At 44.5% G+C, this 112,249-nt stretch overlaps 3 protein-coding genes across 5 annotated transcripts in view; 1 reads left to right on the forward strand and 2 right to left on the reverse strand.

The window, feature by feature from the left end:
- Window positions 1–1,992, reverse strand: part of LOC308619275 (alpha-globin transcription factor CP2-like) — a gene marked incomplete at both ends in the record, with an annotated part of 2,934 nt that extends 942 nt beyond the window's left edge. The window contains 3 exon segments of the mRNA XM_081237900.1: window positions 1–209; window positions 1,602–1,720; window positions 1,960–1,992. The exon segment at window positions 1–209 is cut by the window's left edge and continues 614 nt beyond it. Of these exon segments, the coding sequence (XP_081094026.1) occupies window positions 1–209; window positions 1,602–1,720; window positions 1,960–1,992 (361 nt within the window).
- A 5,346-nt stretch (window positions 1,993–7,338) lies between these two features.
- Window positions 7,339–16,158, forward strand: AQP7 (aquaporin 7; the record flags this gene model as incomplete). The annotated part of the gene is made up of 6 exons (XM_081237752.1): window positions 7,339–7,479; window positions 14,104–14,227; window positions 14,636–14,773; window positions 14,983–15,101; window positions 15,319–15,536; window positions 15,889–16,158. The coding sequence occupies 6 exons, from the start codon at window positions 7,339–7,341 to the stop codon at window positions 16,139–16,141; spliced, it is 993 nt and encodes a 330-aa protein (XP_081093878.1). The 3' UTR covers window positions 16,142–16,158.
- A 10,005-nt stretch (window positions 16,159–26,163) lies between these two features.
- Window positions 26,164–105,658, reverse strand: NFX1 (nuclear transcription factor, X-box binding 1). Of its 3 annotated transcripts, XM_081236206.1 has the most exons (25): window positions 105,537–105,658; window positions 101,008–101,973; window positions 85,104–85,262; window positions 83,893–83,970; window positions 76,889–76,994; window positions 73,555–73,626; window positions 71,896–72,035; window positions 66,583–66,682; window positions 66,282–66,499; window positions 60,788–60,885; window positions 56,900–56,930; window positions 51,524–51,606; window positions 49,968–50,076; window positions 45,708–45,827; window positions 43,695–43,774; window positions 40,032–40,262; window positions 39,062–39,135; window positions 38,172–38,273; window positions 37,567–37,608; window positions 31,946–32,044; window positions 31,277–31,343; window positions 30,031–30,176; window positions 29,249–29,353; window positions 27,908–28,016; window positions 26,164–27,077 (listed from the first exon to the last, which is right to left on the reverse strand). In XM_081236206.1, the coding sequence occupies exons 1-24, from the start codon at window positions 105,559–105,561 to the stop codon at window positions 27,944–27,946; spliced, it is 3,324 nt and encodes a 1,107-aa protein (XP_081092332.1). In that variant the 5' UTR covers window positions 105,562–105,658; the 3' UTR covers window positions 26,164–27,077; window positions 27,908–27,943. The 3 variants fall into 3 exon arrangements, with proteins under 3 accessions (XP_081092332.1, XP_081092333.1, XP_081092331.1); XM_081236207.1 differs by having other exon boundaries at window positions 26,164–28,016; window positions 51,524–51,603; XM_081236205.1 differs by having other exon boundaries at window positions 26,164–28,016.
- Window positions 105,659–112,249: the final 6,591 nt, after the last annotated feature.

Raw genomic sequence — 112,249 nt, forward strand, 5'->3', positions numbered from 1 at the left:
CTAGGACGTCACCTGTGCTCCCACGCTGCTTTCGCACCTTTTCCCCCGCCCCTTTCTGTGGGAACCACCTGCTGATTATCTGTCTTGTCCCAAGACACAGGCAGGAGGGTGTCTGCTCTACCTCTGGGTCCTCAGCGTACAGCCCAGTAAATGAGCCCAGGGCTGGATCCTTGACTCCAACATGGATCCCATTTCCCTCCCTCACCAGCCTGATCCCAGCCCAATCCAGCTCTGCTCAAGTTCTGACCTCATCCAAGACCCCAGCTTCACTTTTGACTCTTACCTCGCCCTGGCCTCAACAGCACACAAAGGAAAGGAATAAAGGCAGGAGCCCCTCACCACCAGGGGTACATCTCTACCTCCCTGAAGAAGGACTCAGCGTCCTGAGCCCTCTTCGAGTCTGCAGAGGGGAGTGAGGGGCACAGCCTCAGCCAAGGTGCTGCAGCGGAAGAGTTCGTTCCCTCAGGATGGTCTCTGACTGGGCAGCCTACCTCTGTCTCTCCTTACAGAGGGACCTGCTTCGTAAGTAGGCTTGGGGACCCGGGCAAGTAGGGGTGGGAACCTGGGCAATGCAAGTTCCAGACCTGACCCGGTCTACTGGCACCCTCTAGAGGACAGTTCTATTACCAGAGCTGGCTTTGCAACTAGATCCTATACCACCTCTCCACAATGAGGGGCTGCAGGCCTCAGAAGCTTCTGGACCCACTGCCCACCATCCACGACTCCACCTGGCGGGTCTCCTTACATTCCGCAGACCAGCAACTCCTCCCTTGTTTCTCAGCACCAGGTCACCTGCTCAGATCCCAAACTGGCCCATCTTTGGAGGCTCAGCCATTCCCTGGCTCAGAAGTCCTCTCAGATGGCAGCTGGTGCCCTGGTTTGCTCCTGACCCCTCCTTGGTCACCCCACCTGCAGCCTCACATTCTGGTCCAGCTTGGCTCCTTGCCAGAGGCCTTGCTTGCTCTTCCCAAGGGAGGCGTCTTCCTGAGGGTGGGGCCTAGGGTTCCCCTTCCCCCACTCAGACGGGGGCTCCCAGAGCACGAGGCCCAGGCTCTTTCGCCTCCCCACCAGACTAAGAACCTCCAGAGAACCAGGCCTGGCTTTCTACCTCCCCTCTTAGACTGAGGTTTTCCTGCAAATATGGCTTATGTCTCTTCCTTCCCCTTAGACTGGGAGGCCCCTGAGTCCAGGGCATGAGTCTCCCCTTCTTCCTTCGGGACGGGCTCTTCCTTAGGTCTGACCCAGGGTCTTCTCCCCAACCCTTCCACCTGGCTGTGGATCTCCAGACTTTTCCACCTCCAATCCCCATTCTGTGCAGTTCTGCCCACAGCGGGGGCACTCAGGAGCCTCTGGAGCCTCTCCCAGGTCTGGGGCCCTGGGAGGGCTTCCTTTGGCTCTGGGCTGGACCCTTGGCTTGGAGCACAGGCCCTTCCTGTGGGACCTGAGGCCCAGAGCGCTCACCCGAGCTCCACCTCTGACCTCACAAAGGCTGCCTCAGAACCTGGTCTCCATGGCGCTGTTGGCAGGAGAAGGGATGCTATTTTGGGCAGTGCGTCCGGACTTGGCTCAAGTGACAGGGGCCAAACCCCTGCCCCACTGACCTCTTCCCTGGAACAGCAGAGCAGAGCAGTGCTCGGGCCACCCCAAGGAGGGCCGAGAGGCGGGCTCTAGCTTGGGGACGCAGGGACAGCGGAGCCCTCGCAGGGGCTGCAGCCAGAGCCTGAGACAGTCACGGAGGAACAAGTTCAAGACCTGCTGTGACTGAGAGGCCCCCAAGGCAGACGCTGGGAAGCATAAGGCACTTGGGCAGAGTGAGTCGGGTTCCAGGCAGGGCTGGGACAGGGGGCCTCCCCTGGGACCCAGGCCTGGGAGTGCCACTCCTGGGGACCACATGGGGAGGAGGTGACCATGGGACTGTCTGGGGAAGGAACCCCAGCTGGGAGTTGAAGGCCTGGATACCCATTCTGGTTTAGTCCTGAGTTGCTGCGTCATATGGGCGCATCACACTTCCTCTCTGGGCTTCAGTTTCCTTACCTGTAAATTGAATGCTGGGAGGCCCAGTGGTGCAGCAGAGACTGGGAGGATGTGTGGGACTGGGCTGCCAGCAGAGCCTGAGGGGGTGGGAGTGGGGGGGCGAGTAGAGACTGGCGACACGGGACCAAAGCAGAAGGGATGCAGATCAGAGTAATGGGTGGATTTCTGGCTTTGCTAGAGTGTTTCCTCCCTCTGGCGTCCCCTCCTGAGAGGTTGGGGCTAGAGGGTTTCTGCCATCGGGGCTAGGGATGTGAACTTAGGCTGCAGTTAGAGGGAAGCAGGCTAGAGAACAAGGGAGCATGCAGGATGGGGAAACTCCAGGGTTACCTTTGTGCTGTCATTTGTCAGGAAAATGGGGATTAAAAGGGGGGAATTTTCAGGAAAGGTGAGAGGGTAGATTTTGTTCTGAGGTGGGGGTTAGGACTAAATGAACTTTCAGGACCTCATCCTGTGTGTGTGTGAGGCAGACAAGGCCCTGGAAAGTCACAGTTTAAGTCAGCAGCAAGAGAGCTTGAGGTTAGACTGAAGACAATAATACCCGCATATGTGAGGGGTGGAGCTGCTGCGGGGAGGCTGTGGGCATCTCCACTGTCCAAAGCTGGGCTGCAGACTTGGGAAGGTCAGGAGGACCTCTGCAGGGCCTGGTCCGGGGGCCACGAGTCCGGGGGCCAGCAGGGGTGAGGGGGTGGGGCTTCAGTGCCACTCCCCATTGGCTGAAGACACCGACCCCTCCTTCTCCCTCCCTGCCAGCTCGGCTGGGTTGAGGGGTTGGCACTGGCAGCAGCTGCCCCTGTGGCTTCTCCTCTGAGGGAGCTGAGGTCTGATGAGAATGAGGGGCGAAGTTCTGAGCCCCCCAGCCCTAGTGACCTCTCTCTGGCTCCACAGCATCTAAAAATCTCAAAGACAGAATATGACTCAGGCCGACAGGAAGAAGCGGTAAGCATCCCACCCATTCCCCTACCCCAGCCCTCCCGTCCTGCACCCAGCACACCCCCAGGGCCCTCCCTGCCCCTCTCTCAGCCTCTCCCTCACAGTAGCTGCCTCTCTCAGCCTCTCCCTCACAGTAGCTGATCCTCCCAGACTCCTTCCTTCCCACCCCGTACCAGCCCATGGGGCCCAGAAGAAGGATCTCTCCCACCTGTGCCCATAGCCAAGCATGGGCTGGGCCCTGGGCTGAGGGGAGGCTCAGAAAGACCCAGATGAGGGTCAAGGTGTTGGGCAGTGGGTTCCAGCTGCCCCTGTGTAGGTTGTGCTCAATTGAACTGAACTCACCACCTCTTACCCGCTCAGGCTCAGGTCTCTTTGGGGTGAAATAAAAGCCAAAGTCCTTGCAATGGCCAAGGCCCTGCCTATCTAGTGCCCGTTTCCTCTCTGACCTTCCCCCACCCCACTCTCCCCTCCTTTCCTTTCCTTCAAACATGCTGAGTCCTTCAGTGGCCATCCCCCCTGCCTGAAACATTCTTTCCGCAGTTCCCCACAGGGCTCGCTCCCTCCCCTCCTCCCTGTCTTTTTTGTTTTTAAAATAAATAAATTTATTTATTTATTTATTGGCTGCGTTGGGTCTTCGTTGCTGTGCGCAGGCTTTCTCTAGTTGCCGCCAGCGGGGCTACTCTTCCTTGCGGTGCCTGGGCTTCTCATTGCGGTGGCTTCTCTTATTGCGGAGCATGGGCTCTAGGTGCGCGGGCTTGAGTAGTTGCAGCGCACAGGCTCAGTAGTTGCGGCTCGTGGGCTCTAGAGCGCAGGCTCAGTAGTTGTGGCACACGGGCTTAGTTGCCCCGCGGCATGTGGGATCTTCCCGGACCAGGGCTCAAACCCGTGTCCCCTGCACTGGCAGGCGGATTCTTAACCACTGCGCCACCAGGGAAGTCCCCTCCTCCCTGTCTTTGCTCAAATGGCACCTTCTCAGTGAAGCTCACACTGACTGCCCTACTCAGTCACTGCCCACCCCCTTTTCCTTGCTCCACCTTTTCCCGTAGGATGTACTACCTTCCACCACACAGATGACCTACTTAGGACGTTTCATCTCTGCCTGTCAGCTCCACATGAGCATGCATGTTGGTCTGCTTGTGTGCTCTTGGATAGAGAGCATGAATGGGTCCCTTCTGTGCCGATGACATCGCTGTCTCTGCCCAGGACTCTCACAGGGCTTTAGACCCTTTTTCCAGAGACTCACTCGTTCTGCAGGCAGCTCAGTCCCAGCTGAAAACAGCCTTCTCCACTCCTCTCCCGCCACTTCCTGTGGTCTCAGCTCAGTCAAGGATCCCCTCCTCCTCCGATGCTCAAGCCAGAAGTCAAGGCCTTGTCCTTGATATTCTGTCCCCCACGCCTCACATCTAACCACCAATCTGCTAAAATATGTAAGATATCCTCACTCCCACATCCCGACTCCCTCACAGCCACTTTAGGCCACCACTTGCCCATTCTTCAAGTCTCTTCAGGCCTTGCCTCCCACCAGGGGGGCTTCTTGCTCTGACGGTGTTATCCGTCTCCTCCACTGGATGAAGCCATCCAAGGGCAGAGACTGGATTTTTACTTTTACCCCTTGTGCCTGACTTATAAGTAGCTGCTCAACAAACATTTGTTAAATGGATAAATATTGGTTAGCCGGTTAAATGGTTGGCTTGAGGTTAGTTGGATAGTTTGCAGCTGGTTGGTTGATCAGATAATTAAATGAGCTGGTCAATAGGAGAATCAGTTAGTTGGTTAAGTTGCTAGGTTGATGAGTCGAAGGGTTGGTTGGTGGGTTGTTAGATATTTAGTTCCTTGGTTAGCACATATTACTTAGGTAATTACCTCATTGGCTGTTAGTTTCTTGGTTTGTAGGCTAGTTTTCTTAGATGCCCTTCATCATTCTATACCCTTCCTTGAGCTCTCTCATCTATGCCCATGGGTCAGATGACCATCTATGACATGGTGACCTCCAAATGGGTATCTCTAAACAAGACCACATGACCAGCAGCCTCCTACTGGTCACCACCACTTAGCTGTCTAGTGAGCTCCTCAAACTCGCCACACCCAGAAGGGGACCCCTCATTCTCCAGCCTAAGCCTGCAGCTTCTCTCATGTGCCTCACGCAGGCCATCGTGCTGCTCTAGCCAGAGCCTGGGGTCATCCCTGACACTTCCTTCTTCATTCTCCTCTCTAATAAGACACCAAGTCTGTCGGTTTGACTGTCTTCCTCTCACCACCGCCACTGCACCTTCTTGGCTCAGGCTGCCATCACCTCTCAGCCTGTCTGATTGCTCACCATGCCTCCACTCACACTCCCTTATTCCTGCCTCCAAAGAGGAGACGGCGCTTCCGCTTAAATCCTCCACCCCACGGCCTTCTGGGGCGAGGTCAGACTCCCTAACGTGGGCCATGAGGCCATCTGCCCCTCTCTGCCCATCTCGTGCCACTCTCCCTTCTCTCTCTGCAGCCCATCCTTATAGAATTCCTCTATACATCACACACTGTCGTAGCTGCAAGCCTTTGTCCAAGCATTAGCCCAGAACCTTCCCCAGCCTCCTTTGATGCTCCTTCATCTGGCCGGTCTTGTATTCTCGACCTAAATATCCCTTCCTCTGGGAGAGCCTCCTACTCCCTCCTCTGGGTCATCTGCTTCCTCCCTGCAACCCCACAGTGCCCACTCTTCACTTGTGGCAACACTCCTTACACTTCTAAGTAACTGCTTAGTTAATTGTTCATCTTCCTAAGAGCAGAGACCATGCCAATGTTCTTTACTGCAGTCACTGAACACAGTAGGCATGCTAGGCATTCAATAAATCTCTGGTTCATTGGCTCCTTGGTGGTTGTCACTCACTGCGTCCTGCCTGCTTTGTGGTGAGGAGGAAGGGGCCAGGGTTCCAGAGCTCTCTTGGTGTCTGTGACTTCCTGCTTTGTCTACCGCTCCTCTGCCTCTGTGGTACCTTCCCAGGACTGTTCTTGAATTCCTGCTGTCTCAGGCTCTTCTTCAGGGCTGAGGAGGCACAGGGGCAAGGCGACCCTTATGTGATGCTGCATGGGAGCTGCAGCTGGATGGGAGCCAGTGGACCGACCATCCAGGCAACTCTACCTCCCCCTCCATGTGCTCAGTCCTGGGTTTGTTTCCCTGAAGTAAGGAGACAGCAAGGACTAGGGTGGGTGAGAAATGAACATGGGGTCTCAGCCAGAAAAGTGGAAGGCGTTCTATCCATGCCTGGTTTACATTTCTCACTCCCTTACTCTCTGTTGCTGTGAGGCTGGGGAAAGTCAGCAAGCTGAGGCAGCGTGTGGGTGATGTTGCTGACCCCAGTGGGGTGAGGAAGGTGAGGGTCACTCAGCGTGGGAGGCGGGGGAGGGTCACCAGTCTGAACAAGCACTAAGGTTGCACTTACAGGCATCTGCACCCCACCTCCTCCTTAGCCTCCGGACACCGTCTCCTTCCTCACACTCAAGTCCTATTCCCCCACCACCAACAGAAGATAGAGCCTCTAACTCACTTTTTCATCTGTCTATCCATCCAATCATGCACTTACTAAACAAACGTTTATCAAGCCTCTACCATGTGTCAGGCACTGTGGGAAGTTCTGGGGATCTAGTGGAGAGTAACAGATGAATTCTCAGTTTTCGTTCATTCGACAGTGTATATTGCACACCTACTATGTGCCCGGCACTGTGCTAGACAATGAGGATACACCAGGGAGTAAGACAAAGTCCCTCCTTTCCTCTGTCCCTCCCGTTCATTCGTTCATTCATTCACTCACTCACAAGCATTCATTTGAGTTGACCTTGCTTCAGAGCCTGGTATATTCTGCCATCCCCGTCATCTCTGGCAGAACCTAGGGCATGCTTCAGTCCTCGGTGCTGTTTCTAGAGCCCGGGAGCAGACTTTGCCACAACCTGTGCCGTTTGCAGAGCCTCACTGCTGCCAGCTCCTGCCTGATGCCTTACCTGTGTCCCCAGAGCTCTGGCCCCAGCAGACAGGCAGACAGACAGACAACTGAGCTCCACTCTCCTGCCTGCTCTCTCGCATCTGCTTCTCCCCTGAGGCTCTTTGGCAGCACAGATGGCGCTTACTGGCTTCCCAGCTGCCCCCTCTGCAACCTGGCCTCATTAGCGCGCCCTTCCCAATGGTCCAGTCCCCATCAGGAGGAAGAAGGGGCATGATCTGGATACCCCCAGTCCTTCTCCACATCCCTGGGACTCTCACATGCCTCTGACCCCAGCAGTACCAGCTGCCCTGGGCAAGAGGAGGTGTGTGGAGAAGCCACTGGGTTACCCATTAACTCAGCCATGAGTTGAAAACCCGATGGACTGTAAGCGCGCCTGATCTCATTTCTGCCCATGGGCTCGGGCTGCTGCTTCAGGTCCACCTGCATGTCCAAGATGGTCACATCGCCTGCAATAGCAAGGATGCAAACACTACTGCAGAAGGAGATGGTGCGCGAGTTCCTGGCTGAGTTCCTGAGCACGTTTGTCATGATGGTGAGTGGGTGGGTGGCACAGGGTGAGCAGGCTCTGAGGAAGGGGCCTCAGGAAGGTAGGGCTCAGTAAGGGCAATCCATGACGCCCTTCCCACCGCTGGGCCCTGAGCCACACTGTCCATTCCCTGGCCTCTGAGCTAGGAGCCTGAGGGAGAAGCATAGGAAAATAAGGAGAGAGCTGTGTCTTTCTCACCAAGCCTTTTTGGGAGAGAAAGGGCTCATGGTACGTGGGAGCAGAATGAAATCCTGGGCTGCTTGGGGATGGGTGGGTCAGGGGCATGCCTGGAAGTGAGGAGAAGGGAAACGAAGAGCAAAGAGATTGGAGAGGACATTGAAGCTTTGAGAATTAATCCTGAGGGCAATGGGGAGACATCGAAGGTTTTCAAGCAAGGGAATGATAATGGCCAGATTTGGATCTTAGGAGGAAATTCCGGGCACAGTGTGGAGCCTAAACCAAATGGGCAAAGCTGGAGGGAGGGGAACCGAAGAGTCTGTGGCAATGACCTAGGATAGAGATAGAGACGGTGTGGAGAAGAAAGCACACATCTGAGAGAGTTATGGAAGAGGGAACCTGCGAGCAACAGATGTGGGGTAAGTGCTTAGGGGGCCGTTCTGCGGAGCCTGCGGCCCAGCGCAGGGCGAGGCGTGAGGTCAGTTTTAATGTGACCAGGTGAGGTGCCGGGGAGAAATCTCGGGGGTGGTTGGATATAGAGGTCTGGAACTTTAGAGAGTGGCTTGGGCTGGGAGTAAAGAGTTAGACTACATCAGAATATGAACTGTGGTTATAAAAATTGTCCAGTGAGAATGTACAGAAAGAGAAAAAAACTGAGTTGAGGACAGAGCCTGAAGAATGAAGAGGAGCACACAAAGGGGCCTGAGAAGGAGTGACCAGAGGGGTGAGAGGAGAAGGGGGGGACCAGGTTACAGAAGCAGCGGGGTCCACAAGGAGGGAGTGGTCAGCAGTGTGGGAGGCTGCAGACAGGCCAGAGAAGTGAGCGCTGACGCCTTCTTGTAGAGTATGGCAACCTGGAGGTCCCGGGGCACCTTGGTGAGGGCTCTTTTAGTGGATGATGGGACAGAAACCATATGCAAGTGGGATGTGGGTTTTCTTGGAAACTCCCTGTCCATCCACCTGCGTCGGCCCTGCCACTTATCCCATCCAGCCTCTGTTCTTAAGCTGTGGCCATGCTTGTTTGCACCTTACGAAGGCCCAGGTCCATGAAAAGAAGGGCTAGCCTCTGGGAAGGGAAGTGAAGGCGTCGGGAGCATGCCAGAGGCGGCAGGGGGCTGGGAGTTGGGAGGAGAGGATGAGTGTGGTTGTGTGTTCGTGTGTGTGTCTGTGCGTTGAGTCACGGTGTAGGACACAGTGGGATCCACAGAGCCCAGGAGACTCTGGACACCTAGGTTCTTATCCTGATCATCATGCTGGCATCATCATGCCAGCTGGCCTTGGGCAGGTCTCTCTTTGGCTCAGAGCCTGTCTTCTCAGACATTATCAAGTGTGTTGAATCGGGCCTCCATGGGCTTTGGAGCTGGGTTTGAATTCCAGCTCTGCTATCTTCTAGCTCTGTGATCTTACATAAGCATCTTAACTGTTCAGAACTTTACTAATAGCGAGCTGGCCAACTGTGTGAAGAAGGTCAAGAGCCCGACACCCAGCGCACACATAGGACATACGTGTTGGTTGCTTGTCAAACTAACAAGCGCTCTCAGCTGCTCTCCCTTCCCTGCCACTCGCTGTCTTCCCCTTCTCCATTACCTGCCCTCCTGAGCTGTGACGACAGCATCTGGATCCGCTCTTGCCTTAATCCAGGGCAAAGTAATTCATTTATGATAAGACATTCCAGCCCTGTGAGGGCTGTTAAACCTTGGAACTGTGGAGGCGGGAGGGTGCCTCCTCAGAGAGCTCTTAGGGAAAGCAAGCACTGACCACATGCATTCATGCCTGCCTACTGCCCACGTTTGCGTTTTTCTTCCTTTTATTGAGATTATTATTGAGCACCTACTGCATACCAGGCACTATAATGCTAAGCCCTTATGCGCAGCATCTTCCCAAATCCTCACAACAGCCCTGTAAGGGAGGTACTATTATTATCCCCATTTCACAGGTGGGGAGACTGAGGCTCCGTGAGACAAAGTCACTTGCCCAAGGTCACATTTTAAGTTAAGAAGAAATCCAGTCCAGTCTAATATCCCTGTCTTGACCCTTCATCGCTATGCTCTGTCCCTTAGCTTAGCTGTGGATTTCTGACTGTCCCCCAGCTGAGGTAAGGCCCTCACTTTGGGTAGTTCAAGACCACTCTCCAGGCCTCGGTTTCCCTTGGGAGCAGAAACATTCGCCATTCAGTTGCTGTGAGGATCGAAGGGAAGTTACCCTTGTAAAAGAACTTTGTGAGGTTCATGCTCACAGAGGACATCGTGTTGTTGTTATTTTTAGGTGTCGGGCCTTTGTGCCAAGAAGTGGTGGCTTTTTCAGTTGATAGGAAGCTCAGTGAGTCATCAGCGCAAAGCTTTCCCCAGAAAAGCTAGAATGACCTTGAAGCTCAGTGAGTCATCAGCGCAAAGCTTTCCCCAGAAAAGCTAGAATGACCTTGGGCCCCATTTACTGCCGACAAGATAAGGGAAGCAGACTGTTCCACTCGGTTCCACTCTGTAACCTCCGGGGCTGTTGTCCTCCGGGCTGGGCCCATGGCTATTGGAGGGACCTGGACAGGCTGGGCCACGTTCACTGATCAGAGGGGGTGGGTGCTGGGCTATCAGGGCCCTGGAAAACCAGCTGTAGTTGTGAGTAGTAGGGCAGGGGTTGCAAACTCGTGCTGTGGGGGGCCATAAAGAGTCACCTGAGGGTGGCGGAGATGGCGGCTAATGGCAGAGTGCTGACCTATGCGAAGATGTGGCTGCCACCACTCCAGCCGACCGTTGCCATGCCACGTAGAATGCGGGCCACTGTTGCAGAGCTTCCGATTTTGCAAGAGAAGCTGAAACTTCTGTGTTTGTGTCAAAACCAGGTTACCCAAACAAAACGTGTGCTGGACGGCTTAGGTCCAGGGGCTGCCAGTTGGCAACCTTGACACAGGAGATCACGTGGGGTTTATTCAATCATTCATTATTTTTAGTAAATGGTTTTGAGCTCCTACTTGGAAATGGGGACCCTTGGTCTTCAGACCCTCCATGCCTGCTCCAGCCCCTGCACCTCCTGACCCCCCAAGCCTGCCAGCCTGGCCTGGCCTGGCCTTGCTCCCCGCCCCCAGCGCTACTCAGACACTTTGCTCGTCCTTTCCTCTCTCCTTTATCTCCAGCCCCTCCCTCTCTCAACCTTAACACACTCAGGTCTCTCGACCTAAAACAGCAGAACACAGAACATCCCTTCATTTATCACACTCGCTCTCCCTCCCTCCTCAGGTAGGTTCTCAAAGGCATGTCTACCCTGGTCCTTTCAACTGTTTACCACCTACCCCCCTCACGCTTTCTGGGACCTGGTTTCATCAGACCCCATGGCCTGATGATACAGTGCTCACCACACTACTCATGACCACTGGCTGGTCACACCCAAAGGGGTGCTTTCCAGGCCTTCTCATGCTTGACCCAGAGTCTGCACATGACTGTGTGGGCCACACCCTTCTTGGGAAACTCTGCTTCTCCCTGGGGTCCAGGGCACATTCTCTTTGTTCTTCCATTTCAACAACTGCTCCAGCTGGGGTTTCTAACGCCCACCCCTGAGGGCTGACATTCTGCCCTAGGTTCAGCCCTCAGATGCCCACTTACCCTGCGCCCTCTCCCGGGGGCCTTCATCCTGCCTGACGGCTTCAACTGCAGCCCTTGTGTCCACAGTTCTTCAGGTTTTCTTTTTTCAAAAACTCTAGAACTGTTCAAAGGAAATACAATATGAGCTACATATGTAATCTAAAATTTTCTAGTAGCCACATTAAAAAGGTGAAAAGTGACAGGTGAAATTAATTTTAATAGTTATTGTATTTAACCCATATACCCAGAATGTTACCAGTTCAACATGTAATCGATATACAATTATGAATAAGGTCTTCTACATTTTCCTTTTCCTACTAAGTCTTTGAAATCTGGTGTGTGCCTTACACATACAGTAGATCTCAATTTGGACTAGCCACATTTCAAGTACATAATAGCCACATGTGGCTCATGGCCATCATATTGGATGACATGGGTCTAGACTCTGATTTCCAGCAGTTTGGACATCTAGAGGTCCCTCAAAGACAACATATCCAAAACGCATAAACTTTTCAGAGGAGGTGCCGTCTGAATGTGGTCTTCTTAAAAAAATAATTAATTAATATTTTGGGCCGCATCGGGTCTTAGTTGAGGTGCACGGGCTTCTCTCTAGTTGTGGTGCATGGGCTCCAGAGCGTGTGGGCTCTGTAGTTTCTGGTGTGCAGGCTCTCTAGTTGAGGCATGTGGGCTCAGTGGTCGTGGAGCGCGCGGGCTGAGTTGCCCCGTGGCATGTGGGATCTTAGTCCCCTGACCAGGGATTGAACCCGTGTTCCCTGCATTGGAAGGTGGATTCTTAACCACTGGACCACCAGGGAAGTCTCTGAACATGGTTTTAGAGTATCAATTTTTCAGGATCTAGGATCAGGTATTCCAGAGGGAGGGAGTGGCGTATGCAAAAACACAGAGGCATGAGAAAGCAAGGCATGCAGGGAGCAGTGTGCTTGTTTGCTCTGAGACTGGTATAGGTGACTGCTTACATTCAAAAACTGGCTTACCATGTGCAAGATGTGTACTTCGGACAAGCCACTCAACATCTCTTAGCCTCTGGTTGCCCATCTCTCAAATGGGGAGAATAATAGTACCTAATGCATAAGTTGGTTTAAGGGTTAAAGGAGGTGACAGATAGAACTTGCTGTCATATAGTAAGTGTTCAATACATGGTAATTTTTCTTAATAATAGTAGTAATGCTATTATTAGTAATACGAGTGCTCAGCATAGAGAACACTGGAGCAGATAAGAAACTGAGAGGTAGAAGGCATGAAATCAAGGGTCTTAAATGGTGGCTTACTGACTTTGGACTTCATCCTAGAAATGGAAGGGAACCAGTGTACGTTTGAACAAAAGGCAGACATGGTCAGATTTTTGTGTTAGGTCACTCTGGCTGCAAGGAGGAGACTGAGTAAGATCTGGGAGAATGTAAACTGAGCTGATTGTGTGTGGGGGAGGAGGGAGAGGACATCCAAGTTTCTGGCTTGGCCAACTGGGATGGGGGAACATGGGATGAAGATCACATTTTCTGAGAGATGGTGAGCTTTCAAAATAGAGCTGGAGACGCTTGTGAAGCACCCCGGAGACTTCCAGTGGGTATCTGGAAATAGGGATCTGGCTCCCAGTTGGAGGTTTTGGGAATTAGTGCATCAGGCATATATGAAGCTCTAGCCCTGGTAAGAAAACGCAGGAGTGACTGGGGTGAGATATGAAAAGGGCCAGGGATAGAACCCTGGGATCATCTGTATCTTATGAGGCAGATGAAGGAAGAAGAATGTGGGAAGGAGCTGTGGACCGGGGGAGGCTACAGAGGGAAAAGGAAAACCAGGAGAGGGAGATGTCATGGAAGCCAAAGAGGAGGTACTTTCCAGAAGCACAGTGTGGTTAAGGGGGTGAAAGTCAGCACAGTCAAGTGAGATGATGCCTGAAGGGACCTTTGGGCAATCTGGAGGTTGGAGCCCTTGGACAGAGCACCGGTGTCCGTGACAGTTGGAAGCAGAAGCCGGGCTGAGGAGGGAGGGCAAGGGAAGGGATAAAGGAGCCAGCCAGCGGGTCCTTCCTGGAGCCTGACTGACATGGGAGGGGGCGTCCAGGAGTCCACCGGTGGACAGGGAGGCCAGGCTGAGGTGGGAGGCTTCACTTTCAGGAAGGAAGAGACCCTAGCGTGTGGCAGCCAGTCAAGGGGAGTGCGGAGGATACAGGCCAGGGGAAGGTCTCTGCAGAAGGAGAGAGAAGTGGGAGCAGGGGCCAGAGCTGAAGGGGAGGTGAATATAGGGGCAGGTGGGTGTTGTTGAGTGAGGGCCTCCTTTTAGGTCTCTAACCTCCCTGTGAAGGGGGTCAGTGGGCTGTGTCACCTGCTGAAATCTGGTGCTGGGGGATGGGCAAGTTCAGGAGTGATGCCCGAGGGCAATGGGAATGAGGCTGGCTCCAGGGCTGAGTGTGTGGGGCTCTTGATGGTTGGAGGTTCCTGGCAGAGTCCAGATGTGAGGCTTGGAGATTCCTTGAAGAAACTCCCTTCAGGCTAGGCTGAAGTGTGAGAAGCTCTGAGGGGTCGAATCCACACCAGCCTTGCCCTCCCGGAAGCCCTGCCTCCTCCAGGCCCTTCAGGTGCGCCTGGAGTCTAGGGACCTGGACATGCCCGTGAGAGCCCCTCACTCCACTGCCCCACCCCGGCTCCTTGCACAGCCCTCACCCAGCTCTCACTGGTCATGTCTGAGCGGCCTTGGCAGGGGCAAGGGGGAGAAGTCACGAGGAGGGAAGTCTCTGGAGGAGGGGGGTGGGCAGAGGGTCCCCAAGGGCAATGCCGGGGAGGCCTAGCGCGGGAGGGGCGGAACGCCGCTGTGAGGTTGGGGTTGCTGGGTGGGCAGCTCCCTCAGAGGCCCTCTCCCACAGGTGTTTGGTCTCGGCTCCGTGGCCCACATGGTTCTAGGAGACAAGATGGGGAGCTATCTCGGTGTCAACTTGGGTTTTGGCTTTGGAGTCACCATGGGAGTGCACGTGGCAGGGAACATCTCCGGTGAGTGGGCTGGGCCCCACCTGACAGGCACGGCCAGGTGTCCCCTGTGGGCTCCTGCTGCCCCCTTCCGGCCGTCCCCTTCTCCAAGTCAGCCAGCGCCTTGCCCTCACGGGCCGCTTGGAGGGAGAACACCCTGAGCCCTTTTCCTCTGCCCAGACGCTTCACGAGCCCCCTTGATCCCTTGGTTTTACTAGCTGGGTCAACTTAGGGAAGCGATTGAACCTCTCCATCCCTCACTTTCCGTAATGGCTAAATGGAGATGGTGGTGCCTGCCTCGCCGGGTCCTTTTGAGGACTGAGTGAGTACGCTCCACGAACGCTAGCTGTTATTATTGTTGCTGTTGTTGCTCTCAGTATTACTGATTATTGTTGTTTGTTTCTACGCCGACACACTTGACCCTCCCTGCAGGGGCCCATATGAACGCGGCCTTGACCTTCACCAACTGTGCACTAGGCCGCATGTCCTGGAAGAAGTTTCCCGTGTATGTTCTGGGCCAGTTCCTGGGTTCCTTCCTGGCTGCTGCCACCATCTACTGCCTCTTCTACAGTGAGTGTCCCGCCCTGGGTTGTCCATCTCTGGCCTCAGCCTCCTCCCCTGAAATATGGGTTGATCCAACCGAGTGTCCTAGCCTGTGAAAATGTCTGGGAGAGAAAAATCTTGAAGGTGCTCCCTGCCCTCCATCCTACAACCTCATCTCTGAGACTGCAGTGGGGTTTGGCTGGGGGCAGGTTTATACTCAATCTGTGTTTCCACAGCCGCCATCATCGACTACTCGGGGGGAAGGCTGACAGTGACTGGTCCCACAGCCACTGCTAACATTTTTGCCACCTACCTTCCTGACCACATGACCTTGTGGAGGGGCTTCCTGGATGAGGTCAGTGGTCCAGAGTGGGTGCCCCTCCTCAAGCCCTCCCCAACTCAGGAGGGGGCCAGCAGGCAGTCCCTCATGGTGAAGAGGACAAGAACTCTGGATGGGGACTTGTCCTTGTGCCAGGACATGTTTCTGCCAGTGGGTTTGGGCTGGGGGCACTGCTGAGGCCCTATGGCCTGGTTAGGGGTCCCAGGTGGCTGCCACGGTGTCTGCTCCCCAGGTGGTAGTGACAGGGATGCTTCAGCTGTGTCTCTTAGCCATCACGGACAAGAGGAACAACCCAGCACTGGAAGGGACACAGGCCTTGGTGATCGGCATCCTTGTTGTCATCATTGGAGCGTCCATGGGCATGAACTCAGGATATGCCATCAACCCCTCCCGGGACCTGCCTCCACGCTTCTTCACCTTCATTGCTGGCTGGGGCACACAGGTCTTCAGGTACTGCCTTGTCCAACCCATTCCTGTGAGTCTTCCGTGGGTTCCCTACATGTGGAGGGGTGGAGTAGCCCGGGAGCATCCTGCAGAGCTCCCAGTGGCCTGGGGAGGCAAGAGTGGGTCCTGACTGTCCTCCAGACCCTGCTCCTGGACTGAATGTCAACCTGCCCCAGACCCGCCTCTGTCCCTGAATCAGGCTGAAGCTGAGAGGTGCCCCAGGCTCAGGGGCAACTCCCGCGCTAGGGTGGGGTTTCTCCTCTACTCTCAGGCCCTACTCTCTGTCTTGGCCTGAGGTAGACGCAGGTGCCATGCTGGGCATTGGCCCCCTAAGCAGGCCTCTGCCTCTTGCCTGCAGCACCAAGAACTGGTGGTGGGTGCCAGTGGTGGCCCCACCCCTGGGTGCCTACTTAGGTGCCATCATCTACTTGATCTTCATTGGCTCCAGCATCCAACGGGAGCCCCAGATACTGGAGACTCCCTCGACATGTGAAGACCACAGAACACCTGTGTTGCCCAGGACCATGTCTCACCCACCCCTGACCTCTTCCCTCACCCCTGTCTCTGTGTCCCCGACAACAGACCTTCAGTCCTCTCCCACCCTTAAGTGACTCCATCTGCCTAGAGCACCTCTAAGTAAGACTATTTGTGACCCCATCCCCATCCCAATAAAGAAAGCCTTGTCCCACAGTGGCACCCCCGGTTTCTGGGTGCCTCCTGTGGTTGGGCTTCCCTCCTGGATTCTTCCAGAAGCCCCAGGGTTATGCCGTAGCCCAAGGCTGAGCATAGAGCTGAGAGGCCTCCGACTCCTTCCGGCCCTGGGAGCTGGGTCGCCCCTGGGGAAGAAAGTGGAAGGGCCAACCTGTGGCCTCAGTAAGAACAGGATCAGATCTCAGGACACTGGACACAGAACAGTGGACTTTCAGGCACAGGGTAGGAGGAGATAGCTTGGGGGAAGGGACACCAGCTAGCAGGTGGGGGTCAGTTCTGGGTATACCTTGAGTGCCCTGGGATAGGACTCTACACTCTCCCTCAGTTCTGGCCAGTCCTTGGACCAGGCAAGCAAGTCCCAAGTGTGTAGGACAGAGTTTCTCAATCTTGTTTTCACTATCGCCCCCTCAGGAGCCTTTTAGACATTTTTTCCTTAATCAACAGTATTTTAATACCACAGATATACTGTATATCTGTTTATGTACTGTACATATATCTTTGCTTTATACAAAAAAAGTAAGATTAAAAAAATCTCTACCTTCCAAGGATCCATTTTTTCTCCCATGGGAGCAAAATCTCCCCCACCCTTGAAAACGCCTGATGAAGACTGAAAGGAGGTAAGAGACTGGGCTCCTCTTCCTTCTTCCTGAGGCCAGAGCTCTCCCACAGGAAGGAGCTCCAGAGTTGGAAAGGAAGATGCGGAGAGGAAAATCCTTCCAAAGGGCACAGGAAATGGTCTCGTGGGGTGCAGGGGGACAGGTGCAGAGGTTGGGTGGCGGTGGGGCAGTCAGAGTCCACTGACCCCGGGTCCCAGTGGAATCATCTGTGTTCTGGGACTCAGAAGGCAGCATCACCCATGGCTCCTGTCACTGCTCGTGCATTTAGCCTTCCAACAATCATGGAGCTCCTCCTGGGTGCAGGCCCTAGGGATGAGGCTGGGTCTCTGCCTTCGAGGGGGGCGGCCCCTACTGGGGACAGGCAATCACAAGGAAGGAGCTAAGTGGTGAAGAGGAGGCTCGTAGCCCAGCCTCAGGAGGAGACAGAGAAGAATGGGGGCTGGGGGGTGTCCTTCCTGGGGCTGGTTGCCACACTTTAAGGTAGGAGGAGACAGCGGGCAGAGGAGGCTGAGCTTTCTTCTGGAAGTGTGGGCATGGCGAGATGAGGTTTAGAAAGCCCACCTGAGCTGCAGTGTGCAGGATGCTGGAAAACAGGGAGACTGGGACCTGCAAGGGAGTGTGGTATGAGGCTGCTCCAGAGGAGTGGCAGGGCAGCTAACAGGTCAGTGCTGGTGGGTGGAGAGGAGAGAAAGGATTCACCTAATACCAAAGAGGTAAAACCTGCAGAACCTGGGCTTGGACTGGAGGAAGGAGTGGGTGAGGAAGAGGCGGGGGCCAGGGCTCACTTCCAGTTTCTGGCTTGGGCCCAGGGTGTTAGAGATGTCCCCACTAAGCGTGGGGCGTGGGAGAGGAACTGGTTTGAAGAGGAAGATGATAAGTTATATCGTGGACACATTGACTTTGAGGTGCCTATGGGACTTGGGCAAGAGGTGTGTAGTCTTGGGCAAGTTACTCAGCCTCTCTGGGCCTCGGTTTTCTCATTTGTAAAATGGGTCTAATAATATTACCTGCCATTTGTGTTGATGTGAATATTCAATGAAATAAAATATGTACAATGCTGAGGATAGTGCTTGGCACAGAGCAAGTGCTCAATAAACCATTATGCCTTTTGTGTGGTCTGGAGCTCAGAAGAGAGTTGAAGCAGAGATTGGGGAAACTGTGGTTGTGTGGATATAGCTGGGGCCGAGGAAGGGTGAAAGAAGGGTCAGTGAGCAGTGTCCTGGGAGCACAGCCAAGAGGCAGCTGTGAGGTGGAGTGGGCCTCTCAAGAGGTTTGGTTGATGAGGGGCACAAGCTGGGCAGTCAGGGGACACTGGAAACATCCCAGATGTCCATCAACAGAGGAACAGATACACTGCAGTCTAGTCACATATAGTGGAATACGATACATCAGTGAAAACTAAGGCACAACAGCTACCTGCAACAACACGGGGAAAGTTTGGAGGCATAAAAAGTGAGCGAGTACGACACCTTATACCATTAAAAAACAAGCAGGGGCTTCCCTGGTGGCACAGTGGTTGAGAGTCCGCCTGCTGATGCAGGGGACACGGGTTCGTGCCCCGGTCCGGGAAGATCCCACATGCCGTGGAGCGGCTGGGCCCATGAGCCATAGACGCTGAGCCTGCGCGTCCGGAGCCTGTGCTCTACAATGGGAGAGGCCACAACAGTGAGAGGCCCGCGTACCGCAAAAAACAAAACAAAACAAACAAAAACAAGCAAAAAGGAATATATTCTTTGGGTGTACGTATGTGATAAAACTACTTAAAAAAAAAAGAAGGGATGCTTCCTCCATGGAGACAGAGATGGCTGATAAGATGGGGAGGAACATGGGGGCAAAAGCTATTAATAATTTTCTAGTTCTGGAGTTCGGGTAAATTTTTGGGTTTATTATGTGATTGTGCTTATAACATACAACTGTGATATATATTCATTCGTAGGTATCATGTATTCTAAAAGATGAAGAAGAAATAGCAGTAGCATGAAAACAGGTGGTGGGAAGAGTGACAGGTATGGGTCCCACTGAGATTAGGGGGCTGAGGGTGCAGGGGGGAAGGAGAGACTTGAGTGTGTCTGACATCCCACAGTGGGAGGAGCTGAGCCAGGGAACCAGGGCTGGGAGTGGCTAGGGAGGGGCCCACAGCTGGAAACTCCAGCCAGCTGCCTCCCTCCGTGACCTTGGATGGGTCTCTTCCCCTCTCAGCCTCAGTGATCCCGTGAACACAGGGTGGGTAACCACACTCATTGCTGGTGTTCCAGAGCAGTGTGACCCTAAGGCCTTAGTCACAGATGGGAGGGGCATATACAGGCCCCAGGGTTCTGGTTCCTACCCTCCTCTGCCCCACTGACCATGTCAGCCTTCTGGCATCCTCATGTTCCCGGGAGGTGGCTTTGGAGGCAGGCCAGACAGGGGGGGTCTGTCCAGAACCCCTCCTACTGTCCACTGCTCTGCTACAGATCTATACTAGGCCCATTGCCCATAACCTCCTGCAGACGCTGGTCCCAGTGTCAGGCTCAGATGAACCCTGACCCTGGTCACAGAGCATTTCTGTGCACAGGGCACACACTTCTTTTGTTCTCTTGGCTGACTTTGGTTGACAGCCTACAAACGTGTCAGACACCGTTCCAGAGCCGAGGATGTAGGCACAATTAAGATAGAAAATGTCCTTGTTTTCACAGAGCTGACATTCTGTGCAAAACATGTGGTGTGTTTGTGATACACACTAAGCAGGAAAAGCAGGAAAGGAGGATAGGAATTGTGTGTGGGAGTGAAGACTGGAGGGCTGAGGAGGTAAATGGGTAAAGAACTAAGGGGGTGAGGCAGTGAGCCATGTGGACATGTGGGGGACGAGCATGCCAGGCTGAGGGAATAGCCAGTGCAAGGAACCTGAGGTTTGAGCATGGAAGGACCATTGCTGGAATGGAAAGAGTGGGGGAGTGGAAGAAGACAAGGTCAGAGGAGTGGGGGGGTAGGGTGAACCCAGCCCAAGCCTGTGGAGAGGTGAGGCCAAGGCTTGGGGCAGAGGTGAGGGAGGTATCTGGAGGAGAGAGGGAGGTGCCACTGCAGGAGGGAAGGAAGAAGGGAGGGAGGGAGGGAGGGAGGGAAGGAAGGAGGGAAGGAGGGGAGGAAGGGAGGGAGGGAGGGAGGGAGGGAGGAGGTGGGGCAGGTGTCCTGGCGACTTACGGGTCCCTGATCTGAGTTCTGCTCACACACACAGTCCCTCCTGTAACCACTCCCTGGCTGGACTCAGGAGGGACATTTGTGCAGCTCAGGGGGCCAGGCTGGGATGTGAGCTATAGGGGCTCTGGCTCCTCTCCCACTCTCCTAGTCCCAGACCAGCATGGACTGGCTGTGTGACCCAGACAGGACCCTTCCCTTCTCTGGGCCTCAGTTTCCCTGTCTGTACAATGAGGCTTGGATCTGTTGGTGTCTGGGGAGCCTCCCAGCTCTGACTTCTTCCAGCACTTCGAAGCCTCATGTCATGACCCCATTACTGTCCCCTGCCCCTATGCCAGCTGAGGCTGTGTTTGAGATGGGGACAGGGATGGGACAAGAATGACCCCCCCAGGCCCAGGCCAAGCCCCTCCAGGGCTTTGCCGATGAAGGTTGGGTCCTCAGCTCGGTGGTCCTGGCCTTGGGAAGAGCCCCTAACTCCCTGTGCAGCCTGCTGCTCTCCCACTCAGGGCCTCCAAGGGACAGACACACACAGGCAGCACCTCGGTCTGGCTGGTCTCATTGTCCCTCCCTCAGATGAGGTCTTGCAGCCCCGAAGAGGTGGGAGAAGCCATCTCGGGCTGGACCTTGGTGTTGGCACCCTCAGGGGGAGAAGGCTGTGGCCACTCAGAGCCACGCAGCCTGAGCTCGGCTCTGCACGCACCCCTGTGCTTAACCCAGAGCGGGAATCGGTGTCACCCCCCCCTCCCATGTGCTGCAGGGCTCATAACCATGGCACCCAAGAGCACAGACAATGAGGCCAGCTGGCCCGGATCCAAATATCCGCTCTACCCAACTCACTAGCTGTATGACCTTAGGCAGGACAGGAGAATAATAGCTCACAACCCCCAGGGCTGCTGGGATGGTGAAATGAGTTATGCCTGGCACATGGGGAGGGTGTGTGCTGTTATCACTCTACACCGTCTTGTGGTCCTCATGTCACCACGCCCACCTGACACCCAAGGAATCTGGGAGCTGGGGAGGCTGGCTCAGTAAGGGGTACAGAGTAGGGCGTCCAGTCCTTTGTTGATATGATCTCTGCCGAGTTTTGTTTGGTCTTTAAATTGTGAAATATATTCTGTAAACGTATGTATAAAACATACAGGTACAGTTAAAATAACAGTAAAACATTAAAAAACAAAACCAAAATCTCTAAATAAACAAAAAAGCCCAAACACTCAAGTGCCCCCTACCGAGCTCTGGCAGGTTATTGAACCTCTCTGGACCTGTTTCCTCATCTGCAAAATGGGGATCATGTGGCCCAGAGGAATGAGGTGCTTCAGGTTTCAGTTTTGCCATCAGCATTCCACTATGATGGAACAAGTTTACCAGAGTTCACGGTCTCCCCTTGGGTCTGTGTTCAGGAGCCAAGGTAGTGGGGGGAGGTGCTGGAGGGTGTGTGTAGGGGATGCTCTGGGCTCAGTTGGGAGCCTGAGTGAGTGATGGAGCTCAGAGGCTGAAAGATGAGACACACGGTTCAGAGCCAGGTATGCCCAGGCACAGAGATGAGGTTATAAATCTAGGGCTGAGACTTTGAGTCCTCCAGGGACCCAACAAAACCCTTGTTGGCTGATAAAGAGGATTCCTCAGATGAGGGTTCCAACAGGCCCCTAGAACAGCCCTGCCAGAGCCAGCAAGAATGTGTTCCTGCCCTCACTGCCCCACCACATCCCTCCACCTCTGTCCTGGCCTCTGGCCCCAGGTCAGGGGACATTAGACCGAAGATAAATTCCTAACGGAGGCCCAGTGCCAGGGCAGGGGAGACTGGATGGCGGAGACTGATTGGAGACACAGGAGACAGTCTAGAGGTTGGATGTGCTGAATTAGAGGGACTTGTGGGACATCATGGGAAAGGCACGGGCCTGAGCTAGAGAAAGAGCTTTGAAGCCCAGGGTGGTAGCTGAAGGCTTGCAGTTGGATGAGGTGCCCAGGGAGAAACGATGGAGCCCTGGGGAGCACCCATGTTTTAGAGACGGCTGAAGAGGAGGAAGCAGCCAAGGCCCATGATCTCCCCAGGCTCCGGGAGCCCGAACATTCAGGGGCCTTAACTGACCTGTGCCTTGGGGCTGGTTCCTTCCCTCAGATGGTTCAGACGGTCAGGGCAAGTGAGGGAAGATCATGCCCTCCTGGGCAACGTGGAAAAAAGTCCTAGAGACCCTCACTCCACAGCACTTCCCCGTATCACTGAGTCTTGCAGCTTCAGGCCCCAGCTCTGGCTCTGGCAATTTCTGATTCCTGCCCTGTCCTCAGCTCCCTGCCCTCTGGATGACAGAGTGCCCAGGGCAAAATCCTTGGACCTCTTCTCTTTCACCCTCCCTCCCAAAATGATTTCACCAGCCTTTAAATACCACTATATGCCAACAGCTCCCCAAATGAGATTTCCAGCTCAATCCTGTCACCAGGCTTCAGATTCCCACAGACAACCGCCTACTGGACAGATTCTCATCCTGCAAGCCTGCTCCTCCCACACTCTCTCCTATCCCAGTAAATGGCAAATCCAATCTTCCCATTGCTCAGGCCCAAAACTTTGCAGTCATTTCTGCTCCTCTCACACTCCACATCCCAGCTGCCAGCAAATCCTATAGGTGTTATCTGCAAATTGTATCTAGAATCCAACCACCTCTCAGCATTACAGCAGTGGTCTTCTGACTGCTCTCCCAGCCTCTCGGCTTGCTCTGACTCAGCCCTACAGTCTAGTCTCAATACAGCAGCTGGGATGATCCTTCCCAAAAATGAGCCAGATCTTATCATTCACTCCTCTACCCGAAGCCTTCCAATGACCTCAAGGCCCCTGCTCCTCTCTCCTTTATTCACCCCCTTTTGGCCTGGTGGCTTTGCTGTTCCTTGAAGGTACATGGCATGTTTCTACCACTGAGCCTTCGCCATGGCTGCTCCCTCTGCCTGGGATGTTTTTCCTCCTGTGCCTATACTGTGTCTATCAATAAGCAGAGAAAAAACAGTATGAAAAAAAGAGATGAAAAGGTGATAAACTTAAAAGATATTGGTTATAAACTCATCTAAAAAGTTTTAAAGAGTGTTTCCCTGAGGCAAAGTGTAAGTACTTCCCTCGCCCCATTCCCAGGCTCCTGGTTTGGGGATACACACTGCCCCCTCGTGGCCACCGTAGGAAAAGGTCTCATCTTCTGGGGGTATTCTCTACACTGGGACATGGTATAGGCTTCCGGACTCCCACGTGTCCTGACCTGCTGGCCCACGCAGTCTTAGGGACTCCAGGATGAGCTCTGTGAGCTGCCACTTGCTCTGCCCGTGGAGTGGGGAAGACACAGGTTTTGGGGTCAGACCTGGTAGGAATTTCAGATCCCCAATTCACTGAGTGGTCTTGGGCAAGTGATCTAACTTCTCCAACCTTCAGTTTCCTCATCGGGAAAATAAGGATACATACTTTATGGGGCTTTGAGGAGTAAAAGAGATGAGCACAGTGCTTGGTGTATCAAAAGTGCTCAAAAGCTATTAGAAGCTATTCTTCTATTAGAAATTCTTGGGAAAGTGTGGGTAGGTGAAGACCCCTGACTCCCTCACCCATGTGGCAGGCTTGGGGTAGGCGGGGGCAGGCAGGGGGTAAGGGGGGAGGTGACTGAATGCCCCAGCCCTTGCCAGAGCAGCTTCACGACTGTTCTGTTCCTTCCCTCCCTACACCCTGAGAGACAAGTCCTGGGACAGGCTCCAAAGGCTTGACCACGCTGAGATGCCACATGACACTGGGAGACCCTCCCTACCCACTACCCTCCCAAAGGCTCAGGGCAGGAGGCAGAAACTATCACCAAGCTGACAGGTGGGAAAATCAATGCCTGGACACTGGAAGCAAACTGCTCAGGCACAGAGCAAGCTGAGGCAGCCAATCGGGGGTCCTGGCAGTTCAGCCGGGTTCTCTGCAGCAGGGTCTCCCAAGAGGCTGTGTGCATGAAACCTGGGGCTGAGGGCAGCCTAATCCACTGGGAAGGACTCCAAGGGAACTGTGTGGGGAAGACAGCTCTCCCTTTCCTGAGGACGCAGCCCCTCCTGGCCTAGGTTGGGAAACCCAAGGCCTGGATTCCCGTTCCGGCCTGACACACAGCCCTTAGAGCCCTGTCCCTTCTGGCTGGGCCTTTCTAGTCTGGGGTTGGTCTGGCTTAGAGAATGCCCTGGGGACCTGTGAGCTCTCGAAGGCCATGGGAGACGGTATGGGACACCTGTGCTGAGGCCACATGGGGAGTTCGGGAGGTAGAACTTTCCCGATGGCTGTGGCAGGTGTGTGAGTGAGGGGACTGATGAAGAAGGCAGGTCTGTGAAGGGGAAGGAGCTCTGCCCTGGCTGGGCCATCTCTCCCCAGTTCTGGAAGAGGAGGCACACTGGTAGGTTTTCCTTAGAGAACAAGATCCCCAGGCTCTCAGGCATGAAGCAAGGCCGGCACCACATGGGAAGGGCTCCCCCAGACCTCAACCTCAGGACCCACTGTTTGAGACTCTGCACCTCCCCCACAAGACTGACATTCCTTCTCCCCCTCCCCTGGCCTCGTCCCCCGCCTGTCCAGGCCCTGTCCAGGACAGGATCCAGAGCGGCTTGACACCGACCCTGCAATTAGGAGGGCTGCTTTCATCTCCTTCCTGCACACAACCTTCCACCACACGCCAGACTGTACCACTGTTGAGAGGAGCCAGCCCTGCTAGACAAGCCAGAGGGAATGCCAGAGTTAAGAACTTGGCCTCTGGAAAGCTCTGGCCCCATGAAGAAACTCCTGGTGGAGGAGACTGTGGGGCTGGAGGGGTAGGAAGATACCACCAGATTCTTAGGGAGCAAAAGTAGGGTCCTGATGCCCACTGGCTCCCTCCATGTAAGGGGTGGAGGTGTCTTTCCCTTTAGGCCACACTAAATGTAATTTACTTTGACGGGTAAAATTTTGTCTAAGGCTGCTGCTTAGTGAAGAATCCACCAAACACATGAGAAACAGCTTCCCCTTGCTGAGGGGTCTGAGGTCCCTTTGGTGATCCAAGGGGGGCTAGCTCCCTGCTGAACCCGGCAGCCTAGCCTACCCCCTGGATCTCCTGAACCTCTTCCCTCTTTGCAGCACCAACTCCCACCACCCTCTTCCTCTCACTTGGATCACTCTGGCAGCTCTTGGCTGGGTCTCTTGCCTCAAAGTTAGCCCTCCAATCCCTTTTACACACTCTGCCTGAGTGACAACTCTAGGAACAGGGTGGGCAAACTAAGGTCATGGCCAAATCTAGCCTGTTTTTGAACAACCCACAAGCTAAGAATGTTTTGGGTTTTTTTAATTTCTAAAAGGTTGGAAAAAAATAAAATTATTATTTTGGGACGTAAAAATTCTATGAAATTCTGATTTGGTGTCTATAAAGTGTTATTACAACAGAGTCATGCTCATTCCCTCATGTACTGTCTGGGGCTGTGTTCACACGACAGTGGCAGAGTTGGGTAGCCACAAGAGAAAGTCTAAAGTATCTGGCCCTTTACAGAAAACCTTTGCCAACTCCTGTCCTAGGGCATCAATCCAGCCATGCTGCTCTCTGCTTAGGATCCTTCAGTGGCTCCCTGTGGCTCTCTACAAACTGACCCCCGTCTACCTCTCCAGCTTAACAACTGTCTAGTTGTCTGCCCACTCTGGACAACTAATCCTTCCTCAAACCTCCCACAAACCACAGCCCTGGGCGTGTCTCATGCCTTTTACCTTTACTCAGCATGCCTCTCTCCTCCAAATGGCAGTCTACCATCTCAAGACTCAGCTCAAATGCTTCCTTCTGTTTTTGTTCCCCATCCAGGGGTCCTTCCCCTAAGCATGAGGGCTAATCCGTTCGTAGCATGCCACAAAAAACTCCTGGTACAGCCCTTCAGCTTTTTTTTTTTTGCGGTATGTGGGCCTCTCACTGGTGCGGCCCCTCCCGTTGCGGAGCACAGGCTCCGGACGCGCAGGCCCAGCGGCCACGGCCCACGGGCCCAGCCGCTCCGCGGCATGTGGGATCCTCCCAGACCGGGGCATGAACGCGTGTCCCCTGCGTCAGCAGGCGGACTCCCAACCACTGCGCCACCAGGGAAGCCCCCTTCAGCTTTTAATAAACGACTAATGACCTATTTGTGCCAGTCCAAAAAATTTCATTTTATTTGTTCAGGTATGTGTCCCCCACTGGATTACTAACTGTAAAAGAACAGGCCATGTCTGTTTCCCACAGCCCTAGCACATGCTGGCATGGGTAGGGACACAAGCATTCACCAGAAGTGGCCTGCTTAGCATTCTGATTTTTCACTTGGCTGGTATTATGGAGAAAGAAGATGCCTATATATTTTCTAGCTACTATAAACTTTCAGCACCTGTAACAGACCAGGCACCTCCATGTACATTATCTCATTTAATCCTCACAACCCTGGTGAGTTAGGTGATATCTCCACTCCACCAAGCAGCAGCAAGCTGTTACGTGGCAGAGCTGGAATCTGAGATCAGGTCTCCTGCTTCCTGCTGATTTTGAGATGCTCTCAATGTACAGTTCACCCACTGAACTCACTGCTTGAAAGAAGTAACAGATGCTCATGAGCTTCCTGTTGGGTGTGGTGCCACTGACCCTCTGCTAAACGGGCTCAGATAGAGGTGGTGTGTAGCTCTCCGTCTCTTCCCTCCAGTCACCTGTTCCCACTGCTGTACATCATGTCCTTCAAGGCATATCATCTGGGTCAGGACCAAAGGGCAGCCCTGCTCTTCCTAGTAAAATTAAGTGCCAGGTTTGTGATGTCACTTCTCAATTCTCCTTCTGTTGCTCTGGGGCTTGTGGCTTGTTCTGGAGCAGAAGGAAGTTGTTGGAAGTCTGGCCTCCATGCTGGAGAAGTGCCAATGCAAAGAGAGCCAAACTAACGTAACTATGGATGTACCTGCCTTAAAAGGAGCCTGAAGAATGCTTCCAGTGGGCTGCTGACATAAGCCCTGGACTGTCCACATAGTTTTTTGAATATTCAAACAGAGGTCCAGAGCTCAGAGACAGGGAAAGCCAATACGGCTGCTGCAGGCCTGGGAAAAAGCAACAGAGGAAAGGTAAGTGTCCCAGAGACTCTTTCTCAACCAGAGAGGAGTTAGGGCTGCACTGGTCAGTACACAGAGGCTGCAGTGTGAACCTGGTAGAAGGAGGAGCTTGCTCTATGTCCTCCACCACCACAATGGATAGGCTAACCTGTCTGTCACCACACAGGCTCAGCGATGTGCTATGAGAGGCCCTCCCCCGGACTCCAGAAGATGGAATTCTGTAAAGTCACCCGACCCCTCTCCTAGGTCTGGAATTGATGGTATTGAGGACCACTAAAATAAATTCAGCTAGGTAGACCTACGAGAATTTTTGACAAAAGACTCAGTTAAGACAGCTGGGTTTAACCACATGTGTGATTCCAGCTGTGGTGTAGCAATTCAGTGTTTGGTATTTTGGATTGAGAAGTTAGCCTATGTCTTTCCAAAGATGGTGATCACTTCGGATTAAAAAAACGAGGTGCACCTGATGCTGCAGGCATTTTTAGGAGGAGGATGGATAACTGGGACAACTGAGACCATGACTAAGTGACATTTTCAGGCTAAAATTCTGGTTTGACTAAATCAAGCCCCATGTTCCCCCAACCATCAGAGCGATCACGGTGGTGGTGTGAGGAGCCTCTGCAAATACGACTGAATCACTAGTGACCGTCCAGTCAGAGACAAACTGAAACACTTTAGACAGACAGAAGAGAGGACAAGGGGATTTCTGACACTCATGCTTTGGATGTATCAGTTCAAGACAGTATGTGAGCTCTGAGTCCACCAGGCAGTTGGGAACAAGCATGAATTATCTGCTGGCAAACGAGTCTCCACCCCACCTAATCATTCTTTTTTCTAAGTGCATCTTGATCGCCTCAGTCCTGGACATCAAAGTAGTCAATTACTGGCTCCTTGGCTATTTTCTGTAAATTACTGCTCCCAGGATTCCTGAAAAGCAAACACAGAATGATCAATCTTTTCTTGCTTGGGGGAAACAGACTCAGGTCTTGGAAAGTTCAGGATCAGCTGATTTACCATGTGTGAAGCTTTGATAAGACAGTGGGGTCCACATGAGCTGGTAACTGTTGCAATTTGGTGATGGGCACACAGGGGTTTATATTAATATATTATATTAATACCATTCTCTCTACTCTAAACATTTTCCACAATTAAGTCTTACCAAAAAAAAAAAATACAGCAAGCAAATGAAAAAAAAAAGATAGCATGTCATAAACAGGCCAGTAACTTTACGTCCCCCAGGTGGTACTGGACACAGCTGTGGAGTAACATGAGGAAACGCAGCTTGTGCTACTGGGAGTCCAGGCCGCCTGCTTCCAGGGCTAGAGCAGGGCTGGTGCTGGGGAGCTACACGGCCCCAGGTGCTCCTGGCTGAGGCTGTGCCCAATGGGCAACACCTAGTTGTCCCATCCAGTTCCAGGGGAACACAGATGGCTAGGACGCTCATGGTGACCTTGCAAACTTCCCTACCCAGAGGTTCTGTGTAGGAGGTACTGCTAGGCTTCTGTGTGGAAGGCCAGAACAGGAGGAGGGACCCCACTGTGTTTCCCAGCAACTTCCAGCAGTGTGGCCTTCTCACAGCAGGGCAGCTGGCCCCCTCCTGGGAAGGGAGAGGAAAGGAAGGAGGGATGAAGACCCCTTTCTGCTCCTGTCTGAGAAAACACTTGCCAGATTTGCTGCTTGCCAATGTGGTTTTCTTTTCTCCTTAAATCACGAACATATGCTTTTGTTGTAAAAATGCTTCAAACCATATATAAGCAGACAGAGCAAAACATGAAAGTTCCCCCCCCTTCACTGTCAACTCCCCCCTAGAATCCCACTTCCATCTCCAGAGTAACTGTTGTGGACCACATGATGCTCCTAAATCATCTGGTGTGACAGACTGAATCCATTTCCCAGTGTCACCACCTACACTGTGGAAATTATGGCCAGTGACTGTGCTCCCTGGAGGGGAAGTGGGCATTATAAACATCAAACTTGGGACCCCTCTGGAACGAGCATATGTGTCTAATATCTCAGTCAAACCTTATGTATCTGAACAGAGCACCCCAAAGCCAGGCCCAAGGAGGCCACCAATGGCTGGTGCAGCCCAGGGAAGTTCAGCCCCTGCTGGCTTCTCTGAACAGACAGGGCTCTTTGGAAAGCAGCTGAAGAATCCTTACTTGTCTGTCTGATGTCTATGATGAGGAATCGGTGGTGGAGGCCGTGACTGTGTCTCCTTTTCAACTACACCTGTCAGCGTGGTAGGAGGACAAATAGACTTCCCTCTGATAAAAGTAAGAACACAAAGTATTGAAAAGTTAGAACTGTCTGTGGAGAGAGGCAGACAGCTGGAAATCCAGTCTGAGACTTTCACTGTGACACTGTGGAGCACTCTCTGGTATGACCCGTCTCCTCTCAGGCACGGTCAACTTTGTTTAACCCTTGTCCCTTTCACCCACCTCTGCTGGGCCTGCTACCTGCTTCCTCTCATCTCACACTTGAGTTTTCTTTGTTGGGAGGTTCTTCCGACTCCCCCTGGTTCTGACAGTGATCTTAGGTCCTACTGTCCCCTCCTGGCCCACACGACCGCCTTGGTTTCCTCTAATGGCAAACACTGTTTACAGAAGATGCCTTGAGTCACAGGTCAGCATTCTTTCTGTTTCCATCATGCCAGGAGGACACAAGGGAAAAAGGGACAGATGTGATGGGCAGGTACCCACTCCAGGCCCTCAGGGTCTGATGTGGATTGTATCCTTTAGGTGTGTCTGGCCTGAGGACTGAGGCATGGGCTTTACTTTCTGGTCTGGACCTTTAGATCAGTCATAATGGCTGGCCCAGAGGCAGACTTTTCACCTCATCTTCCAAGGAAGGAAGGAAGGAAAGCAAATATTGACTAGCCCCGTTTCCCAGGTCCAGCTTGCTCCACTGAGCAGTTCCTTCTGTAATGGCAAGATTCACCCACCTGAACGCAGTGACCACGACGTTGCGCTTTGGTTCGCTGTCATAGCTCATGCTCTCCAGGCCGTACACTTGGGCCAGGTCGTGGATGATCCGGCGGTGGTCTCTGTTCATGGGAGGGAAGCAGTGGCTCTTCTTACTATTCTTTCCCTGTATTGAGGGAAAAGATGACTGATTGATAAAAATCATCTTGAAAACATGATATGTCCACAGAGGTCCTTCCCACCATCCCAGAACAGCCTGGGTCAATAAAGAGACAGTTGAGTTTTGGAGGCCCACAGCACACAGCATTTCACTGACTGCTAAGCAAGCGAGGCTGTGGGAGGATGAGGGCTGATGCACTTCCTTCATCTCCTCTGTGAGCCACATGGTAGCAGTTGGCCGGGGTTAGAGGAACAGAGGGCAAGTAAACTGAGACTTACACGGACAGTGCAATGGTTCCTCCCGTGGGGCCCGTAACTGGGGAGTGAGTGATGTTCCCAAGAAATGACTAAATAAATTGAAGACTTATAAACAAGAAAATCTCACTTCCTATAAAAAGTACATTCTACGTTAAAAATCATGAGTGTACAGATACAGACATGCAAGCACAGAAATACATTTGCTCAGGCTTCCTAGTTAGGAGGGGAACAATGGTCCCATTTTCTCCTCTGTGTTAGTATCCTGCTGGGAAGTGGGAATAGAAGGGAAGGGGATGACGGGATGGCGGGAAGGAAACCCATCTTACAAGATGTGGAGCTAAAGTAGCCACCTTGCCCTCACCCACAGGCCCCTGAATGAAGAGGGAGCCACCGAGGGGCTGGCTGCCTCCAGGACAGCTTCACTCTCTTGAAGGAGTCTGTGCCGCTACCCATTCAACTTTTCATCCTCGCCCAACTGTTTCTCTCCTGCCTTTGGGGCACTAAGAACCAGTGTGTCCCATTATACAACAGCCCTTCAGAGATCTGAGGACCGAGCATGTCTTCCTAAGTATCCCTACTGAATCTCTTTCGTCCAGAGTTTCTTCACCCATTCTTAGGCATGGAGCTAGGATTTTTATTTACATTTAATATTATTGCAGGTATCTTTTCTGAACCAGGACAGGGTTTCCATGGATGTTATAAATGGATGGGCTTTTGGGAAAGATAAGGATCCTCAAGGCAGCTGTGACTTTTTCCTATAACTACTTTATACCGACAGTGTTTCTGGGACTTGACATTTTTATCAAGCTGGCCTTAGAGACATGTACAGCTGGATGTTTTGACTTCAACCTTATTCACGGCCTCCACAAGGGCTTCCATTTCCTTCTCAATGTCACTGACAAACTTTAAGTCTTTCCTGTAATGAGAAATAACCACAGTTAATTTCATTTGTTTCTGATCTTCTGAGAATCCCTTCTACCCACCCTCTGCCTATAAAGTGCAGGCAGTGGACAGTGTGGGCAGAAAACCTGCAGAGGTCAGGAACTGTCAGATAACAGAAGGTTGAATGTGATGGAACAAAGGAAGAGAAAGTAAGAAAACAAATATGAGAAAAGGGAAGATGGAAGGAGAACTAGCCACCAGAGGGCCAGGAGACTGGAGGAAAATAAGACTTTTTACCACCCAAGTGAGGACCACCCATGTGATTAAGACCTGGGCAGACAGAGGTGGAAGGTAACCAGAGATCCTTCAATTCAGGCTAGTCCAGCCCTTGGGGGGCCCTAATTCCTACTACAGGGCCTGTGCGCACGCGCGTGCGCGCGCGCACACACACACACACACACACACACTCTTTCTCCCAGTTTTGAGAGACCAAGAGAAGGATTTTTATTAAACATCATATAATCCCTTACAGATATATAAACTGGCTCAGTCACAGAGGACTGCATATTAGTTACTACATCTTAAAAGATCACTCTGGTAAGCCACAATTAAGAAAGTAGGTAACAACTTACATACCTAGCATCTTCTTTCAAACTGTCACTGAATTTTGACCCTGAAGAACGTACGTTGAAAGGATCAGAATCATCACTGATATGAAATGCCTCTGCTAACCGCCTGAAAGTGAGGGAGAAGTAAGTAAATGAAAGGAAAGGAGGGGGAAGAAAACTATCTCATAGCAACAGAGTGCCCCCCAGGTCCTAAGTTCTTTATACGTTAATGATCTCATTTCAATAAACCTAATTATTAAGGAGAATAAGAACAACTTGGGACAAGATATTGAATTGTCTTCAAAGAACAAAACAAATAAGACAGATCTAGATGGTTCTGAGCAAGCTGTAGGCTGACACTGGGGACTTAGATTGTAAGGTGAAGAGAAGGCTGAGGGAGGGAAAGCACTGGGGATGGTCAATGGGGGATGACTTCCTCTGAGGTTTCACCTAAACATCAGATACATAGACAGATAATATTAAAATTAATATCACTTTAGAAAATAAAGAATTGCATTTACAACATAAGCTCTGCATTATTTTTAATGTATTTCCTTTCAGATTTTTCCTCTGTAATTTTTTTTTTTTTTTTTTTTTTTTTTAAATTTATTTATTTTTATTTTTGGCTGTGTTGGGTCTTCGTTTCTGTGCAAGGACTTTCTCTAGTTGTGGCAAGTGGGGGCCACTCTTCATCATGGTGCGCGGGCCTCTCACTGTCGTGGCCTCTCTTGTTGCGGAGCACAGGCTCCAGACGCGCAGGCTCAGTAGTTGTGGCTCACGGGCCCAGTTGCTCCGTGGCATGTGGGATCTTCCCAGACCAGGGCTCGAACCCGTGCCCCCTGCATTGGCAGGCAGATTCTCAACCACTGCGCCACCAGGGAAGCCCCTCTGTAATTTTAAGTAGTTGCAATCAGTGTATATAAAACTTTGAATCTTTTTTCACCTTATTATTATGTGATTAGCATTTCTCATATTACTATTTGATTTTCACACTCCCTGTATTAATAGCTGCATAATCTTCTAATTATATATATCCCACAATTTACTTAAACAGTCCCCATTTAGGTTTCTTTTATTTGTTTTTTCTTGTCTTGCTCTTTTTCTTTTTTCATTTTTTTTAAAATTTATTAAAAAATTTTTTATATCCCATTTAGGTTTCTTCAACAGTTCTCCAGTTTCTCAATATTATAAGTAACACAATATCTCTGAAGAAAAAGCTTTTGAGATTCTTTTTCTGGAAAATGTTTCCAAGGTGTGGGATAACTGGGTTAAATGGTATGGACATCAGACCCTTGATCATCGTGGTCTAAGGGCTCCACAGCGCTGCTGCTGTTTTGACCAGCAGTATGTGAGTTTCGTGGCACCTCACCAACATCCAGGTATGTATGTCGGTTTTTGTTTGTTTGTTTGTTTTTTTTAAGATAGATACAATTGAGCTTAGCACTTAGTACAATTTTCTTTTACACAGAGATAGGGGTCTCTTATATGCTTCATGCCCATAAGAATTTGGTTTACTGTTGCTAGATTTTCTAATTTTTTAAGAGGTTTAATTTTCAAATTTTTAAGAGAATTGCTAGGGGGGAGATATTTCGATGTTTTGATTAGTTGGCCACTAATTCAAACACAAACACCAATAAAACATGTCTGTGGGATGAATATGGCCAGCCAGTTTTTCATTTTTGCAATGGAGCATATATTTGCAACTTTATTTTTTATTTATCTATTTTTTATTTTGGCTGTGCTGGGCCTTCGTTGCTGGCTTCTCTCTAGTTGCAGCGCACAGGCTCCAGAGCGCGCGGGCTCAGTAGCTGTGGTGCGTGGGCCCCAAAGCACACAGGCTCAGTAGTTGCAGTGCGTGGGCTTCTCTCTAGCTGCGGCATGCGGGTTTAGTTGCCCCACGGCGTGTGGGAATCTTAGTTCCCCGAACAGGGATTGAACCCATGTTCCCTGGACTGGAAGGCGGGTTCTTAACCACAGGACTACCAGGGAGGTCTCTATTTGCAAGTTTAGATGGCATTTTCCTTTTCAATTCACATTTTTTTTTTCCTTAGGTCTGTGAGTATTTAAGAAGAATCCTTACATAAAGGGTCATTATGTTATCATTCAAAGATCGAGGAGAAATTCAAAAGGCTTTCAGAAATAGCTAGTTCTAATTAATAACTGACATTTGCCAAGCATCTACTATGGTTTAGGCTTGTGCCAAGAGTTTTATGTATATCTTCCTTAATTTAATGTATAATCCTCATAACAACTCAGGGAGGTAGGTACTATTATTGTCACCATTTCCCCAAATATTTAAGAAAATTAAGGCTTGGAGAGATAATGTGATTTGCCCATGGTCACATTGCTAATTGATTTGTGAAGCTAGGATTCAAATCTGGGCAATCTAAGCTAGAGCTCTGGCTGGCTCAACTACCATGCGATACTGTCTCAACTACATAAAGGTGCATTTCCATGTTTTTGAGACCTTCTGTGTATTCACCACAGCATTTCTGAATATTCAGGACTCTTAGTTCACATTTTGAAGTGGAGAACGATGTTACAGTCCTTAAGGGACAAGAGTTTTGAATAGCAGTTATTACAAAATTACCACAAGGGTCAAACCAAGGGAATTTGGGCAGTGCTATTAATCATCATGTTACCTTCTATATATTTAGCCACCTAAAGAGGTATTGTTAACAACTGTTGAAGGTCAAACTTCTAGGGAAAACAAGACTGCACTTTGTCTGCATTTGTCTGTTTCTGCTTAACTTTTTATCTTGAAAAATTTTCAAAGAAAGGTAAGTTCCAAGAATATCACAATGAACTCCTACATACTCTTCAGCTAAATTCTCCAAATGTTAGTATTTTCAGAGATATACCTTTAATCTTTGTTGGAACCAGAAAATTTGCCAGTCATTGAATAAATGCCCCTTAATCTGATAAGGAGTATACTCAAATAACTTACAGCAAACATCATACATAGTGGTGAAATACTTAAAACTTTCCCTATGAGACTGGAGATAAGTTAGAAATACCTATTATCACCACCCTTCATTCAACACTGTACTGGAGGACAGCCCTGGTGGCACGGTGGTTAAGAATCTGCCTGCCAATGCAGGGAACATAGGTTCAAGCCCTGGTCTGGGAAGATCCCACATGCCACGGAGGAACTAAGCCCGTGCGCCGCAACTACTGAGCCTGCGCTCTAGAGCCCCTGAGCCACAAGTACTGAGCCCGCGTGCCACAAGTACTGAAGCCCACATGCCTAGAGCCCGTGCTCCACAAGAGAAGCCACCACAATGAGAAGCCCGCGCACCGCAACGAAGAGTAGCCCCCGCTCACCGCAACTAGAGAAAGCCTGTGCACAGCAATGAAGACCCAATGCGGCCAAAAAATAAATAAATAAAATTAATTAACAAACAAACAAACAAAAAACACTGTACTGGAGGCCTAGCCAGTGCAATAAGGCAAGAAAAAGATAAAAGTTAAGAATTAGAAAGAAATTAGAAGAGGACATGATTGTGTACATGCAAAATCTAAAAGAAGCTAAAGATAAACTACTAGAAATAAGTAATTTAGCAAGGTTGTGAATACAGGTCAACAAATATCAACTGTATTCCTATATGCCAGCAACAAGCAATTAGAGAATTAAATTTTAAAAGTGATACAAGAAAAAATACCAGTTATAATAGCATCAAAATACATCAAATAGCAAGGAACAAAATCTACTGAAAGATGTACAAAATCTATATAAAGAAAACTATAAAATATCATTGAGAGAAAACATGACTAAATAGAAGGATATACTTTGCTCATGGATTAGAGGCCTCAATATTATAAAGATCTCAAATCTCTCCAAACTGAACTATAAATTAAATACCAGCTCAATCAAAATCCCAGTAGTTTTTTTTTTTGCAAATATTGATAAGCTATTTCTAAAATTTAAATGGACATGCAAATGGCCAAGAACAGCCAAGACAATCTTGGAGAAAGACCATGTTTGAAGAGACATGCTACCAGTTATAAAGGTACAGTAATTAAGATAATGTGATACAAGCGCAATGGAATAGAATGAGCTCAGAAATAACCCATACACAATATGAATACTTGATTTAAGACAAAGGTGGCACTGCAGAGCACTGGGAAAAGGATTTCTTGATAAATGATGTTGGTCAAATGAATATTTGTATGGAAAAAATGGAATCATGAACGCTCCTTATACCATGTTTAGAAAAAAAAAATTGGTCCAGGTCAACTATAGATCTAAACGTGCAAAATAAAATAAGGCTCCTAGATAATAACACAGAATATCATCACGACCTCAGGATAGGCAAATATTTCTTAAACAAGACATAAAAAGTACTATTCACTAAGGAAAAGACTGATAAACTGGACTACATTAAAATTAGAAACTTCCATTTATCAAGACACCAGTTAGAGAGTGAAAAGTAAAGGCACAGAGTGTGAGGAAAACAATATATAAAACAAAGGACTCATATCCAAAATATATACAGAATTCCTAGTAATCAATATGAAAAAGACAGATGATACAATTAAAAAAATAAGCAAAGACCTGAAGAGGTACTTCACAAAAGAGGATATCCAAATGGCCAACAAACATATGAAAAGGTGCTCAACCTCACCAGTCATCAGACAAATATAAATTAGAAGCTCAATGATATCTAGTTATACATCTACAAAAATGGATTAAAATGCAAAAGACGGACAATTCCAAGGGCTGACACAAACAGAGAGCAACGGAAAATATGACCCTACTCGTGGGAGCGTAACTGGTACAACCACTTTGGACACTGTTCGGCAGAATCAATTAAAGCTGAAAATATGCATACCCTATTAATCAGCAATTCTACTCCTGAGTTTATATCCAACAGAGATGAGTACATATATATAGCAAGGCAAGTATAAGGATATTCTTAAAAGAGCATTATTTGTAATAGCCCAACACTGATAACAACACATATATCTATAAACTATAGAAAAGATAAATGATGATAAATTAATACAATAAAATATCATGCCGAAATGAAAATTAACAGAATGTTGCTACATGTAACAACAGGAATGAATGTCACAAATGTAATGAAAGAAACCAGACAAAAATAATACAAACAATATGATTTCATCATTTACATAAAGTCCAAAAGCAGACAAAAATAATCTAAACTGTTAGAAGTCAGGATAGAGGCTATATCTCAGTGGAGTGTAAGAGTGGGTTCTGGTAGTTTTCTATCTCTTGACCTTGGTGCTGATTATACCACTGTATTCCCTTTGTGATGACTCACTCATCACTATAGTTCTGATCTATATGAAGTACATTATACTTCAACGTAACAGTTCATTAAAAGAATTTTAAGTCTCTTGTCTCCATTGGAATCAGGAAGTCTGCCAGTCTCTGAATTAGTATGCTTTGGAGCATGTGATGTTTATACTTGCCTGAAACCACACAAGCTCATGTTTCAGAAATATGCTGAAATCACCTAACTGGTTTATCCTCAGACACTTCGATTCTTGATGATTGAATTTCTCCTGCTCCCCAACAGCAGCAAAAGACTCAGAGCAGGTGCTGAATGAATGAAGGGTTGCTCCCTCCCACTAATTTCACAGAGCTCAAGGACAATTAGATAAACAGCAGTTGAAACTACTTACTTTCTCCTTTCCAAGGCTGAACACTCCTCATCACACTCCAGCCTTGAGAAGCAAATGAAAAAAAAATTAAGTCAGGGTACAAGTTTCACAGCTCCTGCTCAGCAATAAGTTCTTAGATGGTCAACCTGGAGACAGAACAGACTGGCCAAAACAATGGCTGGATGAGGTCCTTCTCAAGGACAGATGCGCAGGCCTCTGAGTTACGGGAGACTAGGAGTTCTGAGAAGGGCTTCAGAGTGTCCCCTGGCTGCTCAGCCCCCAAAATGTTCCCGGCGCCCCCGCGACAACCCCACCTCCCTCTCTCGACACAGCAAATCACTGTTCTCTGTTCTCCTGTGGGTTGGAATAGACACGTCAAGGTCTCTGCTTCCTCTGGCTACTGTCTGCAGTGAGGCCCAGAAAAGCCTCCTCTGGTCTTAGCTGTATCCCGAGTAGGACTCACTGCATTGGAGTGGGTGTGGTCTCTTAATATGAGATGTCTGTTGAACACCTACTGTGTGTGCAAGGCTTTCCTGTTGCAGAATGACACAAATGAATGGTCCCTGCCCTTTGGAAATTAAGTCTAATGGGAGAAAGAAGGCACAGCTACCCATCTAAAAAATTACCTGGCTTGGTGAATTTCCTTCTTAGTAATTAACTTGCTGATTTCCACTGAATCTCCAAGCTGCATGTCTGTTATTTTGGAGGCCATGGAAATAGCAGCTATTCTGAAGTATAAAAAAGAAAGGGAAGAAAGGCATTGCAGTTTCACAAGAACCTCCCCATACCAGGCACACAGAACACTTCTTTCAAGGCAAATCTACCACTCGACAATCTGTGTGGCCTTGGAAGCCCATCTATTATGAACTATCCACAAGTTTATGTGGTATCTCCTCGATTAGATGCTAAGCAGCTCCACAGGAAATGAGGTAATCCATTCCTCAGTACCCCCTTGAGCATCCGGGCCAATGCCAGGCACTCAGTGTGTATTCAAACACAGTCAATCTGATGTCTGCATACTCCTAAAGTCCCATCTCCATGGTGCATCTCTGCATCTATTCGTCCATCCATCCCTAAACACCTCCACTTCTGTACGGTGTGACCACACAGGTCCCAAGATTTCAGGAGGCTGCAAAGACAACTCACAGAACAGTCAGAACCCCCCAGACCACAGCCAGAGTGCAGGACCTGGTCCTGGCTGTGCCCCAAGTGGTGGAACGCTGAAGCAATGCACGCAACTTCAGGACATCTTCCCTTCTGATCTCATGGTGTCATAAGACCAGAAGGGAGAGAGAGAGGAAGGAGGAGGAGAGGAGAGAAACAAAAAGGTTATTTCACAGATTAAAGTTAGGGAAGGTAAGGTACATAAAGCAGTACTTTTTCTTTTAACCAGAAAAACTAGACTCAAGAAAATTTATTTTAAAAACCTTCCTTAAAAGTTGCAAAGGTCCTACAATAGACTCCTGTATACCCTTTATCTAGACCCACCAATTGTTAACATTTAAGTAGCACTAACCTTTGATAAGTACTGGATGCTTCAGAGCAAATCATGATTTCTTTTCTTCGTCCACATTCACACTGCAGCTCTATCTGAAATAAGATTAACATGTAGCAACTTTCAGCCCACGGTAAATATGTGAATGGGCAGGTTTCACTTTTAAAGCCTCTCTCAAATCAAACCACAGCAAGAGAATAGAGAGACAGTGAGTGGCTACCCTCCAAGATGGAGGAGCTAACCACACATGCAAACTGACAACGTGGTGCTTGACATGCTAGGAGGGAAATGTCCAGTCGACAGCGCCCCTTCCTGGGAATGACTTTTGTCCTTCATCCTGCCTGAAGGGGCAGGCCTAGAATGAAGTTTTTACCACTGAACCAGAGGTGTAGACACTTGACCCAGGACCAGCCAAGGTCTAATCGACTCCACTTCATCCCTCTGCTTTCACCTCCTCGCGGGGGAGACACTGCTTAATCCCTTAGACCAGGTAAGCCCCTCACTCAAATGTTCTTGTGGCAGCCCCTACAAGGGGGTAACTACTCCTTCATGACATTACCACAGTCACAGTTAATTATCTGAGGAATTAATTAGTATCTGTCCCTCTAATTAAAGGAACCACGTGTCCACTGTTCACTGGTGGAGCCCCAGCACCTACCACAGCATTACATCTTACACAAAATAGACACTTACGTATTTGTTGAATAAGTGGAGGGGACAATCAGAGTCTCTCTTGAGAATCTGATCGAAGGGAGACAGAAACTGGTCAGGTGGCAGTGGGTACTTTCTGAATTAAAAGACCATCTCAAGCTTGGCAGATAGAAGTCTGTACAATTTACTCCACCCTTCTCTTGTTAACTTAACTTGCAGTTCCTTGCAACCAAAGACCCCTGGTAAGGATGTGTGCCCAGGTGCCACTGTAGGCAGTTCTGGACTCATCAGCAGCCCCAGAACCATAGTCAGTGCCCCACCAGGAGCCAGGATTACTCACCCTGGCTTTGCAAGCAGTCACAGGGCAGGGTGAGCTGAGGTGGCAAGGTGCCATACATGGGTGGCCACAGTCAGCTCTGGAGATGGTGCAGGGCTGCTTGCAGACCTCATCCACAAGACACTCTCCTTTGTGACAGAGTCTCTGACACCTGTGCATCCCACACGGTAGCATGGCACCGCAGGGTAATCCGCAAGAGATATCAACCAGGTGACAAGGGATGTTGCTTCGTAACTAGGAGAGACAGAAGTAGCCAGATTCTCATCTCCATGCAGGATTTGGGGTGGATTTTTAACTTCTTACTTAAACATTTCTGAACTTTCAAAAAGAGCATGTTTTTAAAAAAATTATTTTTATCTGAAACAAAAATCAGGCTGTTTTTCAAAGTCTGAAAGGTTAGTTTGAAAAGAAAACAAACCTGAATCTTATTTAATAATGCTTGTTATGGGACTTCCCTGGTGGCTCAGTGGTTAAGAATCTGCCTGCCAAAGCAGGGAATATGGGTTCGATCCCTGGTCCAGGAAGATCCCACATGCCGCGGAGCAACTAAGCCCGTGTGCCACAACTACTGAGCCTGCACTCTAGAGCCCACGTGCCACAACTACTGAAGCCCGCGCGCCTAGAGCCCGTGCTCCGCAATAAGAGAAGCCACCGCAGTGAGAAGCCCGCGTACCACAACAAAGAGTAGCCGCCGCTCGACACAACTAGAGAAAGCCTGCGCGCAGCAACAAAGACCCCATGCAGCCAAAAAAAAAAAAAAAAAAATGCTTGTTATGATCTAAAAGGATTTGTTTTAGCAGCTGAGTGTGACTTGCAACATAAACTTCCCAAGGCTGGTAACAAGCATGTGAAACCAGATAACTAGGGAGTTTCTGAAAATTTTATGACTCACTGGGAGGATCAGGTGACCTTTTCCCTCTGCAAACAGCTAGGGCACTGAGTTCACAGAAATCCTGGGGGTGGGGGCACCCTTGGCTCATCGTTTCAAGACTGCTTGCAGGGCTGTTTTATGTAATTAATTACTCAACTCTCCTCACATCTCCCAACCCATGATCTCCACAGTTTTAGACAGCTCTGTCATTAAAAAAATTAAGAGGCAACAGGCCGTGGACCAACCAAATCATTTTTTTTTCTTGAGAAATTGCCTCCATTCAGGATTCTTCACTCCACGAAAAAGATGCTGGAATTTTATTCCTGTGGAACCAAAGGTTACTCTTACATATTCACTCAAATTCTTTTAAGAACCCTCAAAATGAGGAATATACTTCGACTCTGGTGACACATAACTTGTACTCTTGAAAAGAGGCCCACAAAGCCTAGGACGTACATGCTTTGGAATCAGTATTTTGGTAGAATGTAGTTCCCAGTCATTAAACACTCACCTACTCCACCACTGGGATAATTTGTGCACATGCTATGCTCTCTGTTGTCCCCTCCCCACATTACTTGCCTATCTTCTTACTGTCCTTTAGGATGTTACTTATGCTACTTCCTCCAGAAACACCTGGGTAAGGGGGCCCCTTATATCCCCTTCAGTACTCTGTACTTCCCACACTACTGTACATTTTTTTTTTCCAGTATTTATTTATTTGGCTGTGCCAGGGCTTAGTTGCGACATGCAGGATCTTTTAGTTGTGGCATGCATGATCTAGTTCCCCGACCAGGGATTGAACCCGAGCCCCCTGCATTGGTAGCACAGAGTCTTAACCACTGGACCACTAGGGAAGTCCCATACACTACTGTACTTATAATCGACTGTTTACACGTCTGCTTCCCACCTCAGAGTAAAGGCTCCACAAGGGCAGGGGCGGCACCTGTCTTGTTCATTTCTGAATCACCCAAACCTAGCCTGTTACCTAGTACATAGCAGGTACGCAGTAAGTATTTGTTGACTGAAATCCAGCAACACAAAGATGACACATGGACGTCTTAGAATGGTTACTCTCAGAGGAAGTGAGATTTTTAGAGGAAGAATAAATACCAAGGATTATGACTTGAGAACCACTGACAGGAAATAAGTGGAGAAAAATATGTCCATCAAGATAAGAATACCGGGGCTTCCCTGGTGGCGCAGTGGTTGAGAGTCCGCCTGCCGATGCAGGGGACACAGGTTCGTGCCCTGGTCTGGGAGGATCCCACATGCTGCGGAGCGGCTGGGCCCGTGAGCCATGGCCGCTGAGCCTGCGTGTCTGGAGCCTGTGCTCCGCAACGGGAGAGGCCACAACAGTGAGAGGCCCGCGTATCGCAAAAAAAAAAAAAAAAAAAAGATAAGAATACTGAAAGCATATTGTCATAGTTGTCAGGAGTTTCAAGAAATGTTGGCCAACATGTTACAAAGTAAAAAAAGCAGGTTACAAAACAGTATAATCTTCATAGAGTAGGGGAAAGAGTGTATCACACATGCCTGGAAGTCTATACACCAGGATGTTAGGAGTATTTCTTTCTGCATAGCAAAACTGTATTATCTTAATCGTCTACAATGAATATGCATTTTTAAAATAAACAAATCTTTTTAAAGTGTTTCAAAGTGTCTGTAGTCAGCGGTGCCAAATATAGCTTAGAAACTAAGAATAAGGATGAAAGTCCTTCATGGTAATGGCAGCGATTAGCCTGGAGGAAGGTGTATGGCCGATCAGTCAGGATGGAAAGCTGCTTAGGGAGTAGAGAGAAGGAATGGTGGCAACTGGTGGAGAGCCCACTCTCACTCTTGGGACATTCTCACTGTAACACCTTTCCCCAGACTAGCAACCCCTCCCCATGCTGGCTAACCTAGAAGTTGTCTCTGAACACGGCTCATGCTCTCAAGGCCAACTGGCTGAGTTTCATTTGATTGTAACCAGATTAAAAATGAGAGCAGGGACTTCCCTGGTGGTACAGTGGTTAAGAATCTGCCTGCCAATGCAGGGGACACGGCGGGTTTGAGTCCTGGTCCAGGAAGATCCCACATGCCGCGGGGCAACTAAGCCTGTGTGCCACAACTACTGAGCCTGCACTTTAGAGCCCACGAGCCACGACCACTGAGCCCGCACGCCACAACCACCGAAGCCCGTGAGCCTAGAGCCCATGTTCCGCAACAAGAGAAGCCACCGCAATGAGAAGCCCGCGCACCGCAACGAGGAGTAGCCCCTACTCTCACCGCAATTAGAGAAAGCCACCGCAACGAGAAGCCCGCGCACAGCAATGAAGCAGCCAAATAAATAAATTTTTTTAAAAAAAATAAAAAAAATAAAAATGAGAGCAGAATAGATTCAGAATGCTACCTACTGTATGATTCCATTTATGTGATATTCTGAAAAGGCAAAACTACAGGGGCAGACAACAGATCATTGGTTGCCAGGGCCTGGAGGTAAGGGGAGAGTAACTATGAAGTGGCCCAAAGGAATGTTTGGGGGTGAATGAATGCTCACATCTTGACTGTGGTGGTGGTTACGTGACTGTACGAATGCTTTTGTCAAAACTCATATACTTGTACACTAAGAAGGGTACATTTCATTTTATGCAAACTATACCTTAATGAAAAGAAAAAGAAAAGAAAAACAGTGGCAACAGCAAATCTCTGCTTCTTGGAGTATATTTATTTTGAGAAACAATGAGGCTAACACTCTAAACGAAATCCAATCATAAATCTCTGGTTGGAACAATGAACACTTGAGAGAGAAAACTTACCTCATGTTTGCCCATGCACCACTTCTGAGTTAGAAAAGTACAAGGGGGACACTTGTCCTCACTATGACAAGAATGATACACTGTAGAAAGAGAAAGGTAAAATTAGGAGTAATGTTTAAAATTAGGAATAATGTTTAAACATAGACTACTACACATATTATAATGGTATATGACATGGAACTTTTAAATTTCAGAGCTGAGTACTTTTTAAAATGGTCACTGGAAAGTAAAAGTAGTTGGCTTTATATTAAAGTGTTGAAAGATGAACATGAGTGAGAAAAAGAAACCCAACCGAGGGGCGAGAGGCACAGAAGCAGAGTAGGAGGCAGTTTTTCTACTCTGTCTCCTGTGGCACTGCCACATGGTCTGTCCACATTACTCAGTCATTCTTTTGGTCCTACCTTACACAGCAACTGCTCCCTTTTGTTCAGACATCTTTGTTATCTCATCTAACATGCTTCCTCTGACTCCTTTCAATTTCCTTACTGCCTGGAAGAGGCAGTTCATTCAAACTCATCTCCTACAACAAAGCATTCCTTGGCTGACCACACCCTGCCCTGAGCGCTCTTGCTCTCCCTGACGTCTTAGTTCTTACACAGATGGCTTGCTGCCATGCTATCTGGCCCTTCTTCATGTATTGGCTGGTTGTGTCAAATGTTTTCAACTACCATCTTCTTCCTCTCAGAAACAACAGAACAACCTCAAGGCCATGGGCTATTTTTCCTTCCTCTGATCCTCCCTCTATGTCTGACACCGTGCTGGATATACAAGAAACACTCAAGAAAAGTTAAGTGAATGCTGAATGAAAGCAGGCTAAAACAAAACAACTCACAAATAGTTAAGTCCTCACTATGGACATCAATCAGCAGGATTTGGACTTCATTTGTAACATCTACAAGTGACTATAAAGGAAGTGAGTACAAGCGAGTGGGTGACATCTGTTTGGACATTAACTTCATGCTGGTGTGAACACCATAGCAAGTGCTTGCAAACTAAGCTGGGAGGGCTGCCTTAAGGTCTCCAGGAAAGGAGGGACTTTTCACTTCATGAGGAATTTACTTAATTCTTTTTCACTCTATTAACTTAAAAAATTGAGAACTGCTTGTCTATTTGTCAGACTAAATCATATGGCCAGATTTATTGTAAGTATCAAATCCAGTGACTTAAATTATATCAGGTTTGCCTCTGGGACTTGGTAAAATGAAATGATAGGGCTAATATGGTCCTAGAGGAAGCCAGTGACTAGACTGGACAGAAAATGGGTGATGTCAAGTAGTTATTTACCTGGTGCCTACAGCAGTCTATCACAGAAAAACTGGAAACAAATGTCCAGCAACATGAAACTGACTGAATCAGTTATGGCCCATCCATGTAACAGGACACTCCACTACCATCTAGAAAAATATTCACTGATAAAGAGATAGATTAAAATTACAATAATAAGAGGGGAAAATATCTAGTTAAAATAAATTCATTAGGATCTCACTTTTATTTTAGGAAAAAAAATGCAAATATATATTTTTGCCCATGGAAAAAGGCCCTGAAAAATATACACTAGAGCGTAATTCCTAAAAGGTGACATGAGAGATGATTTAATTTCAATCTTTTGACTTTATCTCTATTTTCTTTCTTTCTCTCTTCCTTTTTATGTAATAAACATATATTGCGTCTACAACAACAAAACCGAATTACTTTTAACTTTACAAAAAGATGCTTAACTTTGAAATATGCACCAGAAGTGGAGGCCACAAAGAAAGAAGACAAGACCAGCTGGGGATTCTCCCAACCCTTTGGGTGTGTTTGACATCCACAGAGTAAAGCATTGGAAGGCACTGTGATTCCCAGCTGTGGCCCAGATCTCAGACCCATCTTCACAGAAGCAGCCCCTGAGCACAGGGAACAAGGAGGGGCTACCATAGTGTAACCTCAGAGCAGTGAAGACCATCATGCAACATCCTAAATGACACAGTGTGAGCAGGCTGTGAGGTGTGGAGGCAAGGAGACAGGACCCACCTGGATGGTCACATTCATGGACTCTGGCACAGGTCTGGGTACACTCAGGGGGCCTGGTACCACAGGGAACTGGAGGGTAGATCACTGACGCGCCACAGTGGCAGGTTAATTCATCAAAACCTGGTGAAGCAGCAGGTGAAACAAAACAACCCTTCATGAATTTGAAATGTGCACAAGATAATTACACACATTTTTTTTTGGCTTCTATTTTTAAAGGAGAATTTTTGGGGGGGCTGCTCTTTTTAAAAAGGTTTTTATTTCATTAAAGTTGAGCTGCTGGCAAAGTGTTCAATTTTTACTTGCAACAAACTTTAAGTTCATGAGTATCCCAAGACACTTTTACATGTATTTTATAAACAAAAGATCTACAGACCATCTCTTTTGACAGAACAGGAGACTTCCACTAAAAAAAGATTCTTTTTTTTTTTTTAACTTTTTGGTTAGGAAAATGGATAGAGACTATGAAAGACACAGGTAGTTAACAAACACAGAAAAATATGCTTTTGAATATAAACCTCAGAGAGCCACTGAAGCCATTAAAAAAATTCTTATAAGTATAACTGACATCTATCATGATAAAAATACGAAGTTGAGATGAAGCCGAGAGCTACATCTGAGTTCACTAGGCACAGTTCACAAGCCCAATCAAAAATGAGAATTCACATGGGGCCTCCAACAAGTGGCCCACTTTGTCAAGAGCTCTCCTAACCCTTAGACCCAAAGGGGAGCTAGCTCTTCAATCCTGGTCCTTGGTAGAGGCTGGGTCTTCGGCCATGGTTCTCAACTAGGGACCAAGAGTCAGAAAGCCGAGGCCCTCCAGGATTCCTCTACCCACTGCTCTTCTCCAGTCAGCACTCTCCAGAAAACTCTTCAGAGGCTATATAACATGGTGGAAGGAGCCCTGTAAATATAGCAGGAGACTTAGGCTTCTAGTCCTGGACCTACTTCTCACTTGTGCAGTGACTGTGGGCAGGTAACTTAACGAGTCTGAGATTGCTTCCTTTTGGTCAAATGGGGATACCAAACTTTGACCTGTCCACTCAAAAGTTTATTGTGGGGGGTGGGCTAATATATGTGAAACAGCTAGGGAAAGAGTAAGGGGCTACATAACTTGTTTCTACGGAACTCCATGTGTGTGACTTATAACAAAGCACTTAACTCCTTTTTGAAATATGGTAGGCCTAGTATTCCACAGAAGGTATGCTGGGAAACCCTGCTCTAGGCTAATCTTTTAATGTAGCAGTTCTCAAAGAGTGCTCCATTGATCCCTAGGACTCCCTGATGTTTTCAGGGAGTCCACAAGGTCAAAATTATTTTCATAATAATACTTAGATACTATTTGCAACATATACTATGTTGACATTTGCATTGATGGTGAAAAAGCAACAGCTGGTAATACTGCCAGGGCATTAGTGCAAATAAGGCAGTAGTGCCAAACTGTAACCGTTGTATTTTTCACTGCCACGTACTTAGAGTAGATAAAAAATGACAATTTCACTTAAGAAAGTCCTTGATGAAGAAGTAAAAAAAAATCTTGACCCTTAAATACATGTCTTTCTAATATTCTGTGGAACAAAATAGGGTATCTGCTTCAAGCACTTTTGTTGCACACAAAAATACAGTTGTCCCTCAGTATCCTGGCAGGGAGGGATTGGTTCCAGAACCCCCATGGGTACCAAAATCTAAGAATGCTCAAGTCCCTTATATAATATGCTGTAGTATTTGCATACAACCTATGCACATCCTCCTATATACTTTACATCATCTCTAGGTTACTAATAACACCCAATGCAATGTAAATGCTATATAAATAGTTGCCAGCAAAAAACAAATTCAAGTTTTACTTTTGGAACTTTCTAGAATTTTTCCCGTTGAACATTTTCAACCCACAGTTGGTCGAATCTATGGATGTGGAATCCATGGATGTGGAACCCTCAGATATGAACGGCTGTCTGACCTCTGGTCATCCTAAAGAACTGCAATTTTCTGAGTCGTGAGCTGAATTGTTGAATTAACTTCTTTTTTCATAACACACCGTTTTACTTGAAAAAGTGACCGACAAACTATGATTATTCAGACTTGGGTATTTTGGCAGACATTTATCAAAAATTAACAGTGAGACCATCACTTTAAGAAAACTGACTTTGCTGCCAACGATAACATTCAAGCTTTCAAGTGAAAACAGAATTTTGGAAAATATGCATTTATCACTATGAGCTTGACAACTTCCTAATACTTTTCCCCAGAGTTTTCTGATGGGATTGGTAGTATATTAATGAACGTGAGTTTTTAATATTGTAACACAAGCAAACCCCATCTTAGGATCACTGCTTACATCCCAAGTTTCATACATTCAGGAACAACAGAGGAATGACTTCTTTAAAAGTCTCAATAGCTTTTTCTGCCTGTGGATGCTGCCGAGTAAGCAATTGTGGAAGCCTGCCCCCTCTACTGCCGTCGTGTCTAAGTCAGTCTCCCAAAGAGCCTGAACAGCTGCGGAAGCTCCTCATCAGACGTTTGAGCTTTGAAACAACCGATGAGAGTCTGAGGAGCCACCTGAGCAGCGGGCAGCGCTCACAGACTGTGTGGTAACAAGGGGTCCAAACACCAGGCGCTCTAGAGGCTTCAGGTTTGTCACGTATGCCACTGCAGAGGAGGTGGATGCAGCCAGGGATGCGAGGCCACACAAGGTGGATGGAAGAGTTGGGCAACCAAAGAGGGCCATCTCAAGAGAAGATTCTCAAAGACCTAGCGCCCAACTGTGAAAAGGATTTTTGTTGGTGGCATTAAAGAAGACACTGAAGAACATCACCTAAGAGATTATTTTGAACAATGTGGGAAAACTGAAGTGATTGAAATCATGACTGACTGAGGCAGTGGCAAAAACAGAGGCTTTGCTTTCGTAACCTTTGATGACCATGACTCCGCAGACAAGACTGTCATTCAGAAATATCACACAGTGAGCGGCCACAACCGTGAAGTAAGGAAAACCCTATCTAAGCAAGAGAAGGCTAGCGCTTCATCCAGCCAAAGAGGTCGAAGTGGTTCTGGAAACTGGCGGTGGTCATGGAGGGGGTTTTGGTGGGAATGACAACTCTGGTCGTGGAGGGAACGTCAGTGGTCGAGATGCCTTTGGTGGCAGCCGTGGTGGTGGGGGATATGGTGGCAGTGGGGATGGCAGTAATGGATTTGGTAATGACGGAAGCTATTTTGGAGGTGGCAGAAGCTACAATGATTTTGGCAATTACAACAATCAATCTTCAAATTTTGGACCCATGAAAGGAGGAAACTTTGGAGGCAGAAGTTCTGGCCCCTATGGTGGTGGAGGCCAATACTTTGCCAAACCACAAAACCAAGGTGGCTCTGGTAGTTCCAGTAGCAGCAGTAGCTATGGCAGTGGCAGAAGGTTTTAATTACTGCCAGGAAACAAAGCTTAGCAGGAGAGGAGAGCCAGGGAAGTGACAGGGAAGCTACAGGTTACAACTGATTTGTGAACTCGGCCAAGCACAGCACTGGCAGGGCCTAGCTGCTACAAAGAAGACATGTTTTGGACAACACTCATATGTGTATGGGCAAAAAAACTTGAGGACTGTATTTGTGACTAATTGTATAACAAATCATTTTAGTTTCTGTTCTGTAGAAAGCGTAAAGCATTCCAACAAAAGGTTTTAATGTAGATTCCTTTTTTGCACCCATGTTGCTGATTGCTAAATGTAATAGTCCACTCATGAAGCTGAATAAATGTGTGTTTTTAAAAAATGTGCTGTGTAAAGTTAGTCTACTCTGAAGCCATTTTGGTAAACTTCACCCCAACAATGTGAAGTTAGAATTCCTTCAGGGTGATGCCAGGGCCCATTCGAAATTTATTTACAACCCGCTTGGGTGGAGAAGCCATTGTCTTCAGCTGAACTGACAGTTACTGTGTTGTGACCTGGAGTTCACCGTTAAAAGGGTCACCCAAGCAAAGTTACGAAGTTTTCTGGCTATTAATGATTGTTGGCACATCCTACGCAATATATCTAAACTGAATTATGGTACCAGATAAAGTTATAGATGGGAATGAGGCTTGTGTATCATCCATTATCATGTGTAATCAATAAATGATTTAATACCCTCTTTTAAAAGTCTCAGTATATCTGAAATACTAAGGCTTATTAATTCAGTAATCCATACCAACCTAAGAAAATCAATCACTCAGAATATATCATTTAGACTTTCTAGAAAACTCTAAATAATAAAGTATACAGTGAAGACACTCACTAGCTTGCCAGCATGTTTGGCAGTTCCCACGATGACAAGGTTCTTCACATCTATGAAGGCCACAGCGGAGTTTCCTCCCACAAATCAAAGGACACTTGTGCTCCTTATCCTAGGAGGAGAGATACTGATTGATTGATTGATTGCATGCAGGATCTTAGTTCCCCGACCAGGCATCGAACCTGTGCCTCCGGCACTGGAAGCGCGGAGTCCTAACTGCTGGACTGCCAGGGAATTCCTGAGAGATTTGTATATGTTTACAAAATTATCTCCATTTTATATTTTCCATAAACAAGATTAATAAGCTCTCCACAATTATAGATCGCATGATTATCTGGAATTAGCTTCAAAATAATCAAAGGAGGAGGAGTAGGTGGAGATGTGAATGAAACAAGATTAGTCATGACCTGATCACTACTGAAGCTAGATGTTGGGCATATGGGACTCATACTTGTCTCTCTGCTTTTATATATGTTTGAAATATTCAGTGAAAAGAGGAAGTCTTTAAGCTTTCAAACACTGGTTTATAAGTAAGTCTTGATACACAGAACAATTTCATCACTCTTCACACTGTCAATATAAATGCTAAAAATAACAATTGTGTATTATATATGTGTGTGTATATATGTACTACTTTACTATTGGTACTGTGTTACCTTGTTTACACACACACACACACACACACACACACACGATAACACAGTACCCACTGCCAGGTAGTGCTTCCTTTATTTAGTTCCACAGAAGTGAGTATTTCAGATAACTGAAACTTGTTCTTTAAAAAATGCCACACTTGGGACTTCCCTGGTGGTCCAGTGGTAAAGAATCCTCCTTCCAATGCAGGGGACGCGGGTTCGATCCCTGGTTGGGGAAATAAGATCCCACATGCCGCGGGGGCAACTAAGCCCATGTGCCACAACTACTGAGCTCGTGCACCTCAACTAGAGAGCCCATGTGCTGCAAACTACAGAGCCCACAAGCTCTGGAACCTGTGCGCCACAACTAGAGAGAGAAAACCTGCATGCCACGACTAGAGAGAAGCCCGTGTGCTGCAACAAAAAGATCCTGCATGCCTCAACAAAGAACCCACGTGCCACAACTAAAACCCGACGCAGCCAAAAAAAAAAAGAATATCCAAGAATGGAGGCCTCTCTTCTGGAAAAAAAAAAAAAAAAGCCACACTCATTTTGCCTACTGATCTGACCCATGGAATACATGAAACTTGAAGCCTGAGTTGCTAAGGCCAAGCCAGTCTGTGGGCTGGGACAGCATACAGTCTCCTGCAGATGACTACATGCTCATCCAGTGGTCTTGAGCTCTGGGGCCTGAGGCCTTCTGTCTTTCTTCTTTCCCTTCCTCCATGTTGCCATCAGCTGACTTCTTGACCTGGCTGAGACCTAAAAAGGACCAGTCTCTCTCTGGGCAGCATTGTGACTGCTGCTCAGGGGCCTCTCCCAGTGATTTCCAAATCTGGGCTGCATTCTAGATGGCTGAGGCTTCCAGAAGCCCAGCCCCTAGATGAATGCAATCTGATAGTGCCTAATGATAGGTCCACTTACCACACAGCATATCTCATTACATTTATGCCGTCCACATAACCGTTTCTTGTTACACCTCTTGTCACACATAAATGTAGCATCTGCTATGAACAATTAAGAAGAAAACAAAGTCAGAGGATATGAACATTCATTCAACAAATATTTGTGTGACTACAGGCTGAAGAAATACAAATGTAATAATGTAAATAAATTAGTTATGGTGAAAATGCATACTACTTAAATATCACTTTTCACTTGCCAGTCAAAAAATAGAAAAGAAAATAGGAAGACTACCCAAGTGCCCACTGATAGATGAATGGATAAAGAAGATGTGGAATATATACAATGGAATATTACTCAGCCATTAAAAAAAAGAAAAGAAATCTTGCCATTTGTGACAACATGGATGGGCCTAGAGGATATTCTGCTAAGAGAAATAAGACAGACAGAGAAAGACAAATACTGTATGATTTCACTTATATGTGGAATCTAAGAAACAAAACAAATGAACAAACATAACAAAACAGAAACAGCATTGTGATACAGAGAACAAACAGGTGGTTGCCAGAGGAGAGGGGGGTGAGGGGAAAAAATAGGTGAGAGGTACAAACTTCCAGTTGCAAAACCAATGATTCACGGGTATGAAATGCAGTGTGGGGAATATAGTCAATAACTAAATAATATCTTTGTATGGCAACATAATGTAACTAGACTTATTGTGGTGCTCATTTTGAAATGTATAGAAAAGAACACTATGCTGTGTAACAGGAACTAACATAGTGTTGTAGGTCAATTATACTTCAAAAACAGACAAATTCATAAAAAAGGAGATCATATTTGTGGTTATCGGAGGTGGGGGGGTGGGTAGAGGGGGAAGTGGATGAAGGCAGTCAAACGGCACAAACTTCCAGTTATCAGATAAATAAGTATTAGGGATGTAATGTACCACATGATAAATATAATTAACATTGCTGTGTGTTATATACGAAAGTTGTTAAGAGAGTGAAGTAAGAGTTCTCATCACAGACAAAAACTTTTTTTCTATTTCTTTCATTTTCCATCTATATGAGATGATGAATGTTCACTAAACTTATTGCAATAATCATTTCATGATGTATGTAAGTCAAATTATTATGCTGGGACAGGAATAAAGACGCAGACATAGAGAAAGGACTTGAGGACATGGGGAGGGGGAAGGGTAAGCTGGAACGAAGTGAGAGAGTGGCATGGACATATATACACTACCAAACGTAAAACAGATAGCTAGTGGGAAGCAGTTGCATAGCACAGGGAGATCAGCTCGGTGCTTTGTGACCACTGAGAGGGGTGGGATAGGGAGGGTGGGAAGGAGACACAAGAGGGAGGAGATATGGGGATATATGTATATGTATAGCTGATTCACTTTATTATAAAGCAGAAACTAACAAACCATGGTAAAGCTTATACCCCAATAAAGATGTTAAAAACAAACAAAAAATTATTATGCTGTACACTTTAAGCTTATACAGTGCTATATGTCAATTATATCTCCGTAAAACTGGAAGAAGAGGGGGTTTCCCTGGTGGTGCAGGGGTTAAGAACCTGCCTGCCAATGCAGGGGACACGGGTTCGAGCCCTGGTCCGGGAAGATCCCACATCCTGCGGAGCGACTAAGCCCCTGCGCCACAACTACTGAGCCTGTGTGCCACAACTACTGAAGCCCACGCGCCTAGAGCCCGTGCTCCACAAGAGAAGCCCGCGCACTGCAACGAAGAGTAGCCCCCGCTCACCTCAACTAGAGAAGGCCCGTGCGTAGCAACAAAGACCCAACACAGCCAAAAAATAAATAAATAAAAAATTTTTTAAGAAGAAAAGGAAATAGGAAGACTGATTAATGTATGGAACAGGTGAAGGTGTGGAGAAAAAGGCACATACACTTAGTGGATGGGAGAATAAACTTTTGGAGTACATATGTATCTATCAAAAATTTAAGTGGTAATTCCATTTTAAGTAATGCTTCCTACAGATACACTTTCAAAAGTAGCTAGGACACCAAAAGCACAAGCAACAAAAGAAAAATAAATTTGATCAAAATTAAAAGCTTTTGTGCATCAAAGGACACCATCAAGAAAAGACAACAACATAATGGGAGAAAATATTTGCAGATCAGTTATCTCATAAGTGTCTAGGATTCAAAATATATAAAGAACTCTTTCAACTCAATAACAAAAAGACAACCCAATTAAAAAATGGTAAAGGAATAGACTTTTCCAAAAGAAGATATACAAATGGCCAAGTACATGAAAAAATGCCCATCATTAGTTATTAGGGAATGCAAATCAAAACCACAATGATTTATCATTTCATACCCACTGAGGATGGCAATAACAGTAATAATAATAATAGTAGTAATAAAAAACAGAAAATAACAAGTGTTGGAGAGGATGTGGAGAAAATGAAACCCTCATACATTACTGGTGGGACTGTAAAATAGTGTAGCTACTATAGAAAACAATGTGGCAGTTCTTTTAAAAAAAATTCTACCCATAACCAACATATAATCCAGCAATTCCATTTCTAGGTACATAACCAAAAGAATTTACAACAGGTTCTCAGATAAAAGCTTGTGTACAAATGTTCATAGCAGCACTAGTTGCAATAGTCAAAAGAAGGAAACAAACCAAATGTCCATCAACAGATGAATGAATAAACAAACTGTGGTATATATATACAACAGAATATTTTTCAGTCATAAAGAGGAATGAAGTACTGATGCATGCTACAAGGTGGATGAACCTTAAAAACATGCTAAATGAAAGAAGCCAGAGACAAAAGGTTACATATTATATGACTTCATTTATATGAAATACTCAGAATAATTAAATCCACAGAGACAGGAAGCAGATTAGTGGTGGCCAGGGCTGGTGGGGAGGGGTGAGTGGGGAATGAAAACTTAGTAAACAAAGGGTTTCCTTTTGGGATGATGAACCCATTTTAGAATTGATAGAGGTGATGGTTTTAAAACACTGTGAAGGTACTAAATGTCACTGAATTGTACACTTTAAAATGTTTCACTGGGGACTTCCCTGGTGGTGCAGTGGTTGGGAATCCGCCTGCCAACGCAGGGGACACGGGTTTGAGCCCTGGTCTGGGAGGACCCCACATGCCGCAGAGCAACTAAGCCTGTGTGCCACAACTGCTGAGCCTGTGCTCTAGAGCCCGCAAGCCACAACTACTGAGCCCGCATGCCACAACTACTGCAGCGTGTGTGCCTAGAGCCTGTGCTCTGCAACAAAGAGAGGCCACCACAATGAGAAGCCTGCGCACCACAACAAAGAGTAGCCCCCACTCGCCGCAACTAGAGAACGCCCGCGCACAGCAACGAAGACACAACGCAGCCAAAAAGTAAATAAATTTATTTAAAAAAAGAAAAAACAAAACAAAACAAAAATATGTTTCATTGTATGTTCTGTGAATATTATCTCAGTAAAGGTGCTGAAGGCGCTGAAGTGTTTATGGGTGAAATAACGTTTGGGATTTGTTTTCAAAGTACTTCAGTGAAAATTAAAAATAGGAAAGAGAGGGATGGATGAAGAAAGAAGATGGGCAAAATGCTGATAACTGTTGATGACCGGTGATAGGTACATAGGGATTCACTATACTAGTCTCTCTACTTTCACATATGATTGAAAATTTTCATCATAAGCTAAAAAAGTAACAAGATGGTTACAGCGCTATCTATAATGGGGAAAAATTGGAGACAACCTAAATGACCAACAAAAGAGCAATGGTGAACTATACTATGGCATATCCACATAAAGAATGTTCTCAAGAGGGAGAGCTATACACACTGACATGGAAAAATGTCTTTGATATATTACTTAGGGGAAAAAAACAAGTTCCAGACAGTATGTTTAGTAAGAACCATACCAGCACATGTATACACCTGTATGAATATAGAAAAAGATCTGGACCCACACCCAACAAACTAATGATGTGGTTTTATCAGGGGAATGGAACTAGGAGGGGAAAATGGGGTGAGGGTGTATTTCTACTTTTTACTTTATATTATTTTATTAATTTTTTAATTATTAAAAATTATGTATTAATATAGTAAGTCTTTCAAATTATATTTTTAATTACCAAAATTTTGACTGTGGTTTTGAGGAAGATATTTCTGGTTATGTCAAATATTCACATATTTGAAGCAGATATTCAGCCATTCTCCACCTTCCTCAGGCTAACAGATCCTTAATTTTGTTCAGAAATTGGGCCCCCACATGTTCCCCCATTACAGGAGTGAATGCTGAATAGCGTAGCCTGTCATGGTAATTCCATTCCCCTTGTTAGTGAAGGGTTTGGGCAGGAACATGTGATTAAAAGCATACTGAGGGTCTTTCAGGACTGTCTTCCTTGCTCTCAAGAAGGAAGAGAAGAATCTCTCCTTCTTTTCTTTAGGTGTTGCTGGGAGATGACTCAATGCGTGAAATTGCTGTAGCTAACTTATACCCATGAGGGGAAATCTAAGAAAATCACAGGAAGCTGGACTGCAGTCCTAGAATCACTGGGTTTGTAATTAACCAACCTTGGACTTGTTCTGCCTCCAGACTTCCTGTTATGAGAGAAAGTAAACCTCCTTAGAGCTAAAGTCATTTTTCCTTGGGTTTTTTGATACCTGTAGCCAGAAGCACCTTAACCAATACAGCTTTCTTTCTGACCAGAATAAGAGCTTTTATTTTGTATAAGTTTATCTTCTATCACTTTTCCAAAACAGTTTTAAGGTGGTTTAAACAAAGACTATGTGACGGTTGGTAAAACAAGGACAGAACCATAATAAAGTGGAGTATCAGGATCAAGGACAAAGGAAGAAACAATATTCTAGGCCTAAAGGTTAAGAAGGCTGCTGGCTGAGTGCCCCTGTTCTAGGTATCCAACAGTCCTATCAAGCCATAAGGGAATCAAGCATCAGAGTCAGTTTTTACAAAGTTTGTTTCATTAGATATTATTTACCTTCCCTTCCCATACCAACATTTTATTATGAAAAATTTCAAACATATAAAAAAGTTGAAACGAGTTTATAGTGAACACCTATAAATGCCCACTACTTAGCCTCTACCAGTAGTTGCTTTTTCTCATAACTCTCTATTCTTCCATCCAACTATCGGTTTATCTTAATTTTGGATGCTTTTCAAAGTAAGCTGCATACATGAATACACTTCCCTAGTATTTTACAGCATTTCATTAACTAGAATTCAGTTTATGGTTCTTTTTTTTTTCTTTTGAGGTAAAAGTTACATACAGTTAAATGCACAAAGTACCTTCACTGAATTCTGACAAACACATAACCCATCCCCCTGTCAAGATGTAAAAAATTACCTTCACCCCAGAAAGTTACCTCATGCCCCTTCCCAGTCATACCTTCGCTTTTGAGACTGGTACATGGAAGCTCCTATGGAGAAAGAAAAGGGAATAGTAACTACTTTAGGAATAAATGAAACAACATAACTGCAGTATAATGCTAAATGTAACATGCATATCCCAAATACCCAGTACTTCTCTGGCAGTCACTTATTCACCAACTTCACCTATCTGGAGCTACGTCTGCCCAGTCCCTGTAAGCTTTACTCACAACAGAGCGCCAGGTCTAATGACTTTTCATGCAAATATAACATTCTTTGTGGTCTGACCTCCAAACTCACAGCAGATTATGTATTATAAAATCTGAATGGAAAGAAGGACCGACTGCTAAAGTATGCAAGGCAAAGAGAAATAACTGTCTGGCAAGGGTACAGACAGAAAAAGCCATAAAAAGCAGATACAAGAATTGAAAATATGTAACAATCAGTACCATCTGATGCAGGGTCAAACAGCTCTACACACTCAAGAGTATCCCTGGCAAGCAGCTGAACTGTAGCAGAGTGGAATACAGAAGTCCTTTGCCACTCAAAGTTTTGCTACCCTGGTTTCAATCATGTGTGAATGGCCTCAAAGGTCTATCACATGTAATTTTGCTGATACATGTTCCTGAATAACATGTGTGGGGAGGCTGCTGTGTGAAGGGCGGGTCAGTCACTTGATAGAGAGTGAGGCTGGCTGGCTGCCCAGCATCTATATCCGAATTTGGCTTTGATGTCATGGACAGGTTGCTATGTACTCAGAAATAAGCAAAATGATAAAAACATTTCTTCTCAGTGAAAATGACCCTGAAAAAGGGGGGCAGCTGCTGGAGTTGATAACAGACGTGAAGATGTCTAAGAAATTGAAGCTTCTTAGCTAGAAAAATGTTTTCGGTAAATCAATGAGTTGGCTCGGTTCTATGACATGAAAAAATTCCCCGTATGTTCTCTAGAGATACAAAGCAAAAGTGACTCATGAAATTGCTTGAATGAGTGCTCCAGTTAATACAAACACTGGATTGTACACAGGAAATGCTGGGAGTTTGGGGGTTTTGAGCACAAGCCACCATTCTCCTTGCTTGGCCCTACGATAAACCCTTCTCTGCTCCAAACCCCGAAGTTTTATTCGTTTGGCCTCACTGTGCGTCAGGCACATGAACTTGTGTTCGGTAACAATTCTGGCGAAGCCAGCCTAGGGGTCTGTGCTCGTGCCAGGTCGACCCTGGCCAGAGGCAGCCCCTTCCCTGAGTGCCCAGCAGCTAGCTGCCGGAGCACATTCATTCCAGGGAACTGGAAGGGACTCTCCCTGACAGGCGCCAGTCACCCACAACATGAGGCTGTTTGGAGTTGAGAAAAAAGAAAAAGAAATGACATGCTGGAGTGGTATGTACACCTGCAGGGAGACAGAACTCCCATAAATCCCTATACTAAATATGAATTACCAATAAAAACTTAAATACAGGGTTCTTTGTTAATAGGTAGCAAGATAGAGCAAACATTTCTCAAAAACTCTTACCAAAGTGATTAAAAGAGAAGAACTTCTGAAGCTTTAAGAAATAAGTTTTTATTTATCTAGAAAACTCACTTCCCTGGAAAAGCCCATTCCATTACAAAAGATATTTCAGGAAAAATCTGGCTGAACAATGAGGTGATTATCAGTGTTTCAAAGAGATCTTTCACTTTGTCAGATTGTTTAACAGAATTCATATTGATAGTGAGCTCCTCCAGCAATTTTAGAATAAGACTTTTATTTGCAAAAAAATTCAATTTACACATAGCTTTTCAAGAATACACTCACTGCCATGAGATCCACTATTAGGGGGAGTGAGGACAGAGAGTGAATTAGAAGCAAAAAAGCACAGAGACAAAGGGATTGTTGGGGAGAAAGAAACAAACTGACAGTTGTGTATCCCAACCCTGTTTGTAATTCTTGGTCACAAAGAGCACCTCTAGGCACTACTAAATTTATGATTACTAAATCAGAGTATCTCAGTCTTCAAGCTGGTATTTACAAAGCATAAAATGGTCTTGTACCTGACATTCAAAATACCTTTACTGTCCTATGTATTCTGTGATTTCATTCAGGAAAAAAACCCCACACAACCTCACACAACTTTTGTCACATGTAAGTTGCACTACTTTGACAATTTTTTCTTTAATTCTGAAGCTTACCTATTAAGCTAGCTCCCAATTTATAGACAATATCCTCAGAATCATTTGCAAGTCAGTTGCTACCCAGACCTTGGGCTGTATTTAACAAATAGAATCAACTACTCAGAATTCTGTCTCTACCCAGGCCTGTGCTCTGCCGGGACAGGTGCCGATATGCACTGAAATGACCAGAAGTACGTCAGAGAGCAGGACAGATCAACATTCAGTATGTTCCCCAAGTTGGATTACCTAAAGACTTCAGAGGAAAGCTTCTTGCCTCTTCTGGTTACAGACACAGAAATGGGCACTAATTCCAAAATGGTAAGATGACTTTTTATAATACATAGTCCAGTGAAGTTTGTCCCAGGCAGAAAGCAGAGATTGACCAAACAGTTGTATAGTGAAAAAGTATCACTATCTGAAGAGAGGTCTGGCCTTTGCCATTGGCTTCTGGGAGATAATCTTGGAATATCATGCCTAATGGGAGTGTCATTGTTTCCCTGGAGCCTTGGGGTCACCAGACAGTCTAATATGATTTAGGGTGCAGGCTGGCCACACCGAAAGACCAATGATGTGATTTAGGGCATGGGCTTTGGGTCACACAGTGTTAGTAGACTTCTGGAGGGACTGGAGGCTGAGATCAGCTACATGGGCAGTCAACCATGCCTACATGATGGAGCCCCAATAAAAACTGACCACCCACTCTCCGGTGGGTGAGCTTCCTTGGTTGGCAATACTCCACGCATACAATCACACACTGGTGCTGAGAAAGTAGCGCTGTTCCAACTCCATAGGGAGAGGACAACTGGAAGCTTCGTATTTGGTACTTTCTTGCATTCTGCCCTACATGCTTCTTCCTTTGGTTGATTTTAATCTGTATCCTTTCCCTGTAGTAAATTGTAATCAAGAGTATAACAGTTTTCAATGAGTTCTGTGAGTTCTTCTAGCAAATAATCAAACCTTGAGGGTAGCCTTGGGGACCACTGGATTGCAGTTGGTATCAGAGGTGAGGGTGGTCATGTGGACTGTTCTAATTCAGCAATTGTCTGAACTCCTGCAGTGGGTGCCAGAAGTGAGGGCGATCTTGTGGACTGTGTTCCCTCTAACTTAGTGAGCTAACTGCTTGCAACGGTGCTATTGTTCTTCTCTTCTGGCATCTAGCATTATCACACTTGTATTTGGTCAAGCTACTTGTATATGTGCCCTAAGCCTATTATTGGTCTCTGAGCCTTGCATGCCATACCCCTTCATACCTATCCTACAACTGGTCCATAGCAGATGTCAGTATACGTTGGCTGGATTGAATGAATCATACACAGTATTAACAGGAATAAGCCTGAGGTTATTTTGATTCCTTTCCTCCCACAATCACCAATTTAAAAGGCATTGGGTGCTTCCCCAGTGGCGCAGTGGTTAAGAATCCACCTGCCAATGCAGGGGACACAGGTTTGAGCCCTGGTCAGGGAAGATCCCGCATGCCGTGGAGCAACTAAGCCCATGCGCCACAACTACTGAGCCTGAGCTCTAGAGCCCGCTCGCCACAACTACTGAAGCCCATGTGCTTAGAGCCCATGCTCCGCAACAAGAGAAGCCACTGCAACGAGAAGCCTGTGCACCGCAGTGAAGAGCAGCCCCCGCTCGCCGCAACTAGAGAAAGCCCGCGCACAGCAAAGAAGACCCAATGCAGCCATAAACAAACAAACAAACAAATAAGTAAAAGGCGTTGGGGGCAACAACTCTAGCATTCTGTAGGATTTACCTTTGTTCTGAAAGAGCATCTGCAGGAAATAACTGATGTGCGAGAGCATGGTCCACAGTCTCCTTCATGGCAGAGCTTTTCACAAGTATGAATGAAATCTTTAATAAAAATGAAAAGAGCTGAGAATGAAAATTGCAACTACTCATTTTCAGACTCCCAAATTAACTAGCCACAATGGTCTTCCACCTCTGTTCCCTGCAACTCCATCACCAGAGTTGAGGGAAGAAGGATGCTATCAATGCCTCTTCCCCTATCTTCCCTTCATCTGGCAGGCTGAGCCTTTTTCAGCAAGGACAGGCCCTAGCATTAGTCACAGCAAGATGCTCTGGAGCACAAGATGCTCTGCCTAAGTCAAAGAACAGATCTTCTGACTCTTTATTTAGACCTCAAGTCTCCGGGTTAGACTCGGCTGTCCTTAAAATTGTAGCCATGGGTGACTTACTGAAGTACTCTTGACTCCAAAAATCACCTGGGGATCATAAGTAATCGAAACCATCATCCATAATCTCACTAAGTTCTATGAACGTCTGGTGATAGGTGGCCTGCTAGTCATTCTGCTAAGCTAGATTTTGGGACAAGTCCTGTTTCAAGGACCCCATCAGGGATCATCCACAGTCTTTCTCAATGGCTGCTGTTTACATGATGTATTTTTTCCATCCTTTCACTTTCAGCCTAACTGTACCTTTGACTCTAAAGTCTGTTTCCCAAAGGTGGCATATAGTTGGATCTTTTTAAAAAATTCATTTTGACAATCTCTGGTTTTTGTTTAATTCACTGACGGTAATGTTAGTATTGATATAGTTGGATTTATGCCTGCCATTTTACTTTTAGTTTTCTTTACGTCTCAGTGTCTTTTTTGTTAACTTAACTCTCCTTTGTTGCTTTCTTTGGCATTAAGTGAATATTTTCCAGTGTAACATTTTTTCCTGGTAATGGCATGTTCCATTATGTTTTGAGTTATATTCTTAATGGCTGCTCTAGGGCTTATCATATGCATCTTATCAGAATCTACTTCAGATTTGTACCAACCTAATTCCAGTGAGATACAGAAGCCTTACACCCATATAGCTCTATTTTCTCTTCTCCTCTTTTGTGCTTTTATTGTTATACATATTACATTTATATGTGTTACAAATTCAACAATACAATGTTAAAATTATTGCTTTATATGTTATGCCTATTAAAGAAGTTGAGAAAAGAAAGGAGAGCAAGTATGTATTTATAACTTGTTATATTTATCTTATCTACCATTACTGGTTTTCTTCATTTGTTCCTACAGATCTGAGTTACTATCTGGTATCATTTCCTTACTCCAGTACAACTTTGATCCCACCCACCTCCTTTGTGCTGTTATTGTCAGATACATTTCTATATACTGTAGGCCTAACAATACAATTATATGCATATTTTATACAATCACTTTTTAAATCAGTTGCAAGAAGAAGAAATATGCACTTATACTTTCTTTTACAATTATGTAATTACCTTTACTCTTTGTTTTTTCTTGTGGATTTAAATTTACATCTGGGTTTGCTTGGTATCAGCCTGAAGTATATAAATACCCTTTAGTATTTACTGTAAAGTACATCTGCTAGCAGAGAACTCTGTTTTTCTCATTTTTGAAAGACTTTTCCTGGACATAAGATGCTCGGTTGGTAATTTTTTTCTTTTAGCACTTTGAATAGGTCATCCCACTGCCTTCCTGTTGTGATGCAGTGTTCTCCACTGTTTCTGATGAGAAGTCCGCTGTGAATCTTATAGTAGTTCCCTAGTATGTAATGTGTCATTTTTCTCTTGCTGCTTTCAACATTTTCTCCTTGTCTTTGGCTTTCAGCATTTTTACTATGTGCCTAGGCGTGGATGTCTTTGAATCTATCCTACTGGAGTTTGTTGAGTTTCTTGGATGTGTAGATGAATGTCTTTCAATAAATCTGAAGTTTCCCACCATTATTTCTTTGAATATTTGTCTGCTCCTTTCTCCTCTCCTGGTGTTCCCATTACACATGTTTGTGTGCTGAAAGGTGTCCCACATTTCCCTTGAGGTGCTGTTCATTTTTATTCACTTCATCTTCTCTATGTTCTTTGAATTATATAATCTCTATAGATCTATCTTCACATTTATTGATCCTTTCTTCTGCCAGCTCAAACTTACTGTTGAGTCCCTTTAATGAATTTAAAATTTTAATTACTGGAAAACTCCAGATTTTCCATTTGGTTCTTTTTTATAATTTCTATCTCTTTACTGATATTCTCTATTTGATGAAACATTGCCTTTATACCTTCCTTCCTTAACCTCTTCAGGCATGGTTTCCTTTAGTTCTTTGAATATATTCATAACGGCTACCTTGAAGTCTCTGTTAAATTTGACATTGGTCACTCTCACAGAAAACTGAAACAGAAAGTTACTGTTACCTGTGGGTTTTTTTTTTTTCCTGTTTGCATACTTTGTAGTCTTTTGTTGGAAACTGAACATTTTTGGTAATATATTGTTTGCAGCCACTCTGGATCCTGCTTCCTCTTTCCACAGCTTGTTTTTTGTTGTTGTTGTCTACTTGTTTATTTGTTTTGTGACTTAGCTAAGCTATTTTAGTGAAGTCTATTTCTATTACAGTATGAAGCCACTGGTGTTGTTCTTTAGATGGCACAGCCTTGGACATGTGCACGGTCACCCTGGGATGACAATGGTTTTAGCAGGGCTCTCTGACTGTCTCTTTCCCTGACCTCTCTGTTAAGCTGTCTGCCTCATTTGGTATTACACTCAGTCCTGAGGCTCCACTAATTGCTGGCTGATTGCTCTATTATTTTCAACAATGTCCTGGGGCATAAACTGCTCAGCAGTCTGATCCAATAAAATTTGGGCAGAGGTGGTCTTTGAGGCAAATCTGTGAGGTCTGTTCTGACCCCAGGATAGTTCCTCTTAGTTACCTCCTTCCCTGGGTCTCTCTGGTGAACCAGTTGGCCTATAGTTTAGCTCGTTGCTCTTAATTAAGAGGAGCTATTGTTTTCTAAAGGGCCCTTAGGTCTGAACTTCCCCACACTCTCTTTCAAATTAAAGTCAGTTCCTTTGGGGAGTATTTTGGAACTCTTTCCTTATGGACTGCTTCTCCCCCCACCCTGTCATTCAGTCACTACTATGGGTGCTGGGTGAGATAGCAGCCTCTAGTTTTCTTAGCTTGCTTATCTCACTGTGAAACCTCTCTCCTACAAGTGAGCTGGGGTGAGGGTGACTGAGGCCCCAGTACTCCTACCTGTTGTGACTAGAGTAGAGCCTCCAATCTATGGGTGGGCTGTGCAGAGGAAGGGAGTCCCCAACCTGTCAGCTGTGATTACCAGAAATTTAGCCTTTTCAACTTGGAGTTGGTGGGGTTGGGGGGAGGAGGGGTGAGAAAAGCTGGTGGTCCACTCCTCGTAGCAAGTAACCCTAGACTGGGAGCTGAGGGTAGATGAAGCCCCAATTTCTTGGGCACACCCATCCTGAGTGGAGCTTTTGTTGAGCTGAGCTGGGAAGGGGTGGGGAAGGAGAAAGTAGGTTGTGATTCAAATGACACACACTCTTGCTGTTCTTACTGAGCTTTAGTAGATTTTCTTCAGTAAAAATTTCTTCATTTGATGTATGCCCATAGGACAATTTCCAGAGACTTTAAATGGTTGCTTTTTTATAGTTTTCCCCAGCTTTGCTTGTTTTGCCCCTCATGCTACCATCCTGAAAGCAGTAGTCTTTTGTACTAAAGCTATGTGTCTAGGACGGAAATTTCCTACTGGGTGAGATACTAAGACCTAACAAGCTTTCTATAGATAAGCGAGGTCTGAATAAACGTGAGAGCCACTGTTACCACTAGCCCTGGGCTTTTCTTTGAGATTCTCAATCCAACTCACCTTAGTTCCTTAAAAGTGTTCCATGATTAAAACTCTGCTGAGGTATAGCAGTTACTCTTGAGTCCCTTGAGCTGGTCTTGTCCCACCCCCAGGTCTGTTCATACTGACAATTACTGTCCTTCTCTTGCTCAAGTCTCTTTGTATTAACTATTTCACATTTCCTCTTTCTGTCAATGCCAACAAGCTACCTTAGCCTCTGGGTAGGATTTCTGGTCATTATATATGAAATTCTTACAGAACTGACCCATGTGCTTTCTGAAAAGGGAAGAACTTTACCATCCTTCTTGATTTGAAAGTCATCTGATCTCTATTTCACAGGGCTTATCTGAAGATACATTTTCACAGTAGACACAGAGAAGCAACAGACAACTGATTTTCCTGATGAGGTTGAAATGTATTAAAATATGAGAAGAGGGCATTTCTTCTCTATACATAATTTTAAAGTCAGATTGAGAAAAGGAATTAGGTAGGGTGCTCCTACTGGTACTTGGAAGAAATGTGAAATCTCTCTTTTTGGAAAAATGCAAACCAAACCTAAAGATTCTATCTTTATCACAGTTAGTTATAGGAACACACCTCTTATTCAGACTCACTTGCCCAATTTCATTTTTCTAAACACACAGCCTTTGAACACTCACTCAGGAAAGAAACTGCCAAGTCACTGCAAAACTGTACATATCCATATCCCAAGGACTGCCTCAAAAAGTCTCTGTCAGAAGCTCAGACTATTACTTTATAGCTAATCCCAACAAACGTTTTCTGGTTTCTATATCCAAGTAATCAGAAGCCCCAAGTCACAAGAAGGGGAAAGTGACTAAAGGTAGGCATGTGGGCATACTGAAAGCATTCATAAGAAAATAAACAACCAAAAGCTTTAACAAATAAATAAAACAATTCAAACTGTACACTGCTATGGGGAAATCGCCTGAGAAACCTCAGCAAGCCCAGAGGGAATCAGTGTACTCAGCATAATACAATAACTGAGTTTCAGGGAAATGATGACTCTGGGTCAAATAAGGGGAAAGAAATTATCTTCAGTATTCTCTGTTTAAAGAAAGAAGGGAATGTAAATTTTAGAAAAATGTCCCTCCAAAATGATGCTCAGGAGGTGTTATCCTCAGCTACATGGGAAACCTAGCTGTAGAGAAAGACATTTCTTGAGTGGTTCAAATGAATGAAGTTTAAGTGTACTGAAAATTTCAGTTCTTAAACACCTCACCCCGTTATTTTAAGATGTTTCTATTATATGAAAATGCTTCTAAACACTTATTGAACCCTAAATTAGTAAAACGATACCTGGCATTCATACTAGTGTAGGTTGCTAAGAGAAATCATAAACACCCCAATGCCCACTCCCCCACAGAATAGTATCTAACCACAACTGTCCTGAGTCGGCAATAAAATACCCAAATTAGAAAGAGAGATCGTTTGGGCAAATGTGAGTTTTCAGAAGTATAATCTGAGGAGGAAAGAAAAAGTACCCACACAAATTTGATCATAATATTTAGGAAAACCTCTGATATTGTAACTGGAATTAGGTACTATTTTGTTTAAGTAGCCATTGCTGCCAAAAATTTATATTCATATTTTTAAAGACAACTTTATGCCTACTAATTACCTAAGGAACCACAAGGCAGAGGCTTGCCGCACACTTTTCCACATGAAGGGACAGGATCCATGCATGTTTTCCGACCGCTACTTCCAAGTTCTAGCAATTGGCTGAGTGGGGTTTGCCCACAAGGGCAACAGCGCACCAGATGGGGGAGCCGTGGGCATGGCTGGCAGGGCTGAGGGTGGCACACCTGTGAACACATGTGGTTCCCACATTTCAAGTCCCTGTTAAGAAAAACAACAGACTATTACATAATTGTTGCATAAAATACAGCTTTATTCTAACTGAGGAAAACATCAAACCTTACTTGCCACATATCTTTAAACAGCCAAAGTCCCCAAATCCATCAGACTTTCCTACGTCTGTTCCACATAACACGTCTCGGGAGGTGCTGCCACAGTAGCATACTTGAGGACATAATTTCAGAAACAAAAGATTAGTAATCTGTACAGGTGCTTAAAATATTCTAAACAATCTATAAGAGAACACAAAATGCTATTCACTAGTGTTGATTAGACCTGATACAGAAATAAAAGTGGCTTATACAGCAGTTCTAAGCCCCACTTAAGAGCTTCACCACAGGAAAAGAATTAAAAAGGCCTTGTTAGACTCTGTCCATATCTCATGGTGCCCCTGCAGCACACCTCAACATGAGCATTAAAGTGAAGCAATCCTTTAAAGTAAAAGACTACTCTCTGGTCCATAAGGCCATGGTTGAAAACCATGGATTGTGAGGCTTTCTGGGGTCCTGTGGAGATGTTGCAGGAGATGGAAGCTAAACTGGTGGTAGTTATGGAGGAGTTGATAACTGGATTCCATCCTCACTTCAACCAAGCAGCATATATTTAATACTTCATATCTTGAGGTTCACATAAAATGCTTGGAAAAAGTCTCTGATGCTAAAAAGAAATTTAAAAATAGGCACAATATAAAATCCTTATTAATTTGTATTCTACTATTGTTAAATTTGAAGTAATCATGTGTGAGTACTGACAATGAGTAAAAAGTGTTTCAAATAACTTGAGACTTTTATTTACTGCATAGAGAACCCAGTCTAACATCTATAGATTTTTCTATGGGTTGAAGAAATAACGGGTTACATTATTTCTTGAGATCAGCAGTAAGTATGTGTTATATTAAGGAGTTAGTTTCTAAAGCAAACTAAAAAAAAAAAGTTTCTGACTAATATGTAACAAAGTCTGGTAAGGACTAATTTTCATCAACTTAGATAATTTTTCTGATAAGGGCCACTTTACATTTTCAGTTTATAATGAAAATTTTTTGTCAATAAAGACATTAACCAAGACTTGATTTTTAAAATATACATTTACTCTTCCAGTAAATACATGTGCAGTTCCATCCCCTGTTCTAAAACTCATTATCAATAAAGACTTACTAGAAGAATTAATATAGGTGCAGGAAATACAATTAATATTGGTAGAATCAACAAATTGGTAAACAAACCCTAGCAACTGAGAGCTTCTGCAAGCAGGCTTTTCTTTGCTAAGTTTCTGCTCAAATAGAACAGAGGCTTTTTTTTCAGAGACATAGGATAGCTGTGAACCAAAGAATCAAGGGTCAGAAAACTGTGACAATAACATTCTTTTCAAGTACACATGGAACATTCTCTAGGATTGACCACATACTAAGGCACAAAACAAACCTCAATAAATTTAAGAGTACAGAAATGATTTCAAGCATCTTCTCTGACCACAATGGCATGAAACTAGAAATCAACCAAGGGAAAAGAAATGAGAAAAAAACGATTACATGAAGACTAAACAACATGCTACTAAAAAATCAATCGGTTAACGAGGAAATCAAAAAGCAAACTAAAAAATACCTAGAGGCAAAAAGTCTGCAAGTAACAAATGCTGGAGAGGGTGTGGAGAAAAGGGAACTCTCTTATACTGTTGGTGGGAATGTAAATTGGTACAGCCACTATGGAAAACAGTATGGAGGTTCCTCAGAAACCTAAAAATAGAATTACCATATGATCCAGCAATCCCATTCCTGGGCATATATCTGGACAAAACTATAATTCAAAAAGATACACGCACCCCTATGTTCACAGTAGCACTATTCACAATAGCCAAGACATGGAAACAACCTAAATGTCCATCCACAGATGAATGGATAAAGATGTGGTACATATATACAATGGAATACTACTCAGCCATAAAAAAGAACAAAATAATGTCATTTGCAACAACGTGGATGCAACTAGAGATTATCATACTAAGTGAAATCAGAAACAGAAAGACAAATACCATATGATACCACTTATATGTGGAATCTAAAATGTGATACAGGGCTTCCCTAGTGGTGCAGTGGTTAAGAATCCACCTGCTAATGAAGGAGAAATGGGTTCAAGCCCTTGTCCGGGAAGATCCCACATGCCGTGGAGCAACTAAGCCTGTGTGCCACAACTACTGAGCCTGCGCTCTAGAGCCTGCGAGCCACAACTACTGAAGCCCGTGTGCCTAGAGCCCAAGCACCGCAACGAAGAGTAGCCCCCACTCACCGCAACTAGAGAAAGCCTGCACATAGCAATGAAGACCCAACGCCGCCAAAAATAAAATAAAATAAAATTAAAATTAAATAAATAAAATACGACGCAAATGAACTTATCTATAAAACAGAAACAGACTCACACACATAGAGAACAGACTTGTTTTGTGGTTGCCAAGAAAGGGGGGCTGGGGGAGGGATGGACTGGGAGTTTAGGGTTAGTAGATGTAAACTGTTACATATAGAATGGATGGACAACAGGTCCTACTATATAGCACAGGGAACTATACTCAATGTCCTGGGATAAACCATAATGGAAAATATAAAAAAGAATGTATATATATGTAAAACTGAGTTACTTTGTTGTATGGCAGAAATTAACACAACATTGTAAATCAACTATACTTTAATAAAAAAAATTTAAGCATGTAGATCTCAAAAAAAAAGAAAGAAAGAAAAGATAAGAAAATTGTGACAATAAAAACAAAAGTAGAGCCCCTGATCAATCAGGAAATAATCTGAGTACAACACTAAAAACTCTACTATGCTTAGGCACAAGAGACAGAAATATGAGCTGATGACAGAAGAGTTGGGTGGAGTCACTGCTGGTTAAATAGTATTAAGGAACCAAAGACAGTCTGCAGAAAAGTCTCTGTTGCCAGCCTGAACCTGTTCAGCATTTTTACCAACACGTGAATGAAGACCCAGAAGGAATGCTTATTAAATCTCCAGATAAGGCTGAAAGCGATCTTAGGAGAATTACAATTCAAGAAGATAAATAAACTACACTGATGGCCAAAATGCTTTGCTAGATATTTAATATGGATAAACAAAAAGTCTTCAACTGGGTTTGAAAAATCAGCTACATACACAAAAACAAAAAGGAAGAGACTGGGATCCATACAAATCTGAAAAAAAGTGTGATTCAGCCCAATATGTATCAAGAGCTAAAAATGGTCCAAATCAAAGGGACTCTCCCACACTACAATCTACACTGCTAAAACCAAACTGTCAATATATACTTAACTCCTGCCTTATCTCAAAATGGATTTGAGGCAGCATATAAGGATATATGAGATATATCTAGAGAACGTAAATTAAAAGATGTGAAAAGAAAAAGAAAAACAATGGTAAGGATAGAGAATGAATCACAGCTAAAAAGTACACACTATAAAGATGAACATTAGGTCAGTTATACCAGCTTCCTAAGATATAGTCTGTGATGAAAAACAACTATTCTTGGAACCAAGACCAGACAAGACTTTCTTCCAAGAGGACCCATAAACAGAATACTGAGTAGTATACAGCATAATTCCCTATATAAAATCCTTATAGTGCACAGCACAAAACATTTCATAGGGGTATTTCTTACTTTAAGTGCAAGCACAGATCAACAGCATCACACCAAAGTAAAATCTAATAAAATAAAACTATATAACCAATACATAGTAGCTCAGGATCCCTGAAGATTAGAGGCAGTCATACAAACAGAGGAACTACACAATATGTGGTCCTTTGAGACTCACTTCTTTCACTTAGTATAATGTTTTGGAGGTTCATTCACTTCATAGCATGTATCAATACTTCATTCCTTTTCATGGCTGAATAATATTCCTTTTTATGGACATATCACATTTATTCCATTCATCAGTTGATAGGAATTCGTATTGTTGACACATTTTGACTATTATGAAAAATGCTGCTATGAACATATATTTACAAGTTCTGTATAGACATATATTTTCATTTCTCTTGGGTATATGCCAAGGAGTTGAATTGCTGGATCACATGGTAATTCTATGTTTAACCTTTAAAGGAACTACTGGACAGTTTTTCTTTTTCTTTTTTGGCCACACCACGTGGCTTGTGGTATCTCAATTCTCTGACCAGGGACTGAACCTGAGCCATGGCCGTGAAAGCCCAGAATCCTAACCATTAGGTCACGAGGGAACTCCTCTGGACTGTTTTCTAAAGTGGTTATATTATTCTACCCTTATTGTGGTTTTAATTTACATTTTCCTAGTGTTTAAAGGTGTTAAGCACCTTTCATGTGTTTATTGGCCATTAACATTTCTTTTGTGAAGTGCCTGTTCAAGTCTTTTGCTCACTGTGTGAGTTGTTTGTCTTTTTTTGTTGATTTGTAGGAGTACTTTATCTTTTTCTTTTTTTCTTTGGTAGGAGTACTTTAAATATTCTGGATACAATCTGTGATTTATCAGTTTTCTTAATGTGATAAAGTTCAATTTATCAATTATTTTCTTTTATGGTTAGTACTTTTGCTGCTCTATGAAATCTTTGCCTGATCCCAAAGTCATGAAAATATTCTCTTATAGTTTCGTCTGGAAACTATGTTTCTGGGTTTTACATTTAAGCCCATGACCCATACAGTATTAATCTCTGTGTAAAGAGTGAGACAGGGGTTGGGGGTCACTTTTTTCCCATATATACATCCAGCTGTTCTAGGACCATTTGTAAAATGACTCCTTTTTCCACTGAATTAACTTAATATCTTGGTTGAAAATCAACTGACTATATATATTGATGTCTATTTCTGGACTCTATTGTCTCCCATTGATCTAGTCTACCTTTACACCAATAACCACAATGTCACAATTACTGTAACGTAGTAGGTCTTAAAATCAGGTCTTTCAACTGTTCCTTTTCAAGATCACTTTGGCCTTTCTGGGTCTTTTTCAAGTAATTACTGCAAAAAAATTTCACAAGCAGTTACTTTTAAACAGCATTAAAAAAATCTACCATCCAAATTTTATAGGACAATGACCTATACTGGTATTATGTAACCAAAATAATGAAAACCACCTAGGGAGTTCCCTGGAGGTCCAGTGGTTAAAGACTCTGCGCTTCCACTGCAGGGGGCGTGGATTCGATCCCTGGTAGGGAAACTAAGATCCCACATGCTGCAAGGTGCGGCAGAAAAATCCCCCAAAAACAAAAAACCGTCTAATCATTCATGTATCTCCAGTTCTCTCTACCCAAGGTACCAGACCTAATAGAGTCTCTGTGACTACAGGCTTGAAACAAATCCATGTCATCAAGACAATTCCAGAAAAGTACCCAAGTACTGCTGGCTGGTGTGCTCACCACTTACCTTGGTTCAGTATGATCCGACAAGGCTGGCATGGACCCCCATGGCACAGCTCAGCACAGTGGTGCTGACCACAATTCAAAACATTCTCACAAGGGTTAGAACAGTGGACTGAGATGGCCTGACCACAGCGAACTGTGTGCCTGTAAAAATAGATGTAAAGACAGCATTAGTCTAATGTTGGATATTGAGGTCCTATTTGACAGCTAAACTTACCTTCCCCCAAAACCTACTAAACCTTTTCTCTTTGCCCAGTTTCCCCTACTTTTTGTTTCCCTCTTCCAATCATTTCCTCAATTCCTCTTCCCTTCTCCACTCTTTCTTCTTTTTCCTCCTTTGCTTTCCTTATTTCCCATTCTGCCTTTTTTCTCTCCCCTATTTTCTGGCCAGTGAGGAACTGAGGGCCTAAGTATTTGTTACAATGTGATTTCTTCTCTGAGTTGAAACAGCATGCAGGAGGGGAAAGAGCCTGGAGCTCCCATAGTATCTTACAGAGGTGGGTAGGGAGGTTGGGAGGTGTAGTTGTAATGAACATTCTTGGAATGAAAGCACAATGGCATTCTCCTGGGACCTGGCACTCTGGCATTTTAGGCAGTTATGATACTTAAGAACATACTGTATGTACTTTGATTCAGGATGGGGACATCATTCCTGGCTTTGTTCTAATAAACATCCTGATTTTGCCGACTTATTCGCTAGAGAAGGATATGAGGCTGCTGCTCTTAGACAATTATCTTCAGATTCCTTTCCAGGGTAATGGTTTAGACCTTGGAGTCTACTCTCCCACAAAAAGTTTTATTCTATCCCCCTACTCCCACTTCAACTACATATTTTATTTTAAGAAGTCACTGTTACATACATAGATGATCAGTTTCCAGTGCTCAGCGTCACAGCTAACATCAACCCCTTGAGGAAGACACTATTATTTCTACCATACGATAAGAAAAATGAGGCTCACCAAGAAGAAGCAACTTGCCCAGGTCAACAACTAGTTAGTGGCAGAGCCCAAATCTGACCTGGGCTTTCTGACCCACAGCCCCTTGCATGTGACTCCCTGTAAGGCCACACTGCTACCCTTGTAAGTTCAGTAAACATTTAAAAAATGCTTATCACTGAAAATCTGCACTATCCCATCTCATCTTGTGGTTCAGAAATCATTTTGTGGTCTTAACTGGACCTCTGCAGCTATCAGTGATCCTTGCACTGACTGATAAAGCAGGAGAACTTGCATTGTAATGAAAAGAGAGTGGGCTCTGGGGCTACTTATTCTTTCATTCAACAATATTCACTGAAAACCTAGACACCAGATACTATGCTAGGCACAGATAAGTGACCCTTGCCTCCTGGACCTTAGCAGGCCTGGGTTCAATTCCTGGTTCTTTCACCCACTAGAGAGGTTAAGAAAAAAGTCCCTGTCACCTTGGCATTGCATCTGAAATGGGTAATCTATTTTATAACTTCTTAATCACCTATAAGATTGCAGGATTAAGGCAGCACAGGAAATTACTATTTATGGAAAAGTACTATTTACACCTACCATTTATTAATGGTAGTAAATAAATACTATTTGCACCTACCTACTAATCTTTTATTTTAGAAATTCATACATAAACCATTAATGTAGAAACTGAAGTCTTCTTCGGAGTACAATTCTAACTTTACCTGGTCCGTCCACATTCACATGTTTTAGTCATAAATGCAGGGCAGGGTGGGCAAGGTCCAGGATGGCAGAGACTGAAAAAGAAAGGCTGTGATGAATAAATCATACCCATGTAACCAAACTTAAGCAAAGTTGCCCCAGCTGGGCCCTACTATGAATATGGCAACAAATAAACTTCCTACAAAATGTTTTAGCATTTGTCTAAAGTTGATTAAACTATTTAAACAAAGATACCAACAATGTTTTTATATAGAAAGAATTGATAGCAGTATCATCTTAGAATATTTAACGAGAAAAGTAAAGCCCAAGTCAAAATACTGGTTTTATTTGGGTCTGATAGTCAAAGATAACATTTCTAAATATGGTCTCGGCCCACTTAGTACAGTGAGTGGGGATAAAAAGATCCTGCCACTCAGGATGGCCAATGGGGTCCTTTAGAAGATCATAACCTGAGCAAAGTAGCAGAGCTTAAATCTGCTAGATCCATGAGAAGTACAGACATTTTCTCATCAGCTGGTAAAGTGATAACCAGGTGATAGGCTAACAACGGGAACATTGAAAAGAAGGTTGCTTGGGGTGAGGGGAGGCATGCTGGTAAGTAACGAAGGGGAAACGGACGCATGGAAAAGAACTGTGCCTAATTTTTGCTATAGGTCAGAATTAGGCCTCTGACTAGAACGCTTTTTATAGGAGCTATGCTATAAAGAGACCAAAGAAAAAATGAACAAAATGGAAATAAATTCCAATTCAAATAAATACTGCCCTCTTTGAAGCAGACACCCCTGGTAAATAACACACCTGTATAGAAATATCACTACTTAAAACATTTGGGGATGGGCTTCCCTGGTGGCGCAGTGGTTGAGAGTCCGCCTGCCGATGCAGGGGACACGGGTTCGTGCCCCGGTCCGGGAGGATCCCACATGCCGCGGAGCGGCTGAGCCCGTGAGCCATGGTCGCTGAGCCTGCACGTCCAGAGCCTGTGCTCCGCAACGGGAGAGGCCACAACAGTGAGAGGCCCGCATACCGCAAAAAAAAATAAAAAAATAAAAAAAATTGGGGGAACTTGAGGTGGGGGACCGGGGGAACACCTATGTGATGGCAAATCACAATCCTTTGGGAATTAAAAGCCAATCAGAGGGGATTTCCCTGGTGGCACAGTGGTTAAGAACCCGCCTGCAAATGCAGGGGACATGGGTTCGAGCCCTGGTCCAGGAAGATTTCACATGCCGCGGAGCAACTAAGCCTGTGCGCCACAACTACTGAGCCTGCACTCTACAGCTGGCGAGCCGCAACTACTGAGCCCATGTGCCACAACTACTGAAGCCTGCACGCCTAGAGCCTGTGCTCTGCAACAAAGACAAGCCACAGCAATGAGAAGCCCACGCACCACAATGAAGAATAGCAACTGCTCTCCAGAACTAGAGAAAGCCCGCAGGCAGCAATGAAGACCCAACGCAGCCAAAACTAAGTAATAAAATAAAATAAATAAATTTAAAAAAATAGCCAATCAGAGCCAAGTGTAATTAATCAGGTGGGTAACAGAATTTGCTATAAAAATCAGGTGTGCCTATAAAGTGGTCTGGTTGGATTTTTTATGTGACTAATAAATCAGTTATAATAATTCTTAAATGAGCTTTAAACACTGAAAACAATCCAGGAACATGTGCCCAGTCTCCTAAGATGATCCATTTTGACAGACAGAACCCACAGGAGACGTAAGATTCAGCGTGCTTCTTTAAGGATGAGTATCATTATTCAACAGTTATATTTCACATGATATACCTCAACCCTTTCAGGTGAAACTATTTTCATGGCTGGACATTTAAATAACTTTATTTTTTAAAATAAATTTATTTATTTTATTTATTTTTGGCTGCATTGGGTCTTCGTTGCTGCGTGTGGGCTTTCTCTAGTTGCCGTGAGCGGGGGCTACTCTTCATTGTGGTGTACGGGCTTCTCACTAAGGTGGCTTCTCTTGTAGAGCACAGGCTCTAGGTGCGTGGGCTTCAGAAGTTGTGGCACGTGGGCTCAGTAATTGTGGCTCACAGGCTCTAGAGGGCAGGCTCAGTAGTTGTGGCACATGGGCTTAGCTGCTCCACGACATGTGGGATCTTCCCGGACCAGGGCTTGAACCCATGTCCCCTGCATTGGCAGGCGGATTCTTAACCACTGCGCCACCAGGGAAGCCCTTAAATAACTTTAAACTGATAGACAAACTGCTGGTCAAGTGTGGATGATTCCAGGTTATTTCAAATATCCCTGAGGCCTGGACTTAACCCCAGGTTCTCATAACCTTCAGAGCAGTGGTTCAGAACACTGCCTACATATTAGAATCACCTGGAAGAAGACTACAATGCTCAGACCCACCCCAGGAGATTCTGATTCAATTGCTCTGAGGCAGAGACTGGGCACTGGTGTTTTAAAGTGCTTCTTAAATGACTGACCACCTGATCTGTACCACAGTGGTGTTCTCTGACAGTCATGACAGGGACCCACTTCTGCTGAAGGCTTCCTAAAGATAATTCATGTGTAGGATTAATTTCTTGTTACTGAATTTACTAAAATGCCAACTAAGGGAAGGAACAGATGAGTCCCTGAGTTCTGACCTATGGAAGCAGTCAAAGGAAGAGGAAGGGCTGATTGTCCAGCAGATGGCAGACCATGCTGTTCAGCTCAGTCTGAATAGCTCTCCCCACAATGATATTCCCCAGCACCATCCCTACATCTTGATCACAAGACCTCTGATCCAACCCTTGCTCCATGCAATAGAAGCGAGGTACCAGTGGAAGCAAGTATAACACTCTGATGTCTGTTTTCTCTTAGATTTGGGTAATAAAAGCAAGTGTTACAATTTCTTGACCACTTACCATGTGCCAGGCTCTGTACCAAGTCTCTTTAGTGTGTTAATTAATTTAATATTCATAGAACTCTGTAACTATTTTTTATCTATCATTATTATCTTACAGGTCCAGAAACTGAGGCTCAGAGAAGTAATTTGTCCAACATCACATAACTGTTAAAGAGACAAACCCAGGAATTAAACCTTTGTCTGAAGCCAAAGCCCACAGAAATTTGTAACTGACCAACTGTTTATTATTGTGCATTTCTCTCCTCATCTGTAAAATGGAGATGATAAATATCTATACATCACCGGGCTGTTGTAAGGATTCAACGAGTCAACTTTTGCAGAGTACTTGGCACAAAGCAAGTGCTCAGTAAATGATACCACACTGTCCCTCACCCAGTCCTGTTACGTGCTAACCAGATATGTGTACTGAGAGCCGCAAGCAAAGCGTGTTCACCAGGAATCCCCAGGAGTCTAGTGTTCCAACTTACAGGTTACAGGAATGTGGGCAGTCCTGGCCAGGCTGTTTCTTTCTACAGACCTCACCACAACTATGTGGAATTTCATTTCTGCTCCATTCAGGATTCTTTACCTTGCCTAAAACATATCAAAGAAGACAGTCAATGGTATAAACTTCAACTGCATCCTAGACTTCGATGAAATAATACAATATAGCCAGACAGCATGAAACATCAATACGGTGTTCATTAGTTCAATAAACACATTGTCCTAAAATAAGAAGGTGAATGTAATGCTACTCATCAAAAGCTTCACTGAGTATGATAAATTCTGGATTATCTGGAAAAGACAAATAGTCATTTTTACTGATGAAAATGCCACTTTGACTAACGGACACATTTAATCTAAGATTTAAACAAAACCTACAAGATAAGCTTTCTGTAAATGGGTCTTTGAATTGATATGGGAATATCTACTGTAAGGATCGGAAATAGGGAATAAGGGAAGAGAGCAATGGGGGGAGGGGAGAGGCAGTAAGAAATTTAAAGGACGTAAGTCCCCCAGTAGAGTAGGAACTCACCTATTGTAAAGTTAAAATATAGGCATAAAAGGGTTATAATTTTTAACATCTTCATTGGAGTACAACTGCTTTACAATGGTGTGTTAGTTTCTGCTTTATAACAAAGTGAATCAGTTATACATATACGTATGTTCCCATATCTCTTCCCTCTTGCATCTCTCTCCCACCCTCCCTATCCCCTCTATCCCCACCCCTCTAGGTGGTCACAAAGCACCGAGCTGATCTCCCTGTGCTATGCGGCTGCTTCCCACTAGCTATCTGCTTTACATTTGGTAGTGTATGTATGTCCATGCCACTCTCTCACTTTGTCACAGCTTACCCTTCCCCCTCCCCATATCCTCAAGTCCATTCCCTAGTAGGTCTGTGTCTTTATTCCCGTCTTACCCCTAGGTTCTTCATGACCTTTTTTTTTTTTCTTAGATTCCATATATATGTGTTAGCATATGGTATTTCTTTTTCTCTTTCTGACTTACTTCACTCTGTATGACAGACTCTAGGTCCATCCACCTCACTACAAATAACTCAATTTCGTTTCTTTTTATGGCTGAGTAATATTCCATTGTTTATATGTGCCACATTTTCTTTATCCATTCATCTGTTGATGGACATTTAGGTTGCTTCCATGTCCTGGCTATTGTAAATAGAGCTGCAATGAACATTTTGGTACATGACTCTTTTTGAATTATGGTTTTCTCAGGGTGTGTGCCCAGTAGTGGGACTGCTGGGTGATATGCTAGTGCTATTTTTTTTTAATAAATTTATTTTTATTTTTGGCTGCGTTGGGTCTTCATTGTGGCGCGCAGACTTCTCATTGCAGTGGCTTCTCTTACTGTAGAGCACAGCACGCGGACTTCAGTACTTGTGGCGCACGGGCTTAGTTGCTCCAAGGCATGTAGGATCTGCCCGGGCCAGGGCTCGAACCCGTGTCCCCTGCATTGGAAGGAGGATTCTTAACCACTGCGCCACCAGGGAAGCCCCTATTTTTAGGTTTTTTTTTTTTTGCGGTACGCGGGCCTCTCACTGTTGTGGCCTCTCCTGTTGCAGAGCACAGGCTCCAGATGCGCAGGCTCAGTGGCCATGGCTCACAGGCCCAGCCGCTCCGCGGCATGCGGGATCCTCCCGGACCGGGGCACAAACCTGTGTCCCTGCATCGGCAGGCAGACTCTCAACCACTGCGCCACCAGGGAAGCCCTACTTTTAGTTTTTTAAGGAACCTCCATACTGTTCTCCATAGTGGCTGTATCAATTTACATTCCCACCAACAGTGCAAGAGGGTTCCCTTTTCTCCACACCCTCTCCAGCATTTATTGTTTGTAGATTTTTTGATGATGGCCATTCTGACTGGTGTGAGATGATATCTCATTGCAGTTTTGATTTGCATTTCTCTAATGATTAATGATGTTGAGCATTCTTTCATGTGTTTGTTGGCAATCTGTATATCTTCTTTGGAGAAATGTCTATTTAGGTCTTCTGCCCATTTTTGGATTGGGTTGTTTTTTCGATATTGAGCTTCATGAGCCGCTTGTAAATTTTGGAGATTAATCCTTTGTCAGTTGCTTCATTTGCAAATATTTTCTCCCATTCTGAGGGTTGTCTTTTCGTCTTGTTTATGGTTTCCTTTGCTCTGCATAGCTTTTAAGTTTCATTAGGTCCCATTTGTTTATTTTTGTTTTTATTTCCATTTCTCTAGGAGATGGGTCAAAAAGGATCTTGCTGTGATTTATGTCATAGAGTGTTCTGCCTATGTTTTCCTTTAAGAGTTTGATAGTGTCTGGCCTTACATTTAGGTCTTTCATCCACTTTGAGTTTATTTTTGTGTATGGTGTTAGGGAGTGTTCTCATTTCATTCTTTTACATGTACCTGTCCAGTTTTCCCAGCACCACTTATCGAAGAGGCTGTCTTTTCTCCACTGTATATTCTTGCCTCCTTTATCAAAGATAAGGTGACCGTATCTGCGTGGGTTTATCTCTGGGCTTTCTATCCTGTTCCATTGATCTATATTTCTGTTTTTGTGCCAGTACCATACTGTCTTGATTACTGTAGCTTTGTGGTATAGTCTGAAGTCAGGGAGCCTGATTCCTCCAGCTCCGTTTTTCTTTCTCAAGATTGCTTTGGCTATTCGGGGTCTTTTGTGTTTCCATACAAATTGTGAAATTTTTTGTTCTAGTTCTGTGAAAAATGCCAGTGGTAGTTTGATAGGGATTGCATTTAATCTGTAAATTGCTTCTGGTAGTAGAGTCATTTTCACAATGTTGATTCTTCCAATCCAAGAACGTGGTATATCTCTCCATCTATTTGTATCAGTATCATCTTTAATTTCTTTCATCAGTGTCTTATAATTTTCTGCATACAGGTCTTTTGTCTCCTTAGGTATGTTTATTCCTAGATATTTTATTCTTTTTGTTGCAGTGGTAAATGGGAGTGTTTTCTTAATTTCACTTTTTCATCATTAGTGTATAGGAATGCTAGAGATTTCTGTGCATTAATTTTTGTATCCTGCTACTTTACCAAATTCATTGATTAGCTCTAGCAGTTTTCTGGTAGCATCTTTAGGATTCTCTATGTATAGTATCATGTCATCTGCAAACAGTCACAGCTTTACTTCTTCTTTTCTGATTTGGATTCCTTTTATTTCTTTTTCTTCTCTGACTGCTGTGGCTAAAACTTCCAAAACTATGTTGAATAACAGTGGTGAGAGTGGGCAACCTTGTCTTGTTCCTGATCTTAGTGGAAATGGTTTCAGTTTTTCACCACTGAGGATGATGCTGGCTGTGGGTTTGCTATATATAGCCTTTATTATGTTGAGGAAGGTTCCCTCTAGGGTTATAATTTTATAATCAATGTCACTCCACAAATTTTAGTAAGCCTATTCCATGAACTTAGTGCAGGGGCAGGATGAGTAAAACGGAGGCGCAGGACTCCTCCTTGCGCTTGAGCTATTCATCCTCACTTGGGCAATTTACACCCTAAATGAAGCCTGTTCCCAGTCCTTGGCCTCTGCTTTTCTCTCCTGTCTGTCTCTTTCAGAAATCTTATTCATGCTGTGCGGTTCAATACATCTAAAGGCCTATGAGTCCCAAATCTACATTTTCTGCATTGCCCTGAATCCTCAGTTTCAGTCCTACATGTCCAACCATCTGCTGAACGTCTGTGCTTGGGGTTTCACAGTCACTTCAAATTGCCTATGTATCTACAGTCAAAGTTAGCATCTTCCCTCTTAGATCCCACCCTCTCCAGGGTTTCCTGTTAGTGACACCATCACTGTCAGAGTCGCACAAACTCAAAAACTAGAGTCATCCTCTTTTTTTTCTCTATTCTATTTAGTCACCAAATCTTGTCAATTTTCCTACACAGGGTATCTCACACCTCACCTCCCCCTCTACTCCCGCTGTTCCTCTCTACTGGCCAGAACCTCATCTCTATAGACTATTAGAAAAGCTCCCCTGCCTCTGTGCTTTCTTGCTCCAATATGGTGCCCAGGTTTTCTCCTACCATCTCTCAATGGCTCAACCTCTTTTCCCTGACTCTCAATGATGTTTCTTTCCCTTCATCTGCCAGAGTTCTGCATTAGACTCCTTTTCACCCATTACCCTTTTACCTACTAGAATCTCATCTATTGCTCTCACCTGTGACTATCATTCCTGATTCCTCATCTTTCTTCAAACATTCCTAACTCCCTGGAGAACATCTTCCACTGGATGTCTTACTCCTCCAACTCAACACTTCAACTTCAACTGAACTCACTATTCCCACCAAACCTGGTTCACTTGCCCTGACCTTTTCTGTTCTTGGTATCACCATTTCCAAAAGCATGAAACTTTGGAGCCACATTTAGGTTCCTTCCTTTCCCACTGCTGTTAATTCCTGTTTACCTTTGAAATCTTATATCCCTTCCTTTCTATCCCACTCTAAAACCCATTGCAGACTTTTACTACTCTTCATCTGGGTTACTGTAAGTCCCCAAACTGTTTAGGTCCCAAAATACTCTACTCACTGCCACCAGACTAATCTTCATAAAGAATCAGGGGGGGCTTCCCTGGTGGCGCAGTGGTTGAGAGTCCGCCTGCCGATGCAGGGGACACGGGTTCGTGCCCCTATCCCGGAAGATCCCACATGCCGCGCAGCGGCTGGGCCCGCGAGCCATGGCCGTGGAGCCTGTGTGTCCGGAGCCTGTGCTCCGCAACGGGAGAGGCCACAGCAGTGAGAGGCCCGCGTACAGCAAAAAAAAAAAAAAAAAGAATCAGGGAATTCCCTGGCAGTCCAGTGGTTAGGACTCTGCATTTCCACTGGAGGGGGCCCAGGTTTGATCCCTGGTTGGGGAACTAAGATCCCACATGCCTCAGCACGACCAAAACAAACAAAAAAAACACACACTGATGCCCTCAGTGGCTTCCCACCACCTGACAAATGAAGTCCCAATATCTAGGCCTGGCATGAAGAAGTCAGCCCTACCTTTCCAGTCATCTCGCACTCCTCCATCTTCATAGACCTTGGGCTCCATAACCGGATGACTTCCTCTTCTCCCAGCAGATCCTAAGCCTTCCTGGTGTTAAACCTAGTTTTCAAGCCTGGTTCAATTCTACCTCCTTCAGGAAGGCTATTAATCCTCCAGCCAGAAGTCAAACTCACCCCAAAGATCTCCCACAGACTTTGTAGTAGAACAGCAAGTTAACTGTGTCTTAAATTTTAGACTGTAAGCTCTGGGAAGTCAGTAAATAGTCTCATTCTTCTCTGCTTCTTCATGGTAACTGTTATATAAATAAGTTCTCAATAAAGTATATTAAACCAATGGTCTCCTTTTTTAATTCAGCTGCGTTGCATGGCTTGCAGAATGTGGGATCTCAGTTCCCCAACCAGGGATTGAACCCAGGTCCTTGGCAGTGAAAGCACAGAGTCGTAACCACTGGACTGCCAGGGAATTCCCGACCAATGGTCTCCTTGAAAAGAAGAGTGGGGCAAAGTCCTCAGGTAAAATCAGGCCATTATTTGCGTTCCCACACCATTCCACCTCACTCAGATCATCGTGACCTTCATCCCCACATTCTTCTGCCTTCTTAGGGTCTCATATCCAACTTGTCAGTGAAGGCTTTAACAAGATTTTAAATTTCATTATGATGCTTCATGTTTAAAAATCCTTTAAAAATAAGGTAATTAAGCCTGGGTATTGGTCTTATTTGTCCAATTTTCGATTGATCTCTTGCTTCCAGTTTCATGCTGCCTTTCCAGTAGTACATTCAAGAATATTCATTCCTTCAGCTAATACTAATTCAGTATCTATTAAGGCTCAGATTTTGGCAATAGAACATACAGGACCAACAGATTCTGGATAAGACTGGCCAAAGTGGGAGAGGAGATAAGAAAGGGGAACCTTCCTTTGGAAGCGGATGGTTGGGGTCAGATCCTAAATGACACAGTGGATGAGATTTAACGAAAAGAAGGGGAAGAACACTGTAGATAGTTGAGTTCACAAAGAGATTGAGTCTAGAAGTGTTGATGGTCAGTGACTGACTCTTGGTGAAAGCCGGCAGTTAAGTAACAGGAAAGGAGAAATATGAGCTAATTAGTTAGAAAAATAAGGAGAGCAGGTAGAAAAGAAACAGAAGGAGCTAGTCATTTCAAGAAGTGAATCGTCAAAAGCATTAAGGGATGCTGTGTGGACAAAAAGGTTAAGAATTTATAAATCAGCCCTGGATTTGGTCAGGAAAGGGTCACTGATGATTTCTGAATAAGTTTCAGTGAGGTAATGAGGACAAAGATAAAAATGCAATGGTTCAAGGAGGGAGACAAATGGTTAAGAAATAAAATCTGAAAAATCAACAGCCAGATGGTAAAGGTTACCCATTAAAAGACAGGCAGGAAAGAGGGAAAAAAAAAAGACACGCAGGAAATAGGTTAGCAACAGATATGAGCACGTGGATCATGAAAAGTTTTTTTCCTAACACATGGAAGAACTGAGCTATTCAAAACCAGGAAGAAGTATTCCATAAAGAGGGAGGGCACAAGGATAGTTTGCAATGCTGGTTTACAGAAAATCTCTCTTTATTATAAAGAACAATGACTGATTTCTTGGATTAAAATAAAGTACACTTCACCATTACTCTGTACTCATGTTGCTCAAATCCAGAATTTCAAAGCTGTTACCATTAGAGATGAGAAGAAGCCCATGTCTGTACCCACCTCTACCATCTGGTCGACTCTGATCTAAACTAAGATCAAGGAGACCTGGTGGGCATGACGAGAAGGCCCATCTCCAGAACAGTCTGCCAAGAACACAACGGCCTGTGACTCTAGCTGTGTGACAGACCACATGCATGTGATGTCTTACAAACTCCTGTAGCTCTGAAGTCTTATTAGTGACTTCTAAAACATGCCCAGCACACCGCCTCTCCTGGGCTGGGAACTGAGGTACAATAAGCAAAGTGGAAGAGACTCCAGTGTATGCAAAAAAAACTCACCACAGAAACAAGTATAGTTATTAGGAACATGTGCAGAAACATTCTGACATGCAGGGCACCTCCAACCACTCTGGCCGTCTGTCAAGAAAAATGAGAGGAAATCAAAATAATTTCCTGACAAAAGCACATGTAATTTAAGAATTTTTAAATCTATGGAAAGCCATAATATTGAAGCAGTAATAGTAATTTCCATGTTAAGGATATCAGACATTTAAGAAACAAATTCACAATACTGAAATCTTTGCTTAAATATTGCATTTAGGCTTATATTTATAAGGACCTCAGATACCGCGAATACAGTGGGTATCCATTTCATTGCATTTTTAAAAATTGAGATATAATTAACATATAACATTGTGTAAGTTTAAGGTATACAACATGTTGATTTGATAAATTTATATATTACAATATGATTATTACCATAGTCTTAGTTAACACCTCCATCACTTCATAAAATTAACATTTCATTTTGTGGGACAGTGTTCTATTATTTTTAATATCAAAGTAAACATCTGAATCTTGGTTTGAAAAAAAAAGTAGGATAAAATACTTGAGTACATGCAGGAAAACTCAAATGTCTTAAATTAGAAGAGCCAAAGTTCAGAAAGCATATTTTAAATAACATTTGCATTACCCCTAAATACCAGTATACTTTGGGAAAAGCCCACAAAATACTATGGAGAAGATCTGTTAAAGGCAAAGCAACTTCAAAATCCTAAGGGTAAATTAAATATTTCTATAAATTTTCTAAAGCAAACTATACAAGAAATGTTTTCTAATGAATAAGCTACAAGGATGTATAGTATGACACAGGGGTATAGCTAATATTTTATAATAACTATAAATGGAATATAACCTTTAAAAATGGTGAATCACTATGTTGTACACCCAAAACTGACATAATATTGTACATCAACTATACCCCAATTTAAAAAAAATCGTTCTTTATAGTTGCTACTTGGATAAAAGCTACCATTTTCAGTAAAAGTGACTGATTTTGTTGTACCCTAAGTATATTTTAATTTGTTATGCTTAGCTGGCTTAAGATTTATAGCTTAATAATGGTCATCCAAAATATGTCATCAGGGCAACATACTCTCCCTGCAGATAAAACACTCAAGAGGAATTAAGTAGTATTTTTAAAGCTAAGTTAAAAACCTGAACATATCAAATGGGTGAGAATAACTACTCAGAAGAGAGAAACGACTGACCTGCTTGAGACGCTGGAGACCTTGCCCATTTCTTTATGCAGTTCAAATGAAACACATGGTAACAGCTCTGACAACTCCACACTGGGGCTGTGACACGAACCAATTCACAGCACACCATGCACTCATATTTTTCTGTGGTTAGCTGTTCAATTAAAGAACCTGTTTAAAAAACAAAACAGATAAACTCAAACACAGAAAAACATTCCTTAGTCAACCAAGGATCAGCAAGGCATTTGAGAGGAGAATTCAAATGTAGAGATTTTAAGGGATGTCTGATTCTGAGCAAGGTGACTGTTCAGAGTCTGAGGCCAGGAAGGGGCAGGAATATGCTGAGGTAGAGGACTTAGGAAGCAGACATTCAGGTAGGGATTCCCACAATTGAGGAAACATTCCCAAGAAACTGCCCAGGATCCTAGCAGAATAGCCAAATGCCCCTCGTAACACACGGCTTGAGCATTCACAGGAGAAACATGCTGTAGCACCTTGCCTTGCCCTCTCAATCTGGAAGGCTCTGCATCTACCACATTCATGGATTCAGGTTAGGGAAGGGCTTGTGAAGCTACAGTGGTCAGGTGCAAGAAACCTAAGCCTAGACAGGTTCCAACAACCCATGGTGGTGAGATGGTTCTAGTAGATGTCCTGAAAGTCTTTAGTTGTTCACTCAAGAAAGACAGGCTTGACGCCTACCACAAGCCCCACGGTAGGATTACTAGACTGAGGGAGACACAGTCTCTGGCTCCAGAAGCTCAGCATCTATGAGAGAGACCAGTGTATAAAATCCTAAGAATCCTCTCAGATTTATTCTTCAGTACCTTCACCCACTTCCAGACTTTTCCTTCAAATACGACCTCAGCAAAATCTTTCTAAATCCCAAGTGTACCCAGACCTGAGAGTATGTGTGTGTGTATGTTTTTTTTTTGAGTCCATATTTTTAGCATTTATTTCACAATACTATTTTATTTGTTATAAGGTCCAAGTAAGTTATAAGAATAAAACAACTAACCTTAAATACACCATGCCAAGTGTTGTGCTAAAGCACTTTACACATATTTAATTCTCTTAACAAGGATATAATAGAGATACCATTTTATAGATGAAGAAACTGAGGCTCAAAGTAGTTAAAGCACTTACCTAAGATCATATAACCAGAAATTTAAAAATCAAAATTCAAACTCATCGCCATCTGACTCAAAAGCTCACATTTTAGTCATTCCGTAATATTAGCTCCCTAAGATTACTTTCTGTTTATCCAGTTCAAAGTCAAAAGAAATACACAACATCAAGACTGTAAGCTCTAGGAGGCAGGACCAGAGCCTCATCTGCCTTGCTCACTGCAGTATATCCAATGCCTGGCATATACCAAACGCTCAATAATATTTATTGAATGAATGGATGAAAGAATAAATGAGTATCATCTAGTCTGCTCCATAACCTCTCTCCTTTGAAAGTTTTAGGCTTTACTAAAGTTTCTGGGATAGCTCTTTCCCTCTGGAGAAAGAATAAAGATACTGCAAGTGACTGATTAAAGGGAAGCCTACCTGCTTTAGATACAGATGAACACATCATAAAATTGAATTCTATTATAAAAGCCGAGGAATCAGACTTAAATTCTTTCTTAAAAAGTAGGGATACCCTACCCTGCATAGGTTAACATTTCTGAATAACAGAGTCAATTATATTTCCTACCAGTTACATGCTACATGTGGAAGATTCTGGAGCGGTAAGTTAGGTAAGAGAGAGTTCATTAGAGAGTGAGATTAAGTTTGAGCCATCTATAAATGAGGCTGATTAGGGCAGAGGAATAGTCTGTGAGAATTACACTTGTGGTGAATTTTATAGAAAAGCCTATTGACCATTCCAGAATAGAACTGAGTTAGAATTAAAGGACACAGAAAGGTAAGTGAAGTACGGAACCCACCTGAGAACACTACAATTTTTACTCTGAGGACTGTCTTTTTATTTTACTGTTTCTCTTATTCATTAGTTTATTGCTTGTTAATGAAGAACTATTGTGATGTTTCTAAGCCCAGCCACAGTGAAATCTGACCACTAGGATGCACATACATTTAGTTATGTGGTGACAGCTGTCCACTTTGAATAGCCTACAAATTACTGCCTTTACAAAGCTGTCAATTTTGAATAGTCTACAAATTGCAGCCTTTCCAAAGGCTGTCTCTTTCATCCCATGTTCAGTATGTTGGCAAACCCTGCTGGCTCTACCTTCAAAATATATCCAGAATCCAACCTCTGCTGCTAACACTCTGGTCTAAGCCACTATCCACTCACCTGGATTATTACAATGGCCTCCTAACTAGTCTCCCTACTTCAGTCTATTCTCACCACAGCAGCCAGAGGGAGCTCGTCAAAATGCAAATTATTTATTTATTTATTTATTTTTATTTATTTTTTTGCAGTACACGGGCCTCTCACTGTTCTGGCCTCTCCCATTGTGGAGCACAGGCTCCGGACGCGCAGGCTCAGCGGCCATGGCCCACGGGCCTAGCCGCTCCGTGGCATGTGGGATCTTCCCGGACCGGGGCACGAACCCGTGTCCCCTTCATTGACAGGTGGACTCTCAACCACTGCACCACCAGGGAAGCCCAAAATGCAAATTATTAATAGATGATACACTCCTCTGCTCAGAACTTGCCAATGGTTCCTACATCACATGCCTGTAAAAGCCAAAGTCCTTACAATGGCCTTCATTGCCTCCCGGTCCTCATCTGTGATTCCTCCTTCCCTAGGCCACTACTCTGAGATGACACTGCCTCCTTCCCAGCCCTAAACTGGAAGGCAGATTCCTGCGGGAAGGTCTTTACAACTTGCTATTCCCTCTGCCTAGAATACTGTCCCCCAGACATTTGCACAGCTCAGTCCCTCTCCCGCTTCAGGTGTTTACTCAAAATGTGGTCTTCTCAATGAGGCAGTCTCTGGCCACACTTTAAAAACTGGAACCTACCCCTCACCCCAAAAAACAAAAAAAACTGTAACCCACTCCCTCAGCATTCCCTATCTCTCTTACTTTTCTTCACACCACTTAAGTCTATCTATCATATATTTTACTTATTTTACCTTGTTTATTTCCTAACTCTACACATAGAAGGTACTCAATAATACTTGTTGTATGAATGAATGAAAATAATAAATAAAATAATAGTAAAAGGTTCTAGAAACATACTAGAAAGAGAAACAGTATAATTCTTTCACCAACATTTCAGTTTTATCTAAGCGTGTAACATATGTAAAACATGGTACTATTCTGGAATAGCTCTCTGCTAGTGAACTATCACATTTCAGGTGCAAGACTCTTGTCCATGCTGGATGCAGCCCTATCCTGACCACTGGCTCTTCTTCAATCCTACGCCCTCTCCCACTAGGGCTTCTCCATCATTCCCCAGTCATGACTGTATATTCTCTATACTTTTACTTTGATAGTATGTCAGGAAAGAGGGTGACAACCCACTTAAATAACCAGAAGAACAGAGACCTGTCAGGAGAATGCACTACAAACTTTTCAGATACAGCAATAAATAACTGTCTTTAAAAAAACACAACAAAACAAAACCTAAAACAATCCTGATTTGAAAAATCCAAGTGTAGGGCTTCCCTGGTGGTGCAGTGGTCGAGAGTCCGCCTGCTGATGCAGGGGACACAGGTTCGTGCCCCGGTCTGGGAAGATCCCACATGCCACAGAGCAGCTGGGCCCATGAGCCATGGCCGCTGAGCCTGCACGTCCGGAGCCTGTGCTCCGCAACAGGAGAGGCCACAACAGTGAGAGGCCCGCGTATGGCAAAAAAAAAGAAAAGAAAAATCCAAGTGTAAAAAGACATTTTTGAGGCAAACAGGGAAATTCAATTGTGGACCAGGTATTAGATGATTTCAACGAATTATCGCTAATTTTGTTAAGCACAATAATGGCACTGTGATTATGTAAGAAAACAGCCATATTTTTTAAATAGATGTAACCTAAAAGTATATGAAGGTGAAATAACCTGATATCTGGAATTTACTTTAAAGTATATCAGCAAAAAAAAGGGGGAGATAGAGATTGTTTAAATATTAATGCATATCTATTTATGGCATATTATATATTAATTTAAAATAAGGTTTACAAAGATTTCTTAATGAGTGGAAAAATATTATATAATAAGCAATAAAAGAATAAAGATTATTTTTATTATATGATTTCAACTATGTAAAACTGAGCATTGAAAAATTCTCTAAGAAAACAGACTAAAAGGTTAAAGCTGATTATATCTGGATGGTGGGAATAAAGGTAAATTAACCTATCAACTTTAGTAAGCTACCTTATTTAAGGTAAGGCAGCTGTTTTTAAAAAGCTAATACAACGTAAGCATGATCAACGTGTTCAAGATGGTCTTGCTGAGTCTGAAGCATATGTCAGACATCACATTTATTTATGTGAGTCTAAGGCCTATGGCAGACCTTAGGGGCTGGATGTAAAGGTTTAGAAATCAGTACAGAGGCAGTGGTTTCAAAGTACAGAACTGGTTGTAATCTCCCAATGAAGCCTTATCAAGTAAGAAGAGAGGGCTGAGATAAAGCCCTAGGTAACACCAACACTTAGGAAAGAGGTGGAGGAAGAGAAGCGTGAAGGACATAAACAGGGACAGTCAAGGAGAACAAGAAGGACCAGAAGTGTGTGGTATCAAAGGAGTCAAGGAAGTTACATTTCAGAAAAGACCCCTTTATGTCCAACTCAAAGGGAAGTCCAGGATAATAGTAAGGACTGAGTCATTCGTGACCTTACCAGTAGCTCTGAGTCAAGTGGTGATGATGACAGAAGACTGAGACATGAATCAGATTAGGGAAAAGGACACAGAGTGGATGACTCTTGATGAGACTGAATGGAAGGAAAGAAACACTACTGGGAGGTCCCGTATGGGGGAAGTGAGGGCAGGACAGACTCAGGAAGAGCTTCAGGTTGAGAACTTGTAGTAGTAGATGTGGAAAGGTTGATGAAAGGAACTAAAAGAGATCTCAGAATGAAAGAAAAGGAATAACAGGCACAGATGTCCCTGAGTTTGCTTAGAGAGAGCAAAAAGTTGAGAAAATTATGCCCTTTCTCAGTGATGACCTCCCCTTTCTCAGTGAAGTAGGAGGCAAGGAGGTCCACTGAGGTTGAGAGATAAATGTTAGGAAGGGTTGAATAAGTGTGGAAAAGGTTTGGAATAGTCTTAGATGAAAATGGGAGGGACAGCTGCCCAAGGTCATATAAGGGGAAAAGGGCAGTGCTGAAAGCCAGCTGAGCTGGAGACCACTATTCAAAAATATTTACTGGGAACTGACCATGTGCCAGACACTCTTTAGACACTAAGGGTATACAGTGAACAAAACAGACAAAAATCTTCTGCCCTTATGAAGTTTACTGTCTTGTGGTGGAAGGTAGCCAATAAACAAATAAATAATGAAAATGAGTAGTATCATCAAATAGTAATAAGTGCTATGGAAAAAAATAAGCCAGGAAAAGAGGTTAGTGAGGGTCGGCAGTGGGGGAAGTATTATAGTTTTAAACAGGGTGATCAGGAAGGCTTTCCTCAGAGGGTGAGTAAATTTGCAGCAGTGCCAAATCTATACTGTTATATGATTTCCTGAAATGGTATTCTGTTATCCAGATAGGGTAGAAAAGCTAGACTGCAGCATCCATCCAGGGATGGGATCCTGCCAAATGTCTTGGCAGAAGGATAATACTTCAAATGACTTACAGTAAGGCCTAGCCTGAAGAGGGGATGAAGAAGGATGGAGACTGAACTGATAGTGGGTGGAAGAGACTGGGAGAGCCAAAAGGATAGGAGGTTATGGTCAGAAAGCAGAACACAGGACTTTAGAATTTCAGAGACGGGGCGTCCCCAGGGTCATTTCCTTGGTAGTGGGTGTGGAGGTGGAACTGCTAAGAAGGTCACTGCAGGTGACAAGACCAAAGAACCTGAGGATGATATAATGCATATGATCACTGAAGTCACCCAGAACAACTGCAGGATTTATGGTAAATCAGTAGTTCTCAAACTTGAATGTGCATGAGAACCACCTGGAGGCTTGTTAAAAGAAGAGACTGCTGGGCCCCACACCCAGAATTTCTGTTTACTAACTCTGAGGTGAGGCCCAAGAATGTGCATTTCTAACAAGTTCCCAGGTGTTGCTGACAGCTGCTGATCTGGGACTATACCTTGAGCATCACTGGGGTAGAAAAAAGATATAGGCTAGATGCATTAATAAATGAGGCTGGGGCTGGGAGATTTGGAGGCTAATAGATGACAAAGATAAGGAGACATGGAAGGGGGTGGAGAGAAAAGGTCATGCAGCATTAGCTTCAAAGGAGCAGGGATTCTGATACAAAGGTAGAAGAATAATAGTTTAGAAATGACACTGGGGAAGGAGTGTGCTCTTCCCATCTTCCAGAAACTAAGGTAAGTCAGATAAGGGAAAACAGCAGGCTCTGAGGCTGTGAGGAAGTGGTGACCCGACAGAAGGCCATAGGTCAATTAAGAGCAGGAGCAGAGCCAAAACAAACTAAGGATATAGGGGGTTTTGTTACTGCAGAATGAGGGATCCAGGCAGTCTGGGAGGACTGGGCAGTGCTAGGTTCTCTCAGTACAGAGTGAGAGTAAGCAAAGCCCACTCTCAAACAGCCATGGACACTTATATTTGGGGTAAGCCTCTCTTTCTATTCCAATCAAGCTTTCATCTCCACTACTCCACTAAAACTGCTCTTAGCAAGACCAGTAACCTTGAGGAAACATGCTCAAGCTTCTTAGATAGCCTCATCCACCAGAGGACAGAAAGCAGAAACTAGAAGAACTAAAATCCTGCAGCCTGTGGAACAAAAACCACATTCACAGAAAGACAGATAAGATGAAAAGGCAGAGGGCTACATACCAGATGAAGGAACAAAATAAAACCCCAGAAAAACAACTAAATGAAGTGGAGATAGGCAACCTTCCAGAAAAAGAATTCAGAATAGTGAAGATGATAGTGAAGAGGATCCCGGACCTTGGAAAAAGAATGGAGGCAAAGATCAAGAAATGTTTAACAAAGACCTAGAAGAATTAAAGAACAAACAAACAGAGATGAACAATACAATAACTGAAATGAAAAATACACTAGAAGGAATCAACAGCAGAGTAACTGAGGCAGAAGAACGGAAAAGTGACCTGGAAGACAGAATGGTGGAATTAACTGCTGCAGAACAGAGTAAAGAAAAAAGAATGAAAAGAAATGAATACAGCCTAAGAGACCTCTGGGACAACATTAAACACAACAAAATTCACATTATAGGGTTCCCAGAAGGAGAAAACAGACAGAAAGGACCCGAGAAATATTTGAAGAGATTATAGTCGAAAACTTCCCTAATGTGGGAAAGGAAAGAGCCACCCAAGTCCAAGAAGCGCAGAGAGTCCCATACAGGATAAACCCAAGGAGAAACACGCTGAGATGCACAGTAATCAAATTGGCAAAAAATAAAGACAAAGAAAAATTACTGAAAGCAGCAAGAAAAACGACAAATAACATACAAGGGAACTCCCATAAGGTTAACAGCTGATTTCTCAGCAGAAACTCTACAAGCCAGAAGGGAGTGGCATGACATATTTAAAGTGATGAAAGGGAAGAACCTACAACCAACATTACTCTACCCAGCAAGGACCGCATTCACATTCGATGGAGAAATCAAAAGCTTTACAGACAAGCAAAAGCTAAGAGAATTCAGCACCACCAAACCAGTTCGAAAACAAATGCTAAAGGAACATCTCTAAGTGGGAAACAGAAGAGAAGAAAAGGACCTACAAAAACAAACCCGAAACAATTAAGAAAATGGTAATAGGAACATACGTATCAATAATTACCTTAAACGTGAATGGATTAAATGCTCCAACCAAAAGACACAGGCTCACTGAACAGATACAAAAACAAGACCTATATATATGCTGTCTATAAGAGACCCACTTCAGACCTAGGGACACATACAGACTGAAAGTGAGGGGATGGAAAAAGATATTCCATGCAAATGGAAATCAAAAGAAAGCTGGAGAAGCAATACTCATATCAGATAAAATAGACTTTAAAACAAAGAATGTTACAAGAGACAAGGAAGGACACTACATAATGACCAAGGAATCAACCCAAGAAGAAGACATAACAATTATAAACATACATGCAGCTAACACAGGAGCACCTCAATACATAAGGCAACTGCTAACAGCTATAAAAGAGGAATCGACAGTAACACAGTAATAGTGGGGGACGTTAACTCCTCACTTACACCAATGGACAGATCATACAAAATGAAAATAAATAAGGAAACACAAGATTTAAATGACACAATAGACCAGACAGATTTAATTGATTTTTATAGGACATTCCATCTGAGAACAGCAGATTACACTTTCTTCTCAAGTGCGCACAGAACATTCTCCAGGATAGATCACATCTTGGGTCACGAATCAAGCCTCAGTAAATTTAAGAAAATTGAAATCATATCAAGCGTCTTTTCTGACCACAACTCTAGGAGATTAGAAATGAATTACAGGGAAAAAACCATAAAAAACACAAACACGTGGAGGCTAAACAATACATTACTAAATAACCAAGAGATCACTGAAGACATCAGAGGAAATCAAAAAATGCCTAGAGACAAATGACAATGAAAACACGACTATCCAAAACCTATGGGATGCAGCAAAAGCAGTTCTAAGAGGGAAGTTTATAGCAATACAATCCTACCTTAAGAAACAAGAAAAATCTCAAATAAACAATCTAACCTTACACCTAAAGGAACTAGAGAAAAAAGAACAAACAAAACCCAAAATTAGCAGAAGGAAAGAAATCATAAACATCAGAGGAGAAATAAATGAAACAGAAACAAAGAAAACAATAGAAAAGATCAATAAAACTAAAAGCTGGTTCTGTGAGAAGATAAACAAAATTGATAAACCATTAGCCAGACTCAACAAGAAAAAGAGGGAGAGGACTCAAATCAATAAAATTAGAAATGAAAAAGGAGAAGTTACAACAGACACCGCAGAAATACAAAGCATCCTAAGAGACTACTACAAGCAACTCCATGCCAATAAAATGGACAACCTGGAAGAAATGGACAAATTCTTAGAAAGGTATAACCTTCCAAGACTAAACCAGGAAGAAATAGAAAATATGAACACACCAATCACAAGTAATGAAATTGAAACTGTGATTAAAAATCTTCCAACAAACCTAAGTCCAGGACCAGATGGCTTCACAGGTGAATTCTATCAAACATTTAGAGAAGAGCTAACACCCATCCTTCTCAAAGTCTTCCAAAAAATTGCAGAGGAAGGAACACTCCCAAACTCATTATAGGAGGCCCCCATCACTCTGATACCAAAACCAGACAAAGATACTACAAAAAAAGAAAATTACAGACCAATATCACTGATAAATATAGATGCAAAATCCTCAACAAAATACAAGCAAACAGAATCCAACAACACATTAAAAGGATCATACACCATGATGAAGTGGGATTTATTCCAGGGAGGCAAGGATTCTTCAATATACGCAAATCAATCAATGTGATACACCATATTAACAAATTGAAGGAGAAAAAACATATGATCATCTCATCTCAATAGATGCAGAGAAAGCTTTTGACAAAATTCAACACCCATTTATGATAAAAACTCTCCAGAAAGTGGGCACAGAGGGAACCTACCTCAACATAATAAAGGCCATATATGACAAACCCACAGCAAACATCATTCTCAATGGTGACAAACTGAAAGCATTTCCTCTAAGATCAGGAACAAGACAAGGATGTCCACTCTCACCACTATTATTCAGCATAGTTTTGGAAGTTTTAGCCACGGCAATCAGAGAAGAAAAAGAAATAAAAGGAATACAAGTTGGAAAAGAAGAAGTAAAACTGTCACTGTTTGCAGATGACATGATACTATACATAGAGAATCCTAAAGATGCCACCAGAAAACTACTAGAGCTAATCAATGAATTTGGTAAAGTAGCAGGATACAAAATTAATGCACAGAAATCTCTTGCATTCCTATACACTAATGATGAAAAATCTGAAAGAGAAATTAAAGAAACACTCCCATTTACCATTGCAAGAAAAAGAATAAAATCCTAGGAATAAACCTACTTAGGGAGAAAAAAGACCTGTATGCAGAAAACTATAAGGCACTAAGGCACTAATGAGAGAAATTAAAGATGATACAAATGATGGAGAGATATACCATGTTCTTGAATTGGAAGAATCAATATTGTGAAAATGACTCTACTACCCAAAGCAATCTACAGATTCAATGCAATCCCTATCAAATTACCAATGGCATTTTTTACAGAACTAGAACAAAAAAATCTTAAAATTTGTATGGAGACACAAATGACCCCAAATAGCCAAAGCAGTCTTGAGGGAAAAAAACGGAGCTGAAGGAATCAGACTCCCTGACTTCAGACTATACTACAAAGCTACAGTAATCAAGACAATATGGTACTGGCACAAAAACAGAAATATAGATCAATGGAACAGGATAGAAAGCCCAGAGATAAACCCATGCACCCATGGTCAACTAATCTATGACAAAGGAGGCAAGGATATACAATGGAGAAAAGACAGTTTCTTCAATAAGTGGTGCTGTGGAAACTGGACAGCTACATGTAAAAGAATGAAATGAGAACACTCCCTAACACCATACACAAAAATAAACTCAAATGGATTAGAAACTTAAATGTAAGACCGGATACTATAAAACTCTTAGAGGAAAACATAGGAAGAACACTCTTTGACATAAATCACAGCAAGATCTTTTTTGATCCACCTCCTAGAGTAATGGAAGTAAAAACAAAGATAAACAAACGGGACCTAATGAAACTTAAAAGCTTTTGCAAAGCAAAGGAAACTACAAACAAGACAAAAAGACAACTCTCAGAATGGGAAAAATATTTGCAAACGAATCAACAGACAAAGGATTAATCTCCAAAATATATAAACAGCTCATGCAGCTCAATATTAAAAAAAAAAAACCCAATCCAAAAATGGGCAGAAGACCTAAATAGACATTTCTGCAAAGAAGACATACAGATGGCCAAGAAGCACATGAAAAGCTGCTCAACATCATTAATTATTAGAGAATTGCAAGTCAAAACTACAATGAGGTATCACCTTACACCAGTCAGAATGGGCATCATCAGAAAATCTACAAAGAACAAATGCTGGAGAGGGTGTGGAGAAAAGGGAACCCTCTTGCACTGTTGGTGGGAATGTAAATTGATACAGCCACTATGGGGAACAGCATGGAGGTTCCTTAACAAACTAAAAATAGAATTACCATATGACCTAGCAATCCCACTACTGGACATATACCCAGAGAAAACCATAATTCAAAAAGACACATGCACCCCAATGTTCACTGCAGCACTATTTACAATAGCCAGGTCATGGAAGCAACCTAAATGCCCATCGATGGACGAATGGATAAAGAAGATGTGGTACACGTATACAATGGAATAGTACTCAGCCATAGAAAGGAACGAAATTGGGTCATTTGTAGAGACGGGGATCAATCTAGAGACTGTCATACAGAGTGAAAAAAGTCAGAAAGAGAAAAACAAATATCATATATTAGCGCATATATGTGGAACCTAGAAAAATGGTACAGATGAACCGGTTTGCAGAGCAGAAATTGAGACACAGACGTAGGGAACAAACGTATGGACACCAAGTGGGGAAAGCGGCAGGGTGGGGGAGCGGTGGTGGTGTGATGAATCGGGAGATTGGTATTGACGTGTATACACTAATATGTATAAAATAGATAACTAGTAAGAACCTGCTGTAAAGAAAAATAAATAAAATAAAATTCAAAAAAACCCAAAAAAGACCAGTAACCTTCACATTGCCAAATCCAACAGTCAATGTGCAGTTATCCTTCTGTACTGATCAACAGCATTTAGCACAATTATCACTCCCTCCTCCTTGAATTTCTTTACTTGGTGTTTAGAACGTTTCACATCCTAGTTCAGTTTACTCTTTCTCCGTTTCCTTTACTGGATGCTCATTTTCCAGCCAAGCCTAGGTAGGCTCCATCCTCACTCTTTTTTTGTCTAACTACACTCACACCTTAGGTGACCTCCTCTAGTCCATTAAACACCATCTCTACACGACAATGCCCAAATTTAAATCTCTAGTCCAGATCTCTTCTGTGAATTTTATATCCAACTCTCTACTTAACAAATCCATATGGTAATCTAGTAGACAACTCAAATCTAATAAATTTAACCAAATTCTTCATCTTTCCTGAACAAGGAGGAGACAAAGCAAAACATACGCAAAAACACGTTTTCCAACAAGGAAAGGCTAAGAAATTGTCACAGATTGGAGAATAAGGACACATGCTGATTAAATGCAATGTGATATCCTGGATTGGACCCTGGAGCAGAAAAAGGGTATTAGTGGAAAAACTAGTGAAATCCAACTAAAGTCCGGGGGGAATTCCCTGGCGGTCTAGTGGTTAGGACTCTGTGCTTTCACTGCCAAGGGCACGAGTTCAATCCCTGGTCAAAAAACTAAGATCCCACAAGCCTCGGTGGAAGCCCCGTGGCGTGGCCAAAAAAAAAAGTCTGAAGTTTAGTCAATACCATGGTACCAGTGTTAATTTCTTAGTTTTGACAAAGAAGATGTTAACATTACAGGGAGCTGGGTGAAGAGTGTATGGGAATTCTCTGTTTTATATTTGCAAACTTTCTATAAATCTAAAATTATTCCAAAGTGAAAAGTTTAAAAAACAAACACTGCTTTCCCCTCCCATGCACTACCACTGCACTGTGCGGCAATTCTCGCCTTCCACATTGCTCAGGCACAACACCCTGGCTGCGTCCTGGACTCCTCTCATGCTCCCGCATCCAACATCCAGTCTATCTGTAAATTCTGTCAGCTTTACCTCCCAAATACACCCAGAGTCTAACCAAGTCTTACCTCTTCCACCACTGATACCTTCATCCAAGTCTCCATCAAGTACCTGAATTACCACAACAGCCTCCTAACTCATTCCCTTGCTTCCTTAGGGCCCATTCCTCGCACAGCTGACTGAGTGATCATTTTAGAATGCTTGTAAGATCATGCCATCCCGTCTCCAAAAACCTCCCAGCTGCTTCTCATCTTCCTACTCAGAACCAAATCTAAGAGCCTCACATGACCCAGCCCCTGTGATTTCTCTGACCTCCCCTACTGCCCACCTCTTCATTGCTCACAACGCCCCCCTCCCACCCCAATCTACACTTGCTTCTCTCTCTGCCTGAAATGCCCTTCTCCAGAGAGCCACGTGGTGCACTTCTGCACTTCCTTCTGGTCTATGTTCAAATGTCTCATCAAAGAGACCAACCTATGTAAACTGGTGCCCCTGTTACTCTGTCCTCTTAACCTGCTTTATGGGACCTCCCTGGTGGCACAGTGGTTAAGAATCCGCCTGCCAATGCAGGGGACACGGGTTCGAGCCCTGGTCCGAGAAGATCCCACAGGCCGTGGAGCAACTAAGCCCCCGTGCACCACAACTACTGAGCCTGCACTCTAGAGCTTACGAGCCACAACTACTGAGCCCGTGTGCCACAACTACTGAAGCCCACGCGCCTAGAGCCCACTCTCCACAAGAGAAGCCACTGCAATGAGAAGCCCGCACACTGCAACGAAGAGTAACCCCACGCTCGCCACAACTAGAGAAAGTCCACACAGAGCAATGAAGACCCAATGTAGCCAAAAATAAATTTTAAAAAAACCCTGCTTTATATTTTAGCTCTTATCATCACCTGACATATTAAATACTTAAGTGCTTTCTACCCATCTTCCCTACCAGACTGTAAATCTCATTAGTGCTGTATTCCCAGTACCTAGAACAGTGCTTGGCACACAGCATCTACTCAATAAATATGAATAAAGAGGTCTCAAGAAAATGCTGGGATGTGAAGCCAGAGAGATTTGTTAGGCAGAACTCTTAAGATGGCCTCCAAGACTCCCAGCTCCTGGTGTGCATGCCCTGGATAATCTTCCCTCAAGTACGGGTGGACCTGATCTAATCAAGTGAGCCCTTTTAAAAGAGTCTAGTGATCAGAGACAGAAGTCAGAGAGATGTAAAGAATCTGTAGCAGATTCTTTCCTGTAGGCTCTGAAGAAGCAAACTACCATGCTGTGAAGAGGGCCATGTGGTAAGGAATTGCGGGTGGCCCCTCGGAGCTGAGAGTGATCCCCAGCCAGCAAGAAAATGGGGACCTCAATCCTACACCCATTAGGAGCTAAATCCTATCAACAACCAGTGAGCATCAAGGACCCCACACATCAGATGAGACTGCATCCCTGGCCAAATTTCAGTCCTGTGAGACCCTGAGTAGAAAGCTCAGCTAACCCATACCCAGACTCCTGACCCACAGAAACCATGACATAGTAAAGTTGTGTTATCTTAAGCCACTACATTTGTGGTAATTTATGAAGCAATAGGAAACTATTAACCAGCCTTGAGGATTCAAGAACAACTCTGGTATAACGTTGCCTTTGTTCACACACAAGTCGAGATCCCAAGAAGGACTGCCTGGTGAAGCAAATGAGAACTAGAACTATAGGCCTGTGTAAAAACAGGCCTGGGCAGGTGGTGGCTCCCTGTGTTAGGCTGTATGTCACATTAAACTGGAGGGAGACCAGAATGGTGAAGGTCCATGAGAAAAAGCTGGCGGAATGAAGCTATTTAGCCTGGATAAAATATATACTCAGGGTAAAATGAGAAGTGTCTTCAAATACTGCAAAGAGCTGATGTGCAATGAGTGGGAAGGAAGCTGTGAGGAGAGAGACTAGTTGCTGTGTAGTTCCAGAGGACAGAATTTGAACTAGGAGATAGGAAATATTTACAGGAAAGAAGTTTTCAGTTTAATGTAAGAAAGAACTTTCTAACAGTCAGAGCTGAGTACCTACTGTGTTCTAAGAGCTCTGTTAGGCAACAGAGATATAAAACTGAAAGGAAAAATATGGTCTCTGCTTTCAAGGAGCATATAAACTAGTGGAGGGCACTGACACATAAACAAATGATGGTTTCCAGTGGTAAGTGCTATAAAGAAGCATGTATATGTAAGGGAAGGACATATCACAGAGCTGGAAAAGATTAATGCTATCTGTGGAGGTGACAAAAGGTTTTCTGGACATGTGACTATAGCTTTTGAAAAATGAGTAAGAATTCACCAGTGAGCTGAGTAGTAGACAGAAGGAGCCACATATGCAACAGCATGGAAAGATGACAGTATACAGTCCAGGGAGTAAAATGTGGGGGGGACTGAGGCAGCAGCAGATGAGGCTGTTGGGTACGGCAGAAGGCAGAATCTGTAGGTGACGAGAAAAAGTGAACAGAAGTAAGCAGGGGAGTGACGCAGGTCAATACGTGTTTTAGAAAGATCACTTTCTGATGCTGACGTGAGAGGGGAACTCAAAGAGAAAAACTGGAGATGGCAAGATTAGTTAGGAACTGTTGCAGATAAGCAGACAAGAGATGATGCAGGCTGGAACCAGGAGAGGCAGTGATGTTACCACCCCCTACTTGTGCTTTCAGAATTCAAAACAACTCTTGTAACCAAACATCTATACCACCCATACCTGCACTTTTAAAATTCCTTATTTGTTAACAAAAACGTTCCTTACCTGTATTTGCTTATGACATATAAAAACGAAGTAAGTGGTTACCTATTGGGGAGGGGAGCAGGTGGTGGCAGGACCCAAGGAGATGATGAACAAGGAGAGAAAGAGACTTTTACTATGTACCTTTTTATATTTTCTGGTTTCTAAATTGTATGAATATATTACCTATTCAGAAATTTAAAAAAAAAAAAGAGAGAGAGAAAACATTTCCACCCATTCAGATAGGTTTACCTGTATGTGTTTCCACATTCTTTAGCATGTGGTTCTGTTTGTCTCGGGGGAAAGATGCTACCTGAGGATCCTGCCTCCTTACAGCACATTTCTCTGGGTCAACCCTTCTGGAAGACTTGATGGCAACTGCCAAGTTCCCAATGTCACAGGCAGATTTTGCTGGTCTTTCATTGAGATTTTCCTTTTTTGTTTGCCGTTGGCCCTCCTGTTTCGGTGGATTCCTGCCTGGTCGTGGCCTGGCCCCCTCCACTTCCCAGGGAGGCCTCTTCTGTGGGTATCTTCTCTGCTCGCTGCGCCTGGCCCCATAACCATCCGCTACTCCTTTTCTAGAGGATGCATCTGAAGAATCAGGGTGGATAACCCCCACAGGTTTGGTGTTTTCAGGTCCCGCCTCCTCAGGTTTGGGAGTCATTCTGTGACCCCACTCACTTTTGAGTTTCCCCTTGACTTTTGGTCCTCTACCATAGCTGTATACAAATTGGGTTGCCTTTTTGGGTTTTGCTCCCCTGGGATCTGCACCGACAATTTCCTTCTCACTCTCCGAAGGGCTGTGCTCTCTGAGGTTTGTCCCACTCTCTGACTTGGCCACACTTTCTAAGCCAGCTGCATCTGAGGTCTGGTCAGTGAGACCCTGTGCTCTCTTGACTCTGATATGCTGCTTTTCACTCCTCAATTTCTGCCAAGGTTGATTTGGAAGGCCATGGCTCTTGAGTGATTTATTAGTAGCAGAGGATTGGAAAGAAGTCTGTTGACTCTTAGGTTTGCTTCCTGAAGGATAACTGTGATGAATAGCAGAGATGTCATCATAAGGGACTTGCCTGGAAAGGTGACAGGGAGGTGGTGAACTATAATTTCTTCTACCAATTTTATTAGAATCTAGTCTCCTTTGACTCCCACAGTTTAGACCAGAATTTTTTCTCTCCTGAGGAATGAACTCAGCAGCGTCCGTATTGAATTTAAGAGTACCTAGGACATAAGAAACAGACATGCAAGTAAAGAAATTAATTGGTCACTCATGAAGCCCGAAGACTGTAAGCCATATCTAAAAGTTACCTTCCTAGGGACTTTGTATAAAACAGTCTCTATACAAGGTCTATGTTTCCTGTGAAGGTGGTAGGTTCAAGGTGCTTGTGGAAGACTGATCATCTCATATCCAGCAGCCTCACCAACAGGTACTGCTGAATTGCTAAGGAAAACTGCTCATCTGGGCTATCGGGTATTATTTATAAACGCGTTTATCTTTATCGACAAATGTAAGGTCAGCAAACAGTTCGGGGTGAGACATCAATCAGCAGGTTCAATGTGGTCTTTCAAAACTCTAAGGTAGCATTAAGTAAACAGGCTTTGGAGTCAGCCAAAATCAGTTTAAAGTCTGGCCCTCCAACTTATCGTATGAGCTTAGGGATACCACCTGATTGCTTTTAGCCTTAGTTTCCTCATACATGACAAAAGTTGGTAATACTATTCCAAAGGGTCATTGTGGAATTTAAGTAAGACTTCACACAGACAGTACTTAGCAGATGGGTACATCTCATCTCTTCCCCCCAGGAATATATTTTAGGTTTTCCATACATAATCTCTGTAATATGGTCCAGAATTCCAGAGTCAAAAAAATTAAGCATATGCCCCTTCAACCAACTCATTTTTTCCCCCTAACATGCTTCTTTATAGTCAACTCAGTCCCTGAAGTCAAAGATGAAATGATTTGCCTAAGGATACAAAACCAGTTAGTAGCAAAGTCAGAACTATGTGTAGCATACAAAATATTCTATGAATCAATAGGGCCTGGAATTTGCGTTTAACTCCCTGCCCGTCACTTGTGTCTTTATGCAAGTTACTTAATCTCAATAATGGAATAGTAAGAATCCCTACTTCAAAGAGCTGCTATGAAGATTAAAGCAAGGTTAGTAACATGTATAAAGTGGTTAAAATAGTGCTTTATCATTGCTGTTAGGACTACAAACTACCTGAAACACAGACTTGACCACAGATGGGTGCAGTGCACAGCCTGCGGGTTTCAGGTTTAATAATAAGCCCTAACATTTATTAAGTACTTAACATGTGTCAGGCACTATTCTAAGCACTTTGCATATGTTAACTCATTTAATCCTTACATTCTTGATGAGAAAATTGAGACACTGTAGAGAGTAAGTAACCTGCCCAAGGCCACAGGGGTATTCCAAAGCAGATTCAGGATTCCACCCCAGGCTATGTGACCCTAGAGATCACACTCTTACATTACGCTCCAATGTGAGAGGTTGGGTGGCCCATACCACAGAAACATATACTTAAGAACTGAGCGAGATCATAAAGGTCACAGGGTAACCTCTCTCTCAATCCACGATTTGTCCTGAAAGCTTTCAATGGGCAGAATTCTGGGGGTGGGGTGGAGGGCTTTACAAAACGGCAAGAGGATTAGACAAATTCAGAAGGTGGCAGAGAAGGTGTTCCAGAAATATAAGAGATAACTTAGAGGGGGGAATGGGTAGATTAGACCAAGTGGGTATTGTGTAGTTTTCTTCTGCTTGAAGAAGCAAGGCTGTAAGAGGGGCAGAAAAATGTCAGTAAAGTTGTCCAGAATAGCCTGGTAAAGGATGGGAAGAGGGTGTTTTCATGTTAAGTAGCAAAGAGTTGATGCAACTTGAGAATCTATACAGGGCAGCACCTATTCAAATAAAGTATGTGTTCCACCAGACATGAGGCAGTGGGCAAAGCCCTCTGAAAGATCCTTAAGAGACATGAGGAAGGGGAAAAGGGCACAGGAAACTGAACACAAAGATATGAGACACCTTTGTTTTTTCACTATTTTGAGCAGCTGGAAGTTACTCAATAAACAGGATGTCTCATCCCCAAGGCTTGGCTATAGTGCAAGTGGTACCCAAGGTAAGATCAGATCAAGATAAGATAAGATCCAAGATAATATCATGGTAGGTGACCAGTGGATGGGTGGAACAGAGTAAGGGAAAATCCAACTGTAGATTATAGAGTCCAGAGACAAAGTTGGCACTGGAGAGTCTGCCCATGGGCAGAAAGATACCCTTTGGACTGGGCTGGTGTTCCAAGACAATAGCAGGTAAGAGAATTAAACCTTGAGTGGGGATGGAGGTGTGGGTTAGAGATGATGCTGAAATAAGAACATGGAATAGGAACTAAGGCAAAAACAAACTAAGGCACAGGAGACAGACTGGGGAGGTCTTTGGACTAGGAGACTTTGCCTCAGTAGGTGGGGCAGAGGTTGTAACCTGGGGCACAGCACCATAGTCCCAAACTATGACTCACAACTAGCCCGACTCAATTCTGCTTCAAACACTGATCGGTGTAGAAATGGGCCAGAAGTGAGCCTAAGGATAGGAAGACCAACAGACCCAATTTAGAGGATTTGGGGAAAAAATGGGTGGGAGAAGAACAAAACACCAGCCTAACAAGGTCCCTACACTCCAAGATGAATTAATACCTAAATCAGGACTAGGGTACACCAATGCAGTGTGTTATCCAACTTTTCTGACCAAGACCCACAGTAGTAAATACATTTTACCTGCCACCAAGTACACAAATACATATATACTCTTCTTGGTGCCCCAACAGCTGCTAGGTAGCAGAACGAAGCCTCAAATTCATGACTGTTCACAAACCTCATGCTGCAAACTGCTGCCCTGTTTTTCAGAAAGAGTGGGTCATGAAATCAAATCATGCAGTGGGTTGGGACAAGTATTTTTTCAAACGAAATATGTAGTAGAGTGTATTGCATATAGTAAGGAAAACCACTGTTTCTTGAAATTTTTGGTTCGCTTTTACATTTATGTCTGTGTGCACTGAGGTCACCACGTAAAATATTCCTTTTCGGTCACTGTCCAAAGAGTTGGGAAAACAAAGATCTAAGGTACCCTGAAGGAAGTGGAAATGGATGTTTTATTAACAGCCAAATGAGGCTGTCTCTGCACACAAAGGCAACTCCGGGAGGGGAAGTAACCTAACAATTGTGTAACAGGTACAGCAGCGGCGGGTACCTTCACTGTAATTGACTTATTTACTCCCAATTCACAGATGAGGAAAACGAGACTTCACACTGAGAGTGCGTGGCAAGCTGACACTGGAAACCACGGGTGAGCTCGGCTCGCGCACGCGCCGCTGCCCCAGGACACACGAATACATCTTAAGCGCAGCAAGCAAACCCGCCGCGCGTCCAGAGCCCGACACCGTCACGGGCGGTGACCCGGCTGACGCGTGCCTGTCGGATACCGCTGCCCTAGGAAGGCCGGGCTGAGGCCTGGAGAGGGCGGGACACCCACATCGACACAGCGGGACAAACCCATTTTCCTTAGAAACCAGGTGCCGGGCTTCACCATGCAGTCAAGGACGGTTAAGATCTCGGTTCGCACGACGCGCGTGGCTTGGCCCTTCCGAGCCACTATCTCCAACCCTAGTACGCGCCACTCTCGCGATACGAATGGCCGGTGCCCTAGGACTCGTCACTGACTCAATTTCCGCTCCCCGAGAGGGGCCCAGTCCCGCGCGGGCCAGGACAGTACCTGAGACAGGAGGCGCCTCCGCCATCCCGTGCCGCAACACCTAAAGCGAGCCCTGCAGCCCAGCGAGCGCTGTCACCCGGTCACGTGCCTTGGACTTCCGGGGCCGCGAGAATGTTCGCTTCTGCGCGCCCGGTAGACGGCCACGGAGTTTGCGCGGCCCGAGTCAACTGTGTGGTGCGTCCGTGACGTCAGACAGGCGCGCCAGGCTCCGGGCTGAAGGAGGTGGCTAGTGGCTGTAGGTGGCTAGGATACCAGGAGGATAGGCGGGCCAGGACTTGCGTAATCAATAGTTGTTTCCCTTTTGACAGTCCCTGTGCTCTCCTGCTACCATGCCCTTTTACGCTCCCACCCAACCAGCTTCACCTGGTTTTCTGGAGTCACCTCAGACAGCACCTCCTTACTAGAGTAGCTCAGGTTGAGGATTAAAACAAAAACTAAGTAGTCAAAAGGCGGTCTGGGAAAAAATACCTGCAAAACAAATGATCAAAGTCTAACATACAAATAGCTCTTATAAATCAGTTTAGAAAACGAAAAACCATTTATTAGAAATGATAAAGGACTTGAACGGGCAGATGGACACAACGTGAGGGGGGAAAAGTTTGGAGGCACTGATAATTTTTAAAGTGCAAAATGTTTTGAGTGAATGTGTGGCGTTCTTTTGTTTGTGTGTTTTGTTGTTGCATTACTAACCAGAACACAACGTTTAAGTGTGAAGCATCTGCATTTGTAAAGTAATTCACTGGTCCAGGCTTCCCCAAAAACACAAAATAGAATCATTCATTCACATACATTCTAATGCCTATTTTTGTCTTAGGCATTGCTCTAAGTGCTGGAGGTTAATGGTGAAAAAGACAAACATGGTCTCTGCCCTCAATGAAGTGCATTGTCTAGTAGGGGAGGTTAAAACTAAGTAATTTATATTTACAAACTAATAATTTGCGTTATGAGAGAAATAAGTAGGGTAGCAGTGATAGAGACTGACTAGGATCTGCTCCCGAAAAGGTGGCCGGTTTTCTTTGAGTAAAAGGACAGATGAGAAGGGTAAGCTATGTGAAGATTCAGAGGGAATAGCATGTGCAAAAGCTATGGAGGAAGGAAAGCACTTGAAGTGTGCAAGTTATTGAAATATTTGCTGGAGAGCAGTAAGCAAGGAGAGTGGCACAGTATGAAACTGGAGAGGTAGGTAAGGAGATCACGTGGATCACCTGCAGGCCATGATAATGGATTTTATTCGAAGAGCAACAGGAAGTTAAAAGGTTCTAAGCAAAGAAGTGGTATTGTTACCTAACTGAACACAGGTCTGCTCACTCCATGCGAAGCAAAGCCAATCTACTGACACCAAGTTTTGGTGAAGAAAAGTACAGTGCTTATTGCAGGGCACCAAGCAAAAGAGTGAGAGACAAGCCTCAGATCCACTCCAACTTGGTTTTTGAGTTAGGGTTTTTTTCATTTTGTTTTGTTTTTTAAAGGGGAAGATAAAAGAGGCTGGGATTGATCATCATCTGGTGACATTTCTTAATCATAGTTTCGGGAGTCAGGATGTCTCTGATTTACAAGTCTCTGGGCTGGTGGTCCATGGCTTGGGAGCTCATCTTGTCCTGAGTTTGTACATTAATGATCCCTATAATAGCGACTTTAGTACATTAACAATGTTACTGACAACAGCAATTTTCGTCATCTGATTCTGGTTGATTAATATTCAGTTAGCACAGGATGGAGGTCAGAAGGAACACAAGAAAGGGAATAAAGTCTTGGATAGAGAGATTAACCATAAACTCAGTAAGGGAACTTGGTTTTAGGGGCACTCAGTTTCAGTGTCTGAATTACCCTGAAAGATTTCTTATGCTCCCGGGCAAAGAGTGAATTGTGGGGGAGCAAGAATTTAAGTGGGCAGAAAAGTTGCATTTTTGTATTATGTTAATACAGAAGATGGTGGCCTTGGACTAGAGTGACAGCAAATGTGATGGAGAGGAGAGGGCAGAACTAAGGTATATTTGAGATATAACCATTATCCAGCTTCCAAATGTTTTTTAAACCAAAAGGTGTTATGAGATAATCTCATTGTTCTGTTAATCTGAGTTTCTCTGATTATTGAGTCTGAACATTTCTTAGTGCCCTTTTGAGTTTCTCTTTTTAGATTGCTTATTCACATCCTCTGCCCATTTTTCTGTTGGGGTTGCTCAATTTTTCTTGCTGATGGTTTCTTGTATATTGTAGATATACGACTTGTATATCTTGTCAGTTTTAGACATTTCAGCTGTCTTCTATGATGTCCATTAGTTTTATCCTTCATTTATAAAAGGATTAAACATAAATCCTTAATTTTGACAGATAAGTTCATCAAATAAAAAACCTTATCATCCCCTTTAGAAATTACCAGTTGTATCAGTCTGAGTCCAGTCAGGAGAGAGGAACCACATAGTAATTTGAACAGGGAAGGTTTTATTTACTTAAAGACTTATTAACTATAACAAGGGATTAGAGTAATAAGGGGCTGACTAGTAAAGAAGTAAAAGAGAACTCTAAAAGAATACAGGATTAGCAATGTAAGGAACAGCCACTTCCTCTAGGGCTGAGATAAAGTGTCCAGTGAAGATCACCCCAGAGCTGAGGTGCAGACTTTGTTAGAGGGGATGCGCCTATGGCTCACTAGATAGGGAAGCTGCTGTGGTGCTGCACTGGTGGAAGTTGCCAGAAATCTACCTTATATGGTATTGGGGAAAGCCATTCTTGGGGATGAGTCTCACAAGAGGCCGTCTACTACAAACCACTTTGCAGGGGGAGGTGCCAGGAGAAATTTCTGGCTGCTGGCCATCATACACTGAAGAAACCAGGTGCTGAAGCACAGGAAACAGGCTGGAGAAGCTGCCTACAGCACAGAAGCCTGCCCAACCCAAACACTAGAAACAGGAAAGGAAACCCTTTCCTCCTGCAGTATCTCTCTGTTGCCCTCTACTGACAAAGCTTAATACCTGCCAGCTGGTAAAGGATAAGTATTTAAAGGGCCCAAATCCATTTCACAGAGCAGGCAAAAAGGATAAATTTGGAACTGAAAGTCAATAATTCATAACTGGCATACTAGGGAACCCACTCATTATTTCCAAAACTTGTCAATAAATGGAAGTAAGCAAGCACTTATCCTGCCTTTCCTATACAAACAGTGCTTCACCCAACATACCAAAAGTTATGACAAACAACGAAAGCAGTGCTCAGGTGGGAATTTATAGCTATATATACTTACATTAAAAAAGAAATCCAGGGGCTTCCCTGGTGGCGCAGTGGTTGAGAATCTGCCTGCTAATGCAGGGGACACGGGTTCGAGCCCTGGTCTGGGAGGATCCCACATGCCGCGGAGCAACTAGGCCCATGAGCCAGAACTACTGAGCCTGCGCGTCTGGAGCCTGTGCTCCGCAACAAGAGAGGCCGCAATAGTGAGAGGCCCGCGCACCGCGATGAAGAATGGCCCCCGCTTACCACAACTAGAGAAAGCCCTTGCACAGAAACGAAGACCCAACACAGCAAAAATAAATTAATTAATTAATAAACTCCTACCCCCAACATTAAAAAAAAAAGAAATCCAAACAATGGAATATTATTCAGACCTAAATAGAAATGAGCTATCAAGCCATGAAAAACACATGGAGGAAACTTAAATGCAAATACTAAGTGAAAGAAGCCAATGTGAAAAAGCTACATACTGTATGTTTCCAACTATTGTATATGACATTCTGGAAAAGGCAAAACTATGGAGACAGTAAAAAAAAAAATCGTGGTTTCCAGGGATTAGAGGGAAGGAAGGGATGAACAGGCAGAGCACAGAGGATGTTTAGGGAAGTGAAACAACTCTGTATGATACAATACTATAATAGTGGGTTCACTGTCAAAACCAATAGAATGTACAACACCAAAAGTAAACTCTAATGTAAACCATGGACTTGGGTGATGACGAGTCAGTGCAGGTTCATCAATGGTAACGAATGTCCCACTCTGGAGCAGGATGTCTCTAGTGGGGGAGGCTGTACATGTATGGGGAAAGGGCGTGTATGGGAACTCTCTGTATGTCCTGCTCAATGCTGTTGTGAACCTAAACTGCACTAAAAATGTTTGTTTTGTTTTTTAATTTTTTGGCTGCACCGTTCGGCCTGTGGGATCTTAGTTCCCCGACCAGGCATCGAACCCACACCCCCTGAAGTGGAAGCGTGGAGTCTTAACCACTGGACCGCCAGAAAAGTCCCCTTAAAAAGATTTAGTAATAAAGAAGATAGATCTCAAATCAGTAGCCTAACCTTCTACCTTAAGGAACTAGAAAAAGAAGAGCAAACTAAACCAAAACAAGTAGAAGAAAAGAGATAATAAAAGTCAGAGCAGGAATTAATGAAATAGAAAAACAATAGAAAAAAATCAACAAAAACAAAGTTGATCCACTCACCAAAAACATCAAAATTGATCAGCTTTTAGCTAGACTGACCAAGAAAAACAAAGAAAGAGAAAAATTCAAATCACTGAAATTAGAAATGAAAGAGGGGACATTACTCCCAACCTTATAAAAATAAGAAGGACCATAGGTGACACTATGAGCAAAAGTGTATGCTAGCAAATCAGACCACCTAGACGAAATGGAAAAATTCCTAGAAATACACAAACCATCACAATGGACTCGGAATTCCCTGGCGGTCCAGTGGTTAGGACTCTGTGCTTCCACTGTAGGAGGCCCAGGTTCGATCCCTGTTTGGCAAACTAAGATCCCACAAGCCGTGTTGCATGGCCTAAATAAATAAATAAATAAATAAAACGGACTCAAGAAGAAATAGAAAATCTGAATAGACCTATAACAAGTAGAGATTGAATTAGTAATAATAATAAAAAAAAAGCTTCCCACAAAGCCAGGTCCAGATGGCTTCACTGGTGAATGCTACCAAACGTTCAAAGAATTGACACCAATCCTTCGAAAACTGTTCCAAAAAACAGAGGAGAAAGTAATACTTCCCAACTCATTCTCTGGATGAAAACTCAGATGGGGCTTCCCTGGTGGCGCAGTGGTTGAGAGTCTGCCTGCCGATGCAGGGGATGCGGGTTCATGCCCCGGTCCGGGAAGATCCCACATGCTGCGGAGCGGCTGGGCCCGTAAGCCATGGCCGCTGAGCCTGCGCATCTGGAGCCTGTGCTCCGCAACGGGAGAGGCCACAACAGTGAGAGGCCCGCATACCGCAAAAAAAAAAACAAAAAAAAAACGAATTCAAAGGCCAAGCTGGAGTGGATCTGAGACTTGTCTCTCACTCCCTTACTTGGCACCCTGCAATAACCCTGACTTTGCTGCAAACACCCGCTGTCAGTTTGGCTTTCTGTGCCGTGGGCACACGAGCCCATTGATCGGTTACAGCTCCAAGGAGGGGAAACTGTATGAGCAGAGGCAGGGAATGACCGTATGGCAGATACAGGAGAACTAGAACAGGACTCTTACTAGCAAGTGACAGGAACCCAATTCCAACTAGTTTAAGCAGAAAAGGGGGTTTATTGGCAGAATTCTCAGTTCACAGAACTAAAGGAGGAGTTGCAGAGACTTGGAGCACTCTGAGAATCTCAAAGATCAGAAGTCAGGGCTCAGTGCCATGAGGATTCTTTCATTCTGCCTCTTGGCTGCTCTCTCGACTCAATATCTCAAACTTCTCAGACTGATAAAGAGTAAAAAAAAAAAAAAAAAAAAAGGAAAGCATTTCCCCTTAGAAAATTTGAGGGGTGAACTTCAATAGGCACAGACCTGGTTACAAGCCCACTCCCATAGTGGAAAAGTAAAGGTAGGGCTACTCTAATTGGTATTTTTCCAATAATCACACATTTGGAATTGGGGAGGCAGTTCTCTAAATGAAAGAGAATGCTGTTTTGAAAAGACTAAGCAATAAACCATTACAGGTAGGCAGGGGCCAATAGGCAGCTTTTTAAGCCCTGCTGGAGGTGTCAGGGAACCAGGACTTTATGCAAGAAGGGAAAGCAGGTCATTTCTTCGCAAAGGCTATGTGAAGGATGTCCAAGCCAAAGAGAGTTGAAAAGAGAAAAGGAGGGGCTGGATTTGAGAAACACGTAGGGGTTAAAAGCAGGGTTTAATGATTAATTGAATGTGTAGGATGAGGCAAAATGTAGGCATCAAGGACTACTCAAGAGCTTTCTGTTTCGAATGATGGAGGATAATGGTTCCATTAGCTGAGGCAGGGAAAACAGGAGGTTAGGTCTGGGGGAAAGATAATGGTTGTCTTGGCCATTTGAATGTGAAGTGTTTGTGGGCTTCTGGAACATCCAGATTACTCTTAGGCAACAAGTGGATATAAAAAGGATTCTGAAACTCAGGGGCAAGACCAGGGATACAAGTATAGACTTAGAAGTCAGCAGTTAAAGCCATGAGAATAGCTGAGATTATTAAATATAAGTGAGCAGAGAAAGAAGTACTGTGGATAAAGGCTGGACTCCTGAGGAACACCAACATTATAGGGTTGGAGAGATGAGAATTTCAGAAAGGAATCTTGGAGGGAATAGTCAGAAGAATAGAAGAACCACGGAGTACTATCACAAAAGCCAAGGGAAGAGACACTGGTAGAATGATTGTTCCCTGGTATCTAATGTACTAAAGTGGTCTAGCTGGAGCACTAAATATCACCCACTAAAACTGGCAATATATGGGTCACTGATTTAACACTGGCAAGATAAGAAATAAAGCAGGA

The sequence above is a fragment of the Mesoplodon bidens genome (genome assembly GCF_964165515.1).
Source record: "Mesoplodon bidens genome assembly, chromosome: 6".
NCBI lineage: Eukaryota > Metazoa > Chordata > Mammalia > Artiodactyla > Ziphiidae > Mesoplodon > Mesoplodon bidens.

What these genes read in the sequence shown, in the direction of transcription:
- NFX1 (XM_081236206.1), bottom strand. Translation starts at nt 105,561, where the DNA reads ATGGCGGAGGCGCCTCCTGTCTCAG. An exon ending in GATGCTCTTTCAGAACAAAG is followed by an intron (nt 56,931 to 60,787) that starts GTAAATCCTACA and finishes CTTTCTCCATAG; the next exon opens with GAGCTTCCATGTACCAGTCT. An exon ending in CCATGAATGTGACCATCCAG is followed by an intron (nt 43,775 to 45,707) that starts GTGGGTCCTGTC and finishes CTCTTTCTACAG; the next exon opens with TGTATCATTCTTGTCATAGT.